Source organism: Salmo salar, chromosome 13, assembly GCF_965601325.2.
Source record: "Salmo salar chromosome 13, fSalSal1, whole genome shotgun sequence".
Classification (NCBI taxonomy): domain Eukaryota; kingdom Metazoa; phylum Chordata; class Actinopteri; order Salmoniformes; family Salmonidae; genus Salmo; species Salmo salar.
The window spans coordinates 77493182-77605709 of record NC_138303.1 but is presented as its reverse complement, the minus strand read 5'-3'; the positions used below and the strand labels follow the sequence as shown (position 1 = coordinate 77605709).

Here is a 112528-nt window from a genome sequence, read left to right as displayed (position 1 = left end):
GTCTTGTAATCATTGGTTGTTTACTACACTGTGAATCCTTAAAGAGATGGGTGGTGCTAAGGCTTAAGAGGGTGTGAACAATGCTTAATGGGTGTAGACAAAGAAGAGCTCTCCAATGGTAGTACCAAAACATTCACAAGCCATTTTCTCAAAAAGTTAAACTTTTAAAGCATAATTACTTTCTCATTGTTCATTAACTGCAGTGTATGATATATCATTTTCTAACTCAGAGTCTCTAATTGTATCCAATAAAAAAAAAACACAACTAAAACATTTTCTACATAAGACCAAATCGAGCTGGTCAGTCACATTTTTATTTTATAAAGTGGTTTCTTGCATCAAACACATCAACATGTTCAGTCCCCTCCTTGTCTGATGGATATGCGGATAAACAGGTTAATGACAAGCCATGCATGTTTTTATCAAAAGTCTCATGGAATGTAGACCTACATTGAAAACCACAAATTGGTTTCTACTGGGGTGAATGATAGAACAGCTTTTTCCTTGTTATAATGTTATGGGGTGCATTTTCTCCATAGTTTTTTTTAATGGTAGGCCACTCTGGTAGGCCTACATTATAATCAAATAGCCACAGTAGGCTACTTGACCACTGTCTGAACCTGTAACTTAAAGCAGGTACAGCCTCAGTGTTCACAGTAAACGCGCACTGGAAGTTGCACAGAATTTTCACAATGTTCAAGTTTGCGCTGAGCAGACCTGACATTTTCTCAGTGCTGAAAAAACATTAGAAGGAACATCACTACTGACCACAACCACACAACTACTGACCACATAACTACTGACCATAACGCCTAACCACAACCACACAACTACTGACCTCAACCACTGACCTCAACCACACAAATATTGACCACAACCACACAACTACTGACCACAATTACTGACCAAAACTCCTAACCACAAAACTACTGACCACAACCACCCAACTACTGACCACAACCACACAACTGCTGACCACACAACTACTGACCACACATCTAATCACCATAACTACTGACCACCACAACTACTGACCACCACAAACATACAACTACTGACCACAACCACAAAACTACTAACCGCATCTATTGACTACTACTGAAGACAACTACTGACCACAATCACACAACTACTGGCCACAAATACTGACACAACCACTAAACGACTTACCACAACAACTGACCACACAACTAATGACCTCAATCACACAATTACTGACCACACAACTACTGACCACAACCACACAATTACTGACCACACAACTACTGAACCACACAACTAATAACCACAAACAAAACTACTGACCACAACTACCGATCACAACCACACAACTACAAAACTACAACTACTGGACACAACCCTACAACTACTGACCAAAACTATTGACCACAACTACTGACCATAACCACACATTTACTGACCGCAACTAATGAACCACACAACTACTCACCAAAACTACAACCACACAACTACTGTTCACAAAACTACTAAACCACACAACTAATGACCACAACAACACAACTGCTGACCACAATCGCTGACCACAAGTACTGGCCATGTTCATACTGTAGGGCCCAAAGAACCGACAACACAACTACACATCTACTGACCGGTCTGCACTAGTTACAATTAGCTAGCTCTGGTTCGCACTAGCTCTGGTCTAGCTCTGGTCTGCACTATAAATTACAACTACTTAAATGACCAATAATTATCATATCATACCCACCAACAATAATTGTAACTGTTCAAGCTAGAGACATCAAACCAACTTTCACATGTTCAGGCTATCCTATCATATCAACCAATCAATCTTTTGATTTTCCTACTTTTTCTACCATAACTAGTAACCACCATTACTACTCGAGACACTCCCACCAACGTAACCACCGACTATAAATATATCAATTTGCAACATTTCCATAAAATAGCCCACCAAGAGTAACTTTTGAATGGTTCAAGCTAGAAACACCAAACCAACTTTCATTTGTTCAGGCTATCCTAACTTTTCATCGACCTACTTTTTAAACTATAACCAGTCATCACCATTACCACTGCAGACACTATCACGACTATAATGTACTTCAAAACCATACATACTTTAAAACAAGCTAGCAAACACACCACATTTTCTTCAGGAAATGTACTTTTAGCCTAAAGATTGATTTATTAGATAGAACTACAGCTAGCTACCAGTAGGTCTACATACAAACCTATTCTACATAGTTCTTCAACTACCACAAAAAATACTTTTAAAGAGCTGACATTACTAAATGCACCATCATATTTCTCTCCCCAAATAATTGCCAACAACTTTATAATCATTACATCATCAAACAACTCAAATTCAAACTTCATTCATACTGAACGTTTTACAAATGTAAATCATGCATCTATTTATCTGAAATCCTGCTTTTTATTCCCATGTTCTGATAGAAGATTGCTTTCTTCTTTTAGTTCACACACAACTGTAGTTTAGACATTATGATCTAACTGCCCAACAATCTAAAGTAATACGCTTGATAGTGTAGTCTATCAAAGTAATCAGATCAATTATTTTACTAAATTTAACTTTGACTATATTTAACTTCTTGGCTTAAGTATAACATTTGAAACTTCTTCCACTACCACAAAAATATTCAGTAAAGAGTTAAAGCAAGTTCCACCAATTTTTCTTCATGGAAAATTACCATCTAGTTATTATTATTATTATTTTTTCTCTTTACAGTGCTAATCCTCTTACACCGTTGAACTCCATTTCTAGTGTCGTGGAAATTCAACACCAGGGACACCTGAAGTCAATATTAAATTAATCGTTCTTTATTATCAGAAAGTTGGAGAGGTTCCAACAAACTTAATGCACCATAGTACATGTTGGTTGTGAGCTCCGTCTGGACAGTCCTTTTAGCTATCTTATATACTGCTTACACAGACAAGTTATATTTGCATGATTTAGCTTATTCATAATTAATGTTTGGTTCATGCATTTGACCGACCAATACCTCATGAGGCCTCTTCTTTCCAAGCTGAGACTTTGAAATTGAGACATCCCTTTCTGTTCTCAAAACAATGTTCTGGGCATTCTGCCAAATTGCTTATATTGATAGCGAGGATACCTCCTAGGCACACTCAATCAGTCACTAGCTTGAACCCAGTCAAATTGGTTATTAGAAAAGCACCAACATAACATTTTCCTTCACACTAGCTTAAAACTTTCAAATGTGTAGACTGGTCTGGTATAGTGTGCTTGCATACAGCTTTTTGATTTATTTTATACTTTTTAAACTATTACAGTTTGTGTCCTTTTTGTCCTCCATCCACTTTCATGGGATTTCCTCAGCATTCCAAAGGCCCCAATGTCACGACTTCTACCGAAGTCGGTCCCTCTCCTTGTTCGGGCGGTGTTCGGCGGTCGACGTCACCGACCTTCTAGCTATCGCTGATCCATTTTTCATTTTCCATTGGTTTTGTCTTGTTGTCCTTGTCCTTTTCCCTCCTTGTCAGTGATCGTTTGTTGTATGTATTGGTGCAAGTTATGTTCTGGTGTGCGACGGGTTTTGCACCCTCTTATTTTATTTTGTATATTTTGGTTTTCAGAGTTTTTGTATATTCATTAAACTGCTCCGTTTATACCAAGTTCACTCTCCTGCGCCTGACTTCCCTGCCACCAGCACGCACCCATTACAGAATCACCGACCCTAACTATGGAGTCAGCAGGAGAAGGTACCCCGGCCATTGAGGTGGAGGAGCGTGTCCAGGAGCATGCAGTAATACTTCACCATCTTGGCACCGCCATGGATCGCGTTGTCCGGACAATGGACCGCTGAGAGAGACAGGGAGTTCTTCCCGCGCCTCCACCAGCACAACCGGGGTCTCTCTTGAGCGCCCCTTTCCCACCTGAACCCAGTGGGATCCGTCTCTCCTTGCCCCAGGAGTACGACGGGGAGGCTGCGAACTGCCAGGGGTTCTTATTACAATTAGACCTCTATCTGGCCATCATCCACCCGGCTCCATCGGGCCGTGAGAGGGTGTCCGCCCTCGTCACGTGCCTCACCGGGAGAGCCCTGGAGTGGGCCAATGCCGTGTGGAGAGAGGGAGATGTGGCGTTGGATCAGTTTGAGGAGTTCACCCGTCGTTTCCGGGCAATCTTCGACCACCCGCCCGAGGGTAGAGCAACGGGTGAGCGCCTCTACCATCTGAGGCAGGAGACGAGGAGCGCCCAGGAGTTTGCCCTGGAGTTTAGGACCCTGGCTGCCGGCGCAGGATGGAACAACAGGACCCTGATCGACCATTACCGCTGCAGTATGCGCGAGGACGTCCGTCGGGAGCTGACCTGCAGAGACACCACCCTCACGTTTGACCAGCTGGTGGACCTGTCCATCCGGCTGGACAACCTGCTGGCTACTCGTGGACGTTCAGATCGGGGTCTGATGGTTCCATACTCCCGCACCCCCTCTCCGATACCCATGGAGCTGGGAGGGTCGGTGCGCAGGGAGACCGGAGGGGGTTCCCGCTCGTGCACCATCTGTGGCCGCAGAGGTCACACTGCCGGTCAGTGCCGGGTTGGTTCCTCTGGCAATCGAGGCAGCAGGCAGGGCGCTCTAGCGTCACCCCAGGTGAGCCAGCACCATTCTCACCCAGAGCCCTCTGTTGCACAGATGTTTGTGTTTGTCACGTTCCCTGAGTTTTCCCCGCATTCCCAGCGTAAGGCGCTCGTCGATTCAGGCGCAGCTGGGAATTTTATTGATAGAGCTTTAGCCTAGAGTTTAGGGATCCCCATCGTTCCCGTGGATGTGCCCTTCCCCGTTCATGCCTTAGATAGTCAACCATTAGGGTCAGGGTTGATTCGGGAGGTCACCGCGCATTTGGGCATGGTGACGCGGGGGGGTCATACGGAGAGAATTAGTCTCTTCCTTATTGACTCTCCTGCGTTTCCCGGGGTGCTGGGCCTACCCTGGTTAGCTTGTCATAACCCCACTGTTTCTTGGCCACAGAGGGCTCTCACAGGGTGGTCGCGAGAGTGCTCAGGTAGGTGTTTAGGGGTTTCCATTGGTGCTACTACGGTGGAGAGTCCAGACCAGGTCTCCACCGTGCGCATTCCCCCTGCATATGCCGATTTGTCTCTCGCCTTCTCCAAAAAGAAGGCGACTCAATTACCACCTCATCGACGGGGCGATTTTGAGATAGATCTCCTGGTAGACGCTGCACTTCCCAGGAGTCACGTGTATCCCCTCTCACAGGCAGAGACGGAGGCTATTGAAACATATGTCTCCGAATCCCTGCGTCAGGGGTACATTCGATCCTCCACTTCACCCGCCTCCTCGAGTTTATTTTTTGTGTATTGACTATCGGGGTCTGAATCAGATCACTGTGAGGTATAGTTACCCGCTACCGCTCAAAGCCACAGTGATAGAGTCAATGCACGGGGCAATGCGCTTCTTCACCAAACTAGATCTCAGGAGTGCTTACAACCTGGTGCGTATCTGAGAGGGAGACGAGTAGAAGACGGCTTTCAGTATCACCTCTGGGCACTATGAGTACCTTGTCATGCCGTACGGGTTAATGAATGCACCATCAGTCTACCAAGCCTTTGTAGATGAGATTTTCAGGGACCTGCACGGGCAGGGTGTAGTGGTGTACATTGATGACATTTTGATATACTCCGCTACACACGCTGAGCATGTGTCTCTGGTGCGCAGAGTGCTTGGTCGCCTGTTGGAGCATGACCTGTACGTCAAGACTGAGAAATGCCTGTCCTTCCAACAGTCTGTCTCCTTCCTAGGGTATCGCATTTCCACTTCAGGGGTGGAGATGGAGAGTGACCGCATTGCAGCCGTGCGTAATTGGCCGACTCCCACCACGGCAAAGGAGGTGCAGCGGTTCTTAGGGTTTGCAAACTACTACCGGAGGTTTATCCGGGGTTTTGGTCAGGTAGCGGCTCCCATTACCTCACTGCTGAAGGGGGGCCCGGTGCGCTTGCAGTGGTCAGCTGAGGAAGACAGGGCTTTTAGTTACCTGAGGGATCTGTTTACCTCGGCTCCCGTGTTGGCCCATCCGGATCCCTCTTCGGCGTCCATAGTGGAGGTGGACGCGTCCGATGCTGGGATAGGAGCTGTGCTCTCTCAGCACTCGGGTACACCACCGAAGCTCCGCCCCTGTGCCTTCTTCTCGAAGAAGCTCAGCCCGACGGAGCGAAACTATGATGTGGGGGACCGGAAGCTGTTGGCTGTTGTCAAGGCCTTGAAGGCGTGGAGACATTGGCTTGAGGGGGCTAGACACCCTTTTCTCATCTGGACTGACCACCGCAATCTGGAGTACATTCGGGTGGCGAGGAGACTGAACCCTCGCCAGGCAAGGTGGGCCATGTTTTTCACCTGTTTTGTGTTTACCCTTTCCTACAGACCAGGCTCCCAGAACGTTAAGGCGCCGATAGTGTGGGAGCTGGACGCGGACATTGAGCAGGCGTTACGTGCAGAGCCCGCTCCCCTTCAGTGTCCAGCTGGGCGTCTGGATGTTCCGTCTGCTGTCCGCAACCGGCTGATCTATTGGGCCCACACGTCACCCTCCTCTGGTCATCCTGGAATCGGTCGGACGGTGCGCTGTCTTAGTGGGAAGTACTGGTGGCCCACTTTGGCCAAGGATGTGAGGGTTTATGTTTCCTCCTGCTCTGTGTGCGCCCAGTGTAAGGCTCCTAGGCACCTGCCCAGAGGTAAGTTACAACCCTTACCCATTCCACAACGGCCGTGGTCGCACCTGTCGGTAGATTTCCTGACCGATCTTCCTCCTTCAAAGGGTAACACCACGATCCTGGTCATTGTGGATTGTTTTTCTAAGTCCTGTCGTCTCCTCCCTTTGCCCGGTCTCCCTACGGCCCTACAGACTGCGGAGGCCCTGTTTCCACACGTCTTCCGGCACTATGGGTGCCTGAGGATATAGTGTCTGATCGGGGTCCCCAGTTCACGTTGAGGGTCTGGAGGGCGTTCATGGAACGTCTGGGGGTCTCGGGTCAGCCTTACCTCAGGTTTTCACCCCGAGAGTAACGGGCAGGTGGAGAGAGTTAACCAGGATGTGGGTAGGTTTCTGAGGTCTTATTGCCAGGACCGGCCGGGGGAGTGGGCAGCGTTTGTGCCCTGGGCAGAGATGGCCAAGAACTCGCTCCACCACTCCTCTACTAACCTCTCTCCCTTCCAGTGTGTATTGGGGTATCAGCCAGTTCTGGCTCCTTGGCATCAGAGTCAAACCGAGGTTCCTGCGGTGGACGACTTGTTCCGGCGCGCGGAGGAAACATGGGACGCCGCCCATGTCCACCTTCAGCTCGCCGAGTTGCGCCAGAAAGTTGGCACAGACCGTCACCGCAGTGAGGCTGGCTCTCGACCCTCCACCTGCCCCTCCACCTGCCCTGTCAGAAGCTGGGTCCGCGGTTTCTGGGGCCATTTAAAGTCCTGTGGAGAGTGAACAAGGTTTGTTATAGGTTACTGTCACTACTTCACACAATGCAAATAGTCCGGGTAGCCATTTGATTACCTGTTCAGGAGTTTAATGGCTTGGGGGTAAAAACTGTTGAGAAACCTTTTTGTCCTAGACTTGGCACTCCGGTACCGCTTGCCATGCGGTAGTAGAGAGAACGCCGCAGCCCGTTCATCCATAACGCCGCAGCCCGTCTGGTGTTCAACCTTCCCAAGTTCTCTCACGTCACCCCGCTCCTCCGCTCTCTCCACTGGCTTCCAGTTGAAGCTCGCATCCGCTACAAGACCATGGTGCTTGCCTACGGAGCCGTGAGGGGAACGGCACCTCCGTACCTTCAGGCTCTGATCAATCCCTACACCCAAACGAGGGCACTGCGCTCATCCACCTCTGGCCTGCTGGCCCCCCTACCTCTGAGGAAGCACAGTTCCCGCTCAGCCCAGTCAAAACTGTTCGCTGCTCTGGCACCCCTATGGTGGAACAAGCTCCCTCACGACGCCAGGACAGCGGAGTCAATCACCACCTTCCGGAGACACCTGAAACCCCACCTCTTTAAGGAATACCTGGGATAGGACAAAGTAATCCTTCTAACAACACCCCCCCCCCCCCCCCCCCCCTAAAAGATTTAGATGTACTATTGTAAAGTGGTTGTTCCACTGGATATCATAAGGTGAATGCACCAATTTGTAAGTCGCTCTGGATAAGAGCATCTGCTAAATGAATTAAATGTAAATGTAAATGTAGAGAACAGTCTATGACTGGGATGGCTGGGGTTTTTGACAATTTTTAGGGCCTACCTCTGACACCGCCTGGCGTAGAGGTCCTGGATGGCAGGCAGCTTAGCCCCACTGATGTACTGGGCCGTACGCACTACCCTCTGTAGTGCCTTGCAGTCAGAGGCCGAGCAATTGCCATACCAGGCAGTGATGCAACCAGTCAGGATGCTCTCGATGTTGCAGCTGTAGAACCTTTTGAGGATCGCAGGACCCATGCCAAATCTTTTTAGTTTCTTGAGGGGGAATAGGCTTTGTCGTGCCCTCTTCACGACTGTCTTGGTGTGTTTGGACCATTCTAGTTTGTTGTTGATGTGGACACCAAGGAACTTGAAGCTCTCAACCTGCTCCACTACAGCCCCGTCAATGAGAAGTCTATGTCATGAGCTGGTGTTCCTAATGTTTTCTCCACTCAGTGTATATAGCTCCATACTATGAGGTTTTAATAATACTGTGAAATTGTGAAAATTTGAATAATGCCCTTTTAGTGTAAGAGCTATTTGAAAAGACTGCCTGAAATTTCAGCCAGTTTTGGTGGGATGGAGTTTTGGCCTGCCTGGTGACATCACCATGCGGTAAATTAGTTAATAGACCAATAAGAAAGAGAGTTTCAACCCTTTCTGCCAATAATAGCTAATTTTCAGTTTTCCCTCCGTATTCAGACCACTCCCAGACAGTCCTAGCTAAATTATTGCTTGAGAAATTACCCTTTGCTAAGAAACATTTTTTTTTTATTTTATACAATTGTAATAGAAATCAATGAGAGTAAGGTACTTAATTGTTACCCAGAAATTATTTGATATTGACATAAAAACGTCTGCATTGGAGCTTTAAGAAAACATTTTTGACAGCATCCATACTTTTGTATTACAACAATATTTAAATGAGCTACCAGTGCATTTTAATGGCAATAAAAGGGCAGAAGACTTGAATGGTAAAAACTTCTAAATGCTACTCCTGTTGAACCGTTTAAGCTATCAACATTAAACAATGTTGAAATGTGCAGACTGACCCACCTTACATTAATTGCATATGGCTTTTTGATACTATTTATACTTATGAACCTATCTTCTGCACATCTATCACCCCAGTGTTTAATTTGCCATACTGTAATAATTTCGGCACAATGGCGTATTTATTGCCTCACCCCTGTATCCTACCTCATTTTCACACACTGTATATAGACTTTCTCTATTGTATTATTGACTGTCTGTTTGTTTATTCCATGTGTAACTCTCTGTTGTTGTTTGTGTCGCACTGCTTTGCTTTATCTTGGCCAGGTCGCAGTTGTAAATGAAAACTTGTTCTCAACTAGCCTACCTGGTTAAATAAAGGTGAAATAAAAAATATATATAAAAAAATATTTAACACTTGCATAAAATCAAATAATTGACACACTACTCCTCTTGAACCGTTTAAGATGTCATCTCCACAACAATTTTGGAATGTGCAGACTGACTAACTTAGATTGTTTGCATACAGCTTGTTGACACTATTTATAATTTTTTAACAATAACCATTTAAAACAAACGCATCCCAACAAGAAACGATTAATTGTTGTTCATACGCGTATCCTCCACTCCAATTTTAGACAATTTCCTTTTTGTTACATTTTTCAACACTACTGTTGTCCGTTCAGAATCTTCACCAACTTTGCTCGACGCGCTATTTGATTCGAATTCAGCATCCACTTCCTCTAACTTTCCCTTGACTCGGCAAAATACTCTCATGTTACCTCGTCAGCATAGCAGGTATTTATAGGGTAGTGTCATAATGTTACCTCACGTCTCTCCTCCTCATTTCCTATTAGCAAGTGTGCAGAATGTCATTCATCTATTATCTACCTATTATCTCTGAATGATCGGCTATGAAAAGCCAACTGGCATTTACTCCTGAGGTGCTGACCTTTTGCACCCTCGACATCCACTGTGATTATTATTATTTGACCCTGCTGGTCACCTATGAACATTTGAACATCTTGGCCATGTTCTGTTATAATCTCCACCCGGCACAGCCAGAAGAGGACTGGCCACCCCTCATAGCCTGGTTCCTCTCTAGGTTTCTTCCTAGGTTCTGGCCTTTCTAGGGAGATTTTCCTAGCCACCGTGCTTCTACACCTGCATTGCTTGCTGTTTGGGGTTTTAGGCTGGGTTTCTGTACAGCACTTTGAGATATCAGCTGATGTAAGAAGGGCTTTATAAATAAATTTGATTTTGATTTGATTTGAATGTAAGCCTATGAGCATGGCACACTAAGGCAATTCCACCACGGTTGCTGATTAACCTATTGGCTCACTCATGCAATAATCACTTTCCTTTCATTCAACCAATGGGAATGAATCTAGGGGAGTACAACTCAAACCTTGTCTCCCACTTGTTCTTTTACAGCAACAGTCTTCGACAACTCAACCACATCATCTCGGTGATTTACACCATCATGCTTTGCCATCTTGGCAATCGAGTAGGCTACCTCAGGCTTCAGCATGCACTTGGAGGGCATTTCTGCGTGAGAATTGTTACTCATTTCGATCAGCTCATTTAATTATCCGTGGGGTATTTTAGAATTCATGAGCCACTATTCAACATGTGGAATTATTTGCACAAATCGATTCAAGCGGTTACCCCAGACACTCGAACGGATTATCATTATCCTCTGTATTTCGATTTGCAGGGGATAGCTCTCATCTCCCAGCTCAGTTAGGCACACAGCTACAGGGTATTTGCAAAGCTGTTAAGGCTTGGTAATTGTGGAGGAGGAATGAGGCGCAGGAACCAGCGAACACAGGGTAGTGGTGTTTTTAATATACACTCACCAAAAAAAAACAAATGTTCCCACACACAGGGGAGAAAATACATGCGGCGTACAACAACGTCGACATGAACACAAGCCGTCACACAAGAAACAATCATTAATCCCGCACGAACAGGAGCGGGCCAGCTAAACTAAATAGCCCCTCTAATGGCTAATTGACCACAGGTGTCACAAAATAAAAAAAAGGGAAAAGCAAAAAGGTAATCGGTGGCAGCTAATAGGCCGGTGACGACGACCGCCGAGCGCCACCCGAGCAGGAGGGGGCGCCACCGTCGGTGGGAATCGTGACAAAAGCCCACGTTTGCCACTGAAGTAGGATGTCACTGTAGGCTATTTTTGTTTCTCATCACTGCATCGCATGTCCTTGGCGGGATTTTGATTCCCCCATCATGCTGCTACGTCTAGCCATCATCCCATGTTAATATAAATTAATTCAATTCAGCTATCAGATCCGGATGGATCATTGTAAATGCACGTTTATGCATAGTCTCTGGCATTTTTAGACCCACTAGGCCTGTCTGGTAAACAATATGTTGTCTTGTGTCAAACTTTCTTTTGCAGGAAGTGCACAGAGATATATCCAAATCTATCCTCTGCAGGGACAAGGGCACATATATGCAGCTGGTAGTGGCTCGCAAGTATAATCCATGCTTGGCCTATTATTTGATGATTTTCATCGTTACTTATTGACACTTCATTCTTAAGTTCTGCATGCAATGCATAGGCATGGCCATTATAATACTGTATAGACTTTGTAGCAGGTATCTTGCCTGCACAAATCCATACAATCAAATTGTATTGTCATATGTACAGGACAAACGTGGTGTAGGCTTCAGAGTTCAATGACATGCTTAGTTGTGCCAATCTTGTTAACACATCATAGGGCTATGCAAATTGTATTATGTAATGTTGATCTAACGAACGTTTGCAGTGCAGGCTTTGTTTGGTTTAAGGTGTGTAGCCCACGCGCCTACTCTTTCCCCCTTACATGTTGTCATGTTTCCTCTTCCATCGCTATTGCTCTCTCCTCTCTATTAATTTTTTTGAATGTATGGAACGCCATAACACCGGCACGTCTTTAATTCATGGTCGTCCCACGCAGGCCGTGAGCACTCCCGTCCACTGGTCTACACAGGCCAATTGCTGACGTGCTGTTCCCAGCTATATCATTGGATAAGCGTGGACTCGGGAACTAAGGTGCGCCTTCTGTCAAGGCGGGCAAAATCAAAACCATTACAACGAATATATAATTGTAAGAGTCTATTGACGCAACTGTGCACCAATCTAAGTAACATAAGAAAAATCCCCATCAAAATCCGTCAGTTTAAGAGTTTTTGCATGGGCTACATCTCAATCCACCACATCTGCCTATGTCGACCTTCCGCATCTGCGGTGGAAGGTGGCCGAGCTACAGTGGTGTTTGTCAGACCATGAGACATCCAGAAAATGTGACTTCTCACGAAAACGTCTGTAGTGTCCAAACTGCCTACAAACTATACTGAACAAAAATATAAATGCAACATGTAAAGTTAAAGTTTTAAAATATCCCTGAAAGTTTTCACATGCACAAATATTATTTCTCTCAAATTTTGTGCACAAATTTGTTTACATCCCTGTTAGTGAGCATTTATTCTTTGCCAAGATAATCTATCCACCTGACAGGTGGGGCATACCAAGAAGATTATTAAACAGCATGATCATTACTCCGGTTCACCTTGTGCTAGGGACAATAAAAAGGCCACTCTGAAATGTGCAATTTTGTCACGCAACACAATGCGACAGGTGTCTCAAGTTGAGGGAGCGTGCAATTGGCATACAATTCTCTGTTCCCAGAGAACTGAATGTTCATTTTTCTACCATAGCTACCTCCGACGTCATTTTAGAGAATTTTGCAGTACGTCCAACCAGACTCACAACTGCAGACAAAGTGTAACCACACCAGCCCAGGACCTCCACATCCGGCTTCTTAACCTGTGGGATCGTCTGAGACCAGACACCCGGACAGCTGATGAAACTGGGTTTGCATAACCGAATAATTTTTGCACAAACTGTCAGAAACCGTCTCAGAGAAGCTCATCTGCTTGCTTGTCGTCACCAGGGTCTTGACCTGACCGCAGTTCGGCTTCATAACCGTCTTCAGTGGACAAATACTCACCTTCGATGGACACTGTCACGCTGGAGAAGTGTTTTTCACGGAAGAATCCCAGTTTCAACTGTATTGGGCAGATGGCAGACATCATTTATGGCGTCGTGTGGGCGAGCAATTTGCTGATGTCAACGTTGTGAACAGAGTGCCCTATGGTGGCAGTGTGGTTATGGTATGGGCAGACATAAGCTATGGACCATGAACACAATTGCATTTTATCGATGGCAATTTGAATACACAGTGATGCCGTGAACGAGATCCTGAGGCCCATTGTCGTGCCATTCATCTGCCGCCATCACCTCCTGTTTCAACATAATAATGCATGGCCCCATGTTGCAAGGATCAGTACACAATTCCTCGAAGCTGAAAATTTCCCAGTTCTTCCATGGCCTGCATACTCACCAGACATGCCACCCATTGAGCATGTTTGGGATGCTGTGGATTGATGTGTATGACGGCATGTTCCAGTTCCTGCCATCTTCGCACAGCCATTGAAGAGGACTGGGACAACATTCCACAGGCAACAATCAACAGCCTGATTAACTCTATGCGAAGGCGATGTGTCGCACTGCATGAGGCAAATGGTGGTCATACCAGATACTGACTGGTTTTCTGATCCATGCCTTTCTGTGATCAACAGATGCATATCTGTATTCCCAGTCATGTGAAATCCATAGATTAGGGCCTAATGAAATTATTTCAATTTACTGATTTCCTTATATAAACTGTAACTCAGTAAAATCTTTGAAATATTGCATGTTGCGTTTATTTTTGTTCAGTGTATTATGACCACTCTATGAAAAGGGGAGATGCTCAGGTAACCCTTACAAATGAAGTATGTAGGTAGTTTTGTGCCAATAAAAATTAGGGGTTAAAAGTGTACAAAAAACAAAAATATTTCCTGAGCTTTCTTGTATCTCCTAGATATAGGAAAGACACTTCAAAACCTTATTCCTTATGATTTATTTTATGATTGTCTTTTTTGCTATTTATGAATGTTTTATTCAATGTGTTTCTGTGGGCTATAGTAATAAATGCCAAATTCAATATTTTACCAAATTATTTTTTAATATTTGTTTTTATACCTAAAGGGGCATTAAAATTCTAATTCAAATAGCTAAATGATCCATGGTATGACCATCTTAAAACAATTCCATATGTTAGCTTAGTACCCCAATTGATTCGTCAGTGATTCAAATGGAATGTAATCCATGCTTTATGAGCTCAGTAGACCTAATACTGCCTTCAACGCTCATCACTCTTGGCATTTTGTATTTCATCTCGTCATAAACTAAATGTTTTCCATTTACATGATTGGTCGTGTCGGTCCCTGCAATCAGTTCTATCTTGAATAATGGTTATATTATCCAGCAGCAAACTGAGGCAGGGTGGCCATTGACAGTAATATATCAATCAAGAACTGTGGCTTTCAGCTTCAGTTATGTTGCCTGCAGCTTATTAAATGCAATTTCATGGTTTTGTCATCATTCTAACAATTTGTTCTTATTACAGATGGAGCTTCAGTATCTTAAGAATGTGTGACAACTTGCTGAACTGATCTGGGGAAATCCTTCTTTACGCAAGCTTCAAACATCATACCCTACTAACAACTGTTTGGTCCCATAGCCACCACCTTCTGGTTACAAATGAAGGCTACCTAGCAATGGTTTTACCACGCCGTTTCCTTTACTGCTACAGTACAAGGTTCATCTGGCACCTGCACGGGTTTGGGTAGCACTCCGTTTTTAATAACACTTTTACTCAACTGCCTTTTTTATAGCTGGTGCCACAGTTTCTATGGTCATGTGGCAATAACACTTGATTTCAGATCTCATTATAGGTTAGACAGCTGGCTCTGAGTACGGGTTTACTACGGACGCTTCCCATCCGTGTACTTTTGGGGGAATTTTTAGGCATTGGTTATTACCTTTTACGTTACAGATACTTGGTTCATCTTTAGTGGGCCTCACTCATAAGCCTAGAGTCAGCATGTCGCACACTAGGCGAATGACATTAGTCAGGCACTACTACGTCTAGTTGTGTTGTCTCGTGCCATCTTTCCCTATTTTTATCTCATCAGAACGACTGTTCATCGCAACAAGACAAACTACTTGCTACTTCCCACAGTGAGGGGAAAAAGTATTTGATCCCCTGCTGATTTTGTACGTTCGCCCACTGACAAAGAAATGATCAGTCTATAATTTTAATGGTAGGTTTATTTGAACAGTGAGAGACAAAATAACAACACAAAATCCAGAAAAATGCATGTCAAAAATGTTATACAATGATTTGCATTTTAATGAGGGAAATTAGTATTTGACCCCTCTGCAAAACATGACTTAGTACTTGGTGGCAATACCCTTGTTGGCATTCACAGAGATCAGATGTTTCTTGTAGTTGGCCACCAGGTTTGCACACATCTCAGGAGGGATTTTGTCCCACTCCTCTTCGCAGATCTTCTCCAAGTCATTAAGGTTTCGAGGCTGACGTCTGGCAACTCAAACCTTCAGCTCCCTTCACAGATTTTCTATGGGATTAAGGTTTGGAGACTGGCTAGGCCACTCCAGGACCTTAATGTGCTTCTTCTTGAGCCACTCCTTTGTTGCCTTGGCCGTGTGTTTTGGGTCATTGTCATGCTGGAATACCCATCCACGACCCATTTTCAATGCCCTGGCTGAGGGAAGGAGGTTCTCACCCAAGATTTGACGGTACATGGCCCCGTCCATCGTCCCTTTGATGCGGTGAAGTTGTCCTGTCCCCTTAGCAGAAAAACACCCCCAAAGCATAATGTTTCCACCTCATGTTTGACGGTGGGGATGGTGTTCTTGGGGTCATAGGCAGCACTTACACTTATCATTTCTCTTGCTTTATGCTTATTCACGCTCAACCCTACTCCGGTCCTTATCATTTATTCTATTTTCATCCTTCCTATTCAACCCTCTGTTTCATTCCTCTCCTTTATTAAATAATATAAAGGTGCTATCTTTCTCCTCTAAACTACACTGGTCTTTCTTTCAGAACTGGAGCAGTAACCGCCGCAGCTATATTAGGTATAATTCCACCATCACTCTCCAGAAACTAGGTCACTGGCTATGCTCTGCTACACCTCACTTGTTAGGCCCAATCTATTTGACATCTTCTCAGCAATGGCTGCTTACCATAGCTAATTTAGTTTCTGAGTTTCTAATGATATGCATGTATGTTGCGGTCATTCATATTACACCCGGCTTTTGGGTCAGTCACCATTTGGCATGCGTCCCCATTACTCATTTACTGCATGCGCGACTGGATTCGAAGAAGCAAACGTCTCATATTTGACAAATCGCATTACAGAATGTGTGGTTGGGTTCCACATACAGTTGAAGTCGGAAGTTTACATACACTTAGGTTGGAGTCATTAAAACTCGTTTTTCAACCACTCCACAAATTTCTTGTTAACAAACTATAGTTTTGGCAAGTCGGTTAGGACATTTACTTTGTGCATGACACAAGTCATTTTTCCAAACATTGTTTACAGACAGATTATTTCACTTATAATTTGCTGTATCACAATTCCAGTGGGTTAGAAATGTACATACACTAAGTTGACTGTGCCTTTAAACAGCTTGGAAAATTCCAGAAAATGATGTCAAGGCTTGAGAAGCTTCTGATAGGCTAATTGACATAATTTGAGTCAATTGGAGGTGTACCTGTGGAAGTATTTCAAGGCCTACCTTCAAACTCAGTGCCTCTTTGCTTGACATCATGGGAAAATCAAAAGAAATCAGCCAAGAAAAAAAATTGTAGACCTCCACAAGTCTGGTTCATCCTTGGGAGAAATGTCCTAACGCCTGAAGGTACCACGTTCATCTGTACAAACAATAGTAATGTAAGGGTTGCGGAACTGGTGGCAGTGAAGTCAGACGCAGGAGAGCAGAAATAGGTAATAGCTGGAGCAGTTAAATACAAAACCCACGGCAATACAAAAAGAACCTACATGGGTACAAAACCCGACGCGCACCAGTAACATAGAGTACAAGCTCTTACAAACAAACAATTCCACACAAGGACATGGGGGGAGCAGAGGGTTAAATACACAACAATTAATGAGGGACATGGAAACCAGGTGTGTAAGAAAACAAAAGCAAAGGACCTTGGGAAGATGCTGGAGGAAACAGGTACAAAAGAATCTATATCCACAGTAAAATGAGTCCTATGTCGACATAACCTGAAAGGCCGCTCAGCAAGGAAGAAGTCAATGCTCCAAAACCGACATAAAAAAACAGACTAGGGTTTGCAACTGCACATGGGGACAAAGAAAGATCGTACTTTTTGGAGAAATGTCCTCTGGTCTGATGAAACAAAAATAGAACTGTTTGGCCATAACGACCATCGTTATGTTTGGAGAAAAAAGGGGGAGGCTTGCAAGCCGAAGAACACCATCCCAACCGTGAAGCATGTGGGTGGCAGCATCATGTTGTGGGGGTGCTTTGCTGCAGGAGGGACTGGTGCACTTCATAAAACAAATGGCATCATGAGGAAGGAAAATTACGTGGATATATTGAAGCAACATCTCAAGACATCAGTCAGGAAGTTAAAGCTTGGTCGCAAATGGGACTTCCAAATGAACAATGACCCCAAGCATACTTCCAAAAGTTGTGGCAAAATGGCTTAAGGACAACAAAGTCAAGGTATTGGAGTGGCCATCACAAAGCCCTGACCTCAATCCTATAGAAAATGTGTGTGCAGAAATGAAAAAGCGTGTGCAAGCAAGGAGGCCTACAAACCTGACTCAGTTACACCAGCTCTGTCAGGAGGAATGGGCCAAAATTCACCCAACTTATTGTGGGAAGCTTGTGGAAGGCTACCCGAAAAGTTTGACCCAAGTTAAACAATTTAAAGGTAATGTTACCAAATATTAATTGAGTGTATGTAAACTTCTGACCCACTGGGAATGTGATCAAAGAAATAAAAGCTGAAATAAATCATTCTCTCTACTATTATTCTGACATTTTTCTTAAAATAAAGTGGTGATCCTAACTGACCTAAGACAGGGAATTTTTACTAGGATTAAATGCCAGGAATTGTGAAAAATTGAGTTTAAATGTATTTGGCTAAGGTGTATGTAAACTTCAGACTTCAACTGTACCATCATACATAACATTTATTCTAAATATATCAGAGTAACAATGCACTTAGCAGGTCCGCATTGAGCTGGGACTCAGGCAGATGCCCATATCGTCCTGCATTTTGGTGTGCACTAAAGCTCGGTTAGTGTTTCATGTCAATCATTACAGTATGCATTGTTGGATTCAATTCTCGGTTAGTGTTTCATGTTAATCATGCATGTTTCTTACTGCATGCGTGGCTGGGTAGATGTACACGCAGATGTCTCATTTCAACCAAAAACATTCCATATGATACTTTCCATTACAGAAGAATTGCACTTTGTCTATTCTTCACATGCATCTCTTTTACATCTATTTATCTTGTCTTTAGTCTTTAGATCCAACCATTGCTCCGCCATGTCCCTTTAATGGGGGGGGGAGGTTCAATGCCAGATGCCCAGCACAGGACAACCGGTCATCAGCATCTGGCTCTGAGGAGCCTTCCTTGGAGACGAGGCCTACCCCAAAATATTCAATAAAATTCCTTATTATATTCTCTCTGTTGTCATTCAGTTAAGCTTGTACTCGTTTGAACCATATACATTTGCATAAAATAACTTGCCAACAGTAACTGTTGAACTGTTCAAGCTAGACACCAAACCAATTTTATCATTTTCAGGCTAACTTCAAATAATTCACTTGTAGCAACTATAACTATATGAATTGGCATAAAATAACTCTCCAACAGTAACTCTTGAACCGTTCAAGGTAGAGACACCTAACCAACATTCTCGTGTTCAGGCTATCCAATCCAATCAATCAACTAGTTAATACATTTTTCCATCTACCTACTTTGTCAACAGTATAACCAGTCACTACCCTTACTACTGCAGTTACTACCACTACTATAACTTACTTCAAACCATAAATAATTTTGAAAAAGCTAGCAAGCACACACATTTTCTTCAGGAAATGTACTTCTCTAGTTTGCTGTTTGATTTGGAATTAGGCCACAAAGTTTCTAAAAGAGAGGGCCATGGCAAACTAGATGATAAAGTTCTTGAAGGTGTTGCCAGAATGTTTTGCAGTGACTCAGTCTTTCGCTGTAGTATTCAGCAAAGGAGTGACTATTTCTGAAATAAAACTATGGTTGCAGTTTATTTTTTAAAGTCACCTTTATTTAACCAGGTAGGCTAGTTGAGAACAAGTTCTCATTTACAGCTGCGACCTGGCCAAGATAAAGCAAAGCAGTTCGACACATACAACAACAGAGTTACACATGGAATAAACAAACATAGTCAATAATACAGTAGAAAAAAAGTCTATATACATTGTGTGCAAATGAGGTAAGATAAGGGAGATAAGGCAATAAATAGGCCATGGTGGCGAAGTAATTACAATATAGCAATTAAACACTGGAATGGTAGATGTGCAGAAGATGAATGTGCAAGTAGAGATACTGGAGTGCAAAGGAGCAAGATAAATAAATAAATACAGTTTGGGGATGAGGTAGTTGGATGGGCTATTTACAGATGGGCTATGTACAGGTGTAGTGATCTGTGAGCTGCTCTGACAGCTGGTGCTTAAAGCTAGTGAGGGAGATATGTCTCCAGCTTCAGTGATTTTTGCAGTTCGTTCCAGTCATTGGCAGCAGAGAACTGGAAGGAGAGGCGGCCAAAGGAAGAATTGGCTTTGGGGGTTGACCAATGAGATATACCTGCTGGAGCACGTGCTACGGGTGGGTGCTGCTATGGTGACCAGTGAGCTGAGATAAGGCGGGGCTTTACCTAGCAAAGACTTGTAGATGACCTGGAGCCAGTGGGTTTGGCGAGTTTGCAGATACATTATTTTATTTTTTTTATGCATTTTCTTTTCCCCGGAACCTAAATATGCTGAACTGCCCACAAATTCTGAAACATTGTCTAGGCCTACCCTAAGACATTTGAAATAACAAAGTGAATCCTCTGTTCTACTGTTACATTCTAATGTAACATTTTAACCTGAGCTCCAGATCTGATCATATATAGTATAATATTTGAAATAGCTTATCTATTTACTACTTTGAAGTAGGTCCAATTAAATATGCAATATGTAACTTTTTGGGCCACCCAACCAAATTCACAGAAAAGTGTGTTAGATCTGTCATTCTCATTGAAAGCAAGTCTAACAAGCAGTCTGTTCTATGTGCGCTATTTCTATGTTTCAGGCTCTTAAGTTTCGTTTTTGCATCTTTTACTTTCTGCTTTGTACACCAGCTGAAAATACAATATTTTACATTTACAAATACATTTTACATTTACATTACATTTTAGTCATTTAGCAGACGCTCTTATCCAGAGCGACTTACAGTAGTGAATGCATATATTTCATACATTTTTTTTTCTTTCCCCCCATACTGGTCCCCCGTGGGAATCGAACCCACAACCCTGGCGTTGCAAACACCATGCTCTACCAACTGAGCCACACGGGACATTTCACAGCGGTTTAGATGGTTTAGTCACAAACTGAAATTGGCGAACTATTACAATTTTCGCAACAGGAAATGGCACAATTTCTGCATAGTGAATCTTTAAATTAATTGTATTCTAATTTGTTGAATATGTTATTTAGGGAGTATGAAACCATCAAATGTTAATAATTTATTCTGCAATGATCATGGAAATAAAATAATCAGGAAATAGATTTTAAAAAATTGCTATGGCAAAGATTTTTGCTCATCCCACTAAGGGCAAATGATTAAATCTTGTTGTATCTTCTTATTTGGGGGGGTTTTATGAATAAGCGTGTCATATCCCCTATTTGCACAAAATACCTCTTACCTGCTTGCAATGAAATACTTCAACCACCAGAAATAGTATGCTCGCATGGTCTCAAGTTTTCTAGAAGTTAAGCACATTATCTTTATTTTTTTATTTAACATTTATTTAAGAACAAATTCGTATTTACAATGATGGCCTACCAAAAGGCCAAAGGCCTCCTGTGGGGAGGGGGACTGGGATGAAGATTTTTTGTTTGTTATTTACATATATAAAATATAGGACACAACACACATCACGACGAGAGAACAACACAAAGAGAGACCTAAGACAACTGGTCAAGTAAATGTTTTATAAATGGCAACTTTTGCGTGAAAACTGGCATATGCATGCTTTATTGCAAACTGACCCCTTGCCAATAGGCACAAGAGTAGAAGAGAGTATTGAATTGGTATTATTGGTTGCTTACTGCAGTTGTGTTAGATCTATACGTGCTTTCAAGACAACTGGGAACGCTGAAAAAAATGAGGTCATATCATGACGTCAGTGATCTTCAGGTCGGAAAGTATGAGTTCTAGAACATTTTCGGACTTGGAATTCCAAGTTGTATTTGACCAGTCGGAGCTTGTTCCCCCAGCAAACTTTGTGAAACAAAGCAGCAAACTTTGTGAAAATTAATATTTGTGTCATTCTCAAAACTTTTGGCCAGTCAGTAGCTGTTGTTGCGCAGCCCGTACCCTCTGCTGTCGTCATGAATCGAACCGACTTGAAGGGTACGATTTGGGTGCTGACGGGGCTCTTTCCAATACAAACAAAGCGGAGATATCAGGTGCACTGTCAAAAGTGGAAGTCATTAGACAATTTCATCGTTAGCTAGCTGTTGTGTCCTGGAACGCAACATTATCCGGGCTTCCAGAAGTGCAACATGGTCCTGCTTCGGCACATATCCATCGCCCTAACTGCAGCGGTGGCTGCATTCGGGTCCGCGCTGTTTATCGCCTTAAATTATTTATACAGAAGGCGAATATGGTCTCCCGAAGCAGAATATTACATGATCAAAGAGGTAAGCTCTTACCTTTGCCATGTAGGAATGAATGTTCAGTCGGCATAAGTTTATGGCTCTGTAACTGTTGCAATCGGGGGACAGACGCACAGTTTTCACGGTTTATCTTTGGATTCTTTACGTGCCAGAGCGTTAAAGTTGTGTAGGGGCGCCAGTGGAATCGAACGCATGCAGGCATAGAGATTATTTAAATCTGGTTTAATTCTCCTGTCTTATCTGGTGTCCTGTGTGAATTTAACGAATCACTTATGTATCGACATGGGGCCTTCCAGCCCAGAGAATGCAAATGGAAATGATGCGCGTTCATCTCAGACCATGTTGATAAACTGACAATCTGACTTCACGTTGATAATGATGAAGGGTTTTGATAAAGAATGATGCACATAATGATTTACGGTCCAAGAAAGCTACAGTAGAAGAAAATACACACTAATAGTCTAATGTTAGTTAAAGGAGAAAATGCAAATCATTCCAAAGTAATTCACAGTCATAACAATACTTGAAACATTTCCTCTGACTATAGCCTGCCCTATACGGACATGGGCATATTACCTGAAATTAACTAATATGATTTTCAGGAGCTCAATGGTCTTGATTCACACAAAGAGGCCAGATTAGGCTACAGTTAATGTAATCGAGGTAGAATTGCCGAGAAACTTGTTGACTCCTCAAATGTGCCTCTCACAAACCAATGAGATGGTATAGAGCTGATGTAACTAACATTGGTGCCATAACAACATTACATAGTGGTCAAAGTGCAAATGCAGCTATTGTGGCACAAGTAGACAGCTATTGGCGGTTTAGTTTATTTGGATCCCCATTAGCTACTGCAAATGCAGCAGCTACTCTTCCTGTGGTCCACATAAAACATAAAGTACAGAACAGTAAGAGACAAGAACATAAGATATTACATTAAATTCTAGATAAAATTTGTAAAAAAAAAAAATGAAAGACACCGAGAGACAACAAATACTATTTACACACTATTAATTTACACATATTTATATTCTTATTTACTGTACAGTTAAATTAGATCTTTAGAAAGAGGAGATGAGCTGTGATACAATATGTTTTTCATCTGTTTTTTAAAGCTAAACTTGGATTTTGCCTGAGTAACCTCTGGTGGCAGAGCATTCCATGATGACATGGCTCTATACATAAGTGAGCGATTCATTAAATCTGTTTTTGGTTTGAGTACCGTGGGGTCACAACAATAGAGGCTGTTGCCTGCATTGCACACAAAAATGCACGTGATTGTGAAATACTGCAGCATTATCTATATTTTACTGGTAATCCTACAGGGACAGATGGTGAAAAATACAGATGTACAGTGCCTTCAGAAAGTATTCAGAACCCTTGACTTCTTCCACATTGTGTTACGTTACAGCCTTATTCTAAAATTGATAAAATCATTTTCCCCCCTCATCAATCTACACACAATACCCCATAATGACAAAGCAAAAACAGGTTTGGATTTTTTTTGCTAATTTATCAAATTTATAAAAGCTGAAATATCACATTTACATAAGTATTCAGACCCTTTACTTAGTACTTTGTTGAAGCACCTTTGGCAGTGATTACAGCATCGAATCTTCTTGGGTATAATGCTACAAGCTGGGCACACCTGTATTTGGGGAGTTTCTCCAATTCTTCACTGCAGATGCTCTCAAGCTGTCAGGCTGGATGAGGAGCGTTGCTGCACAGCTATTTTCAGGTCTCTCCAAAGATGTTTGATCAGGTTCAAGTCCAGTCTCTGGCAGGGCCACTCAAAGACATTGAGAAACTTGTCCCAAAGCCACTCCTATGTTGTCTTGGCTGTGTGCTTAGGATCGTTGTCCTGTTGGAAGGTGAACCTTCACCCCAGTCTGAGGTCCTAAGCAATCTGGAGCAGGTTTTCATCAAGGATCTCTCTGTACTTTGCTCCGTTCATCTTTCCCTCGATCATTACTAGTCTCCCAGTCCCTGCCACTGAAAAACATCCCCACAGCACGATGCTGCCACCACCATCGGAGGGATGGTGCCAGGTTTCCTCCAGACGTGACAACTGGCATTCAGGCCAAAGAGTTCAATCTTGGTTTCATCAGACCAGAGAATCTTATTTTTAGTCTTTAGGTGTCTCTTGGCAAGCTCCAAACGGGCTGTCATGTGCCTTTTACTAAGGAGTGGCTTCCGTCTGGCCACTCTACCATAAAGGCCCTGGTGTACGATGGTATTCCTTCTGGAAAGTTCTTCAATCTCCACAGAGGAACTCTAGAGCTCTGTCCGAGTGACCATCAGGTTCTTGGTCACCTCTCTGACCAAGGCCCTTCTCCGATTGCTCAGTTTGGCCGGGCGGCCAGCTCTAGGAAGAGTCTTGGTGGTTCCAAACATCTTCCATTTAAGAATGGAGGCCACTGTGTTCTTGGGGACCTTCAATCCTGCAGACATTTTTTGGTACCCTTCCCCAGATCTGTGCCTCGACAATCCTGTCTCGGGGCTCTACAGAAAATTCCATCGATCTCATGGCTTGGTTTTTGCTCTGACATGCACTGTCAACCTTGGGACCTTATATAAACAGGTGTGTGCCTTTCCAAATCATGTCCAATCAATATAATTTACCACAGGTGGACACCAATCAAGTTGTAGAAAGATCTCACAGATGATCATTGGAAACAGGATGCACCTGAGCTCAATTTCGAGTCTCATAGCAAAGGGGCTGAATACTTATGTAAGGTATTTCTGTTTTGTATTAAAAACCTGTTCTGGCTTTGTCATTATGGGGTATTGTGTGTAGATTGCTGAGGAATTTTGGGATTTTAATCAATTTTAGAATAGGGCTGTAACGTAATAAAATGTGGAAAAAGTCAAGGGGTCTGAATAGTTTCCGAAGGCACTGTATGTAAACAAAACATATCGCAGTTCTGCACTTTACAGGAGTAACAATGATCTATATATCTGTACCTTTGAGAAGAAAGAAAAATGGGATAAGACAACTTCATGTTGCTGTTATGAGAGAACAGGTGTTCTGATGGCATCCTGCTGTGTCTGCATGTTGAGCAGGAGGAGGGTGGACAGCGCCAGGTGCTAGTCCTTGGCCTAGACGGAGCTGGGAGGAGCAGTATGCTTCAGGGGCTGACAGCCACAGATGGAGACAAGAGAGGGCACTGCCGTCCCACCAGGGGCTTCAACTTTATAAGCCTCAGTGCCCCTGCCCGTCAGCTGGATTTCCTAGAAAGTAAGCTATGCAGTTTGCGCAACAGATTTTTGCATATGCTTGCAGGGCAATTCAACTGGCCTGTAAGACTCCATGCAGGGTGCTTTAAGCCTTGTCTATCACCTTTACTTTTGTCACATGGATTTTAAACTATCAGATTGGCCCTGAAAATGCCAGTGGTTTTACCAAAAGCATTATAATCATGTGCCTTTGCTTAGACTCACTCATACGTTTGGACAACATGCATCATTTACCTTTTCTTGAGTGGAATAATTCATTTAGCCTTCTTGTAGTGTGTGAAAACAAATAAGAAAGTAAAAAACAGTTCATACATCTTCCTTATTGCCTAGCAACACCTCTCAAGTAACCTTCCTACCTCTGTCTGCTGTCTTCCAGTTGGAGGGGGTGAGGATTTGCGTATGTACTGGGCAGAGTACCTGGGGAAGACGCATGCCCTGGTGTACGTGGTTGACTCCTCTGATAGAAGACGTCTCCCACAGGCCAAGGCTGAGATACATCGCCTCCTCAGACTGCACTCACAACTTCCTGTGGTGGTCCTGGGGAACAAACAGGTGACCTTGACTATTATATGGGCTTATACTGTCTATGGGCAGATTTCCATCGGAGCTAGAAACACCGAGAATGGAAACGTATTCAATTTGTATTGAAACATGTTGATCTTAGTGTTGGCAATATGAGTGTCTCGGATATGGATACACGTATACTGGATACATGTATGCTCTCCAATGAGCACATACTGTTAGTAACCCCTCACTTGAGCAGTGTTAAAGAATTTGTAATACTGTTATAAGTGTGATGTTACAACTGTCATGGCCAGTATTGTGATACATCCATGCATTGCTGTTTAGATTGTCAAACTGTTTTATTTATGATTTAGTCATTTTAACAGGTGCTCATCACACCCAGTGTGACTTGATAGTAAATTTCACTGTCCGTCTTGTGTAGGACAAGCCAAAACGCATTGAGTGTGTCGGAGCTCCATGAGGCCCTGTCTCTGGGGGCGGTGGCTGACGAGAGGAGGCTGTTTCTACTGGCTGCCCAGCTAGGCTCAGATGGCCTGATTGTCTCCCGTAATTTGCAGGCTTTCCAGGACTTGCTCCTACAGCTTGTCTGATGCCCCAGGGCAGGAGTAGTGAAAAGGGGGTTGACCAGGCAGGTGGGATGGGGAAAGTGGTCCATTGATGTGCCCGTGTGGTAAGGACCAGTGGCAATTGGCCATGACTGTGTGTGAATACTTTTGAACTAGAGTAGATCCTTCAGGGCCCTCTGGAAGGCAGGGAGCAAAAATTGTTTGATACACAGTCAGGTCCATAGTTATTGGCACCCTTGATAAAGATGAGCAAAAAATACTGTATAAAATAATAAATACTTTAAATTTTATACTAATAAAGTTGCTCAAAGAGATTTTGTTTAACAAGCAATACAATTTTTTATTTTTTTTTAATCGACAAAAGATCGGGGACAAAATTATTGGCACCTCTGTTTTCAGTACCCTTGCGAGGATAATGACACTGAGCCTCTTTAAAAATACTTTGAGATTGGAGAACACATTAGGAAGGATCTTAGACCATTCCTCCATATAGAATCTTTCCAAATCCTTGATATCCTTAGTTTGAGCTTATGGACTGCCCTCTTCAATTCAAATAATGCTTCCGTATGCTTCCATTTTTCAACGCCAAACCCACCCCTGATGTGCATGGCCAAAGAGCTCCATATCATGTCATCTGAACATGGCACCGCCTGAAGTTTGATAAACGGCATTGGCATTTGGATTGGAACCAGCGCTATGGTCAGATCACATGAAAATAGAGCTCTTTGGCCACGCAGACCAGAGGTGTGTTTGGCATTTAAAAACAGAAGCATATGCAGAAAAGTACCTCATTCCTAAGGTAAAATATGGTGGTGAATTGTTGATGTTATGGGGCTATTTTGCTTCGACTGGTCCTGGAGCCCTTGTAACGCCAGTTAGCATTGTCTCGCGAAACTACCTTTTAACTTCCTTCATACTGTACACAGAGACATAAAAATGCTATCCATGAGTTTGGAAAGTAGCACTCACAAACCAAAAGTGGTCCCTGAAAATTGCGTACATACACAAAAGTATGTGGACACCCCTATTTCAGCCACACCCGTTTCTGACAGGTGTATAAAATGTTTTGTTATTTTAACATTATTAATAAAAACATAAGACAGTTGTATTGCAAACATTATATATATATATATATATATATATATATATATATATATATAGTAGAGCACGGTCAGTACCATGAAATTGGCTTGTCCCTCAGGTCAGGAGTCATGGTTTAGAGACATTTTGAGGTTAAAAATATATTTTTCTGCCTCTTTAAAAATGTCATAATACAACGGAAAGTATTATAGTTATTTAGTGGACTACTTAAATTAAAATATCAAATGTTACAAATAATTTACAAGTAGTAGCTGTCCCTCAATTTCATGTCACACTAAATGTATAAAAACCACAACTTTGAAAAAAATGCAACATCCTTGCCAAATTCTTCCTGGATCAAATGTTCATTGGAGACGGGACTGTTTTGAAAAGCACATGGTGAGTGTGTACTCTTCATATGTTAACAATTTGATGATTAACTTGGTGATTTCATGCAAGGACTTAAGATGTGTCACTGGTGTTATACAGTTTATAGAATGGGGAAAGGAAATTGGATTAAAATTAAAATTGCATGATTAAGTGATTTATTTACAATTTAAGAAGTGTGGTTTGAACAACAGTGGCCACCATCTTAGATATGCCATCTTGTCTGCAGATGTGTCACTGGCATTATTATCACTGGTGTTACTGTTCTTGCTGGTAACACCAGGGACATGACGATACCGCCAGTTACAATCAATAACACCAATCTTTTTTCTCAAAAGAATGTTTTAAAACCCTCAACAATTATATTTAAAAAATACCTTGTCCATAGACTGCGTACACGGTAAGGAACCCAATATGTAATTGCGTAATTCAGATGAACTATCCCTTTAAGTAGACCAACACAATATTTGTCACGACACAAGAATTGATATACTGTTATAACAAGCTATGTAATTTTGTGGATAGGCGTGAGAGTAGGATTTCATGTTTGTATTATGTTGCATGCGTCTTACACTGGAAATCGAATACAATTATATATTACATATTTACAGACAATGAATCTGTTGTGTTATGAAAGGCACATTTTAGTCAATCAATCTTTTGGTCTTTGACCAATAACCCTCATTTTATTGTTCATATTAAATCAACCTATCTCATGAAATCTGAAATGTGTAATTAAAATTACTAATAAATTGATACAATTTCTTTGAAATAATCTTGTGTCTGTCATTGGTTTCACATTGTGTCACTGTATGGATATTGGTGTTCTGGCATCAGAGTTGCCCAATTTAATTGAATATGGTTTTGTATCTACCTAACTGTTGCTACATTCATTAGTAAACATTTTAAGGATATGATCTTTCAATTTTGATGACTCAAGCGCAATTATTTATGTTTCAACAAAAAAATATTAGTATAAATGGAAAAATGTCAGACAATAGAACTTTACACATGCATGTTTAAAGTAAATTATCAATCCAAACAATTTCTTAGTATTACCATAAACCTTTGTCTTGGATTATATATGCAAATTAAAGACTGAAATTACATTCTAGAAAGCCTGAATTGTCATCTAAAATATAGGTAACACCAGTGCCAAAAAAGGCAGCACAAGCATTTTTTTAATGTAATGTAGTAAAAATATAAAAATGTTAAGCTGTCATTTGATTTATAATGTTAAGGGGTTAACTATTATGACTAAGTTTAAAAAAATATATATAAAAATTATTACAATTTGTAAAAAGTTGGCTGTTCAAAAAGCAACCATTTTCATAGAATGACCCAGTTAATATAAGTTAAGCATGTAAATTGATGTAAGATTAATATAAATAGGTGAATGGACTTTGAGAAATTCATGCTCTGTTTGAATTGTTATTAAATATTTGTATGTTTTAACTTTTAGGAGGCAGTTGTTTTGCAGCCAGCTTTTATTGAAAGATACCTTTCAATCGTCTTATCTTCAACCTTGTTATCAATGACCAGTCATTCCTAAATCATGTATGAATTGTAATGCCATGTTTCTACAGCAGTAGCACCTCTGGGTGTTTTGTTTGACTGCTAAAGTGAAGTGTGGTTGTTAAAGTGATGGCCTTATTTGTTTAAATCTTAGGTTTTTTGACACAGTGGGAAAGTAGAGGCACTTTTTTTATGGGGATAGATCAGCTTTAATATCAGAGATAGAACCCACAATCTATCATTTTAATTGTTTGCATCATTTCTAATTCACTTTATTATTTTTCTTTACACTGTTTTTCACCCATCCTTACTAGAATGTCTGTAGACAGTCGCTGTGACCGTTAGTTTCCTTTTCGCAGACATGACAAAAAGTGTAAGTCTCTGCGACTGCTGTCTGTTGTCATGGTTACCAGACCGCCACAGAAACCTGACCAAATCCTCCTGTGACAAGATGCAGGACTTCTAAAATGATCATATGACCTACTTTTATTTGTCCCAATGTGGCAGTATGCTATTTTCTGTAGGCTCACCATTACCTTGTGTATGTTGTGGGTTTCTTTTCCTGTAATATGAATAAAAAGTAGCTAAAGACATTGTCAGCTATACTCTGGTCATTACTTAAACTGGCTAGCCAGCTAACTAGCAACGAACCAAAACATTGTTTAGAAAATGATTGATGTTAAAATAGAGAAAGTATGCTATTTGGAGCATCGGGTTGCTGATGTCAAGCAGAAGCTTTCATTTTATGTTTATACATTTTCATAACGACAAGTTTGATGTCTGACGACAATAGAATGTAAATGATATCGCTACGACAATTGTCTATAGACATGTCGCCAGACAGTCTGTAAACCAGCCTTTGACTGGTAAACTCATTGGTACACACGTAATGGCTACCTGGTATTGTGATGCAAAAATGTCCATAGATGTAGAGCGTTCACTCAAATGATGTTAACGGATGTGGCACATGAAATGGAATGTATTTTCTGTAAATATCAGTTCAGCTGAAATCAACAAATCACAGCATATTGATGGGTACACATCCTGCTTTGCGACTATGAGTCCTTTATTTATTAATTATTTTACCTTTATTTAACTAGGCAAGTCAGTTAAGAACAGATTCTTATTTACAATGACGGACTAGGAACAGTGGGTTAACTACCTTGTTCAGGGGCAGAACGACAGATTTGTACCTTGTCAGCTCAGGGATTCGATCTCACAACCTGTCAGTTACTAGTCCAACACTTTAACCACTAGGCTACGCTGCCGCCCCGTCTAGGTTGAAAATTCAAGAATCTAGTTTTCACTATATAAAATGGCCTTAAATTGCAACATTCTATGAATGCATTATTTCCAGGTTGCACATTCAAACCTAATGCGCACATATACGTATTTCGTTAAGGACAAATTGTTCCTTGATATAGCTAGTGTTTTTTTGATAATCCCCTAGAGCAGTGGTTCAAACTTTTTATAGTCCGGCTCCCCTTCAAACATTCAACCTCCAGCTGCGTACCCCCTCTAGCACCAGGGTCAGCGCACTCAAATGTTGTTTTGCCATCATTGTAAGCCTGCAACACACACAATATGATACATTTATTAAACATAAGAATGAGCGAGTCTGTCACTTCCCACGAGCCGGGTTGTGACAAAGAACTCTTATAGGATCAGGGCACATATGATAATCAATAACTTTGCTCTTTATTTAGCCATCTTACATATAAAACCTTACTAAATTGTTTAGGACCAAGTAACTCACCACAGGTTAATGAGAAGGGTGTGCTTGAAAGGATGCACATAACTGCAATGCTGGGTTGTATTGGAGAGTCTCAGTCTTAAATCATTTTGCACACAGTCTGTGCCTGTATTTAGTTTTCATGCTAGTGAGGGCTGAGAATCCACACTCACATCGGTACGTGGTTGCAAAGGGCATCAGGCTTAACGACGTGATTTGCCAAGGCAGGATACTCTGAGAGCAGCCCCTGGCTTCTGATTAAATTACATTTTCACAGAACCGCTTGTTGCAATTTCGATGAGGCTCTTGTTCAGATATCGGTAAGTGGACTGGAGGCAGGGCATGAAAGGGATAACGAATCCAGTTGTTTGTGTCGTCCGTTTAGGGAAAGTACCTCTGTAATTGGGCACCCAGCTCACTCAGGTGCTTCGCTATATCACATTTGACATTGTCCGTAAGCTTGAGTTCATCTGCACACAAAAGAAATCAAACAATGATAGAAAGACCTGTGTTGCCCTTGTTAATGTAGAGAGAGATGATCTACAACTTCTTAATCATAGCCTCAATTTTGTCCCGCACATTGAATATAGTTGCAGTCCCTGTAATCCTAGATTCAGATCATTCAAGCGAGAAAAAACATCACCCAGATAGGCCAGTCGTGTGAGAAACTCGTCATCATGCAAGCAGTCTGACAAATGAAAATGATGGTCAGTAAAGACAACTTTAAGCATCTCTCAATTAAAAAAAAAAACGTGTTAATACTTTGCCCCTTGATAACCAGCGTGTGTCGTAAAAGCGTTAGATGGTCACGGCCCATATCATTACATAATGCAGAAAATACGAGCGTTCAGGGGCCTTGCTTTAACAAAGTTAATCATTTTCACTGTAGTGTCCAAAACGTCTTTCAAACTGTCAGGTATTTCCTTTGCAGCAAGAGCCTCTTGGTGGATGCTGCAGTGTACCCAAGTGGCGTCAGGAGCAACTGCTTGCACGCGCGTTACCACTCCACTATGTCTCCCTGTCATGGCTTTTGTGCCATCGGCACAGATACCAACACATCTTGACCACCAAAGTCCATTTGATGTCACAAAGCTGTCCAGTACTTTTAAAAATATTCTCTCATGTTGTCCTGTTTTCCAGTGGTTTGCAGAAGAGGATGTCTTCCTTAATTGGCCCCCCATAAATGTAACGGACATATACCAGGAGCTGTGCCAGGCCCGCCACATGTTGACTCATCCAGCTGTAACGTATAGAATTCACTGGCTTGTATGCGAAGCAGTAATTGTTTCAAAACATCTCCTGCCATGTCACTGATGCGTCGTGAAACAGTGCAGGTGTAGTACTGCTGGTAGTAGCAGTACTACCAGTAGAGCTGGTATGTCTATTTTCGAGCAAACGGAATGAGCTGCAGCTACGTTTGGCTACAGACCGACCATTAGTGGAATTCCCCGTGAGAGTGTAACGGTTAATGTGATTGATGTTAATTATTTGACTATGCTACCTGTATTTGACATTGTGTGGTTATTTCGCTGAACAGTAGATCATTTAATTTAATTTTTGGCAGTGAAACGAGGCTACTCAGGCGAGAAAAAAACATCACCCAAATGTATAGCCCCCTTGACTTTTTTGAAAATGTCAATCACATTTTTATTTTGCGTACCCCCCTTTGGGAATAGCCACCCTAGAGCATGTTCTTCATATTTCTTTGTTTTATTGTGTTGAGTTGTAATGCTTTTATATGCTGCTGTAAGGTTTCTCTCACTTTTATTTTTACACAGTGACGTTACATTTGCACAAGCTTGACAAATGACACTCCGCTTATACATCTTCAAAAAAAAGAAATATCCAAAGAGGAAAGTATTAATGAAACTTAAACATATGTTGACATCATTACAAAAGCAGTCTTAAAATGTTCTTACTGTTTATAATTTGTCTAACTGTATTTTGGGGAAACACACTAAAAGTATGAAAAAAAAAAAAGTATTTTATGCATGTTAAATCATGTCTGGTCTTTTTCTCAAATGTTTACAGTTCTTTAAAATCCCAACTCACCGTCAGTGTTCTAAATGAAGAAAGCTTGTGTTTCTGGGTGCACTTTGATCCCGTCTACTGTTCATCTTTGCCACAGTCACAGAATACTTGCGAGTCAGTTCTCCCAGACTGCCCCCCACTGATAAAGAAGAGTGGTTTCTCTCCCCCTTCAAATTGAAAGTCTTTGCCCACCACAGACAACCACAGTTATGTGGAAACTGCTTTCCCACCTTTGAGAGACTCCATGAAGGTGGTGTATTCCTCTGGATGGCAGCGTTTATACTGATCCACTTTCCTCCTGATCTGTGAGGGAGTGTCCTGGTAATAGTTCTTCTCATCTCTGGCCATAGCCTACAGAAAAAGAAAAAAATCTGGTCTCACAATGCCCATAAGAACATACAGTTCTTATTGCTATGACCCAAAAGGCAATATACTGCAACTACAGGAATACCAGCACAACCTTTGAAATACTTGACATCTCTGTACAGTAGTAGTGTGAAACTCCTCATCAGCTGTTCTTACCTTGTAGTTCTCGCTGTGTTCCCTGACCATGTACTGCACATACTCGATCAAGTCTGTGGATAAGGTCTTCGTGTCTTTCTCTGGGAGACTGGCCTCTGCCACCAGCTCTGTTGAAAATAAGAAGACATACATGAGTTCACATGAACAGATCTTCTGATCAAATGTAATAGGCGAAGCATTATATATGACTAGTCATATTACTGTCACAGGGAATGTGTATACAGTAGGTGTAACGGTCCTCTGTAGCTCAGTTGGTAGAGCATGCATGGCGCTTGCAACACCAGGATAGTGGGCAGGACCACCCCTATGTATTATGTATGCACGCATGACTTAGTCGCTACGGATAAAAGTGTCTGCTAAATGGCATATTAACATCCTGCTGGGGGAAGAACACAAACATTATGTATAACAAGAAAATATGATTGGTGCCTTACCATTGAGTACATATGGCTTCCTTACAAGTTTGGGAGTGGGATCATCTTCAGTTCTCCCCACAGCAGCAATCTGCAGACATATCAATTATAAGTGACTCAATTCAATTCACTAATTATTGAATGTATAGCATATTACCATGATGGACAGGATATACTCACGGTTGGTGTCTTAATTGGGAGAGCGCGGTTAGGGTCAAATGCCAGACCCATGTCTCGCAAGTTTCTTGCCACAGACTTCTTGTCACTCCAGGCATTTCGGATCTGAGGACTTGGAATGAACATTAATTTGTTACACAACTATAGCCATCTACCCATATGATTCTGATAAGTGGGTATAGTATTGTATGTCTGGAGAGTAGCCATCCTTTGCCTTTAACAGCTTTGCACATTCTTGGCATGAAGAAATTACACATATTTCCTGTTTTTTTTCTGCCTTCTCGCCATTAAATCTAGATGAGAAAATCAATGCCTTTGCAGCCTGAACAGAGAATATTTTGGGTACGAACCGGTCCACAGGAGTATTGGCGGCAGGTAGCCTAGCCGCCAGTAACCCAAAGGTGGCTGGTTCAAATACCCGAGCCGATAAGGTGAAAAATGTGTTGACGTGCCCTTGAGCTAGGCACTTAACCCCAATTTGCTCCAGGGGCGCTTTACTACTATGGTTGACCCTGTAGAACAACACATTTCACTGCACGCATCTGGTAGAAGTAACAAAACATTCCTGGCTGCATACAATGCGTTTGGTCAGTAAGATGAAGCCATCAATACCAGATCGCCATCTGCCGACCTTTGTGCTATCATTAAACAAAATTCCCCTATGATTATTTCATGGAACACTTTTATAACATAGTCCCAATGTGATATGGCCATGCTTTCCACTGCCTGTACACATCTAGCAGACTAAACTCAACGATTTATGATGGAGACTAGTGTGCGGGGAGTAGTTATTTAACTAGTTAAGAACAAATTATTATTTACAATGACGGCCTACCACGGCCAACCCCGAACGACGAAGGTTCAATTGTGCGTCGCCCTATGGGACTTCCAATCATGTGATTCACCCTAGATTCGAACCAGGGTCTGTAGTGACGCCTCTTGCACTGAGATGCAGTGCCTTAGACCCCTGCACCACTCGGGAGCCCACTCAGGAGTTCCGAATTCACATAAAATGACATTATCAAAATTGTATAATTGCGGGTGTTTAAATCAATCGTTTTTGATAACGTAATTTTATGTGACTTCGAGGTCCTGTCCGCCGACACTACTCGCCGCTCAACTCCATTGTAAATCGTGGAGTTTTGTTTAATCAGCTAAACCACTGCCGGACTAGCAAACTGCCATAAAACAAGAAAAATAGACTACATGCAATAATCCAAGTTATAACGATTCGCTAACTAGTAGTTACCTGTCTTGATAGTTTGCTTTGATTGCTAGCAAACCTAGCAAGCTAACGTTAACAGAAACAACCACACAGGATGGATGCGCTAACGTTAGCATTGCTAGCATCGTTTGTTTTTCCATCAACATTATTCGACTTACCACTCTATTCTCGGGGCTTCCCTTTTCTTAAACTGCTTTTTAAGTTTCTTTCTGTCTTTACTGTAGTCAAACGTGTTTCTTTTACTTTTCTTTTTGGCTTTAGGCATTGTTACTTTGCTTTAAAACGAGCTACCTTTTGATTCTGAACAACAACGCGTGGAATTGAGCATGAAGCAAGTGTGGACGCATGTGTTCTAATTCTTCTTCGATGGGGTTTAGCGGCGGTTGGCATACAATGTTAATGGTGCATTACCGCCACCAACTGGACGGGGTAATGAATAATAAAAAATAAAACACTTCCCGGGAAAGGGGGAAAACGACCTGCAAAAAAAAGTTAACTAAAGAAAATAAAAACATCATACTTCTTCAATCACAGTTCACTCCAAAATACATCCTCACACAGCCTCGGGGGCCTGTGATGGGGCTACATTCACAGACAGGATTTCTTGCACAGCCTCGGCTGTGAAATCACGAAGACCCCAAAAACCATCAGCGCATTCACAACGATTCCTATTTTGTTAGACTTCTTCTCCGCTTGTGCTGTACAGTTTATGAGCATTGCAATAAATACAAAGCCCACCTTTTCAGCATGTAGCATTTAACTATCTCTCGGTTGATGAGTAACCTTCACTGGTCGTGGTGGCTCTTACGTTACATTTTAGTCATTTAGTCAGAGCGACTTACAGTAGTGAACGCATACATTTTTTTTTGTACGGCCAGTACAAATCGAACCCACAATCGAACCCACAACCCTGGCGTTGCAAACACCATGCTCTACCAACTGAGCCACAGGGAAGGTTACTACGATTGATTCGTCCTCGTTCCTTCCAATTTTCTCACCGCCTCCAGATAGGCGACACGTTGGACACTCCTTATCGTTGCAGGGCACTCCAAGAATTCAGGCGCATGTTCACCTTCACAGTTGCAGCATCTCCCTTCATCTGGCATAACGATACTCGTCCCTTCTGCACAAATTTTAGAAACACTTAACACATGACCAAATATGTTACATTTATGACACTGAAGGGGCTTGTGCACAAAAGCTCTTACAGGGTATCTCATGAATCCTAACTTTATATGAGAAGGGAGAGACTTCATCAAAGAACAGTAGTATGAATGAAATGAACTTCTTTTCTCAGTCCACCGTACAGGCCTATAGACGTGCACCAACCACTCCATCGAGGTCTTCAGTTACATCCTCTGCCTTTATTTCTCGCGCCACCCGACACAATCCCCTTGATATGCGCCCTGCTACAAAAATCCATGCAGGAAACATTCCACTCCGATATTATTTTGTGTCTTAAAACACGCTTCTTCTGTCCCGCAGACACAAACATCAAAATAAGACTACTTCTTGTGACTCTCACCGACCCCACACTTTCTTACAACACATTCGGGCTCCCGAGTGGCGCTGCGGTTTTAGGCACTGCATCTCAGTGCTTGAGGTGTCACTACAGACACCCTAGTTCGATTTCAGGCTGTATAACAACCGACCGTGATTGGGAGTCCCATAGGGCGGCGCACAATTGGCCCAGCATCGTCCGGGTTCGGTCGGTGTAGGCCGTCATTGTAAATAAGAACTGACTTGCCTAGTTAAATAAAAATCTAGATTTTATTTTAGACGTTAAGCGGATTTCCCATGTAGCATTGATCCAACACCCTGACTCCGACCAAAAAATGGTCTAGTGGTTCCTATTTTCCAACATAGCTTGACTATTCTTGTTTCCCATTTTCTTCGCCACTGTAACCCACTCATTCTCACTTGCTGTACTATTAGCGTCACTCGACTCACTAGCAGTTTCAAACAAAACCTCAGTTTCCGCCATCTTCCATTCCCCACATCCGTTACATCCCTCCTCCTCTCTTCGGAGTTCGGACGCATGTGTTTGGTGTCACGTGGGTGGAATAAACGTCCCGTTACCTTTGACCTTTCTGTAGTAAAAAAAATAAGAAAGAAATATTACAGTAGTAGCAGACTAAATAAAAGTATCAAGATAATATTACTATCAAAATCGAATTTAAATCCATTCAATTATGGGCGATAATTTGATAACAGGGACGGTGTGACAATTACCTATTCTGCTTCTGGTGGTGCTGATCGTGCTGCTACTGGTGATGATGATGATTATGATGAATGATGAGGGATTCATTATGAAATACAATTATAGATTCATTTGCAAGTAATATAACCCAAGAGTTGTCATTCTTCATCAGTGCCAACACAAAGGTTCCAACCAACTAGCCTACTTGCTCAAACATAAAAAAACTGTACTTTTCCATCTGGGTTAATTTCAATTGATTGACAATGACACACATGGCAAGGACTTTTAGCAACGACTGGGTTGAAATTGGTTGTCTTTCTTATTTTCAGAATACATTTCTTAACAAATTAGAAAGGATGTACACAAGCATTGGAGAAGAGAGAGAGGAAGAGGAAAGAGAGAGAGTTCGCCACCTCTATGCAAAACCTATTCCAGGTGACAATAGCCTCAAAGATATGAACATCCAAGAGGATTTCTACATCTCATTCTGAGGACAAAAATAAAATGAGTCTTGTAGTGGTATCATTATTTTTTCTTCCTTGTCTTCTGGGGGACCATGGTAACCAGGTTGCCAGCATCAAACCTCATTCAGGGGTGTAAGGGCACACATATTGTACTGAGAAGGAGAGATCTCACTTTTTTGAACCATTGGATTAGTGTGTTCTCAGGAGCGTTGATTCGATTTCATACTCTCCAAATGGACTTTGGTATATGACTGTTTTCATTTCCTTCACCTTAATGGAGGATTCTGCTACTCTCAGAGGAGATGTCATGTCCATCATAACCCACACTCACTGAGACTGTAACAACTAGGTTACCAAAAGAGAGCTTTTCTTTGGACGTGAAAGAAAATTACTTTCAATTCCTTTTTTCTTTCTATCCATTCACACTTTTTTCAGCATAGACTACAATATCTAGTTTTATAAAGCATCTCAACCCGAGAGCCAATATGAGAAACAAGACCCAATGCTATTACACATCTATACATAGTTTATGCTATTACATTATCTATAAATGTGTTTCTTTATTTACATTTTTTGGTAACCATATTTTAATCTCAGAGAGACAAATAGTCTCTCTCGCCAGACTCCATGCATGACAAAAAAAGAGACATGCAATGATCAAGGGGGTGTTAAGCGGAGCAGCACAGGGGAACCCAAGAGCAGACTCAGACCAGGAAACAGGGATGAACGAACCAATATATTTATTGTAACACAGGGAGAGATGAAGTGCAGATCCAGGGAAGCTTGGATGAGTTGTAGGAAACCAGATGTGGAGGCTGAGGTTGGAGTGAGCTGGGTTGGGACAGGGTAAACAGGTCTGGAGGGGAATCCAAGGGAGTGAAGATGAGTTGAATCCAGAACAGGGTAGCAGGGTGATGAGATGTGGAACAGGAGACAGGAACCAGAGTCAGAGCAGCAAAACTGCAGCGAGAGGAGAAACAGTGTCACACAAGGAAATAGGCACAGCAGGATACAGGATCTTAAATAACAACAAATAGCTAGAAGCATGACTGACTGAACAGAGATTATAATCTGGCAGAGTGGAAGTGGCAGGACTGAGTATTTATAGAGGTCTTGATTATGGAACGGGTTGCAGCTGGTGGGGAACTGCTCTGACTCCAGCACACCTGTCTCCTGTCTCCAATACACAGAGAGAGTGAAAAAATGTTAGAAGAGGGAGAGGGAGAGAACTGGTGGAATGGCTGCAGGTCAATGAGACGCCGGATGTCCACTAGGGGGTGTAGCAGGAGTAGATGGGACAGGGGGGTCTTGTTAATGCAATGCCATGCCTCTAGATGTCCCTGTAACCAAGCAAAATATCTGTTTACTGTAGAATCCATTCTTCATGCTCATTTTCTTTGTTCAGACATTGCATTCAACTGAATGGTCATCAGGCAAAAAGTGTTATATTGCCTCCCCTAAAATGTGAATGGCAACATTGTGTTACTAGTTGGCAGTCATTTGAGACTATGCTGCATTCATAACCAAGTGGGGAAGTGGTAATTACCCGTTGTGAAGTCGTAAATACCAATTGGATGCATTCAAGTGATTTGAACTCGAAACGCTGATTGGCCAACAAGCTGCATCAACCCTAAACTAAATGTACAGTTATCATGCTTTTAAACAGATTATAGTGTAAAAGAAATGTATGTGCCTCCCAAGGGGTGCAGCGGTCTAAGGCACTGCATCGCAGTGCTAGAGGCATCACTGCAGATCTGGGTCGCAGCCGGCCGTGACCGGGAGACCCATGAGGCGGCGCACAATTGGCCCAGCATTGTCCGGGTTAGAGGAGGGTTTGGCTGGCTGGGATGTCTTTGTCCCATCGCGCTCTAGCGACTTCTTGTGGCGGGCCGGGCACATGCACGCTGACGCGGTTGCCAGTGTTTCCTCCGACACATTGGTGCAGGTGACTTCCGGGTTAAGCGAGCAGTGTGTCAAGAAGCAGTGCGGGTTGGTGGGGTTGTGTTTCGGAGGACACATGGCTCTCGACCTTCGCCTCTCCTGAGTCAGTACGGGAGTTGCAGCAATGGGACAAGACTGTAACTACCAATTGGATATCACGAAATTGGGGGGAAAGTACACACAAAAAACAGAATAAAAAAATAATTTGTTATTAGATTGCTTTTCATAAATAATGTTTTGTGTTACATTTAACTGCGACAAATAAAAATCATTTTCTTAAGAACTAGATGACATGAGTACTGTAGTCAAGAGTAATGTTTTGTTAGGTCATTTAGGTCATTTCCTTAGTAGGTGACGTCAGAGGTCAGGATGTGGTGGAAGTCGAAGCTCAGGAATGATTGAAGAGTTTCCCACTTGTAATTATGATTTGGAGGGGCGTTCATTTGTATGGTTCCCAGTCATATGTGGTAAATACCACCGTCCCACTTGGTTATGAATGCCGCATTGGTTTGCGCTGCTTACGTCATGTGTTGAATAACTGAATATGAATATGAATATTTGATCAACGTTTGGTATTAAATGGGCGTGGTTATGTCACAAGAGCCCAATGAAAAAAATACAACTATTTACACTGTCAGAATACACCAATAGTTCACGTGTGGGCGGGGTCCAGTGGTAAACACAAAATAGTCCCAGTTGGAATCGACGCATTTTGACGCTTCGGGGGTGGAGGTACTACCGGGAGCGAACGACGGAGCGGAGAGTCATTCAGGGTTAAAATATTCCGCCTTGGGGGGTGGGGGAGGACATACTTCACTGCCAACCCGGTGACAAGGTTGGGTCTGCGGTGCCTGCAACCCAGGAAAACATGGAGCTCGAGAATATCGTGGCCAACACAGTCCTGTTGAAAGCAAGAGAAGGTAAGAGACGTCGAAGGGCAGGAACGGGTGACAAGATTGACAGCTCCTCTCTCTGCACCGCCAGAACCAACTCAGAATCCGGGGATTCCCCCAGGAAGTCCAGGCCATAGAGATAGGCGCTGGATGATTGCTGCCCCTCTTTATTATTTGCAAATCCTCTGAAGCGTTAAGATAAATATTAACATCCCATATGCTCGCTGTGGCCTTCGTCACACAATATTTATCCGAGTTTAACCTTGGACAGTGGTAGGCTACAGAAAAGATGCGAGTGTCAATCTGACTGCGCGAGACGTTTGATTCCCCTTATTCTGCTTTATACACTACAGCGTCCTTCGGTATTTTTTTTTAAACAGGATGTTGAACAGAATACCATATTCAATGAGAATAAGAAGAGCAACACTCATCACTCATGCCAGTACACATGCATTTGTGGACCTCTTTTTGGCAATGACAGCGAATGTCAGTGCGCTCCATGGTTGCAATAATATTGTAGTGGTGTTGACAAGGGTGTCAACATTGTCAATTTGTGAAACGACAACAAAGATTATGACTGAATAAGCAGCACTATAGGCTCTAGCATACTATCTGTGGCAGGTACTGTAACAGGCAGAATGCACATTTTGATTAACTGTATAATGTGTCCAAATTGCAACAATGTATATCAATTTACCACCCAATCACAGATTATCTGCAAAAGTAAGACATTGATGTATCTATTTGTTGTACATCTTTCCTACTAAATGAATTAGTGCAAACACAATAAACAAATATCTTGTTTTAGAACTAAGGAATGTTTTTCCTTCAAACTATTTACAGAATCATTCTGTTCACAGGGTGGTTGACCCCAATCTCATGAACCTCACTCTGGCTGTATCTGTCTCATTGCACAGCCTTCTAGCAGATCTGACAGTAGTGGATATATAAAGTAGAATAGAAACGAAAATAATAATTTCCCCCAGATCGAACATCAGTATCATCATTGAATAACATCATACTGATCTGTAAATGTGTATATTTCCAATCAATCAGTTTTTCCTTAGTTAAATGTTTTATAATGGCGAAAAAAAATTAACGATTGTACTGTGGTAGTCTATAGCAAAACACAGGGTTCAAAATGTTATTGTCCTCTGGTAGGATCAATAATGAACCACTGTGCTGGCTCTGTCTACTGTGCTGGCTCTGTTTGATGGAGGAGAAGTATTGAATCAGCCATAGACATTACACAGACTTCTGTTGTCATGTCGCCTCTCTCTGGTCAGGTTGTATGAAATTGAAATCTACATTCAATGCCACTGTGTAGTGTTATTATAGTTGGGTATAGTACACCTCAACCCTAAATTCTACTTAAAATCTCTTCAGATTGCAAGTCTTATTTCAGCCATCAGGGACTAAAGAGGGTGTGTTTTGCAGCAGAATGTAAAAAGATGAATCAATTCATTCTAAATGATAAAAGTAGTTATCTGAGAGACCGAGCCCTACTCAGTAGCCAAGTGAAGTGGTATGATCAACTCCACAAGGAGAATAACACTAGTTATTACTGCAAACCAACCATGTTGTATCTGCTACACCCCAATATGGTGCTCTAATAGAAGCACCTCTACTTTATTTCCACTCTTGTTGTTTATGGTGGTGGTAATAACACTGCATAATAGTAATAAAGTAGTTAATAATAGCTTAATACTTTCGGTCACAGACAACAGTATAAATGGAAAAGGGCAGTAGAGTGAAAGAGTAAGAGTCTCTGATTTGCAATATTATTTCCATACTGTTTGTCTGTCTTTGAATTTGCACTAATGCAGGATGTGAATAGGTCTGATCTCATTCTTTCAACACCAGTGAGTATATCTCCTTCAAACAATACTGGGTTAGTGATAATATACTGTACACTGTCATTTGTCATTCTTGTACATCTATTTGCCAGGCATAAACAATGTACTCAGCGTGTTATTTGCATCCTGTCACTTCCCATTGTGATAAAACATTGTTAGCCACACATAATGTCAATATGTTCTCTGCCAACTACTATTTGAATAGCAAATGTTACTTTGCATGGCATCCAGTTCCTCCTCGTGCCCCTTATAGAGTTGGTTTCACCACCCAACCAAGATGGGAAACTTTACATCATAGGTAGCAGGCATATTCTGCATGCCAGTTTGTTGTCATACTGTAGCTACCCTTGACCAATGTCAGATTGGGCGAGGATGTTTGGATAGTTGGTGTCCTTTATTTGCACTGGTGAAAGTTAAAGCAGGATAATGGTCAGCTGTGCAAAGCCTTGTTTTGAATCTGGGTTCTGATGATTTTTTTTGAAGGTGCACTCCCATTACCATAGGGCAACAAGTTAACCCCTAGCTTTTTAACTGGCACTTAATTGAAACGAAGATGAGGAACTGACTTAATTTTCTCTCCTTATGTTCTTTGTCTGCGGGACAGACGTTAACAAGTTCCTCATTGCTGCCCTGAGTCCATGTATGCTAGCTAGGCTACATATCACTACACTAAACCCTCCCTCCCCATTCCCTTCCTCTGCCTTCCTCTACCACTAAAGACAAACGGCCTCAACCCTCCTGCCTCAGTGTGTACTGTAGGCTCCAGTTTACACACACACACAGTCAGCCCTGTGACCTTTCCCTGGACGGCATGTTGACAAGCCAGCTTTTCTAATAAGGAGGGAGCAGCAGGGCCTCCCACCTGGACCAGCCATTCTGCCTGCTCGCTGTGTGTGAATGCTGCAGCGTGTGACGTGGGTCTCACAGACGTCAGGCCAGCAGGTCATTCTCATGGCATTGACATGATTCTTTTCCTGAAGCCACTCCAGGACGCCTGCAGTCCATAGGCCTGTGGGAGGGAAGGTGGTGGGAGGGAAGGGAATAGTGGAGCCTTAGGCTGGGCAGTCTCCCTTGAGGAAAACAGAAATGGAGGAAAACAGAAAAAGTTCACTCTCTTTCCAGTAACCTTTGTGGAGTTGCGCAAAGTTGTACTTTTATGTCGTACTGTTTTCTATCATGTATTGGAAGATTGGCATCTGGATTCTGTAGTCCCCCTGGCTCTTTCAGACCCCATGACCTTGGCGTGGGTCAGGGTCTCACCAGTCACCATTCAAGGTCAATGTTTGTGTCAAGACCTTAAAGAAATTCAAAAGCTATAGGCTATTTGTTAACATTGTGGTTGGGTACTACTAACCCTTTCTCATAGAAAAAGCATACTTACTTTATTACTGTCTATGTCAACAATGGAGCACTGTCTTCTTGAAACACACTCCAGAACATCTATTATTTTAATCACCCTGACCCTCCTCTTTATCTTGGCCAATGTACAACAGCAGCTTTGTTCTGAGTGTTTTTAGGAGAGCTGTATGTATTTTATGGGTTGCTCAAGTCTTAGTCTACTTACTGTATGTATCAGGTATTATTGTAGTGTTTCCCCATGTGTTAAATGTTCCCTTTATTTGATTAATCAACCACTGTTCTTTTGCAGGAGGTGGTGGAAACAGAAAAGGAAAGAGCAAGAAATGGAAACAGATGCTTCAGTTCCCCCACATCAGCCTGTGTGAGGAGCTCCGGCAAACTACAGGTACGCTACCTCTCCTCTGCCCGCTAGCTCACCGCAAGCTCATGACTAGATATACTATATGTCCAAAAGTATGTGGACACTTGCTTGTCGAACATCTCATTCCAAAATCATGGGCATTAATATGGAGTTGGTACCTCTTTGCTTCTATAACAACCTCCACTCTTCTGGGAAGGCTTTCCACTAGATGTTGGAACATTGCTGCGGGGACTTGCGTCCGTTCAGCCACAAGAGCATTCCGAAGTTGGAAGCACAGAATGGTCTAGAATGTCATTGTATGCTGTAGCGTTAACATTTCCCTTCACTAGAACTAAAGGGCCTAGCCCGAACCATGAAAAACTTCCCCAGACCATTATTTCTCCTCCACCAAACTTTACAGTTAGCACTAAACATTGGGCAGGTAGCGTTCTCCTGGCATCCGCCAAACCCACATTAGTCCGTCAGACTGCCAGACGGTGAAGCGTGATTCATCATTCCGGAGAACCTATTTCCACTGCTGCAGAGTCCAATGGCGGCAAGCTTTACACCACTCCAGCCGCCGCTTGGCATTGCGCATGATGATCTTAGGTTTGTGTGCGGCTGCTCGGCCATGGAAACCCATTTCATGACGCTCCCGACGAACAGTTCTTGTGCTGACATTGCTTCCAGAGGCATTTTGGAACCTGGTAGTGAGTGTTGTGACTGAGGACAAATAATTTTTTACACGCTACGCGCTTCAGTACTCGGCAGTCCCATTCTGTGAGCTTGTGTGGCCTACCACTTCGCGGATGAGCTGTTGTTGCTCCTAGACGTTTCCACCTCACAATAACAGCACTTACAGTTGACCAGGGTAGAAATTTGACTAACTGACTTGTTGGAAAGGTGGCAGCCTATGACAGTGCCACGTTGAACGTCACTGAGCTCTTCAGTAAGGCCATTCTACTGCCAATGTTTGACTATGGAGATTGCATGGCTGTGTGTTCCATTTCTTTACACCTGTCATCAACGGGTGTGGCTGAAATGGCCAAATCCACTATTTGAAGGGGTGTCCACATACTTTTGTACGTATAGTGTACCATGGTAGTAAAAGTCTGAACAAAAACACAAGATGGGAGAACCTGCACTCCACACTCAAGAGGTGAAAATTCACACAAAACCATAACTAGACACTGAGATTCTTTATAAAATGCAATTCAATGTGAAGTTCACTGTGGTGTGGTCTGACAGAAGTCAAGGTGGGGTTGGTGGTGACAGACTGTGTTATGTTATGATGATGATGGCAGTTGACCATACTGTGCTTTCAATGGTGGAGGAAATCCCCACCCCATCCTCTCAAGACAAGAAGCATATATAATTTAGTACAGTTGGAATGCAGGTCTGTATAATATGCATCAGTTATCTTATTGTCTAATCAGGAGTCATTATTCTGTCATCCCATTATTTCCTTAGGAAGTACATTAGTTATTGTCAATTTTGTGCACAAAGCAACATGTATTGGCTTTGTGTTTTTTGGCAGTTGTGGCTGGTGCTGCTGGTGGTAGTCAGGAGTTGTTGAACATGGAGTCACACCAATGCGGATCAGCTCACTGCATGGTCTTTTGTAATCATGGGGCTTGCATTGCATCCTGTGGAACACGTGAATGATGAAGATAGGCTGCTGTGGTAACTTCTGTTTTTCTCAATCTTTCCCGATGATTTAGAGGCATTGTCGGCTGTTTCTCTACAGCGGCACAGAGAGGGTTTATAAATCCCTCTCATCCATCACTCTCTCAGATGGATGAGTTTGGGATTAGGGCTGTGATGGTCATGGAATTTTGGATGATGGTTATTGGCCAGCCAAATGACCGCAATCTCCATAATTTAAGACGTACATTTTCTCCTCTCCTCTGCTCCTGACTTCATGTGCTGCCATAGAAATAGAATGAATAGAACGGGCGTCCCCATTCAAGTCAATGAGGGCATAATGGGTGGACTGTACCCATTGGAGCAAAGCAGGAAGTAAAAGCAGGAAGTGTACCCATCAATATGCGCTGTGATTTGTTGATTCAACTCAACTGACATTACAGAAATATATTCCATTGCATGAGCCACATCAGTTAAAGCTTAAAGCTTTTGCTTTCGGTTTTGTACAGCAGCTTCAAACAGCTGAAAATACTATATTTTTGGTTATGGAAAAGGTATTTCACAGCAGTTTAGATGGTACAATGAATCTCTACACTATACTTGCTTGTTTTGTCACATAAACTGAAATTAAGCAAACTATTAGAATTTTAGCAACCAGGAAATAGTTCATCTTTAAAATCATTTGAATGAACATTCTATATTACCATGAAAATGATTGCATCACAATACCAGTAAGCCATTGCGACGGTACCCATGAGTATACCAGTCAAATTGCCTGGGTTAGAGGTCCGTTCTATTCATTTTATGTGACTCAACCACATGAATGCCCTGCCATCCTGTCTTCAGTCAGCTGTTCGTGACAGTTATTTTATTTTCATGACCGTCTTCATCCATAACCAACTGTTACACGGTAACTGTACCAGCCCTATTTGGGATGTTTATGAAATGAATCCTGTTTACGCTGTAAATGCTGAGTGCATTTTATCATTGACTTCAGCCATGAAGCAGAGGCAGACATACTGTATTCGTGCTTCAATTGTACCACAGAGGAAACTGCGGCCTTGGCAGAAAGAGGAAGCTGACTCGCATGTATACTTGAATTCACTCTGCCGTTTTAAAAAGAAAATGGTGACACAAATGTTTATAGGTCACTGGTTTGGAACACAAAGTAGGCACAGAACACACACACACACAGTTTTACTGTGAGATTTCACTCACGATAATTGAAGTTTCGTACAATAAGTAGACGTTAGAACTGTCAAAATAGGTTTGTGTTGTGTATTTGAGTGCATGTTCTGCAGCAGTTTGAAGAGTGTGTTTTGTATTAAACTAATACAATCTAAACTAAGGAAACAAAGGTGGGTCGTTCCTCTAAAACGAGTGCCTCAATTAGAAATTGTGCACCAATATTGAATTTTAAAAGCCAGTTATATTCAATGAAGTTCCCTTTTATAAACCACATGGTCTGCATTTACACAGGCAGCCCAATTCTGATCTTTTGCCCCATTAGTGGCAAAACATCTGATCTGTTTGGAAAAATACCAATTAGAGACAAAATATCAGAATTGGGTTGCCTGTAGAGGTGTGAACATTTACATGTTTAAACGAAATTGGGATCCTGAAAGCTGCAATATGGAACTTTTTGGATGACCCAACCAAATGATCATAGAAATGTAAGTTATAGATCTGTCATTCTCATTGAAAGCAAGTCTAAGAAACAGTAGATCTGTTCTATGTGCGCTATTTATATGCTTCAAACAGCTGAAAATACAATACTTTTGGTTATGGAAAATATATATCACAGCGGTTTAGATGGTACAATGATTTTCTACACTATACTTGCATGTTTTGTCACAAACTGGCGAACTAGTCGAATTTTAGCAACAAGGAAATGGAGGAGTGATTTCTGCATAGTGGATCTTTAACGTTAAGAAAAATCCCTAACTGGAAAACATTATATTTTTATATTCTGAAAGTGGGTGAATTTCCGCAACAACTAAAGCCTTGTTCACATTGGCAGTTTGAAGTGACTGAAATTCAATTTATCTGCATATCTGATTCGAATTTGTTCTTTTTTCTGCAGTCTGAACAGCCAAAAAGCACATGGAATCAGATATCTCAAACCACCTTCATAGGTGTTTTGAAGTCAGAATAAAATCTGATTCCTGGCCATGTGACTTCCCTGACTGGTCAAATCTGATTTATTTGCCCTGAAGTGGTTTTTAGATTGTTAATCATTTTGTTGCTTGCTAGCTACTCTGTTGACAGTTTGACAAGAACATGTGGTAGGTAGCAAACTAGCTTGTTGTTAATTGTTTACAAACCAATTAGTGAATGTGTTAGAAAGCTAAACAGCTACCTAGCTAGGTAGGTGACAGCTGTGCCTAGCCAAAAAGGACTCGCTTTGAAAGTTGGATCATGTTATCCTTTGAGGCTTTTAAAAGTGTTCTTACCCTATGATTTTGACCATTCAAAGCAGCTTGGAATAGTCCATGGCAGGCATTGTTGTCACCTTAGCTTGCTAAATAACTTCTGAGTGATAGAAAGCAAGCGCCACGACCAATCATCCTACACCAGGGTTCCCCAACTGGGATGCTGGCCTTCTAGGCAGAGTTCCTCTCTGTCCAGTGTCTGTTATTTTGCCCATCTTAATCTTTTCTTTTTATTGGCCAGTCTGAGATATGACTTTTTCTTTGCAACTCTGCCTAGAAGGCTAGCATCCCAGAGTCGCCTCTTCTGTGAAGGGAGTAGTACACAGCGTTGTCCGAGATCTTCAGTTTCTTGGCAATTTCTCAGATGGAATAGCCTTCATTTCTCAGAACAAGAATAGACTGACGAGTTTCATAAGAAAGTTCTTTGTTTCTGGCCATTTTGAGCCTGTAATCGAACCCACAAATGCCGATGCTCCAGATACTCAACTAGTCTTAAGGCCAGTTTTATTGCTTCTTTAATTAGCACAACTGTTTTCAGCTGTGCTAACATAATTGCAAAAGGGTTTTCTAATGATCAATTAGCCTTTTAAAATGATCAACTTGGCTAAGCTAACACGACGTGCCATTGGAACACATTTTTACATTTACATTTTAGTCATTTAGCAGACGCTCTTATCCAGAGCGACTTACAGTAGTGAATGCATACATTTCATACATTTTTTCCCCGTACTGGTCCCCCGTGAGAAACGAACCCACAACCCTGGCGTTGCAAACACCATGCTCTACCAACTGAGCCACAGGAGTGATGGTTGCTGATAATGGGTCTCTGTATGCCTATGTAGATATTCCATTAAAACAATCAGCCGTTTCCAGCTACAATAGTCATTTACAACATTAACAATGTCTACACTATTTTTGATCAATTTGATGTTATTTTAAACGCACACACACACACAAACACACACAGTGGGCTCCATAATTACTGGCACCCCTGACTGGCAATGCACAAACAATACTTAAACAATATAATTATAGAGAGAAACTCAAAATACCAACGTGAGAAATACTGTACTTTATTAATGTTACAATGGAACCAACCAAAATCATACAATTATTTAATACAAAATACATTTCACCAAAATCAAGGTTTCATAATTATTGGCACTCCTCATTTAGTACTTAGTGCAAACACCTCTGGTAATGATAACAGCATGGAGGCTTTTCCTGTAATGTTTGACAAGGTTAAGGAACACATTTGGAGGGATTTTGGACCTTTCCTCTATGCAGATCCTTTCAAGATCCTTCACATTCTTGGGTTTGCGCTTATCAACTGCCCTCTTCAACTCAGCCCACAGGTTTTTGATTGAATTGAGGTCCGGCTACTGAGATGGCCATGGCAGAACATTGATTTTGTTTTCACAGAACCATTTCTGTGTGGATCTTGAGGTATGTTTTGGGTCATTGTCTTGTTGGAAAGTCCACCTATGGCCAAGTCCCAGACTTCTGGCAGAGGCAACCAGATTGTCAGCCAAAATTGCCTGATACTTAGTGGAATTCATTATGCCATCAATCTTTACTAGTGCCCCTGGACCTCTGGAATTAAAACAGCCCCAAAACATCACTGACCCACCACCATATTTAACAGTGGGTATGAGGTGCCTCTCCTTGTCTGCATCTCTGTTTTGACGCCAAACATGCCGATGCTGTATCTGACAAATGTTGGTTTCATCTGACCAGAGCGCCTTCTTCTCTCACCATCCTCCTCCCTATCCTGGGGGGCAAAATGCATTTGCGTCCTCTACCCGTCAGGTTTTCAACTGTTCCATATCTTTAGAATTTTTTCATAATTGCCCTGACAGTGCTCAGTGGTATATGCAATTGTTTGTGGATCTTCTTGTTGTCATTACCAGATTTATGAAGGTCTATGACCATCTGTCTCTTTTGAACTGCCAGTTCTTTTGTTTTCTTCATGGTGTTGGATGACAAAGGGATATTGCATGCGTGTTACCTCATGTTTATACCCTATGAAACATGAAGTGATGTAATGGCTCAATATAGTTCCATAAGACTTAGATGAAAAACTTAAATAAGGGGAATTTAATTCCTGGTTTAATTTTGGTAGATGTTATCTACAATAATCTTTAAGGGTGCCATTAATTGTGAAACCTTGATTTGGAGGACATTGATTTTTTAATTAAATCAATAAATTATTTTGGTGAGTTCCATTTGAAATATTAATAAAGTACAGTATTTCTCACATGTTGTTATTTTGGGTTTCTCTATAATTATATTGTTTATATTTTAAGTACTGTTGTATTGTGCATTGCCAGTCAGGGGTGCCAGTAATTTTGGAGCCCACTGTGTGTATAACACATGGAATCATGTAGTAACCAAAAAAGTGTTAAACAAATCAAAATAGATTTTATATTTTATATTCTTCAAATTAGCTACCCTTTGCCTTAATGATAGCTTTGCACACTCTTGGCATTCTCTCAACCAGCTTCACCTGGAATGCTTTTCCAACAGTAGGAGTTCCCACATATGCTGAGCACTTGTTGCCTGCTTTTCCTTCACTCTGCGGTCCAACTCATCCCAAACCATCTCAATTGGGTTGAGGTTGAGTGATTGTGGAGGCCATGTCATCTGATGCAGCACTCCATTACTCTCCTTCTTGGTCTAATAGCACTTACACAGCCTGGAGGCGTGTTGGGTCATTGTCCTGTTGAAAAACAAATGATAGTCCCACTAAGCGCAAACCAGATGGGATGGCATGCTGGTTAAGTGTGCCTTGAATTCTAAATAAATCACAGACAGTGTCACCAGCAAAGCAACCCCACACCATCACACCTCCTCCATGCTTCACGGTGGGAACCACACATGCAGAGATCATCTGTTCACCTACTCTGCATCTCACAAAGACACGGCGGTTGGAACCAAAAATTTGGACTCATCAGACCAAAAGACAGATTTCCACCGGTCTAATATCCATTGCTCGTGTTTCTTGGCCTAAGCAAGTCTCTTTTTATTGGTGTCCTTTAGTAGTCGTTTCTTTGTAGCAATTCGACCATGAAGGCCTGATTCATGCAGTCTCCTCTGAAAAGTTGATGTTCCAGGTGTGTCTGTTACTTGAGCGCTATGAAGCCTTTATTTGGGCAGCAATTTCTGAGGCTGGTAACTCTCTAATGGACTTATCCTCTGCAGCAGAGGTAACTCTGGGTCTTCCTTTCCTGTGGTGGTCCTCATAAGAGCCAGTTTCGTCATAGCGCTTGATGGTTTTTGCGACTGCACATTAATAAACTTTCAAAGTTCTTTAAATGTACCGTATTGACTGACCTTCATGTCTTAAAGTAATGATGGACTGTTGTTTCTCTTTGCTTGTTTGAGCTGTTCTTGCCATAATATGGACTTGGTCTTTTACCAAACAGGGCTATCTTCTGTATACCACCGCTCCCTTGTCACAACACAACTGATTGTCTCAAACGCCTTAAGGGAATAAATTCCACAAATGAACTTTTAACAAGGCACACCTGTTTATTTAAATGCATTCCAGGTGACTACCTCATGAAGCTGGTTGAGAGAATTCCAAGAGTGTGCAAGGCTGTCATCAAGACAAAAGGTGGCTACTTTGAAGTAACTCAAATATAAAATATGATGGTCATTATGGCCAAACTGTTCTATTTGTTTCATCAGACCAGAGGACATTTCTACAAAAAGTATGATCTTTGTCCCCATGTGCAGTTGCAAACTGTAGTCAGGCTTTTTTATGGAAGTTTTGGAGCAGTGGCTTCTTCCTTGCTGAGCGGCCTTTTAGCTTATGTCGATGTTGGACTCGTTTTACTGTGGATATAGATACTTTTGTACCTGTTTCCTCCAGCATCTTCATAAGGTCTTTTGCTGCTGTTCTGGGATTGATTTTGCACTTTTCGCACCATGTACGTTCATGTCTAGGAGACAGAATGCGTCTCCTTCCTGAGCAGTATGATGGCTGCGTGGTCCCATGGTGTTTATACTTGCGTACTATTGTTTGTACAGATGAACGTGTACCTTCAGGCATTTGGAAATTGCTCCCAAGGATGAACCAGACTTGTGGTGGTCTACATTTTTTTTTCCTGAGGTCTTGGCTGATTTCTTTTGATTTTTCCCATGATGTCAAGGAAAGAGGCACTGAGTTTGAAGATAGACCTTGAAATACATCCAAATACATAACTCAGATTATGTTAATTAGCCTATGAGAAGCTTCTAAAGCCATGACATCATTTTCTGGAATGTTTCAAGCTGTTTAAAGGCACAGTCAACTTAGTGTATGTAAACTTCTGACCCACTGGAATTGTGATACAATGAGTTATAAGTGAAATAATCTGTCTGTAAACAATTGTTGGAAAAATGACTTGTGTCATGCACAAAGTAGATGTCCTAAACGACTTGCCAAAACTATAGTTTTTAACAAGAAATTTGTTGAATGGTTCAAAAACGAGTTTTAATGACTCCAACCTAAGTGTATGTGAACTTCCGACTTCGTGTGTGTGTGTGTGTGTGTGTGTGTGTGTGTGTGTGTGTGTGTGTGTGTGTGTGTGTGTGGGGGATTAGTGGAAGATCAAAGCCCAACTTTTAGGATGAGATGGCTGTTTTCAAGGGTGTCAGTACAGTCGATGGCCTACACCCAGTTTGGAGCAGTTTGTTACAACACCACGTTGACACCATTCACTCATTGCAAAATCTCACTACGCTTCCTGTCCATCAAAGTGTCATGAAACTAGGGGCAAACAGTTGTATTGTGGTTCCTGTTCCTAGTTCTTACCCATCTTGTCTGTAAGGGCAGCACGATTTTATGGATTTGATTCAGGGTCACACAGTTGTTGTTGGAGTAGTGGGTGGTGGACAAAGAAATAACCTTAATAAGGGATTGTTTAAATGGAATCATATGATTGCCTAATCGTCATGATTTATCTCCATAATACATTAGATTAGGTTGAGATGCATCCACTGGGCTGAGGCTCCATCTGGCCAAGGGCCTTCTGGGTTATGACTCCAGCTCCCATGGTGGCGTTCCATACATACAATAGACACATTGATTGTTCCCTGATCATTCAAATGTTTTATTGTCCCCTGAGGTTATGAACGAATGTATTCCGTTTTTTTCTTTACTGTGCTTTCTGTATGAAGCTACAACATCTAGCTCTATAGACTGGGCTGCTTGGCCTACATCTCAGCATTGTCAGACAGTGTTGCCGTGCTGAAACGTGGGAATGGTGGTGGTAGAAACATGCGGGTGAAGTAGTCTTGAGTCTGTAGTGGTGCATTGTTCACTTAGGCTCTTGGTGCTCCACTGGAGTCTAACGGGTACAGTGCTTTCCACTTCAGCTGAGGCTCAACTTGCTTAAATCAGGAAGTGAAAACAGCACTTCATGCAAGTGGTGCATTTAGGGGCGGGGGAAACAAGGACAGACTAAAACGGTTCTGAATTGTTGGTTTGTTCATTCACTTAATGTCGATCATAGTCATGGGTCCTCAGACAGTCAAAATGGCATTCAGTACACTCTCACAATTCTTGAAAAGTTCCCTTATGAAGAAATGAACGATAATGGTTGTCAAGAGCCAAACAATGTAAACATTGTGAGCAGGAATATGCTGTTAAGATGAGCTTAGAAGATATCAGGACTGCCCTAAGGCCTCTGGTTTATTTTAAAATTCACCCCAATGGCTAGGCCTATTCCTAGACCTTATTTTCCTTCTAATACACACATATACATATATACACTCACACACACAATTGAGTGCACATTCACAAGTGCATGTGTGCACACACACTCGGTAAAGTCTTCTTAATCATCGTGTTTTGAACATTTTGTCAAATTACTCTGAACAATAACCACAGTGTTATGACCTGGTGAATTGCAAATATAAATTTGATTAGCTTTTCATCAACGCTGAAGCTGACTCCTAAGGCTTCGGAGCGTTCCAAGTGTTGGTTCCTAAAGCGCCGCCTGAGATCCGCTTTGTGGTATACATGTTGCCCCAAACTAAAACGACCCACGTAGTGGGAGGTCAATACAGGCGACACAATCTTCTTTTTGTCCTCCAGGAAAAAGACATGACATAACACAAAGCTTGACAGTGTTGCGAAGAGGTCTTGTTTGTGTCATATTCTCACCATAATGTTCATGCTTTAAGCTACAAACTCAGACCAGGCTGTCACAGAGAGGCTGTTGTTGGAAAGACATCCGGAAGTTAAACCATTAACTAATGATGACCCGGGAGCCAGTGCTATTTGCTCCCTCAGGGAGGTGACCAAGAACCCGATGGTCACAATGACCAAGCTCTAGAATTCCTCTGTGGAGATGGGAGAACCTTCCATAAGGAAAACCATCTCCGCCAATCAGGCCTTGGATGGTAGTGTGGCTAGACGGAAGCCACTCCTTAGTAAAAGGCACATGACAGCCCACAAATTCTCTGGTCTGATGAAACCAAGATGTAACTCTTTGGCTTGAATGCCAAGCGTCACGTCTGGAGGAAACGTAGCACCATCCCTACGGTGAAGCATGGTGGTGGCAGCATCCTGCTGTGGGGATGTTTTTCAGTTGCATGGACTGGGAGACTAGTCAGGATCGAGGCAAAGATGAACAGAGCAAAGTACAGAGTTCCTTGACGAAAACCTTCTCCAGAGCGCTCAGAACCTCAGACTGGGGTGAAGGCTCACCTTCTAACAGGACAATGACCCTAAGCAGACAGCCAAGACAATGCAGGAGGGGCTTCGAGACACGTCTCTGAATGTTCTTGAGTGGCCAGACTGAACCCAGACTTGAACCCGATCGAACATATCTGGAGAGACCTGAAATTACCTGTGCAGCAATACTCCCCATCCAACCTGACAGAGCTTGAGAGGTTCTGCAGAGAAGAATGGGAGAAACTCCTCAAATACAGGTGTGCCAAGCTTGTAGCGTCATACCCAAGAAGACTCAATGCTGCAATTGCTGCCAAAGGTGTCTGAATACTTTTGTAAATGTAAATTTAAATACATTTGCAAAAATGTAAAAAAAAATATTTTTGCTTTGTAGTTATGGAGTATTGTGCTTAGATTGATGAGGGGAAAAAATGATTTAATCAATTTTAGAGTAAGGCTGTAACGTAACAAAATGTGGAAAAAGTCAAGGGGTCTGAATACTTTCAGAAGGCACATTACAACAGGGGGCGTCATTACAGGCCTGAGCGGCTGACATTTGGATATGTCTTATTGTTCACTGGTTGTTACCTTCACCAGATGCTGTCTGATACACTGCGACAGAGAAAGACAACCTCCCACTGAGATTGTGCAGGATAAAAACAGACCGTTGTCTGAGCACCAACTCAAATAAAGCTTTTCTTCTGCTTGCAGTTTGCAAAGAGAGTCTAGAGAGAGGGAGAGTGCGTGGGGTTCAGGAAACCCTCAACTTCCGTGTTTACCGCTGAGGCCTGACAGAGAAATTGTCTGCTACCCTCTGTTAAAGTGGGGCAGGAGAAAACCTATGCACACCCCCAGTTTCCTTCCAGTCTCCCAGGGAGCTAATGCCACTGTGCCACCCAATGGAGCAGAGAATGACTGGACTGTCACTAACTGAATGACTTTTCTCATCTCCTGAATGACCTGGTTATTTAGAAAGGCCCAGGCCGCACCTCTTCCTCTGCCCTCCTCCTCCCAGGCTTCAGCCATAATGAGGGACCCTCTGGTCTCCATGCTCGGCCTGGAGTGGCTGTCCAATCGTCCGGTGGTCAATAAAGCTTTGTGCACTCTCTGTGTCTGCTAATGAGCACTGGCTTCAAGTTTAACATACAGTGCCTGTGCTCGCTGCCTCACTCCTCTCTCCATACATTTGTTACTGTTATCTGAGAATTGCCCCCATTGACAGTCAGAGCAGCGATGAGAGGAGATGGAGCAGGTCAGGCTGCAGTATCAGGCTATCAATGCAATATGGCACAGATTCGCTGAATGCAAATAGCTTACTGTTTTCCTAGTTTTAATGCCTGTGATCTTGTGGGATTAATTTCACAATTGGAACATCACTACATGTTTTTTTTTAAGAGCCCATGGAATCAAGTGTATATGTTTATGTATTAAATTACACCAAATACAGTGATACATTTTTTGGCTGACTTAAATTCGCCTCTCAATCTTCTGACTCACATTTTGGTTGAGTCAGGTGCTCTTCTAGCGGGGCCAAAACAATCCATTCATTGGATGCAACAATAGATGTGAAAAGGCCAGGGCTCAAAGGGGGGGCTACATGATCTCTTCCGACTGTCTTCCTGTCGATAGAGCCTCTGTCAGGGACTAAATGAAATTGCATTGTAACTAATGCGATTATCTCTATGAAACGGCCATTAGTGGGTCAAATCTTGTTTGTCCTCCTCATCGTTTCATTGTACAACCCAATCAGAGACCACCTAGCATAGGCCACTGGCAGAGCACATAGGGCCCTATAGATAACAACCCTCCAGACGAGCTTCAATGCCATACAACTCTCCTTCCGTGGCCTCCAACTGCTCTTAAATACAAGTAGAACTAAATGCATGCTCTTCAACCGATCGCTGCCTGCACCTGCCCACCCGTCCAGCATCACTACTCTGGACGGTTCTGACATAGAATATGTGGACAACTACAAATACCTAGGTGTCTGGTTAGACTGTAAACTCTCCTTCCAGACTCACATCAAACATCTCCAATCCAAAGTTAAATCTAGAATTGGCTTCCTATTTCGCAACAAAGCAACCTTCACTCATGCTGCCAAACATACCCTCGTAAACCTGACCATCCTACCGATCCTCGACTTCGGCGATGTCGTTTACAGAATAGCCTCCAATACCCTACTCAATAAATTGGATGCAGTCTATCACAGTGCCATCTGTTTTGTCACCAAAGCCCCATATACTACCCACCAATGCAAATCTTGTTGGCTGGCCCTCGCTTCATACTCGTCACCAAACCCACTGGCTCCAGGTCATCTACAAGACCCTACTAGGTAAAGTCCCCCCTTATCTCAGCTCGCTGGTCACCATAGCAGCACGCGCTCCAGCAGGTATATCTCACTGGTCACCCCCAAAGCCAATTCCTCCTTCGGCCGCCTCTCCTTCCAGTTCTCTGCTGCCAATGACTGGAACGAACTACAAAAATCTCTGAAACTAGAAACCCTTATCTCCCTCACTAGCTTTAAGCACCAGCTGTCAGAGCAGCTCACAGATTACTACACCTGTACATAGCCCATCTATAATTTAGCCCAAACAACTACCTCTTCCCCTACTTTATTTATTTATTTAATTAGCTCCTTTGCACCCCATTATTTCTATTTCTACTTCTACTTTGCACTTTCTTCCACTGCAAATCTACCATTCCAGTGTTTTATTTGCTATCATTTTCATTTTACATTTTAGTCATTTAGCAGATCCTCTTATCCAGAGCGACTTACAGTAGTGAATGCATACATTTCATTTCATGCATTTTTATTTTATTTTTTGTACTGGCCCCCCATGGGAATCGAAACCACAACCCTGGCGTTGCACACACCATGCTGGCGTTGCAAACACCATGCTCTACCAACTGAGCCATAGGGAAGACCCATATATTGTATGTACTTCACCACCATGGCCTTTTTTTGCCTTTACCTCTCTTATCTCACCTCATTTGCTCACATTGTATATAGACTTATTTTTCTACTGTATTATTGACTGTATGTTTGTTTTACTCCATGTGTAACTCTGTGTTGTTGTATGTGTCGAACTGCTTTGCTTTATCTTGGCCAGGTCGCAGTTGTAAATGAGAACTTGTTCTCAACTTGCCTACCTGGTTAAATAAAGGTGAAATAAATAAATAAAAAAGATACACAACTGACAGCTCATGAGCATCAAACAAAATGATTTATCGGAAAGAAATGGGTAGTACTACTGTTTTTAGTGACATTAAAGGGCAAATCTGCAATTTTATTATAGAAAAATAAGACATTATATACACATAAGACAAGCATGTTGCTAAATTGGGCTACAACCTGTAACTGGAAATCTCTTCACTATTATCGCATAACATAATTTAATTTAGTTAAGGCCAGTGGTGATTTTAGCAGTAAATCTTGGTGTGGCAACCCCCCCCAATTTTTTTTAGATGCATGCCAGCAAAGCCACTACACAACACAACACTAAACAATGCATTAATTGCGCTATAACGGTGACAAACGGTGCCCACAAACTGTTAGGGCCTACAGAGATTTATTTTCAGCACCATGGAGTGAATCCTTACCACTGCTACACCTGACTATCAGCGGAGCCTTGTCTGGCAGTGAAACAGTTCATTCTGGCTCATTTACTGCCTAAAAAAACAAACAAATGTGGTTTCTACTGACAATTGAGATGTACAAACTATGGCATAAGGGAACGATAAGAAGATAAGAGGCAATCCGTAATTTCGATTAAGACATTAATGAGCGAGCTAAGACGGACGTAGTCAATATAACTGTTCAAATCTTATTAGTCACATGCGCCGAATACAACCGGTGTAGACCTTACAGTGAAATGCTTACTTACGAGCCCCTAACCAACAATGCAGTTTAAAAAAATACGGATAAGAAATAAAAGTATCAAGTAGTTAAAGAGCAGCAGTAAAATAACAATAGTGAGACTATATAGAGGGGGGTACGGGTACATAGTCAATGTGCGGGGACACCGGTTAGTTGAGGTAATATGTACATGTAGGTAGAGTTATTAAAGTGACTATGCATAGATGATAACAACGGAGAGTAGCAGCGGTATTTGTTCAGCACTTTTGAAATGTACAGCGACTGAATTCAGAACATGGGCCATTCTTACAGTATTCTCCCTGTACACCAAGTCAGAATAGTAGGATAAATAAAGGGGGCATATAAGCAAAAAATGAAAGCTCTTACAATATGTGAATGTTTATCATTTTAAGCTTGGAAAAGAGACCCTTAAACCCAGACTTGGACCACACACCCTCTTCACTGAATAGGAGGCTACTGATTGCTTTGCAACGCTTGCAGTTAGCCACTGATTCCTTCCTAACCACTCACTGCTGAATTTGCGATATCCAACTTGTTGTGTAATGTTTGTCCTATGCTCGTTCAGCACCGATACGTTTTATCTATAATTTATTTTCATATGACAAGGATTTGCCAATAGATTGTCGACTTCATTCATGATGATGACTGCTTGTCTAGCTTGCTATCTAAGATTTTGAAAGTATGATGTTGACATTATCAGTCCAATTAAAGCTACGGTAGATATAACGTGATTTGACGTCATTTTATCTGTGCCCAATGGCCTTGAGCCTTTTTGGATGGGCAATTCTAATGTAAATCTATGGCAGCCCCCAAGGGGCTTGACATTTTGAGCTCTCCCTGTAGAGTTTGTGGTGAGTAGTGTCCCCATGACTGACAGAACACTGAGCCAATCACAGTGCAACCACTAGCTCTGTATGTTACGCTGGCTGCCCCACCACCACAGAAAGCACTGAGCTAGGCTGAAACACCTGCATTTTGGAGCTGCCTTACTCAAGAGAGCAAAAAGAGACCATGTTTGTATGTGGCATTATTAACTCAATTACATTTTTATTTTATTTTTTACATTGTTTTCAAACTGATACGTGACACATATTAATGCCACATGCAAAACAGGCAACACTTGTTTTTTTACTTTAACATTTTTTTTAGCTAAACAGGTGGGGCTCAAAACAGGTTTTGAATGATGGGTCGCCACCGGTTAAGGCACAGTAGAGCTTTTGTTTTTTTCGTAGAGAGTAGGGCTGTGGCTGTTTTGCAATGTTGTCAGCCTGTTAATGTCATGCAAAAGCCTACGGACTCACGGTAACATAAACACATTTAGCATCTCCAGGCCTCCACGCATACAAGCTGTTGATGTGCCTTTTGAACATTACATTTAAAAAGGAAAATAAATCAGTACCATAAGCTGTAGGCTTGTTCATTTAGATGACAAGATCGGTTTATAAGTCCCATGCCATTATATTTATAGAATATAATTCAACTTAGCTGAATAAAATGGAAAGGATATTTTTCCCATTACATTACATTTACATTTACATTTAAGTCATTTAGCAGACGCTCTTATCCAGAGCGACTTACAAAATGGTGCATTCACCTTATGATATCCAGTGGAACAACCACTTTACAATAGTGCATCTAAATCTTTTAAGGGGGTTAGAAGGATTACTTTATCCTATCCTAGGTATTCCTTAAAAAGGTGGGGTTTCAGGTGTCTCCGGAAGGTGGTGATTGACTCCCCTGTCCTGGCGTCGTGAGGGAGCTTGTTCCACCATTGGGGTGCCAGAGCAGCGAACAGTTACAACATTACAGACCGAGTGCTCATGTGAAGTTGCTATGTTGAGCGTAAAAGTGATCATTCGAAACGCGTCCTATATGCTAGATTTTGAGTTATTTGGCAACTTTAGTTGTGAACGATACAAACCTTAGAATGTCTTAGAAATCAACACATATATGGGCAGCATGGTGCGACTATAGGCTATTGATGAATTGAGAAAGTAGCAAAAAAAGCTTGCGATCTGTTCCTTGCCCCAGGCTGCACAGCTGTTCTTTCATCATGTGATCATATTTTTCATCTAAATCTCAATTGAATCTTGTCTTTTGATTTAGAATGGCCCAATGGAATGGCCAAATTAGAATGATCAAATGGGCAGGAACAGGGGCAGGGGGAAAAAGACATGTAATCTGTATGCCCTCGAATAGCGAATGGAGGCCGCGTGCTTTCCCGCCGGTCCATTTTGTAGGCTACTTCAGTTATATAGCAGAGCATGTGCTTAATATGAGTAGCTGAGAAATACATTTAAGAACACTTATTTTACTCCACTCTTCAACATCTGTTTGAGGAGCATGTTCTCGCTGCCTGACAGGTGATACAAAAATTCCCTATTACTAGGCTATTCAAAATCAAATACAAATTCACTAATTGTAGGCAAACTGTAAGCCTGCCCTGCATAATCAGTGAACCAACAGCATCGCCTAGGGCTGGCTATACGTTCTCTACCAGACTCATGGATATACATTTTGGGGCATAGCATAAGGTAACCAGTCCATCCAGTATCCATAATAATACAATCCACACTCAAAAGCTAGACCAATTACAGTGCCTTGCGAAAGTATTCGGCCCCCTTGAACTTTTCGATCTTTTGCCACATTTCAGGCTTCAAACATAAAGATATAAAACTGTAATTTTTTGTGAAGAATCAACAACAAGTGGGACACAATTATGAAGTGGAACGAAATTTATTGGATATTTCAAACTTTTTTAACAAATAAAAAACGGAAAAATTGGCCGTGCAAAATTATTCAGCCCCTTTACTTTCAGTGCAGCAAACTCTCTCCAGAAGTTCAGTGAGGATCTCTGAATGATCCAATGTTGACCTAAATGACTAATGATGATGAATAGAATCCACCTGTGTGTAATCAAGTCTCCGTATAAATGCACCTGCTCTGTGATAGTCTCAGAGGTCCGTTTAAAGCGCAGAGAGCATCATGAAGAACAAGGAACACACCAGGCAGGTCCAAGATACTGTTGTGGAGAAGTTTAAAGCCGGATTTGGATACAAAAAGATTTCCCAAGCTTTAAACATCCCAAGGAGCACTGTGCAAGCGATAATATTGAAATGGAAGGAGTATCAGACCACTGCAAATCTACGAAGACCCGGCCGTCCCTCTAAACTTTCAGCTCATACAAGGAGAAGACTGATCAGAGATGCAGCCAAGAGGCCCATGATCACTCTGGATGAACTGCAGAGATCTACAGCTGAGGTGGGAGACTCTGTCCATAGGACAACAATCAGTCGTATACTGCACAAATCTGGCCTTTATGGAAGAGTGGCAAGAAGAAAGCCATTTCTTAAAGATATCCATAAAAAGTGTCGTTTAAAGTTTGCCACTAGCCACCTGGGAGACACACCAAACATGTGGAAGAAGGTGCTCTGGTCAGATGAAACCAAAATCGAACTTTTTGGCAACAATGCAAAACGTTATGTTTGACGTAAAAGCAACACAGCTCATCACCCTGAACACACCATCCCCACTGTCAAACATGGTGGTGGCAGCATCATGGTTTGGGCCTGCTTTTCTTCAGCAGGGGCAGGGAAGATGGTTAAAATTGATGGCAAAATGGATGGAGCCAAATACAGGACCATTCTGGAAGAAAACCTGATGGAGTCTGCAAAAGACCTGAGACTGGGACGGAGATTTGTCTTCCAACAAGACAATGATCCAAAACATAAAGCAAAATCTACAATGGAATGGTTCACAAATAAACATATCCAGGTGTTAGAATGGCCAAGTCAAAGTCCAGACCTGAATCCAATCGAGAATCTGTGGAAAGAACTGAAAACTGCTGTTCACAAACGCTCTCCATCCAACCTCACTGAGCTCGAGCTGTTTTGCAAGGAGGAATGGGCAAAAATTTCAGTCTCTCGATGTGCAAAACTGATAGAGACATACCCCAAGCGACTTACAGCTGTAATCGCAGCAAAAGGTGGCGCTACAAAGTATTAACTTAAGGGGGCTGAATAATTTTGCACGCCCAATTTTTCAGTTTTTTATTTGTTAAAAAAGTTTGAAATATCCAATAAATTTCGTTCCACTTCATGATTGTGTCCCACTTGTTGTTGATTCTTCAAAAAAAATTACAGTTTTATATCTTTATGTTTGAAGCCTGAAATGTGGCAAAAGGTCAAAGTTCAAGGGGGCCGAATACTTTCGCAAGGCACTGTATGTACCAAAGACCACTTAAATCAGTTTACAATTTTTTAACTTTTTTCTGCCATGCTTAAAATGCAGAAGGCTATGTATTCTATAACAGCACAATCATAATTTTTTCTTGTTTTGATGTGTTTGATGTGATTTTTTTATTTTTTTTGGATTGCATTTGCATTGATATCAGAGTAGTTAGAGGGACAATAGATCTCTGAGTAACAGGCCATTAGGACCTGATGGTAGTTAGAAAGTTGAGTACTACCAAATCATGTCCAGAGTGCATAAAATGAGATTCCGGTGTGGCCGTAATAAGGTCACCGCAACAGCCCTAGCAGATGGCATGTAAGGTACCATACTGCACATGCCTAACACTTCCAAAATGATGTCTGCTCCTGAAAAATGTAACAACTAGCTAATAGCTGTGTGTGCACTGTGCACATGCTTGTGCGCTTGTGTGTGTCTAAAGTTGCTCTCCGGTTACAGAGAGGAGCTTGCAGCAGCTCACAATGTATTTACTCAATAACGGCCACCTACACATGTCCTCCTTAGACTCGGCTGGATCCTCACATTGGTTTTTGGGTCCTCTTTTGCATCTACCGGAGCCACAGATGCAAATCGCGGTTTCCCTCTGTCAATTTGTTGTTCACCACACATAACACAGACAGACAAGGAAATGGGGCCTAATAACTTGGATACATAAACGTAGAATACCTCTTCATAGCTAATTACACATGTGGAGAGACGATGGACCGTTTCTGATTAATTAGTTGAAGATGAGATTGTGTAGGGGTACGTCTAGACCTCGTTCATAACCATTTCTCCGTCTACAAAGGGCGGTTAGGCAGAGGTGTGTGGGAATAGTTTGATACTCATAGTACTCATACAGTACATTTGCTAATGTGCCCTATGTCTATACAAGATGTTTAAGTGCACACGCCTTTGAGTGGGCATGAGGATGTGCGTTATGCACAGTACAGTATATATTTGTTTACTTCTAATGTGTTTTTGTGCTTGAGTGTTTTCATTCTACCCCGAGAGAGGCCCTCATTGACACCCCCCTGTCTTGTGTTCTTCCACAGAGAAATACTACAACAGCCTTTGTGAGCGGCAGCCAATCGGACGCATGCTCTTTCGGCAGTTCTGTGAAACCCGGGCTGAGCTGAGGTGCTGTGTCAAATTCCTGGACACTGTGGTAAGCAAGAAAGACAGACAGGCAGGATTAAAACGCTTGTGTTTGTTTTTCCTCGAGATGTACATCTTCTGAAGGACTCTGAATGAGCTTGTCCAAATGTATCTCAAGTTCTCATGTGTTAGGGGGAAGGCGAGGAGAGGAGAGGGGAAATCATTCAGTTGAAGGCATTCAGTTGTACAACTGACTAGGTATCCCCCTTTCCTTTCCCTCATGAAATACAGGATCTCTTGACTTCTGGGAGCAAAGGGTTGCAATCTGTGTCAATTTTCCACCCTCCCTCTCCTCTACTTTTTCAGTGAATGCGCCCCGCACTACGCTCTTGTGGAAGAATGTTTAGGTTCTACCCACCCGGTCCCGCGAGGGAAGGGGCAGTGTTTGGGGGTGATGTGGAGGTGCAGGGGGGGCAGCAGGTTAGCTAGCCTACCAGTGTGTTGTTCAGAGCCCCTACCTGTTGACTCAATGATAAACCTGATCTTCCTCTCTCCACCCTGGCTGACCCCATAGCATTGTGTGGCATTCTTCTAAAATATTGTTATGGAACACACATACACACACACACACACTCGTGCATGCATGCACGCTAGAGGTCTTCACGTGTCCAACAGGCCTGAAATTCTGAGATCTGATCCGGGACCAGTGCAGTCCTAAATTATGACTTTTGTCTTTGATCCGGTTTGGGTCTGATATAATTGCCACGGATCTCGGGTATGTGCAATTAAAATGTATACTGACTGGACCCGATTGGACACTGTCCTCTGTTAAAGAATCCAACAAGGGGAATGTCTTCAGGGACAAGTTTTAGTGACCGAGGATGAGAAGAATGTTGGCGCAGTAAAATGGACTGTGTGCAACTCGCTATTCAGGTTTGATGCAATTTTCTAACATTAATTTATTTTCATATTTGTTATCATTTGTTTTTGTATGTCATTATTATTATTATTATTGGAGGTCTATTTAATAAATATAAACCAGTTCTTTTAAATGTGGCAAAAAGTGTTTTGTTTCATTTTGCTGAGATATTTTTGTTGGCTAAATGAAGTTCGAACTGTCTTTTTAAGTTTGTGCTACGTATTTAGTTAAAGAGAAGTTAAAAGTAGGCCTGTTGTAAAATAAAATAAAGAGGATTAGCCTCTTGCTGTCATTTGTTGGGTGGGCCTTTGGTAGGCACTCGCTTTTGTTGGTAATTTCTGCAATATAAGCCTGTTCAAAACTTTTGTGAAGGTTGAAATAGGTGTTTTTATTTCTTTCTGTTTGAGTAATTTTCTTTGGCCAAATTAAGTTAATGTTGTGTTTGCTGCAATATAATAGAATTACCGGTAGGCCTACTGTAGTGCTACTCACACTCGAACCTTGAAGAGGAAAAACCAAAGAGGGCAAGAGGCAAAACTTAATTTAATGCCACAATATAATAACATGTTCGTATTTTCCTTATTAACAATGACTTGAATTACTTTTGATATTACTAATAAAGTCAAACTTTTGTGAAGGTATGGTGGGTGTGGCTATTATTAGGCTTAGCTATGCAGGCCTATGAAGGCAGTGCGTACCAGTGTTCCAACTGACTCCTACAGTTGAACTTGAGGCGAGGAAGTATGTTTTGGGCCTACGAGGGTTACCAGCCTGTCGACTCAGAATAAATTCTTCCGCTGCTCTGTCGTTCTCTACATACTTTAGTCTGAGACTGACATCATTTGAAGTCGTTTGTGATGATGAGGGGCACGAGGGGCGTTGTACAAGAAGTCATCAGCGATTGGATTGTCTCTAACCAATCTGAATATCAAAGCCACATTTTCAAACCGCTGCTTTACTTTCACCTGTGTTCTGGCTCTGGCCCAACCCATGGGTTTCGGGACCAATCAGACGGCCCTGAATGTGTTCGCATTCGGTGGATGTTGGAGGAGGTACTCAGGTCCAGACTTATTGCGGAGAAGAAACTAACATCCATTGGAGTGGTGCAAATAAAATTTGATTTGATTTGCAGCGTTTGGCCAGAGCAAGGAGTCTGGGTAGCCAGGCAACAGAGTTACCCCTTTAATCTAACAATATAATGCTTATCTTTATAAAACATTAACGAATTAGCCTCTGTCTGTACACCTATAGAGTACCACAGTATGAGTCATAATACCCATAAAACCTAGCGGTCAAACAAGGAAATGGTTCCAATCGTTTTTCCACCATACATTTTTCCCATAGGGGATTTTATAAACACTTAAAATAAGGGCTGTGTTTCATGTAGGCTTACCGTGGTGTGATGTTTTGATAACCGTGTAAATCTCACTAGGACAAGGTGACTTATCAATATATTCTCCCGTATTTACCCCCCAAAATGAAATGCTAATTAGCTGCTAATGTGGCTATCATAAAGAACTACAAATGCCATGATGATCTGGACGAGACTGCCAAATCGAGGCAGGATTAACTATCTAATTTTAGCTACATATAGTAATGAATAAATTGGCTATATTTCTTTAAATTGACAATTCTTTGAATTATCTTGTGCAAGTTTTAAATTGACGCATTACCTGTTAGCAAAGGTGTCAGCTAGATGACGTGCAGGAGCTTGCAGAGATTTATAGCCTTGCACGATGTCTACTTTGATGCTAATTAGCATTTTCGAATCAGAGTAAATAGAGCCAAATATATTGATAAAAGTCACTTTGTCCAAGAGAGATTTACATGGTTATCAAAACGTCATGCCAGGGTAAGCCTACGAAACAAAGCCCTTTATTTTAAGTTTTTATAAAATTCCATATGGGAAAAATGAATGGTGGAACAACAGTTGGAACCATTTCACTCTTTGACCGCTAGGTTTTATGGATTTTTGGTATTTATTAGGATCCACATTAGCCGCTGTAAACGCATCAGCTACTATTACTGTGGTTCCACATGAAACATGACATAATACATTAGTCAAGGACTGAAATACATACATTTAAAATGCCACACACAGCCTACATTCAAGAACATACACACAATATCTAGGTCTAATACATAGTACAGTGCAAATTACAATACAGGATATATAAAATGGCTGTGTCTCTTCACAGTTCCCTTTGTGCAGTAAGGTGTTTTTTAAACAGTTGAAAATTTTTTTTTTGCCAGCTTGAGTTACCTGTCGTGGCAGAGAGTTCCATGTATTCATGGCTCTATTTAATACTGTGTGTTTCCCAGCCTCAGTTCAATATTATGACACCTCCACTGTGGGGCTCTATATCTGCATAGTAGTAGTAGCCTATCTGACAAGTATAAAGAAATGTATATCTGTGTCAGAACTAAAATGTAAATGTAGAATGGGAACATGGTACCGACATATCTTTCTCTCGGTCTCTCTAGGGCTAGGCCTAAGCTTCTCTTCCTTTTTTATATACATTTTTAAAATATTAAAATCATACAGTGGACGTCTAGGCCTATAGGAATGACATGATGCATTTAGCTCTCATCTCCGACAGCTGATCCGTAAAGTGGACAAATATTGTTTTTGAAAAGTAGAAACCAATAAAACAATAGGCTACAAAATGTTGATTATGCTATACAACGAATAGTTTTTTCTTTCATTTGTTATAGTCAGTTAAGAACACATACTTGGCCAATATTGCTTGTTTACTGATGGCGCTGCCCGGTCAGGGAGTTTTTCTCTCTTTCTACTCTTGGATATGAACGGGTCTCTCGAATCCGAACCGGCACTAGTCTGTTTTTCCACAGGCCTTTTCCAAATGGGTCTGATTGTCCTTGGGTCCATTCGAACAGGTCTCTGTTTTCCTTTTTTTATTTGTATTTATATCTGGTTGGGTGGGAAAGCCATGGATCCATTTTGGACAGATCCAACTAATGCGCACACACACACACACACTCAGTCATGAGCCACCCACTTTATCTCCTTCCCTCTAACACATTATTACTCACACACGCTAATATTGATATGAGGAAGTGTCCTTGTAGCTAGATCCTTTCCGGTTGATTTAACAAATGCAAAAGCCAAGTAGAAAAATGCTCAATGGGATGATAGCTAGTAGCATAATGAAGATAGTCAATGGCAGTAAAATTATGAATAGGTGGCTGACTTTGTGAATTAAGAGATAGCAGACAGTCATAACAGCTTTTATCAAGCAGTCTTCTCAAACTTCGTAAGTAGTGATCATGTCCTTTTATTGCACTGTCTCCTTCCTGCCTCGCACAGAGCCTGGGCTACATGAGAAGGAGCAAATGAGATTTAAACCGTCTCAACTGTCATTAACCATTATGGACAAGTTGTGCTGAGAGTCCATCGGAAGCACTTTACAGTGAGGCTCTTAGCTTACTGTAAGTCATGCTGCTGGATGATGGTATGACACACGGGCTTGATGCTTTTGTACTTAGCAGGATTCAGGAATCAACAACACAGAGAGAAATATTAAAATAAAAATGATTTTGGGAGTGGGACCCAGGCGTGTGGTTCTGTAGAACTGTGCCTTAGTGAAGGGATGTACTACTTACAGTAGGACTGGGTTGTGTTCAGTATGCATATTAAACTTGTTTAATGAACATACTCAGGTAGTATCTCTTCCGTTTCAAATAGTGTTCTACGGCTGCGTGCCTACTGAACACGACCCTGTGGTTGCCGTGATGTGGTACCATCAGAGGCTGTACAGAAAGTACTAGATTGTAGGCTACTGTTATGTGGAAATAGTAGAACTGACCTGTTAGAGCAGGTGTGCGAGTGTTTGCATGATGTAAGTTACTGTTTCTTCCCCCAACAGGCAGAGTATGAGGTCAGTCCAGATGAGAAGAGGAGGGAATGTGCTCAGGAGCTCCTAGACAAGTACTTCAACCCAAAGGTACAGTAGAATAACCCCTATTTTCAGCCAATGAGTGATTTGATGTCAAATATTCAATAATGGTGACGTGTGGTTACCCGGACCCAGATTAAAACTATTCACGGTCTAAAAATCTATTTCAATTAAGAGACTCCATCGAGCATGCTTTTTAATTCAGGAGAGGGCTTAATCTGGGCCTATGATGTCATATATATGAAATTCACGCTGTATTGTGTTCCATCCCCCTGTAGTCAGAGGATCATGTCCCGGAGTTGGGGGAGGAAATGATGGGTCAGTTTACAGAGAGACTGGAGCAGGAGCAGGAGCCCTGTAAAGAACTCTTCAACGAGTGCACCAAGTGAGTCTGTTAACACAGAAACCCAGTCACAGAGAATAAACTAACATCAATACTTACTTAGCATATGGGATATATTCAAGATTGGAAAAGGTAGATTTTTTTTTTTCATTAAAATCCAGACAGAAAATATTTACACAAGAAGCAACCTATTATCACACAGTCAAACTCTCATTTCATTTAGTAAGTTCACCATTCTGCCACCACCACCATTATTCAACGAAGGAAGCCAGTTAAGAATAAAGGGACATTTTCAGTGATAAAATATGCCAAGAGGCAGAATTTCGGAGTTTTCCTTTAAATTGTCTCCTACATTGTGCAACATCCTGTGAACAGTTGTTCACACTTGTTGTATGGGTGTGTCAACAGCATTGAGTGTGTGTGGCAGCTGATGAAAATGGTTCTAATCAATCAACCCTAGCAACTTCAATCACCCGCCATTCCATTCAGCAACATTTATATTCTAGAACATTCTCACAACTGTTCTAACAACATGAACAGACTCTATGTCATTCCTCCATCTGGTTGGGGTTTATTAATGTTTAGATGTGAACTGATGTTTGGGGAATAGTAGACACAGAGATGGGCCCATGGCGTAGCAGCATGGTACATGTGTAGGGCCTGGAGATTTTCTTGGCCATGTGACCTGACCAGAAAAAACTCAAGGCCTTAGGGAGGGACCAGAGTATTTCCTGTTTAGGTCATGTAGTGGGCTGTATGTGTTCTGAATGTGTTCTGTCTCTCTGTCCTCTGTTGTAGACTGATCCATGACTACCTGAGTGTGGCTCCCTTCGCAGACTACCTCGACAGCATGTACTATAACCGATTCCTGCAGTGGAAGTGGCTGGAGAGGTATGGTAGCCTACTAGTTGAACTTGAAATCAAAGTGAAAATGACATACTCACACACCCTTTTGCTGCTTCCCACACTTATGAGCACACACACACACTCTTATCAGCCTGAGAACCTCACCTCAACACAGCACGAGTGATTACATGTTACGGTAACTTCACACCGCTCCATAGTATCCTCCTAGTCACGTGTACTCCTCAACTCTCAATGGGGCTGTGTTTTTGATATGCTCTGCTGTTAATTCTCCTATTGATGTGATATATATATATATATATATTAGCGTCTCTCAAGGTTTCCTCCTATCTAGAGTTATTCTTATCAACTGTTCCTCAACTTGGTCTCATAGGTTTTTAGGCCAGTTTACCGTTAAGAGCTTTGTTACAAAAGTATTTGTTAAAAGCTCTACACAACGCACATACAAAGTTATGAAGCAATTGATAGTGTTCAGGATAGTGGCATTGTGATGTACTGTATAACCTACACTTTTGGTTTTGTTTACATTCATACTCATACTTCAAATCAAGCTTTATTTATACAGCACATTTCAGACATGGAATGCTACACAATGGGCTTCACAGGAAAAAACTAAACTGAAATATTTACTACACAATTAACATAAGAGGATGAAAAGCAAAAGAATAACAATAGAAACTGAACGACCAAAAAGCACCCTAAGCAAAAGCAAAGCTAAAAAGGTATGTTTTAAGATCTCATATAAGTATGTCCACAGTTTCAGCCCCCCTCAGGTTCTCTGGCTATTCCAGAGGCGGGGGGCATAATAACTAAAGGCTGCCTTTCCCTGCCTCGTGGTCCTAGGCTTTGGGATAGTTAAAAGGCCAGTGCCAGAGGACCTGAGAGACCTACTGGGTACATAACTTAAACTCATGTCTGACATGTATTGGGGTGCACAATCATGGATTGATTTTAAAAACCAATAGAAGAATCTTAAAATGTATTCTAAAACTCACAGGCAGCCAGTGCAGAGACCTTAACTGGTGTAATACGTTCTCTCCGTCTGGTCCTATATGGGCCATTTGAAGACCTTTAGCCCAGCAGGCCTATCATACATGGAATGGTCTCTATATTTATTTACATTTGCAAACAGAATATGTCTCCACACATCAGCCTAGCAGAGAGGCAAGGCTTGTGCAATGCCCTTCCCATAATAGTCATAGATTAAGTTTACCCACACACTTTCATCACTTGGGCTGTTTCGTAAATGGCACCTTTAGTGCACTACTTTTGACCAGGGCCCATAGAGTTCTGGTCAAAAGTAGTGCACTATGTAGGGAATAGAGTGCAATTTGGGACACATCCTTTGACTCACAGTAAATATGCCAACACTTGTTAAAGGCCTTAAGAAAGTTGTCTCATCTTGTCTTTGGTGCTGGGCCAAACTCAAGTCTTTCTCTACAAGGCAAAACAGAACATTTGACTGAATAGTATTTTTTAAAGCAAAAACATTGTTAAAGTGTAATGGTCAAGCCGTTAACTTACAAAGTCAGATGTGTATGTTCCTGTGCATTGCTGCTGTACAGTCAGTGTATGTCCATGAGGTTGAGCAAATTTCCCCCACGTTGGACAATAACGTTGTTGTTTTCTATTGTATTGACCCTCTTCTCTGTGTCCTCATAGGCAGCCAGTCACCAAGAACACATTCCGACAGTACAGGGTATTAGGAAAGGGAGGCTTTGGTGAGGTAAGGACTCTCTCTGTTTCTCTCTTTAACTAAAGCATCCTTTCATTTAGAATGAGATTTTAGAAGTGGATAATGAGAAATAAAGTTAGTCTCTTCGTCAACTTGTAAATGATCAACAAGGTCCAACAAGGATCTCAGTCTGGATGTAATTTGATGGGCCTATAAAATGATAAACTGTGTGTTTGGGAAATAACTGCCATTTAACTGGTGTCATCTTGTGGTGTGAAATGGGTCATGCCACCATTACATTGTAATTACTGGGTTAAAGAGTAGACATTGCAATGGGGTGTTCATCACTTTTCTCTTGACCCCCCCCTCCCTTTCTCTCTCTCATCCACTTCTCTCGTCAGGTGTGTGCTTGCCAGGTGCGAGCCACAGGAAAGATGTACGCGTGTAAGAAGTTGGAGAAGAAGAGGATTAAGAAGAGGAAAGGAGAGTCCATGGCCTTGAACGAGAAGCAGATTCTAGAGAAAGTCAACAGTAGGTTTGTTGTAAGTATTCAAGCTACCTACTTACTGCCTACCATTTGTCACGTATGTATAAGATATGCACTGTATGTAAGGTTGTGCAATATATCAAATTAATTTGAATATATGTTTTAGCGCAATGTTCCAAATGCCTTTATCGCAAGTCTCTAGGTTTTTATTTGGTCTCGTCTCCTTCGCTCCTTCTGTGCTGTGTGCACTGTGCACCTTCCCACTCACACACAGACACCAAGCCCCGCCCCTTGCCACTCACAGCAACAAAGATAAAAGATCACTTCTTCCTGTCTGACAACAAACAGTTTCAACTCGCTATTTGCATTTGAGGTTTGGTCGATTGCCCTTCTAATTATACCCTTTTTATGTCTCAACTTCCAAAATGTAGAATAGAGTAGACCCTACTAAAACGGGAGTTATCAATGAGCATGATTGTGCAAAATGAATGCTCAGTTTCTGCACTACAGTAAGCAGCATTTTTAGCTACATACTATTATGTGCTAGCTCTCTAGTCTGTGTTTAATAAATGTGCAATGAGCATAAAAATAAGCATTTATATAAGGAATTGGCAACTGTTCTCATTCTGAGAAGTAAGCATCTTATCCAGGTTGGCCACTTGATTTCAACATCTAAACAAAGTGAACAGGCTGTTGTTCAAACAGTTGGAGATGGACAGGAGCATGTGTTCATAATAGTTTAGCTGTTCTACCTTGTTAGCAAGCATATAGATCCAAGTTGGCTAGACTTGAAATACAAAGATTAGCTGGCTACTCACTAGAGATTGTTTGAGATCTGTGTTCATTTTCTATAATGCCTGCTACAAGTAGTTGGTCATTATTAGTGGATGTCCATGGTTCTGGTTAAATTTGTAACAAAAAAGGCATTTTCATCGACAGACATGAAAGCCAGATCAGTGATTATTGCAAAAAAAGCATGTTAAATTATACTGAACAAGAGTATACCCACTGGGGAGCCAGGCTCAGCCAATCATAATTGGTTTTTCCCCACAAAAGGGCTTTATTACAGACAGAAATACTCCTCAGTTTCATCAGTTGTCCAGGTGGCTGGTCTCAGACGATCCCACAGGTGAAGAAGCCGGATATGGAAATCATGGGCTGGCATGGTAAAACGTGGTATGTGGTTGTGAGGCCTGTGTGACATACTGCAAAATTCTCTAAAACGACATTATGGTAGAGAAATTAACATTTAAATTGCGCTCTCTCAAAACTTGAGACATCTGTGGCATTGTGTTCTGTGACAAAACTGCACATTTTAGAGTGGCATTTTATTGTCCCCATCACAAGGTGCACCTGTGTAATGATCATGCTGTTTAATCAACTTCTTGAAATGCCACACCTGTCAGATGGATAGATTATCCTGGCAAAAAAGAAATGCTCACTAACAGGGATGTAAACACATTTTTGCACAAAATTTGAGAGAAATAAGCTTTTTGTGTGGATGGAAAATGTCAGGGATCTTTTATTTTAGCTCATAAAGCATGGGACCAACACTTTACATGTTGCGTTTATATTTTTGTTCAGTATATTTTGATAAAATAATGTAATTATTAGTAGGTCTTGTGTTTGTGGAAGGCTTATATTTAGCCTAGGTATAATTTTTCAAACCCTGATTTAGATTACATTATGTTATTCCTAACTGTTTCAAATGCAGTGTATTGACCTTAAATTGTCCAACAAAGCTTATTTGAAGAAAAGTTGAACAAAATAGATCTTGACTCGCCCATAAGTTTGAAAAAAATCTAAAATTGGGCTAAAAATCCTATCTGTATGTACAGTATATGTAATATATTTAATGTATACAGTACATGATCTACATTCATATATTATGCTGCACCACTTACTCTGTTGACCGCAACATAAACACTTTTGACCAGTTGAGTCTAGATGGCTCTTCGAGATGACTGTGTGATAGCTCGTAATAATAATAATAATAATAATAATAAAAACAACACTAGTAATTAAAAGATAACATCAGGGTTTGGTTCAGTGGGGTTTGTTTTCATTTCAAGTGACCCCACACAACCCATTTTAGACTTATTTTATTTGGACATCCATCAGTCGGTGATCCAATGTTCTGGCCAAAAGTGGACTTAGATGTTCATTCTGTTTCCCACACACACTCCTCTCCTTCTCTTAACTCATAACTTCAAAATGGTCTTTAAGCCCAGGGTCGTATTCATTAGGGCACACCATAACAGAATGTAGCAAAAACAAGCGCTTATTGGACAAGTTCAGGTAGTCCCTCCCTGTTTGTCTGTTTTCTTTTTGTTTGGTGCCTAATGAATATGACCGTGTTGTCTGTCTCTCATGGAGGTGAGTCTAGCGTACGCCTATGAGACAAAGGATGCTCTGTGTCTGGTGCTCACCCTGATGAACGGGGGAGACCTCAAGTTCCACATCTACCACATGGGAGACGCCGGCTTCGAGGAGAAGAGGGCTGTGTTCTACTCTGCCGAGCTGGCCTGTGGCCTGGAGGACCTGCACAGAGAGAGGATCGTCTACAGGTGAGGCTGCACACATAGTCTCTCTCACTCACACACACACACACATGCGCACACATACACAGGCACATATATACAAACGTGCACACACAGGCACATATATACACACACACACACACACACACACACACACACACACACACACACACACACACACACACACACACACACCACACACACACACACACACACACAAGGCTGTTCTAAGGGAATGGTTTAGCAGGTACTCAGCTTTCTGCTTACAAGGCTGCAGGAACTTTATGGAGCATATTTAGTGTTTACACAAGTATCAGCTTACAAGGGTGGATGGAGAGAAAGAGAGAGAGCGCTTCATGTTTTCGAGAGGGAGAGGGAGAATGATGGCTAGCAAGACATAGATTGAAAGAAAGGAGGGGAGAGAGGGAGAACAATAGATATCAAGATGTAGAGAGAAACAAAGAGAGAAGGAGCGATGGAGAGCTTGTCAAAGTTTTGTAAATCTGTCTCTTAGCTGCTCACAATGCTGTTGGAGGCAATGGAAGTTAGTTCTTAGTTTCATAACTCCTGGTATTTCTCTTTTCTTCCAGGGACCTGAAGCCTGAGAACATACTATTGGACGACCATGGTGAGTAGAGATAGTAATAATATGAATGCCCACTTGTATACAAGTAAATAAATATTCTAATGGACCAACCCTGGTCTTGGAGACCAACCATGGTCCTGGGACAATAGCCTGCATACCTTGTTGTTCCAGCTGAGCACTACTTTAAAACACTTGATTCAACTAATCAAGGTCTTGATGATTAATAGATCCGGTGTGTTAGTGATGGGCTGGAACAAAAGCCTGCACACACTCTGTAGCTCTCTGTAGCCAGATCTTACTTCTTGTGTAAACCAAGGCTGCCATTCTCTTATTCACCAATAGAGGGAGCAAATTGTCTATGAAAAGACTTGTCTCAAGATGGGGTCTCCTGCTTTCTCAAGGTTGTCAGTGAAGCCTGCTACCACTGAATGGTGCTCTTTAGCAAAACAACATAGATAAGGTTTCCACAGTACGTGGCTTTCATGAGATCTGCTTTGACCAAAGGAAGCCCTCTATTGATATACATAGTCTCTTGTCCAGACTCCAGACTGGAGATAGCCTGTCAAATGACATCGGATTGAGGGGTGTATGCTATGTAATAGTATGTGTCGTGATTGGCGTACCCGGGGATCTCCATTGATATGCATCGTCTGTGGGGATAGCATGTCATATGACATAAGGTTAACTGTTCCAGCATTAGGCACTGTAACACAGTGTGTGTTGTGTTCCTTTAGGCCATATCCGGATATCAGACCTGGGCTTGGCTGTCCACGTGCCCGAGGGAGAGACTATCAAGGGTCGGGTTGGCACTGTTGGGTACATGGGTAAGTACATTCAACAAAAGATATTCAACATATTTTTTTCAGATTATGTTCCTGTACTCTATAATGAACAGTACCAATATACACGGAACAAAAATATAAACTCAACATGTAAAGTGTTGGTCCCATGTTTCATGAGCTGAAATAAAAAATCCCCAAAATGTTCCATACGCACAAAAAGCTTATTTCTCTCAAATGTGCAAATTTCTTTACATCCCTGTTATTGAGCATTTCTCCTTTGCCAAGATAATCCATCCACCTGACTGGTGTGGCATATCAAGAAGCTTATCAAACAGCCTGATCATTACACAGATGCACCTTGTGCTGTGGACAATAAAAGGCCACTCTAAAATGTGCAGTTTTGTCACAGAACACAATGCCCCAGATGTCTCAAATTGAGGGAGAGTGCAATTGGCATGCTGACTGCAGGAATGTCCACCAGAGCTGTTGCTACCATAAGCTGCATCCAGTCTCGTTTTAGAGAATTTGGCAGTACGTCCAACCGGCCTCACAACCGCAGACAACGTATAACCACGCTAGACCTTGATCTCCACATCCGGCTTCTTCACCTCGTCTGAGGGGTGCTGGGGTTGTGCTGAGGAGTATTTCTGTCTGTAATAAAGCCCTTTTGTGGGGAAAAACGTATTCTCATTGGCTGGGCCTGGCTCCCCAGTGGTAGGGCCTGGATGCCAAGTGGGTGGGCCTTTGCCCTCTTATGCCCACCCATGACTGCCCCCCTGCCCAGTCATGTGAAATCCATAGATTAGGGCCTAATGAATTTATTTAAATTTACTGATTTCCTTATATGAGCTGTAACTCAGTAAAATCTTTGAAATTGTTGAGTTTTATATTTTTGTTCAGTATAAATGAACAAGACATTCATAAAGTCATAAGTACTACGTAAATGCTTCTAAAATTATTTGTAATCATGTGTCTGTTTGTGTGCGCATACGTATGTATGCGTGCCTGTCATCCTAATGTATGTGTGTGTGTGTGTGTGTGTGTGTGTGTGTGTGTGTGTGTCAGCTCCGGAGGTGGTTAAGAATGAGCGCTACACATTCAGCCCAGACTGGTGGGCGCTGGGCTGTCTGCTGTATGAGATGATCGAGGGCCAGTCTCCCTTCCAGCAGCGCAAGAAGAAGATCAAACGTGAGGACGTGGAGAGGCTAGTCAGAGACGTGGAGGAGGAGTACTCAGACAAGTTCTCAGAGGACACCAAGTCCCTCTGCAAAATGGTACCAGACTACAGTACCTCTTCATATTATCAACAACATGAGATCATGCTTTGTCTGTTGGCACAGGAATTTGCTTTGCATATCAAAATATATCTTTATAGTAGTGACTTTTATTTGTGAAGGCAGCGTCATGTTTAAAAAAAATTTGCATTCGTGACGTACGTGCATGAAGGACGCTTTTATTCAGGTTTTTTATGACTTCTAATATAAACACAGAAGGTTGTCTTTGATGATTTGAAAACTAACTCCAAACACATAGTCCCAGTCAGTATCCACATAATAATAAGGAAATATCCTCGACCATACCCATAAATTGGGGAAAACCAACATTCTTTCCTATTGACCCCCATTGTAAGAGGCAACTTCGTCGTCGATGTTATACAGAAACAACAAAATATGCCGAGAAGCTGCTGTGTTGTTCAAATGTACATGAAGCCAGGTCAAAAATCCCAACCCACAGTTCGCAATGCTCTCATGTAGGGAAATGGAGACTGCGAGAAGAGCCCTGTGGCTTGAGACTATTCGGTGTGGGAAATGTGGGGATGCGTAGGCTACACGTAGCTATGTGTGTGTGGAAAACATTTAATCACGGGTAAGACATTTAACTTGTTAAGTACAGCCCGTACTTGTAGCGGTATAGTCCGTTTGTTTGTGTTGTTGGTCTTGGCTAGCTTAATGTTCTGGTCGGTAGCTAACTAACACTCACTCACTTAAGTTGCTGCTAGCATCGTCATGAAAAGGAGCATGAGGGAAGCCGTACAATATTACGTTTTTATGAATAGGGAGAATGCTAGTGAGCAATCTTTAGACACACTTTTCTTTAAATGTAGTTTTGTAATGAACTAAAACAAGCAGACAAGAAAATTGGTTTGAATTTTTTTTGCTGTGAGCCAATGGGGTAACCTAGGTAACCACAGGTTGTTTTCCCCACAGGTGGGCAGGGTCGCAACAGGGTCTATCTATTACCGACAGTTAATCATTTATCAGTTTAACAGTATAACATATTTACTTTGTTGCTTAGTAACACTGCTATCTCTCACTCTTCTCTCCGCCCAGCTGCTGGCCAAAGAGCCCAGTGAGAGGCTGGGCTGCCAGGGGGAGGGTGCTACGGAGGTGAAGGCCCACCACATCTTCCGATCCATCAACTTTAAAAGGCTGAAGGCTGGCAGGCTGAAGGCCCCCTTCACCCCTGATGTAAGGAAACACACTGTGGTCCAATCTGTTCACTGTACAGACGTCATCCGCCATAATGCATCATTTAGATAGATTCCAAGAGTGACGCATGTAGTGACGTTGTCATGACATTACATTTACATTTAAGTCATTTAGCAGTTCGCTCTTATCCAGAGCGACTTACAAATTGGTGCATTCACCTTATGATATCCAGTGGAACAGCCACTTTACAATAGTGCATCTAAATCTTTTAAGGGGGGGGGGGGTTAGAAGGATTACTTTATCCTATCCTAGGTATTCCTTAAAGAGGTGGGGTTTCAGGTGTCTCCGGAAGGTGGTGATTGACTCCGCTGTCCTGGCGTCGTGAGGGAGCTTGTTCCACCATTGGGGTGCCAGAGCAGCGAACAGTTTTGACTGGGCTGAGCGGGAACTGTGCTTCCTCAGAGGTAGGGGGGCCAGCAGGCCAGAGGTGGATGAACGCAGTGCCCTTGTTTGGGTGTAGGGCCTGATCAGAGCCTGAAGGTATGGAGGTGCCGTTCCCTTCACGGCTCCGTAGGCAATCACCATGGTCTTGTAGCGGATGCGAGCTTCAACTGGAAGCCAGTGGAGAGAGCGGAGGAGCGGGGTGACGTGAGAGAACTTGGAAAGGTTGAACACCAGACGGGCTGCGGCGTTCTGGATGAGTTGTAGGGGTTTAATGGCACAGGCAGGGAGCCCAGCCAACAGCGAGTTGCAGTAATCCAGACGGGAGATGACAAGTGCCTGGATTAGGACCTGCGCCGCTTCCTGTGTGAGGCAGGGTCGTACTCTGCGAATGTTGTAGAGCATGAACCTACAGGATCGGGTCACCGCCTTGATGTTAGTGGAGAACGACAGGGTGTTGTCCAGGATCACGCCAAGGTTCTTAGCACTCTGGGAGGAGGACACAAGGGAGTTGTCAACCGTGATGGCGAGATCATGGAACGGGCAGTCCTTCCCCGGGAGGAAGAGCAGCTCTGTCTTGACGAGGTTCAGCTTGAGGTGGTGATCCGTCATCCACACTGATATGTCTGACAGACATGCAGAGATGCGATTCGCCGCCTGGTTATCAGAAGGGGGAAAGGAGAAGATTAATTGTGTGTCGTCTGCATAGCAATGATAGGAGAGACCATGTGAGGATATGACAGAGCCAAGTGACTTGGTGTATAGCGAGAATAGGAGAGGGCCTAGAACAGAGCCCTGGGGGACACCAGTGGTGAGAGCGAATGGTGCGGAGACAGATTCTCGCCACGCCACCTGGTAGGAGCGACCTGTCAGGTAGGACGCAATCCAAGCGTGGGCCGCGCCGGAGATGCCCAACTCGGAGAGGGTGGAGAGGAGGATCTGATGGTTCACAGTATCAAAGGCAGCAGATAGGTCTAGAAGGATGAGAGCAGAGGAGAGAGAGTTAGCTTTAGCAGTGCAGAGAGCCTCCGTGACACAGAGAAGAGCAGTCTCAGTTGAATGCCCAGTCTTGAAACCTGACTGATTAGGATCAAGAAGGTCTTTCTGAGAGAGATAGCAGGAGAGCTGGCCAAGGACGGCACGTTCAAGAGTTTTGAAGAGAAAAGAAAGAAGGGATACTGGTCTGTAGTTGTTGACATCGGAGGGATCGAGTGTAGGTTTTTTCAGAAGGGGTGCAACTCTCGCTCTCTTGAAGACGGAAGGGACGTAGCCAGCGGTCAAGGATGAGTTGATGAGCGAGGTGAGGAAGGGGAGAAGGTCTCAGGAAATGGTCTGGAGAAGAGAGGAGGGGATAGGGTCAAGTGGGCAGGTTGTTGGGCGGCCGGCCGTCACAAGACGCGAGATTTCATCTGGAGAGAGAGGGGAGAAAGAGGTCAAAGCACAGGGTAGGGCAGTGTGAGCAGGACCAGCGGTGTCGTTTGACTTAGCAAACGAGGATCGGATATCGTCGACCTTCTTTTCAAAATGGTTGACGAAGTCATCCGCAGAGAGGGAGGAGGGGGGGGGGATTCAGGAGGGAGGAGAAGGTAGCAAAGAGCTTCCTAGGGTTAGAGGCAGATGCTTGGAATTTAGAGTGGTAGAAAGTGGCTTTAGCAGCAGAGACAGAAGAGGAGAATGTAGAGAGGAGGGAGTGAAAGGATGCCAGGTCCGCAGGAAGGCGAGTTTTCCTCCATTTCCGCTCGGCTGCCCGGAGCCCTGTTCTGTGAGCTCGTAGTGAGTCGTCGAGCCACGGAGCAGGAGGGGAGGACCGAGCCGGCCTGGAGGATAGGGGACAGAGAAAATCAAAGGATGAAGAAAGGGAGGAGAGGAGGGTTGAGGAGGCAAAATCAGGAGATAGGTTGGAGAAGGTTTGAGCAGAGGGAAGAGATGATAGGATGGAAGAGGAGAGAGTAGCGGGAGAGAGAGAGCAAAGGTTGGGACGGCGCAATACCATCCGAGTAGGGGCAGAGTGAGAAGTGTTGGATGAGAGCAAGAGGGAAAAGGATACAAGGTAGTGGTCGGAGATTTGGAGGGGAGTTGCAATGAGATTAGTGGAAGAACAGCATCTAGTAAAGATGAGGTCAAGCGTATTGCCTGCCTTGTGAGTAGGGGGGGAAGGTGAGAGGGTGAGGTCAAAAGAGGAGAGGAGTGGAAAGAAGGAGGCAGAGAGGAATGAGTCAAAGGTAGACGTGGGGAGGTTAAAGTCACCCAGAACTGTGAGAGGTGAGCCATCCTCAGGAAAGGAACTTATCAAGGCGTCAAGCTCATTGATGAACTCTCCAAGGGAACCTGGAGGGCGATAAATGATAAGGATATTAAGCTTGAAAGGGCTGGTAACTGTGACAGCATGGAATTCAAATGAGGAGATAGACAGATGGGTCAGGGGAGAAAGAGAGAATGTCCACTTGGGAGAGATGAGGATTCCAGTGCCACCACCCCGCTGGCTCGATGCTCTAGGGGTATGCGAGAACACGTGGGCAGACGAAGAGAGAGCAGTAGGAGTAGCAGTGTTATCTGTGGTAATCCATGTTTCCGTCAGCGCCAGGAAGTCTAGGGACTGGAGGGTAGCATAGGCTGAGATGAACTCAGCCTTGTTGGCTGCAGACCGGCAGTTCCAGAGGCTGCCGGAGACCTGGAACTCCACGTGGGTCGTGCGCGCTGGGACCACCAGGTTAGAGTGGCAGCGGCCACGCGGTGTGAAGCGTTTGTATGGCCTGTGCAGAGGGGAGAGAACAGGGATAGACAGACACATAGTTGACAAGCTACAGAAGTGTTGTTTCTTGTATTATTGTCTCTTGTGTCTTTAGAGAACTGTTTCACTTTGATATCCATGATATGACATGAAACATCTAGCCTTTTTGTCTTTATATGGTAGAATGAATGTTAGAATGAATGAGCTGCCTCCACTTGATGTGATTGTGTGTGTGCACGGATGTGTTTAGTGCGTTACAAAGTAGGATTGAAATAGATGTAATTCGGTCATTGATCTATACAAAATACTCCATAATGTCAAAGGGAAACTTCAGGATTTTTACAATGAGGCCCTTTATCTACTTCCCCAGAGTCAGATGAACTTGTGGATACCATTTTTAAGTCTGCTAGCCGATACCCATAGACTTCCAGTCATTGCGCTAATGCTAGTTAGCATTGGCTTGCAAAACTACCTTTAACTTCCTTCATACTGGACACAGACACATAAATTGTATCCACGAGTTGGGGAAGTAGATAATGGCCTCATTGAGAAAATCCCAAAGTATCCCTTAAAAGTGAAAATATATATATTTTTTACAAATTAAATAACTCTGTCCGCCATACATACAACATCTCTAAGGTCCCGCATGACCCCAAGTCACTTTGGATAAAGGCGGTTACTAAATGGCATATGCATTCGGAAAGTATTTAGACCCCTTCCCTTTTTTCACATTTTGTTATGTTACAAATGGATAAAATATATATATTTTGCCTCAATCTACAGACAAAAACTGCTTTTTTGAAATTTGTGCACATTTATAAAAGAAAATCTGATATTTACATAAGTATTCAGAACCTTTACTTAATACTTTGTTGAAGCACCATTGGCAGCGATTACAGCCTCGAGTCTTCTTGGATATGACACTACCTTATTTGCTAGCACACACCTGTCTATATAAGGTCCCACAGTTGACAGTGCATGTCAGAGGAAAAACCAAGCCATGAGGTCTGTTAGGTTCTAATTCTAAGAGTAAAACACTCAACGGACATTATGAAAGCTTAACCAAGTTTATTCTGCCCAGAGGGTCAATATAGCTGCATTCAGACAAAACATGTTTCCACCACCACAAGTGTATATATATATACTCCAATTTAGGCACTCCTCCTTCTCTCCAGTCCTTACATCTATTATGGTTAGACAGGAAGACGAAGTAATAGGGTAATAAACCATCATTTCTCCCTTAACGGGACCTGACCTCAACCCCTCATTTGCCTAATCCACAGATGTCCACCCATTTCCCCTATAGCAATCCTGTGTCTTCCTCCTATCCACCCAGCACATTCCAAAGCCATCTGGCTCCTAGAGATAACCATTCACTCTGATGTAAAAACCCTCTAAACCTCAGCACTACATCAGTGACATGAATAAGTATATTTTCATATTCTAAGAACCCAACAGGTCGAAGAAATTGTCTGTTGCACTCTGAGACAGGATTGTGTCGAGGCACAGATCTGGGGAAGGGTACCAAAATAATTCTGCAGCATTGAAGGTCCCAAAGAACACAGTGGCCTCCATAATTCTTAAATGGAAGAAGTTTGGAACCACCAAGACTCTTCCTAGAGCTGAGCTATCGGGGGAGAAGGGCCTTGGTCAGGGAGGTAACCAAGAACCCGATGGTGACTCTGACAGAGCTCCAGATGTCCTCTGTGGAGATAGGACAACCATCTCTGCAGCACTCCACCAATCAGGCCTTAATAGTAGAGTGGCCAGATGGAAGCTGCTCCTCAGTAAATGGCACATTGACAGCCCAATTCGAGTTTGCCAAAAGGCACCTAAAGGACTCTCAGACCATGAGAAACAAGATTCTCTGGTCTGATGAATCCAAGATTGCCGGGTTTGGCTGTTGTAGGCTGTCACTGTAAATAATAATTTGTTCTTCACTGACTTGCTTAGTTAAATAAAGGTTGAATAAAATAAATAAAAATGTAACTATTTGGCCTGAATGCCAAGCGTCACGTCTGTAGGGAACATGGCACCATCCCTACGGTGAATCGTGGTGGCAGCATCATGTTGTGGGGATGTTTTTCAGCGGCAGGGACTGGGAGACTAGTCAGCAATGAGGCAAAGATGAACAGAGCGAAGTAGAGCGAGATCCTTGATGGAAACCTGCTCCAGAGCACTCAGGACCTTAGACTGGAGCAAAGGTTCACCTTCCAACAGGACAATGACTCTAAGCACACAGCCAAGACAATGCAGGAGTGGCTTCGAGACACGTCTCTGAATGTCCTTGAGTGGCCCAGCCAGAGCCCGGACTTGAACCCGATCTAACATCTCTGGAGAGACCTGAAAATAGCTGTGCAGTGACGCTCCCATCCAACCTGACAGAGCTTGATTGGATCTGCAGAGAGGAATGGGAGAAACTCCCCAAATACATGTGTGCCAAGCTTGTAGTGTCATACCCAAGAAGACAAGAGACTAATCATTGCCAAGGTGCTTCAACAAAGTACTGAGTAAAGGGTTTGAATATTTATGTAAATGTAATATCAGTTTATTTTTAAAATACATTTCCAAAAATGTCAAAAAAACTGTTTTTGCTTTGTCATGATGGGGTATTGTGTGTAGATCGATGAGGGGAAAAAAATATTTAATCAATTGTATAATAAGGCTATAACAAAATGTGGAAAAAGTCAAAGGGTCTGAATACTTTCCGAATGCATTTCAAGCACAGACTCAACTACAAAGACCAGAGAGCTTTTTGGAAGCCTCAAAGGGCAGTGATTGGTAGATCAAATCAGTCATTGAATATCTCTTTAAAGGCAGCTGTTTCTATCTCGGTATCAAATAATTTCTGGGTAACAATTAAGTACCTTACATTGTTTTTTTAAATGGTTAAAAAGAGACGAAAATAGCTTCTTATCAAAGAGCAATATCTCAAGCAAGAATTTTGCCAGACCTGGCTGCGAGTGGTCTGACTGAAGGGATTAATTGGTCAAGATTATGGGAGGGATATATAATCTGAAAACAAGCTGTTATTGGAAACTTTTATTGGTCTATTAATTTATACTGCCTGGTGAAGTCGCCAGGCAGGCCAAAACTCCGTCCCACCAAAACAGGATTCAATTTCAGGTGGTCTTTACAAACTGCTCTTACACTTAAAGGCCATTATCATTTTCACAATTTCATAACCTCTTAGTGGGGAAATACAAACTGACAGACCTTGAGAAGGATGGGAGAAAATCCCCAAATACAGGTGTACAGATCTTGTAGTGTCAACCTGAAGAATGGTGCCGGAGGGGGGATGGCTGCCGTTTTACGGGCTCCAAACCAATTGTGCTATTGTGTGTGTTTTTTCGCATTGTTTGTAACTTATTTTGTTCATAATGTTGATTCTACCTTCTTTTATGACCAAACATAGCTTCTGGATATCAGAACAGCGATTACTCACCTCGACCTGGATGTAGATTTGTTCTTTAATGAGTCTGACGCGAAGAATATAATGTCTTGTTTGAGAAACAGACGCCTCACAAGTCCTGAACTGACAGCTTCATTAAATAATACCGCAAAACACCAGTCTCAACGTCAACAGTGAAGAGGCGACTCCAGGATGCTGGCCTTCTAGGCAGAGTTCCTCTGTCCGTGTCTGTGTTATTTTGCCCATCTTAATCTTTTCTTTTCATTGGCCAGTCTGAGATATGGCTTTTTCTTTGCAACTCTGCCTAGAAGGCTAGCATCCCGGAGTCGCCTCTATTTAATGAAGCTGGCAGTTGAGGACTTGTGAGGCGTCTGTTTCTCAAACTAGACACTAATGTACTTGTCCTCTTGCTCAGTTGTGCACCGGGGCCTCCCACTCCTCTTTCTATTCTGGCTAGAGCCAGTTTGCGCTGTTCTGTGAAGAGAGTAGTACACAGCGCTGTACGAGATCTTTAGTTTCTTGGCAATTTCTCCCATGCAATAGCCTTCATTTCTCAGAACAAGAATAGACTGACGAGTTTCATAAGAAAGTCCTTTGTTTCTGGCCATTTTGAGCCTGTAATCGATCCCAGAAATGCTGATGCTCCAGATACTCAACTAGTCAAAAGAAGGCCAGTTTTATTGCTTCTTTAATCAGAACAACAATTTTCAGCATGCTAACATAATTGCAAAAGGGTTTTCTAATGATCAAATAGCCTTTTAAAATGATGAACTTGGCTTAGCTAACACAACGTGCCATTGGAACACAGGAGTGATGTTTGCTGATAATGGGCCTCTGTACGCCTATGTAAATATTCCATAAAAAATCTGCCGTTTCCAGCTACAATAGTCATTTACAACATTAACAATGTCTACACTGTATTTGTAATCAATTTGATGTTATTTTAATGGACAAAAAATGTGCTTTTCTTTAAAAACCAGGAACATTTCTAAGTGACCCCAAACTTTTGAATGGTAGTGTTCCTTTTGTCCAGGTGTGGAGTGCAATAGAGATTGCATCATCTGTGGATCTGTTGGTGCGGTATGCAAATTGGAGTGGGTCTAGAGTTTCTGGGATAATGGTGTTGATGTGAGCCATGACCAGCCTTTCAAAGTTCTTCATGGCTACAGACGTGAGTGCTACGGGTCGGTAGTCATTTAGGCAGGTTACCTTAGTGTTCTTGGGCACAGGGACTATGGTGGTCTGCTTAAAACATGTTGGTATTACAGACTCGAGCAGGGAGAGGTTGAAAATGTCAGTGAAGACACTTGCCAGTTGGTCATGCTCGCAGTACACGTCCTGGTAGTCCGTCTGGCCCTGCAGCCTTGTGAATGTTGACCTGTTTAAAGGTCTTACTCACATCGGCTGCGGAGAGCGTAATCACACAGACTTCCCGGAACAGCTGGTGCTCTCATGCATGTTTCAGTGTTATTTGCCTCGAAGCGAGCATAGAGGAAGTTTAGCTCGTCTGGTAGGCTCGTGTCACTGGGCAGCTCTCGGCTGTGCTTCCCTTTGTAGTCTGTAATGGTTTGCAAGCCCTGCCACATCCGACGAGCGTCAGAGCCAGAGTAGTACGATTCAATCTTAGTCCTGTATTGACGCTTTGCCTGTTTGATGGTTCATCAGAGGGCATAGCAGGATTTCTTATAAAGTTCCAGGTTAGAGTCCCCCTCCTTGAAAGCGGCAGCTCTAGCCTTTAGCTCAGTGCGGATGTTGCCTGTAATCCATGGTTTCTGGTCGGGGTATATACGTACAGTCACTGTGGGGATGATGTCATCGATGCACTTATTGATGAAGCCAATGACTGATGTGGTGTACTCCTCAATGCCATCGGAGGAATCCCGGAACATATTCCAGTCTGTGCTAGCAAAACAGTCCTGTAGCTTAGCATCTGCTTCATCTGGCAAATTTTTTATTGATCTAGTCACTGGCGCTTCCTGCTTTAATGTTTGCTTGTAAGCAGGAATCAGGAGGATAGAATTATTGTCAGATTTGCCAAATTGCAAATGTATGCGTCACTGTGTGTGGAGTAAAGGTGGTCCAGAGTTTGTTTTCCCTCTGGTTGCACATTTAACATGCTGATAGAAATTTGGTAAGACTGATTTAAGTTTCCCCGCATTAAAGTCCCCCACCACTAGGAGCGCCGCCTCTGGGTGAGTGTTTTCCTGTTTACTTATGGTGGAATACAGCTCTTTGAGTGCGGACTTAGTGCCAGCATCAGTCTGTGGTGGTATGTAGACAGCTACAAAAAATACAGATAAACTCTCTAGGTAGATAGTGTGGTCTACAGCTTATCATGAGATACTCTACCTCAGGCAAGCAAAACCTCGAGACTTCCTTAGATATTGTGCACCAGCTATTATTTACAAAAATACATAGTCTGCCGCCCCTTGTACATAGTCTGCCGCCCCCACCAGACGCCACTGTTCTATCCTGCCGATACAACGTATAACCAATGTTGTTGTTCAGCCACGACTCCGTGAAGCATAAGATATTGCAGTTTAATGTCCCATTTTCCGCATAGGTCATCGATTTTATTTTCCAATGATTGCACGTTTGCTAGCAGAATGGAAGGCAGTGAGGGTTTATTCGATCGCCTACGAATTCTCAGAAGGCAGCCTGCCCTCCAGCCCCTTTATCTCCGCCTTCTCTTCACGCAAATGATGGGGATCTGAGCCTGTTTCCAGGAAAGCGGTATATCATTCACATCATAATGCTGGTAGTTCTGGTGAGTTACCACCACTCTAATATCCAATAGTTCTTCCCGGCTGTATGTAATGACACAAAACATTTCCTGAGCTAATAACGTAAAAAAATAGTACATAGGAAACTTTGCAGTATTTTGTTTTCTTAAGAGCTAGTCACAATGCTGCCATCTCCGTCGGCGCCAACAGTCTCTCCAAAGCAGTGGTATTAAAGTCGGGGTTCACGACAGAAGAACTGCTTTGGGGTCAGCAAAATTCAACTACGAAAAAATATTAAGAAAACTGATTATTGTATGGGAATATATACAAACGTTTTTGAGAAAGCTAATTTAAAACATGCAATTTTGTTGAGTAAATGTATTTATTGGATTCTTTTCATTTTGATAAGATCAAAATTATCAGAATTTAAGCTTGTTGATATAAAAATCGAAAATGTACAGATTTTAAGGTTGTGTCATTAGATTTGGGGTGTGGTGGGGTCGCAAGAAATGATTGTGAAAAAAATGGGGTCCCCAGAAATTCTGCCGTGAAAAATGGGGTCCCCGCTGAAAAAGAATTCCACTGCACTAAAGTAATACTGCAAAAAAACAAGGCCTAAATACAAAGCCTTATGTTTGGGGCAAATCCAACACAACACATCACAGAGTAACTGCCTCTTTATTTTCAAGCATGATGGTGGCTGTATCATGATATGGGTATGCTTGTTGTCGGCAAAGACTGGGGAATTTTTCGGGATAAAAAGAAAATCCTAGTTGAAAACCTGCATTAGTTAATAACACAGCTCAAGCAGTAGGAAGCTCTCTCATCCATTTATATGCAGATGATAGTCTTAAACTCAGCTGGCCCCTCCTCGGATTTTGTGTTAAACGCTCTAAAACAAAGCTTTCTTAGTGTCCAACAAGCTTTCTCTGCCCTTAACCTTGTTCTGAACACCTCCAAAACAAAGGTCATGTGGTTTGGTCAGAAGAATGCCCCTCTCCCCACCGGTGAGATTACTGCCGCTGAGGGTTTAGAGCTTGAGGTAGTCACCTCATACAAGTACTTGGGACTATGGCTAGACGGTATACTGTCCTTCTCTCAGCACATATCAAAGCTTAAATCTAGATTTGGTTTCCTCTATCGTAATCGCTCCTCTTTCACCCCAGCTGCCAAACTAACCCAGATTCAGATGACCATCCTACCCATGCTAGATTATGGAGATGTAATTTATAGATCGGCAGGTAAGGGTGCTCTCGAGCGTCTAGATGTTCTTTACTATTCGGCCATCAGATTTGCCACCAATACTCCTTATAGGACACGTCACTGCGCCCTATACTACTCTGTAAACTGGTCATCTCTGTATACCTGTCGCAAGACCCACTGGTTGATGCCTATTTATAAAACCATATTAGGCTTCACTCCCCCCCTATCTGAGATATCTACTGCAGCCCTCATCCTCCACATACAACACCCGTTCAGGAAGTCATGTTCTGTTAAAGGTCCCCAAAGCACACACATCTCTGGGTCACTCCTCTTTTCAGTTTGCTGCAGCTAACGACTGGAACGAGCTGCAAAAAACACTCAAACTGGACCGCTTTTATCTACATCTCTTCATTCAAAGACTCAATCATGGACACTCTTACTGACAGTTGTGGCTGCTTCGCGTGATGTATTGTTGTCTCTACCTTCTTTCCCTTTGTGCTGTTGTCTGTACCCAATAATGTTTGTACCATGTTTTGTGTTGTGCTGCTGCCATGTTGTGTTGCTACCATGTTATTGTCATGTTGTGTTGCTACCATGCTGTGTTTTCATGTGTTGCTGCCATGATATGTTGTTGTCTTAGGTCTCTCTTTATGTAGTGTTGTGGTGTCTCGTCGTGATGTGTGTTTTGTCCTATATTTGTATTTCATATTTTTAATCCCAGCTCCTGTCCCCGCAGGAGACCTTTTGCCTTTTGGTAGGCCGTCATTGTAAATAAGAATTTGTTCTTAACTGACTTGCCTAGTTAAATAAAGGTTTTTAAAAAATCAGCTTTACTCCAGACACTGGGAGAGAAATTCACATTCTAGTGGGACAATAACCTACAACACAAGACCAACTCTGCACTGAAGTTATTTACCAATAAGACTGAATGTTCCTGAGTGGCTAAGTTACAGTTTTGACTTAAATCTGCTTAAAAATCTACATTTACATTTTACATTTACGTCATTTAGCAGACGCTCTTATCCAGACTTACAAATTGGTGCATTCACCTTATGATATCCAGTGGAACAACCACTTTACAATAGTACATCTATATATATATTTTTTTTGGGGGGGGGTTAGAAGGATTACTTTATCCTATCCCAGGTATTCCTTAAAGAGGTGGGGTTTCAGGTGTCTACGGAAGGTGGTGATTGACTCCGCTGTCCTGGTGTCGTGAGGGAGCTTGTTCCACCATTGGGGTGCCAGAGCAGCGAATAGTTTTGACTGGGCTGAGCGGGAACTGTGCTTCCGCAGAGGTAGGGGGGCCAGCAGGCCAGAGGTGGATGAACGCAGTGCCCTTGTTTGGGTGTAGGGCCTGATCAGAGCCTGAAGGTACGGAGGTGCCGTTCCCCTCACAGCTCCGTAGGCAAGCACCATGGTCTTGTAGCAGATGCGAGCTTCAACTGGAAGCCAGTGGAGAGAGCGGAGGAGGGGGGTGACGTGAGAGAACTTGGGAAGGTTGAACACCAGACGGGCTGCGGCGTTCTGGATGAGTTGTAGGGGTTTAATGGCACAGGCATCTATGGCAAGACTTGAAAATAGCTGTCTAGCCATGACCCCTAACACCTTGACAGAGCTTGAAAAAGAATGTTGAAAATAATATATATATATATATAGCACAGTGCAGGTGTGCAAAGTTCATAGTTACCCTAGAAGACTCACAGCTGTAATCACTGCCAAAGGTGTTTCTAGCATGTTACTCAGGAGGGTGAATACTTATCTAATCACTGTACATGACTAAAAGTATGTGGACACCTGCTCATCGAACATCTCATTCCAAAATCTTGGGCATTAATATAGAGTTGGTCCCCCCTTTGCTGCTATAACATCCTCCACTCTTCTGGGAAGGCTTTACACTAGATGTTGGAACACTGCTGTGGGGATTTGCTTCCATTCAGCCACAAGAGCATTAGTGATGTTGGGCTATTAGGCCTGGCTCGGATCCGGCGTTCCAATTCATCCCAAAGGTGTTCGATGGGGTTGAGGTCAGGGCTCTGTGCAGGCTAGTCAAATCAAATCAAATTTTATTGGTCAAATACACATGTTTAGCAGATGTCATTGCGAGTGTAGTGAAATGCTTATGCTTCTAGATCCGACAGTCCAGCAGTATCTAACAATTCCACAACAAATCCTAATACACACAATCTGGTAAAGGAATGGGATAAGAATATATAAGTATAAAATATATGGATGAGCAGTGACAGAGCGGCTAAGATGCAATAGATAGTAAAGAATAGATGGTGAAGGATACAGTATACATTATATACATATGAGATGAGTAATGCGAGATATGTAAACATTTTTAAAGTGGCATTGAAGTGACTAGTGTTCCGTTTATTAAAGTGGCCAATGATTTCAAGTCTGTAGGTAGGCAGCCGCCTCTCTGTGCTAGTGGTGTCTGTTTAACAATCTGATGGCCTTGAGATAGAAGCGGTTTTTCAATCTCTCTGTCCCAGCTTTGATGCACCTGTACTGACCTCGCCTTCTGGATGGTAGCGGTTTGAACAGGCATTGTCCTTGATGATCTTTTTTGCCTTCCTGTGACATCGGGTGGTGTAGGTGTCCTGGAGGACAGGTAGTTTGCCCCCGGTGATGCGTTGTGCAGACCGCACCACACTCTGGAGAGCCTTGCAGTTGTGGGCGGTGCAGTTGCCGTACCAGGTGGTGATACAGCCCGACAGGATGCTCTCAATTGTGCATCTGTAAAAGTTAGTGAGGGTTTTCGGTGACAAGCCACATTTTTTCAGCCTCCTGAGGTTGAAGAGGCACTGTTGCGCCTTCATCACCACACTGTTTGTGTGCGTGGACCATTTCAGTTTGTCTGTGATATGAACACTGAGCAACTTAACTTTCCACCTTCTCAACTGCTGTCCCGTTGATGTGGATAGGGGGGTGCTCCCTTTGCTGTTTCCTGAAGTCCACGATCATCTCTTTTTTGTTTTGCTGACATTGAGTGAGAGGTTATTTTCCTGACACCACACTCCGAGGGCCCTCACCTCCTCCCTGTAGGCTGTCTCGTCGTTGTTGGTAATCAAGCCTACCACTTGTGTCGTCTGCAAACTTGATGATTGAGTTGGAGGTGTGCATGGCCACGCAGTTATGGGTGAACAGGGAGTACAGGAGGTGGCTGAGAACGCACCCTTGTGGGGCCTCAGTGTTGAGGATCAGCGGAGTGGAGATGTTGTTTCCTACCTTCACCACCTGGGGGTCCAGGACCCAGTTGCACAGGACAGGGTCGAGACCCAGGGTCTCAAGCTTAATGATGAGTTTGGAGGGTACTATGGTGTTGAATGCTGAGCTGTAGTCAATGAACAGCATTCTTACATAGGGTATTCCTGTTTTCCAGATGGGATAGGGCAGTGTGATGGCGATTGCATCGTCTGTGGACCTATTGGGTCGGTAAGCAAATTGAAGTGGGTCTAGGGTTACAGGTAGGGTGGAGGTGATATGATCCTTGACTAGTTTCTCAAAGCACTTCATGATGACAGAAGTGAGTGCTACAGGGTGATATTTAGTTCAGTTACCTTTTTGTTTTCTTGGTAACAAGAACAACGGTGGCCATCTTGAAGCATGTGGCGACAGCAGACTGGGATAGGGATTGATTGAATATGTCCGTAAACACACCAGCCAGCTGGTCTGCGCATGCTCTGAGGACGCGGCTAGGGATGTCAAGTTCTTCCACACAAATCTTGACAAACCATTTCTGTATGGACCTTGCATTTGTGCACGGGGGCATTGTCATGCTGAAACAGGAAAGGGCCTTCCCCAAACTGTTGCCACAAAGTTGGAAGCACAGAATCGTCTAGAATGTCATTGTATGCTGTAGCATTAAGATTTCCCTTCACTGGAACTAAGGGGCCTAGCCCAAACCATGAAAAACAGCCCCAAACCATTATTCCTCCTCCACCAGACTTTACAGTTGGACAGGTAGCGTTCTCCTGGCATCACTCCGGAGAACGCGTTTCCACTTCTCCAGAGTCCAGTGGCGGCGAGCTTTACACCACTCCAGCCAACACTTGGCATTGCGCATGGTGATCTTAGGCTTGTCTGCAGCTGCTCGGCTATGGAAACCCATTTTATGAATCTCCCGCCAAACAGTTATTGTGCTGAAGTTGCTTCCAGAGGCGGTTTGGAACTCGGTAGTAAGTGTTGCAACCGAGGACAGATGATTTTTCTGCACTTCAGCGGTCTCTTTCTGTGAGCTTGTGTGGCCTACCACTTCGCAGCTGAGCCGTTGTTGCTCCTAGACGTTTCCACTTCACAATAACAGCACTTACAGTTGACCGGAGCAGCTCTAGCAGGGCAGAAATTTGATGAACTGACTTGTTGGAAAGGTGACGGTGTCACATTGAAAGTCACTGAGCTCTTCAGTAAAGCCATTCTACTGCCAATGTTCGTCTATGGAGATTGCGTGGCTGTGTGCTCGATTTTATACATCTGTCAGCAACGGGTGTGGCTGAAATAGCCAAATCTGCTAATTTTAAGCGGTGTCCACATACTTTTGTATATTAGTGTTGTATTTTTAATTATCTTGAAAAAAAAAATAATCTTCCACTTTGACAGAGTATTTTGTGTAGATTGTTGACAAAAAAATTGTTAAATCAGATTTAATTTCCCTTTAACACAAAATGTGAAGAAATCCAATGGAGATTCATACTTATGATACCCACTGTATATACCATGTGACGTTATTAATACCCTCGAGTAATTAAGAAGGCATTGTCAGAGCACATGATTACATAAATGTACAGTGCATGCAACACATGATATACAGTAGACATACAATGTTGTTTGCTTCCCCAGCCCCAGGCCATTTACTGTAAGGACGTGCTGGACATCGAGCAGTTCTCCACAGTCAAGGGGGTGGAGTTGGAGCCCAAAGATGACTCCTTCTACTGTAAAGTGTCTACAGGCAGCGTGTCCATCCCCTGGCAGATGGAGGTCAGAGGTCACACACGCACACACCAAAAGGAAGCAATCTGTACCAAAAATGACTGCCGTGGTTTGATTTGTCATCAGCCCATTTTAAAACACTTTTAGTCATTTCGAAGATGAAGAGTGTCAGTCAATTATTTTCCTATCAGCTATGTCCGACAAAGACACTGGGCAAATGAGCTCTATATTTGGATGCTTTCACTTCCCCGTCCTATCAAGATGGCCTTCACTTTTATCATACTAATGTGCTGGTCAGTAGCCTGCCAAAAAAACACTTGGTGTCTGCCCCAAAATATTCCCTATGTAGTCCACTACTTCTGCCCAGGGCTCATAGGGCTCTGGTCAAAAGTAGGGCACAATGTAGGGAATAGGGTGCCATTTGGTACGCATCTCAAAGTCCCCTTTACCCTGATATGCCCCTTTATCAAAGAAGCTGTGTAACGATGGATTTTAGGTTTGATGTTGCGATCAATGTTGTTTCTTCTGTTTCTAGATGATCGAGTCTGAGTGCTTTCAGGAGCTCAATGTGTTTCACACGGACGGGACAGTTCCCCCGGACCTGGACTGGAGAGGACAGCCCTCGCCACCACCTAAACAAGGGCTGCTGCAGAGGCTCTTTGGGAGACAGGTGAGCTCCTCAACCTTATTAAACATAAAGCCTCAGTATTATTTGTGTCATTGACTCTACATTGTATCTTATTTTTGATAGGTCTCTGTATGTTTTTGGCTGTAAGTGTATGTATTCTTATTGACTACTGGGATTTTTTGATAAACCAGAATACACCTATTTTAGCATTGTTATGTACTATATCACCCACCATGCTCTGTGTAAGATCTCACACCAAGCAGTATGGGTACTGTAGTACATCATGCTCCTGAAGCTTACATATTGGTGTCCTGTCTCCTTATCAATGCTCCAATGTTTTCCTCATTAACTTCTCATTGGGCCTCCTGATAAATGTGTTCTGTATCACCCCCTGTCAGGACTGTTGTGGGAACTGCAGCGACAGTGACGAGGAGCCCACCAGGCTGTGACTGAGCTCCCTCCTACCAACTACACCAAGGATCACATTTGTTTACAAATTTTGCACATTTGTATCTTTAAGATAGTTCTATATAAATATTGGAATGTATATTTTCAGTATATAGCCATAAAGTCCATGTCATTTAAATGTGGTCATTATTCAGAACCCATCATAGGAGGCAACAACAGGTAAGCCTAACACTGCTATGTGGTTACCCCCCCCCCCCCCATCATCTGTTGATAGTGTTGTCAGCTTTTCTTTCTCATTTTCTTTCTCTTTTAAAAAGTGTTGACCGTGCTCAGATTGCTAAGTGTTTCTGAATGGGGGATGAATGAAAAGTGTACGTCCACAACTATTTTTATATTTATATTTTATTTTTATTTACTTAATGTAATTCTAGGCAATCAAATTAGGAATGTTGTGAACTGTAGGCTTAAAGGAAATGGAAGACTAAGGTGAACTTTTGGTATGAGGTGATACATTATGTACATTCTAGGGTTCAATCTAGAGACACTTGATATAAACCAAATAGATATGACTAAACAATGCATATGTAAGTGCAAACAAGTGTATAATTTGTGACACTCGCCTCTAAAGTCCTAAGTGTATCTTCCTATGAATCTGAGTTTAGGTAGAAAGCATGTTAGTTCCCAACCATATTAGGAGCTAGAGAAGTGAATTGACAAAAAAAAAAACTGCATTGTAGTACGGTAATTCAGTTGTAAGAAATGACCTTTTTCATAAGACGTGGATAGCCAAGAATGGCCTTGCGTTTCCTCTACCATGACATCCTCTAGATGGCTACACGTTTGTCACAGAGCACTTGAGTTTAATTAAGCGATGCACTTATGACCAAACCGGTTTGTTTTCATCCTCCAAATATTTTTTATGATTAATTCCTTCCCATTCAAGGTTCCTTTGATGGTTTATGGTACTCTATATAATTACCATATTTTATAAAATCTAACAAAGCTGTCTGTCAAGTAGGTTGAGACCAAGCTGCGTCTCTCTCTCCCTCCCTCTGCTGTACCTCATGTGTTCCTTTGCCATGCTGATGTGTTTCTCTGCATCGTGTAACTCAGTGGGATTCTCCTTGTAAATGTGGGACTATAATAGGACTGGGGGACTGAGCTCCCTGACAGACTATGGGACTATGGTATCACCCTCTGAACCCTCCTTACCCGAGACTATCAGACTGAGGAAGAGGAGGAAGAAGGTTCAAAGGGGAAGAGAGGGGTCACCGAGAGGTCAAACCATCTCAATGTAAAGCGCAGCACTCCGACGGAAATTGGAAGAGACTCCCAAACTCCTCTTAACATCCCCGTCTCTCATTATCAAATCATGTTTTATTGTATGTGATTCTCAAATTAACTTGCCTACATTCCAGTCTATAACCGTACTGTACAGTGTAAAGTTATGCTACTTTTGTTTATTTTGCAATGTTTTTTTTACCAGTGTAAAGTTACAACAATAACAGTTCCACCATGAAACTAGAATAGGACTGAAAGTAAGATTAGTATGATTTCTCTTTACGATGTGCTCCTGAGCCAGGCTTACACACTGTGAGAGGGAGGGCTTCTCTCTGTCTGTCTCTGCATCCATGGAACACCTCTGACACTTTCTTCTTGCAATGCACTGATGTTTTTTTTTGTGTGTGTGTGTGTGTGTGTGTGTGTGTGTGTGTGTGTGTGTGTACGCACGTGTCCATATGTTACCATAACCACTAGACTCTGTACCCACTTGGCACAAACTGGTTAAGGCAGCGTTGTTTCAACGTAATTTGTCAACGTATTGTGACGTGGAAAATACATTGGATTTGAAAAAAGTTATCAACTGTTGTTATTTCAACCACAGGAATATATCATAATAACCAATTTTCAAAATATGTTGAATTTGTATCTTTGAAACATCAGATCTTCAACGCAATATCCACTATAAGAAAACAACTGTAGGCGGGGGGGTTCTACTAAGCTAGCATATGGAATTGTTTTAAGATAGTCATATGATGGATCATTTAGCTCTGTGATTTAGAATTTTAGGACCCCTGTAGGTATCCCCCCATTGATTTTGGCCTTCACCACTATAGCGCATTGAGCAACGCATTCATACGTGGGAAAACAGACAGATAAGGAATAAGGTTTTGATGTGTCTGTCCTATTTATAGGAGATATAAGAAAGCTCAGGAAATATTTTTGTTTTTTTAACCCCTATTATTGTTGGCACAAAACTACCGCCAACCTTCCATTCATTTTTGAAAAACTGGTACTGGGTTACATTCAGACCGGTCCCGTGACTTGTGGGGATTGTAGAGCAAAACCAGTGTGTTCTTTAGTTTCATCTTACCATAGAGTGGTTATATTCATTAGTAGGCCAAACCGTTCAGACGTTTTTGTAAGAAGAATGATTTTTGGGATGTGTCCTGGTCTGACAAACAGCACCGTAGCTCTGCCATTTTCTACTGCAGTGGCGGAAGGCCGACATAGGCGGATACAGTGGATTGAGATGCAGCCCATGCAAAAAAAAACTGAAACTGATGGATTTTAATTGGGATTTTTTGGTTTGTTAATTAGATTGACGCACATTTTTTTACCAAGCCCAGCCCTGCTAAACTTTGATATGTCACCGAATGTTACTAATGTGCTATCGTGAGAATGATTGTTGATAGATTCACTGTTGCTATCAAAGTCAAGGGTAGGTTTAATAGAGCAAATGAAATATGACCATATATCATCAATGATGATATTTAGGCCTATATAGCATTTCTAAAGTCATCAACAGCTATTGTTTCAATTCAACACGGGATTCAAGCTTTGGTTGATTTCAAATGGAATCTACAAGTTAGTAAAATATAAAGTTGGATTCATGTCTCCATCTCAACCAAAAATCTAAATTAAACAATGACATCAAACTATTTAAAGTGCATTTAATGTTTTATCTGATTTAGCCCTATAAATTCAAATTGTAAGTATACATTTGGAGACAAAATGGAATTAAAGCCAGACAGTGGCACGGACGAAACTATCCAAGGACTCATCTCCTTCAAATGTCTATTTGGTTGCGTTGACAACCAAGCACAATTCAATATTTTTGCAATACAGTAAATATCCTATTAACTTGTCGATCAGTTAACAAATTAATTGTGGGATTCAGGTCTCCATCTCAACAGAAAATAAAAGTTAGAGAATAGGATTAAGCCAGTGGCTCAGATGGAACTATACAAGCAGCAGATATTTCCTTTAAATGTTTTTGTTTGCGTTGTCAACCAAACACAATTCAATATTGCTTTTGTAATACAGTAAATAGCTTAAAGTTAAGGCTCTTACCAACTAATGTAACACTATTTATTCAACTTTAAAATGAGTATCACATCCCTGGCCACATTGAGGTTACTGTAACAAATGTCTTATGTAATCATAGAAAGTGTGCATGTTCAAGGGATGTGGAGATTTTCTTGCCTGGCTACCCAAACCCTTCGCTCCAGCCAAACGCTACGCCATGCCCACAAATGTTAGTTTTTTCTCCGCAATGAGTCTGGATCTGAGTACCTCCCTGACGATTTCTAGAATTCTCCACGTTGAGATTACATGGTGTGCAAAGTGGGTACCCACATAGGCAAGAACTGGTTAAATCAATGTTGTTTCCAAGTAATTTCAAACAAAGACATTCAACGTGATGTTGAATTAACGTGGAAAACTGACTGGATTTTTCACCCAACTTTTATTCAAAATCCAATGACATGGTGAGATTTTGTGTTGAATTCACATTAGTTGACAACTCAACCAAATGTAACTCAAAACTAAATGTTGAACTGATGTCTGTGCCCAGTGGGTAAGGTACTGCTCATGATGAGTGAACATGCTACTGTACTAAAGGGAGTTCTCTGAACGATCTCTGAATGTCAGGAGGTTGTCTAAATCTCTTTTAGTTTCCCAAGCACAACAGGAGAGCACTAAACAGGTTTTGACAGTGGGTATGAGAACAGTTACATTTTGCCAAACACATACTTAATTTTTTACCTCAGTAAAGAATGCCGTAGTTAGTACAGTAGAGTGCCAACAATTAAAGCACTGAAAGGGATGAATACAACATAAGTCAAACTACAATATACACTACATGGCCATAAGTATGTAGCCACCCCTTCAAATTAGTTGATTCGGCTATTTCAGCCACACACGTTGCGGACAGGTGTATAAAATCGAGCACACCGCCATGCAATCTCCATAGACAGACATTGGCGTTTGAATGGCCCATACTACTGACGAGCTCAGTGAAATCAACGTGGCACTGTCATAGGATGTTTCCTGTCAGTTCGGAACATTTCTGCCCTGCTAGAGCTGCCCCGGTCAACTGTAAGTGCTGTTATTGTGGAAAGCCGCGAAGTGGTAGGCCACACAAGCTCACAGAATGGGACCACCGAGTGCTGAAGTGCATAGCGCGTAAAAATCATCTGTCCTCGGTTGCAACGCTCACTACTCAGTTCCAAACTGCCTCTGGAAGCAACGTCAGCACAAGAACTGTTCGTCGGGAGCTTCATGAAATGGGTTTCCATCTGGCAGTCTGACGGACGAAACTGGGCTTGCCGGATGCCAGGAGAACGCTACCTACCCGAATGCATAGTGCCAACTGTAAAGTTTGGTGGAGGAGGAATAATGGTCTGGGGCTGTTTTTCATGGTTTGGGCTAGGCCCCCTAGTTCCAGTGAAGGGAAATCTTAACGCTACAGCATATTGTACATGATTCTGTGCTTCCAACTTTGTGGTAACAGGTGCCCTTTCCTGTTTCAGCATGACAATGGACCCTGTGCACAAAGTGAGGTCCATACAGAAATAGTTTGTCAAGATTGGTGTGAAAGAACTTGACTGGCCTGCACAGAGCCCTGACCTCAACCGCATCAAACACCTTTGGATTGAATTGGAACGCTGACTGCAAGCCAGGCCAAATCGCCCAACATCAGTACCCAACCTCAATAATGCTCTTGTGGCTGAAGGGAAGCAAGTCCCCTCAGCAATGTTCCATCATCTAGTGTAAAGCCTTCCCAGAAGAGTGGAGGCTGTTATAGCTGCAAAGGGGGGACCAACTCCATATTAATTCCCATGATTTTACATTTACATTTAAGTCATTTAGCAGACGCTCTTATCCAGAGCGACTTACAGTAGAGTGCATACATTTTTATGTCATTTTTACATACTGGCCCCCCGTGGGAATCGAACCTACAACCCTGGCGTTGCAAGCGCCATGCTCTACCAACTGAGCTACAGTGGGACTGAGATGGAATGAGATGTTTGACGAGCAGGTGTCCACATATTCTTGGCCATGTAATGTATGTGTACAATAATGGGTCAAAACTAATGAAGTGCTTGTCTTGTATTGAGTCATGGACTGAGCTGTTTCCTATGTGAAAAGGCTCTATCTGTGAAGCGGAAATCATGTCATGTCCTTGTCAGGTTCATGTGTCACACACGCTACAGTACATTGACTTTAAAGGGTTCAGGGATGTTTGCTTACCCTTTTAATATTTATCTGTTGATTTTCACTGCTTTTGTTATTTTATGTTGCGCTCTTAACGCTTGTTTTTATAGCCTTCTGTGAGTCTAGACTGTAATGCTATGCTAATGCTAGGCATTCAAAATTGCCATATCCTTATTAAGGTGCTTCCTTACATTATCTACCTGTACAATACATCCGCATTTTATTTCAGTATTTATTTTTTGACCATGTGCTCAATGTTTTTACCTTACACTGTTAGCTCCAAACTGGTTTCAGTTCAAATATTCAGTCATTTTTTTATGTTGCCATACTCTTCACATTTTGCCAACTATGTTCATACTGCACTAAGCCCTCACAATTAGGAGGTACGCTTTGTTACAGTTCACGGGGAGAGAATTGACAAGTGTATGAGGTGAAAAAATGTATCAGAAATTATATTGTGTCCAATGTCCATATCCTTTAAATACCATATTAAACCAAGCACTAGTCTTCATTGTCTGATTAATTGTAACTGAATCCATGTCACATCATTTGTTTCAACGTTACATTGTAATGCAGCTCTGCTTTGGCGTTCTGTGACATATTGTGTGATATCTCTCTGAGCTCTGGAAGGTTGGAGACTTCATTCATGTAACCATCCTCTGTTACTCAATTGCCTTCCCACCCTGTCCTCTGCTAGGCCCCATGTCATACTGTGTGTGTCTCTAGAGACCATTAGCTCTGTTGTCCTACTGTGTTAACATGCCAAATGGAAGCTACTGAGATGATGATGATGATTGATGAAAGTGGAGTCGATAATGATGATAATCAAATAAAAACGTATTGGTTGTGTACAGAGATTTGTATATGTTATAGCAGGTGCAGTGAAATGCTGATGTTATTAACTCCAACAGTGCAGTAGAATGTCTAGCGAAAACAATACTAATACACAAATAATGAAAAAAGTATAAAAATAAATGTCAGAATGAGTCCAATTAACAATCCAAAGTAGATAGTGAGAAGTGTCAGAATCCAGAATATAAATATGAATACGTGGTGTGTATCTTTAATAATTTTGAAAATAAAATGGTATGTACAGTATTAGGTATATTAGGATGAGCCATGTCGAGAATACAATATATACATAGTGAGTAAACAACAGTATATGAATTGACCAGTGTTCAATGTCTCTCTTTACATGGTGCATTAGTCTCACCATGCAGGGCAGAGTACCTGGCAGGTAGATGGCTAGTAATGGCTGTTCAACAGTCTCATGGCCTTGTGATAGAAGCTGTTTCTCATTGTCTTGGTCCTGGCACTGATGCACCTGTACCTTCTCTGTCTGCTAGATGGTAGCAGAGTGAACAGACCGTGGCTCGTGTGGCTGAGGTCCCTAATGATCTTCTTGGCCTTCCTTTGACACCAAGTGCCATAAATGTCCTGGAGGTGATGATCATGAGGATATGTAAATGTGCCATGTGCATGCTATGTATCACTCTGATGTGATGTGTTTGTTTGAGCTCTCTTGGTTCTCTCTCTCCTCTGAAATCAACTCGTACTGTCTGTCTCCATAGGTGCCTGTGAAACTACATTAGTCATGGCCAGTCAAACTGGACCTCCATGTAACATATGAGTTGGAATATTCTTCTTTTGCATAAGTATTTTACTTCAATAAAACAGTTTGTTTAGCATTGGCTTGTCTTGTGTAATTCTTGCAAACAGAGATTTGACCGTTTGAAATGTCATGAAGATAGGAGGAGCCAGGAGAATGTAGATGACAGTAGCCTGTGTAACAGGTGGGATTCGTACCTGGTAGCTCTCGCTCGAGAACTGAAATGAAGTCTTAACCATTAGACTAAAGAGAAATCCCCTGGTCCAAGGGGGAACTATTTGGCTTATGCGTTTCAGGCAGAGCTAGCAATCAGTGTGATTTTAAATTATTTCCGCTACACCTGCATTCCTTTAGGTATTCGATTTTCCAGAAGAGATTAAATTGAGGAAAGCTGCCTGCACTCAGTGGGTGGCTCACAACACCATCATCCTGGAAACCCTAGACCCACTCCAATTCGCATACCACCCCAACAGATCCACAGATGACGCAATTGCGTTCCACACTGCCCTTTCCCACCTGGACAAAAGGAACACCTATGTGAGAATGCTATTCATTGACTACAGCTCAGCGTTCAACACCATAGTGCTCACAAAGCTCATCACTAAGCTAAGGACCCAGGGACTAAACAACTCCCTCTGCAACTGGGTCCTGGACTTCCTGCTGGGCCGCCCCCAGGTGGTAAGAGTAGATAACACATCTGCCACGCTGATCCTCAAGGGTGCGTGCTTAGTCCCCTCCTGTATTCCCTGTTCACCCATGCCTGTGTGGCGAAGCACAACTCCAACACCATCCCTCAACATGAGCAAGACAAAGGAGATGATTGTAGACTACAGGAAAAGGAGGGCCGAACACGCCCCGATTCACATTGACGGTGCTGTAGTGGAGAGGGACGAGAGTTTTAAGTTCCATCACCAACAAACTATCATGGTCCAAACCCACCAAGAAAGTCATGAAGAGGGCACGACAATGCCTTTTCCCCCTCGGGAGACTGAAAAGATTTGGCATGGGTCCCCAGATCCTCAAAATGTTCAACACCTGCACCATTGAGAGCATCCCGACCAGTTGCATCATGTCCTAGTACAGCAACTGCTCAGCATCCGACCGTAAGGCGCTACAGAGGGTAGTGCATACAGCCCAGTATATCACTGGACCTATAAACTAGGCGGTGTCAGAGGAAGGCCCACATTTTTTTCAGACTCCAGTCATCCAAGTCATAAACTGTTCTCTCTGCTACAGCACGGCAAGTGGTACCGGAGTGCCAAGTTTAAGTCAAAGGCTCCTTAACAGCTTTTATCCCCAAGCCATAAGACTGCTAAACAATTAATCAAATGCCCCCCTCCTTTGTTTTTACACTGCTCCTACTCACTGTTAATTATCTATGCATAGTCACTTTACCCCTACCTACATGTACAAATTACCTCGACTAACCTGTACCCCCCACACATTGACTCGGTACCTGTACCACTTGTATATAGCCTCATTAATGTTATTTTACTTTAGTTTATTTAGTAAATATTTTCTTAACCAACAATGCCGTTTTAAGAAAGAGTTAAGGGCTTGTAAGTAGGCATTTCACGGTAAGGTCTACAGCTGTTGTATTCGGCGCATGTGACACATTTTTGGGTGCAGCAGATGCATCAGCTGACATTATAACAGTCTGACTGCTCACATGTTGGTACCCACCATCCATTTGAACTTTTCCCCCGTAGGATCATGATGTGTAGCACCCACAGCACTGCATATCCCCTGTCCTCTCTGTTCTACCAGAGAGCCTCTGTCTCCAGCACTTATTTTCACCATACAGGGCTGATACAGTCTCTCCTACTCTCCAAACCATAATCTATGCCTCTCCCTCCCTCACATCTCTCTTTCCTCTCACTCCTCACTAGCCTCCCCTCTGTTGCCTGGCAACTCTCTTTAAGAGGAATTTAAAATAAATAAATAATGCTGCAAATAGACTCTTGTTTTTTTATATTGAAAGGAGGCACGGAGTGCCCAGTGCAGACTGTCTTTATGGCATGAATGTATGAATGTATCATCAGGGTGTTGCACGCTTCAGGAGGGAGGGAGAGAGATAGAGGGTGCCTTGACAACACAATGTTTTTCTATTTTTCTCGCCCAGTCGTGGATCACCAAGGACGTTGAATGTACTGTTCTTACGTGGACATTAGCTGATTGGGAGTGTGCTATTTGGCACCCCTCTTTCATTCTCTCTCAGAGCCTCCCTCTCTCTCCCCCTCTCTTAATCTCTCTAAATGTCTCCTGAAGCATGTAACACCAGGACCCCCTCTCCCCTCTTCCATCCCCCTCTCAACCACTGATGGCTTATGTTTGAAGGCGGTCAGTTACTGATTAGAGCAGGTGACTACAATGATGTACAGCACAGAAAACACATGTTTAGGCTCAGCTGCTGTCCCTTCAGGTATAGAGAGTGTTGCTACTTAATGATTTTACAGCATTTGAACAATGCTGGTTCAAGACAAAAACTTTTACAAAAAAGTATTTATTTAATCACATAGATCTGGATCACCTGTATCATCTGTGTCTGGCTTAGCACCTTTCATTTCATTTCTCAGGTACCTTTGGTCATCATAGAAGAGTGCAGTATGTGGATCTTAGAACGGTCTCTTCAAGTATAATGGCGCCGGAGGGGATGGCTGCTCTTTTACGAGTTCCTAACCAACTGTGCTATTGTTTTTCTCTCGCATTGTTTGTAACTCATTTTGTACATAATGTTGCTGCTACCGTCTCTTATGACCAAAAAGAGCATCTGGACATCAGAACAGTGATTACTCACCTCGAACTGGATGAAGAGTTTTTTCGTTAATGAGTCCGACGTGAAGGATGTACTGCTTTGTCAAGACAAGGCCCAAATTCCTGTCATCGGCGCGTAGAAAATACAGAGAAAAAGGGGGAGGAGGGAGGGGTACCTTGTAAGAATTAGCCGACGAGCAGGTAAACCACCACTACCCTCCGTATTATTGGCCAACTTGGAATCATTGGAAAACAAACTGGACGATCTACGATTAACACTATCCTACCAATGGGCTATTAAAAACGGTATCTTATGTTTCACCGAGACGTGGCTGAACGACGACACTGATAATATAGAGCTGGCTGGCTCCTTGGTGCATCGGCAGGACAGAGCAGCTACGTCCGGTAAGATGAGGGGTGGGGGTGTGTGTCCATTTGGCAATAATTGCTGGTGCGCAATGTCTAATATTAAAGAAGTCTCAAGGTATTGCTCGCCTGAGGTAGAATACCTCATGATAAACTGTAGACCACACTATCTACCAGGAGAGTTCTCATTAATATTATTAGTAGATGTCTATTTACCACCACAAACCGATGCTGGCACTAAGACCACACTCAACGAGCTGTATTAGGCCATAAGCAAACAAGAAAATGCTCATCCAGAAGCGGCACTCCTAGTGGCTGGGGACTTGAATGCAGGCAAACTTAAATCTGTTTTACCTCATTTCTACCAGCATGTCACATGAGCAACCAGAGGAAAAAAAACTCTAGACCACCTTTACTCCACACACAGAGATGCATACAAAGCCTTCCCTCGCCGTCCATTTGGCAAATCTGACCATAAATATATCCTCCTGATTCCTGCTTACAAGCCAAAACTAAAGCAGGAATTACCAGTGACTCGCTCAATACAGAAGTGGTCAGATGACGCGGATGCTACGCTACAGGACTGTTTTGATAGCACATACTGGAATATGGAATATGTTTCAGGATTCATTCAATGGCATTGAGGAGTATACCACCTCAGTCACCGGCTTCATCAATAAGTGCATCGATGACGTCGTCCCTACAGTGACCGTACATACATATTCCAACCAGAAGCCATGGATTACAGGCAACATCCGCACCAAGCTAACAGCTAGAGCTGCCGCTTTCAAGAAGCGGGACACTAATCCAGACGCTTATAAGAAATCCTGCTATGCCCTCAGACAAACCATAAAACAGGCAAAGTGTCAATACAGGACTAAGATTGAATCCTACTACACCGGCTCTGACGCTCGTTGGATGTGGCAGGGCTTGAAAAATATTATGGACTACAAAGGGAAACCCAGCCGTGAGCTGCCCAGTGACGCGAGCTTACCAGACGAGCTAAATGCCTTTTATGCTCACTTCGAGGTAAGCAACACTGAAGCATGCATGAGAGCACCAGCTGTTCTGGATGACTGTGTGATCACGCTCTCCGCAGCAGATGTGACCAAGACCTTTAAACAGATCAACATTCACAAAGTCGCAGGGCCAGATGGATTACCAGGTCCTGTACTCAAAGCATGAGCGGACCAACTGGCAATTGTCTTCACAACACATATGTCATGCTGATCCTCAACACTGGGGCCCCTCAGGGGTGCGTGCTTAGTCCCTTCCTGTACTCCCTGTTCACCCACGACTGCGTGGCCAAGCACGACTCCAAGATCATCATTAAGTTTGCTGATGACACAACAGTGGTAGGCCTGATCACCGACAACAATGAGCCAGCCTATAGGGAGGAGGTCAGAGACCAGGCAATGTGGTGCCTGGGCAACAACCTCTCCTTCAAGGTGAGCGAGACAAAGGAGCTGATCGTTTGCCTTTAGGAAAAGGAGGGACAATCGGGCCCCCATTAACATCAATGGGTCTGAAGTGGAGTGGGTCGAGAGTTTCAAGTTCCTTGGTGTCCACATCACCAACAAACTATCATGGTCCTAACACACCAAGACAGTTGTGAAGAGGGCACGACAACACCTTTTCCTCCTCAGGAGACTGAAAAGATTTGGCATGGGTCCCCAGATCCTCAAAAAGTTCTACAGCTGCACCATCGAGAGCATCCTAACCGGTTGCATCATTGCCTGGCATGGCAACTGCTCGGCATCTGACCGTAAGGTGCTACAGAGGGTAATGCAGTACATTACTGCGGCCAAGCTTCCTGCCATCCAGGACCTATATACTAGGTGATGTCAGAGGAAGGCCCAAAAAATTGTCAAAGACTCCAGTCACCCAAGTCATAGACTGTTCTCTCTGCTACCGCACCTCAAGCTGTACCGGCGCGCCAAGTCTAGGACCAAAAGGCTCCTTAACAGTCACTTCACTCCATAGTCACTTCACTCCTACCTACATGTACAAATTACCTCTAACTTGTACCCCCGCACACTGACTCGGTACCGGTACACCCTGTATATAGCCTCGTTATTGTCATGTAATTTTGTGTTACTTTTTTATTTTATTACTTTATTTAGTAAATATTTTCTTAACTCTATTTCCTGAACTTCATTGTTTGTTAAAGGTTTGTAAGTAAGCATTTCACAGTAAGGTCTAAAAAATATTCTATATGTGTAGGGAAGTATTTAAACACTTGCTTAGGTCCAACCTCTGATCTTTCCAAGCATTTTTTATATGCAAAATGTTTTGTTGTTGATAACGATAAGAAATAAGAATCCATTCCGGAAGCCAGTCCTCTCTCTTAATGGCTTGGTGATTCTGTATAGTGCAAGGTGGGTGTGGGATTGTGGGTGCGTGGGTGTTGTATTTGGTGCATGTGACAAATAAAATGTGATTTGATACTAGGAAGTTCACAAGGTGAGAAAGACAGCTGTTTCCCTCCTCTCTGTCTATTTGTATTAGCCAGAGATGACGCTATGCTGCCAACTCTCAGCTGGTTCATCAGCAAGGGCCATGGAGAAATTATAGCTTTATCTCCTCTCACAGCCTTCATGTGTCCCAGAGTGGCTACAGGCATCACGCGCACGCACGTGCGCGCACACACACACACACACACACCGCGTGTCGTGTGTCCCTGAGGTATTCTCTAATTACTGGAAAATTAGGACCTCACTTGAGTCCACTTCCAGAGAATACCTAAGAAGGCCTCGAGGAGAGAGAGTGAGCGGGACCCGAAGTAACGACACAATGCTTTCCATTGTCCCCTGGCCTGGCCTCCGTGATGCTGCTGTGTCACTGATGCTATCAATCTGAATTACACCTCCGTGTGCCACGTGTCACAGTCACACTGAGTCACAACAACCAATCACAATGGACAGAGTGACTTGAATGTCACTCCAGTGAGCACATGATATGCTCACGTCTCTGACTGGGAAAAAGTTACTGTTTAGGTGTTTTCAATGCTCTCACTCACAAGGTCACATTTTCCTGAGTCACACACACAATTATGACCAAGCCGCATTCTCCTGTTCCCTATAGAACAACAATGGACATATCCAGTCAGGATTAGGTCACATCTCACACCCAGAACAGTTAACCCTTGCTGTGAAATAAAAATATCACTCTTCAATATTTAGGAAATGGGTTTCCATCATCTCATCCTGACACTGCATCTGACCACTGAGCCCACAGTGTAAGTCAATCTGTCAAAACACTATCCATAGGGAGGAGAGAGAGACTCAAAGAATTTGAAAACGAATCCAACTTTGATAAAACTCCCATATCAATTGGGTGAAATACCAGTGTGCAGTCACACCAGCACGATGTAAATACAACCCCTTATTTCCCCTTTTGTACTTTAACTATTTGCACATCGTTACAACACTGTATATAGACATAATATGACATTTGAAATGTCTTTATTCTTTTGGAAATTTGTGAGTGTAAAGTTTACTTTAAATTGTTTTATTATTTATTTCACTTTTGTTTATTATCTATTTCACTTGCTTTGGCAATGTAAACATATGTTTCCCATGCCAATAAAGCCCCTTCAATTGAGAGAGAGTTATTATTATTTTGGATTAAATTAGATTTTTTTTATTTCCTTGGTTGTACTGTACTCATGGGAATAAAGATACAAATTATAGCTCTCAATGGCTGATGGCCGTGATTCTTCGTGAATGTGCTGTACTGAATATGTCACGATTTAGATGTTTGTGTTTTCAAAATACTGGATAACACTTTACTTAAGGCGTACAGGTATGATGAAGCATTAAGGGGCCGATTCAGACCCTAGTTAAGTGCGTGTAAATGGAACTTAATTCCCTTTTTATACACTTTTCTCTCAATGCGTATTCTGACCTTGAACTTAAGCATGAGAATAGCATGCTATTCACCCGCTATTAGTTCGGGTGGGGATCTAAGAAATGAAGATGTGTTGGAAGTGTGTCTACATATATGCCATATTCTGATCTTGACTTAATTCCCTCATAATTCCACACCCTTTACACGCAAGGAAACCATTAATAAGGTTGAGCCGAACCTACCGTTTCCAAGTGGAAAAAGGATCTACTTTCTTTTTTTTCGACAGAAACAACAGCATTCTCCATGCACTGTAATTTATAAATTGATAAGAGCTATTGATAAAAGCTAGGTAAATGAGTAATCCATTTGGAGAAGGGGATTGTAAATACACATAGCTATTTTTTTTGTTGATAATTTTTAATTGTGATCCCTGGAGACAAATGTGAAACCTGTCATATGGAGGCAAACAAAAAATCAACAAGACCTATTGCGGCCCCTTTTCCACAGTGAAGTAGGCTATAAATAGATGTGCCGTTATTCAACATTTGTATTGTGTTCCCTCTTAATTTGCGTGGATGAAATAAGCTTCTGTAGGGCTGAACCTGCCAAGTTGATGAATGCGCTTTAGAATGTTTTAATTATATGCCCAGACTTTTCTCCATTTTATTTTACAATTTGTAACATTTTATATATTAGCCACTATCATGAGCCACCGTCAGTAATACCCACATACATTCTGTGAATTTGTAGCTTACATTTGGCATCATTCCATTCTGTTTACCTTTCTTTACTCTATCACGTCCGTGTGTTTCCTGAGGGTCGCTAGCATTAGTGGGTCATATTAGGCTAACGTTGTGGAATAATTTTGGACATGTAGCCTATTTCAATCATTATGGGACTCAGACCACACGTAGCAGGTTAAACCTGGAGCCTGGCGCACAGTTCACTACGACTGGACTGAGTATTTTTAAATCTACCAGTTGGTGCTGAAATGGGGACCAATATGCATGTATTTTTATGGCTTTCTTTAATTGATCCCAATATTCTGAACCTGTTCTCTCGATGTATTCTAGTGAGCCTGTTGCCAAAATTATAATTAAAAAGGTACACCATATTTAAAGGGATGGCTTAAGAAAAATGTACTGAAAACCCTATTGAATGAAAACTTCATGAGAAAATCTGTTGCCAGCAAGTGGGAGGGTTTTCAGCGGTTGAATTAAATGTTTTCAGCGTGCTCAATGGAACCACGCCTGCAAAGCCCATTACGCACCTGCATAAGGTGTCTGAATGCCAACTACTGAGAAGTGCGTAGGAAAGGCGTGGTTAGGAAAAGTGTAATTGACCTAAGTCGGAATCTGCCCCTATATGCCTTGTCAAAAGTATCTATGAACTGCTTATAATGTGTTAGTATTCTCTTATAATGAGGCCTCTATTAGAAAAAGTGTCAAGTCTCTCCTCTGAACTCTGGTTTCCCTCAGCAAAGCGAAGGTCAAAGCCGACAAGAAGAATGCATATTTTCAGCTCAGAACAAAGACACTATTTCAAGGAGCTTTTCGCCCAGGGTCCTAAAAACCAAGAGGGCACTGATGTACGCCAAGCACAGTGTGCCTCACAAGTGAACAACAGAGGAACTAAAGTAAGAGCTGGTGTGTGTACATGCGTGTATTTGTGTGTGTGCGTAAGCCCCTGTGTGTGCACTGTGCATGTGTGTGTGTTCAAACGAGGCACGGGGCCGAGGTAAACTAAGTCAGCTCTCAGGCATATTGAACAAATTGTCAGAAGAAACTGCTAGAAACGAGATGTCTCTCTTGGCTTTCTTCACTTCTTGGTGAGACATGACAAAAGTACAGTGGTTTCCCCCCAGACGAACGCTGTTATACTCTGTAACGCAGAGTGTGCCGGGGTTTTTATTTAGCTACCCCTGTAGTGATGAGATGAATCAATCCGAATGCAGGCCAAAACCTTGACAGAGAACTACATTACTGCTCTATACTGTTGCTATTACGTCGCTAAATCACCATGAGGCAACATACAGCATCTTTATGATGCCACTGCTCCGGTGCCCTTTCCTCTTGGCTCTGCATGGTCTCTGGTACGTTTGTTATCTATTATCGCACAAAAAAAGGTGAAGTGAGAGAGATCATTCACAGCCTTTAGTACTGTAATATCCCTGAGCTGTGAGTGTTTTCATAGCAATGTGATACTCAGGTCTGTATTGTTTCATGGTGATGTTGTACAGATTTCAAATTGAATGATAGGTCACCCAACCACAGATTGTTAGTTTAGAGCTAGAAAACTGTTTGACCATGTTTGGAACTGCTATAGTAGCCAGATTCCCCTACTTTGGAATAAAATGGTCTGGAATGGAATCTAGTGGTCTAGGTACATTTCAAACAACACAGCACACTTCTCTTTATTACCAGAATGATTTAGGCTGGGATTCAATCTGATCGTGCGTTGTTGACAATGTGCCATTTAAAGGTAATTTGCAGCGTTTACCGTGAATGCGGTCTCGGTGAACGCGGGAACATTGCCTTTAAAAGACTCATTGTTCAGAAAGCGCGATTGGATTTAATCCTGGCCTTAGTCATACCATTCAACAGTACATGTGGTAAAGGAGGACACTAAGTGAATTCATCTTTATAGAAATGTCGTACAAGTACTTCGGCAGATGCAGTCTGACACATAAGCCACTGAACACAAGCAGGGGAGAGATCCTAGCCGTCCCTGTAAACAAATCCATAAACCCTGTACATGGTACAGCATTTTCTCAGTTGCATTAAAGATTGTCTATATGGTGTTCATATTGAGACGGAGGTTGTCCTAACATGGACACTTCATCTGCAAAATGAATAAAAGGTGTGAATTTCACTGGAGAGTCACTCATCTGACAATGACCTGATAGATCATAGAGTGGTACATAGAGGCTTCTAAAGCTGAGTTTGCACAG

The 112528-nt window shown here is 42.5% G+C and overlaps 2 protein-coding genes and 1 pseudogene across 3 annotated transcripts; 2 read left to right on the top strand and 1 right to left on the bottom strand.

The window, feature by feature from the left end:
• Window positions 1-21755: 21755 nt before the first annotated feature.
• On the top strand, window positions 21756-26715 carry LOC106568004 (ADP-ribosylation factor-like protein 9; annotated as a pseudogene). Its single transcript, XR_014380158.1, has 4 exons — window positions 21756-22097; window positions 25137-25311; window positions 25687-25862; window positions 26257-26715. The product of XR_014380158.1 is annotated as an ADP-ribosylation factor-like protein 9 (transcript).
• A 6147-nt stretch (window positions 26716-32862) lies between these two features.
• nop16 (NOP16 nucleolar protein homolog (yeast)) lies at window positions 32863-35911 on the bottom strand. Its single transcript, XM_014137980.2, has 5 exons — window positions 35642-35911; window positions 34262-34370; window positions 34103-34172; window positions 33669-33775; window positions 32863-33497 (listed from the first exon to the last, which is right to left on the bottom strand). The coding sequence occupies exons 1-5, from the start codon at window positions 35746-35748 to the stop codon at window positions 33354-33356; spliced, it is 537 nt and encodes a 178-aa protein (XP_013993455.1). The 5' UTR covers window positions 35749-35911; the 3' UTR covers window positions 32863-33353.
• A 4868-nt stretch (window positions 35912-40779) lies between these two features.
• On the top strand, window positions 40780-102688 carry LOC106568006 (G protein-coupled receptor kinase 6). Its single transcript, XM_014137981.3, has 16 exons — window positions 40780-41008; window positions 44486-44581; window positions 64436-64548; window positions 69285-69362; window positions 69593-69699; window positions 70456-70548; window positions 72184-72247; window positions 72598-72738; window positions 75060-75250; window positions 75814-75851; window positions 76544-76633; window positions 77657-77865; window positions 78922-79059; window positions 94376-94513; window positions 95001-95135; window positions 95492-102688. The coding sequence occupies exons 1-16, from the start codon at window positions 40957-40959 to the stop codon at window positions 95540-95542; spliced, it is 1734 nt and encodes a 577-aa protein (XP_013993456.1). The 5' UTR covers window positions 40780-40956; the 3' UTR covers window positions 95543-102688.
• Window positions 102689-112528: the final 9840 nt, after the last annotated feature.

Coding starts and splice junctions, on each gene's coding strand:
- nop16 (XM_014137980.2), bottom strand. CDS start 35,748: ATGCCTAAAGCCAAAAAGAAAAGTAAAAGAAACACGTTTGACTACAGT. Junction 34,173..34,261: donor TCCCAATTAAGACACCAACC/GTGAGTATATCC, acceptor ATATGTCTGCAG/ATTGCTGCTGTGGGGAGAAC. Junction 33,498..33,668: donor AACACAGCGAGAACTACAAG/GTAAGAACAGCT, acceptor CTTTTTCTGTAG/GCTATGGCCAGAGATGAGAA.
- LOC106568006 (XM_014137981.3), top strand. CDS start 40,957: ATGGAGCTCGAGAATATCGTGGCCAACACAGTCCTGTTGAAAGCAAGA. Junction 70,549..72,183: donor CAGTGGAAGTGGCTGGAGAG/GTATGGTAGCCT, acceptor GTGTCCTCATAG/GCAGCCAGTCACCAAGAACA. Junction 77,866..78,921: donor CCAAGTCCCTCTGCAAAATG/GTACCAGACTAC, acceptor CTCTCCGCCCAG/CTGCTGGCCAAAGAGCCCAG.